We start from the raw sequence: 144179 nt of genomic DNA, 5'->3' as shown, positions 1-144179 counted from the left end.
ACCTCCAAAATCATTTACTCCATTCCGTGTCGTAGATGTGGGATTCATTAAGGCCCTCCTACGATGGGTCGCTTCTTGTCGACATCAGCTCATTATCCAAGAAGTCGACTTAGGAACAACCCTTTCAGTACTTTGAAGCTTGCATGCCTCAATGGCAAGTTTCTCACTTCCGGCGACAAGTTTACATCAATGGCCTTTGACCGAAAGATTTTGCATGGTGTTCGATGCCAAGTCCCTTATTCACACCACGTGAATTGTACTGTAGTACCTTGGGGCTCATCATCATTATCGGTGATTCCTCTCATGCCTGTTAACAACTTACAACATTGGCTAGTGATCGGGCGATGTCTTTCCATGTTCGACTCCAGAACATCTTTCACATGGATCGACTTGTACTCCGAGTGAATATTGAATGAGTTTGAAGACCCCGGATCTAGTTTCATCCACCCGAGCTGCGATATATTCAGGAAAACAAAGACATAAAATTTACATTGTTGCTGCATAGATGATCATCCGAATCAAAGGATGATGACTCTATCAGAATCATCAGTCTCCCGCACAGACGGTTGTCTATCTTATGTACATAAAAATGAATTTATAAAGCTGAGCATGGGAATGCCCGCCTCAGCTAGATCATGAAAAATATTATGAAGATAATGTATTGTATTGTATCTTATTACAGGTCGCCTCCCAGCTCGGAAAAACTTCGGATCCTCATGATAAAGCATTTCACCCGACATCAAAAGATTAACGACCTCATGCTTTAGGGGGCAACTGTTATAGACATTTTTGGGCTCTGCAACTCCAATCATACATGTCCATAAAACAAGGGATCCTAAGTCCCTAAAAGTGTTGTTTCATACCCTAAAGGAACAAGGTCAGCTGATTACATCATCTCCCAGAAGTTCTCCACAGGAAACTGCTCAGAACTGGTCAAAACTAGACCATACAGGTTGCTTAGTGCTAAGGGTGCGATGCATCCCACCTGCCCAATGAAAAGGGCACGATGCATACTAAAAATCCCTTCTGTAGGGTGCGATGGGCGAGAGTGGACAAATGGCAGAGACAGTTTGTGAGGTAGATGATCATGGAATCTTCCAGAAACTTCTCCTGTGACACTTGCCTCTCTAAATTCGCCCAGGGATGAGTAAGAGATCATCAATCTCCAAGTGGAATCAAGGACTATCAGAGAGAGGACACTAATCAAAATCCCAGAAGATGACTCACCCCCCTGTAATCATCTATATATGGATCCCTCATCCCAAAGATCCAGGGGCTGGAATTTTTTATTTTGTAAGGAAGTGCTGTTGGTTTCTTGGTGGAACATCATAGTGTTGGGTGATCTAAGATTTTCATGAGGTGAAAGAAGGGCTTTCATGCTGGAGGATGACGCTGGGCCAGAACAATTGGTTGTAATCCTCTTTGCTTATTCTTGATATTAATAAAGCTATTCAAGTTTTCCTCCACATTCTTGTATGTTTGATGATATATGCATTTGTGTGGTCAATATATATTTGGTCCTATATTGTTTATGATTGTAGATCTCTGTTCTTCGATAGTATTATGCTGCTTTGGTTCCACAGGTGCTCTTTGAAGCTGGGTAGGCAGAGGAGAAGCGACAAAGATCTATCAGAAAGGAGAGGAACTGAGCAGGGAACCAAGCGCAAGACTGAGGTTGGTGTCCTTCATTCCCCTCTTATCTACTTCTCATAAAGGAAAATGAAAGTAGTTTTAGTTTGTTTGTTTCTAAGATAGCTACTAGTCTTAGTGGGACTAGCAGCTCCGAGTGGACACTAGATTTCCCGATAACAAAATGGCGACTTTGATGGGGAGAAAATAGATTGTTTGTTTTGTATGTGTTTGTTTGCTTTATAAACTTACATACGGAGCCTGAAGTCAAGCCAGCTAGCCTTCGAACTGCATTTGCTATGCAAGTGCAAAGTAGATCAATGCTGCTTCAATCTATCTCCGGGTTTTGTTTATAAACTAAACAATCGATTTGCAAACTTTCTAATTGCCTTATTGGTGGCTCTAGTAACCTCATTAGATCAGCCCCTGTGATTTCTATTTACTGTACATCACTTGCTCGGCCTAAATCCCTGAACTAAGCTGCAAACTGTAACCTGGAACCCAGTTGAAGTCTCGTCCCTGGACCATCGCACCTTCTACTCTTGGGAATTTGTATGCATCGCTCTTCCTGTGTGCAGTAGGTGTGCTGCATCGCACTTTCCCTGTGTTGTAGGTGCGCTGATCAGACAAGACCTCTTTTGCCCTCAGATTTTGGTTTCTGTGTTCACTCTCTTCAGCTCCATTCAGGAGTTTTGCTGTCTGTGGTCAATACACCACTATGGAAACCCCCTTCCTTTCCGTCATTCTACCTCCACTATGCAAAGAACTGTGAATGTTTTTATGTATTGTGCGCCATTTTCAGTTCTCTTTTACAAAGAAGTAGCATAATCAAACTGTCATCTTTTGATTTGAAAGTTTCGCGAGTGTCATTTTCAGTCAAAGAAAATAATTCTATTGTTCTTGATGGTCGATTATATAGTTACTCTTGTATTTGATTTGAATTAGTAGTTTTTCAAGTGTTGAAAGTAGTTTTCGATTCAAAATAGCAAAGTGTCGTCATTATCTTCCTTTCGTTTTTGAAGAGAAATTTGTTAGTACTGTCGCTTTGGAAAGATAATTCAGATTTGTACTTGGCATTCTTCTTGTCATTCACACATTAAGAAAGCTGAAAACAAATACAAGCATGTGCATTTTCATTTAGACTGCTTGTTGGTTTGATTTAGGATAGTGCATCTAGTGTGTGCTCTCTACTCTATGTTGAAAGAATATCATCTCTCTTTCTTTAGTAGCTAGGATTTTCATTGCACAAAGAAGATTAAACGATTGTTTATCATCTTAGATTGAATTTTAGGAATTGTATATCTACATCACGTGGTGAACCTGAAAGGAAAATTTCTTAAGAAAGATCAACTGTAAAATAAATTTAATGAACCTAAAAATTCTTTGGAACCTAACGCACAACATATAGAAGTCTAGGCTAGAGACATATTCCGGCGTCGTAAAGCCTGGCAACTGTCGCTTTCATTGTTGGTTGAGTGATTCCTCCTCTTTGAGACCAAAAGTGCCAGTACGGACTTGTGCTCCCATGTACCGTCGAGTATATATTGGGAGACCACAATAGGCTATATCCTTTATCCATAGGAAGCCGTGTCTACCACCCTATCAATCACAATGCACTGAACATAGGATTCGGGAAGATTGACTGCCGTACGGTAAAAAGTATTCTGCAGTTTTGTGATTGGATTGGTAATCCCTCTGTCTAGATTTCCAGAGCAGTCTCTTTCGTTCCTTTTTAGACTCCTTAAAGGAAAAGGTCCATCTGAGCACTTGTCACTTCAGGCTCATTAAAAATCAAAGGCGACTGGAGTCATCTTTTGTTTTTTCTCGACTCTTAAAAATTGAAAAAACAAGTTGTGTCAAAGCGTCTAAAATTTATTTTAATCGGAATAATATCACCATTCCCGCGTTGGTCTTAGGTTGAGAAAAATGGAGTCCACCAACCAAGGATTTCCCCTTGGAGGAAATCCTAGTCCTTTCTCCTCTTGGGGAGATGTTGGTGCACCTCATATGGCCACATTGTGTTATAGACATTTTTGGGCAATACAACCCCAAGCATGAAATGTCCATAAACCAAGGGCTCCTAAGTCCCTAAAAGTGTTGTTCTAACCCCTAAAGGAACAAGGTCAACTGATTACAGCCTCTCCTAGAAGTTCTCCAAGAAAAACTGCTCAAAATTGGTCAAAACAGGATCATTTCAGTTGCTCCATAGGCAAAGTGCGTTGCATCTCACCTAAACACACTGTGTGGGTGCGTTGCATTTCAAAAAGCCCTTCTATGGGGTGCGATGGGTGAGAAGTGACAAATGGCAGTGTCATTCCGCGAGGTGGAGAGGCAATGGAAGCTTCCAGAAACTTCTCCTGTGACACTTGCCTCTCTGAATTCGACCAAGGATGAGTAAGATATCATCAATCTCCAAGTGGGAGCAAGAACTATCAGAGGGAAGACACTAATCAAATCACAAGCTGACTCATCTCCCTTACGGATATCTATATATGGGTCCCTCATCCCAGAGATCCAGAGGCTGCAATTTTGCATATTGTAAGGAATTGCTGTTGGTTTCTTGAGACAAAACATCAGATTGTTGGGTGATCTAAGCTTTGTATGAGGTGAAGAGGGGCTTCCTTGCTGAGAGGATGATGCTGGGTCAGATCAATTGGTTGTAACTCCCCTTGGCTCTTTCTTGTTTATCAATAAAAGCTATTCAAGTTTTCCTCCATACTCTTGTGGAATTTATGTTTGCTGCATTTGTATGGTCAATTTACATCTGATCCTAGATTGTTTATGATTATAGATCCATGTTCTTGTATAGTTCTATGCTACTGTGATCTTACAGGTACTTTGTGAAGCTGGGCGTGCAAGGGAACAAGTAGCGAAAGACTATCAAGAAAGAGAGGAATCGAACCAGGAGATTAGCGCAAGACAGAGGTTGGTCTTCTTTGTTCTTCTCTATCTATACTTCATAAAGGAAAAACGAAAGTAGCTTTACTTTGTTTGTTTCTAAGGAAGCTATCACACCTTAGTGGGATAAGCAGTTCTGAGTAGACACTTTTCCCTGTAACAAAATGGCGACTCCGCTGGGGATGTGTTACACTAAAATTTGTCACCATGACTATTTGCAGTCAGTATGGCTCCATCAATAACGATACTGTCCTCTTTGGCAAGTCTTATACCTCTGCTCCTCATGTCAAACTCCAAAAAAGAGAGAAAGCCTTTAAAAAATCAATATAACTCTGGTTCCGCACTTTCTCTTACTCTTACTTGCGGGCACGCACCTCAAGTACATAATACCTGCGTACTTGTACGCTCTGTCTGTAAAGGGGTGGGTGCGTACCCCTGTAAAAGTCAAAAGGCGCAAGTTTTACTTCAAAAAACTTACTTGCGGTCAATTCTAGAGCATTCTAGAAGATGGTTTGACGTGGATTGAGCGCCTCCAGATGGTTCATGCATCCCAATGAAAGAGGAACTTATCCCATGAAGAGGGGAGCTATCCCTTTGAAAGAGGGGCTTATCCCATTGATGGTGGACCTGTTTAACTTCCTCCAAAGCATTATAAATATAGGCATTGGGCCAGAGGTAAGGGAGGTTGAAAGCTGAACATTCCTAAGGGTAGATGCTGCTGAAATTAGGACTCCCTTATAGAGCTTGAGAGGAGAGATTCCAATCCTTTCTTAGCTTCATTTGGAAGTGGGTGAGCTGATCAAAGTAGAGGAGAACTCTTGCTGGACCCTGGGAGGGACCTGCACAACACCAAGGCACTAGTTGTAAGGTTTCTTTTGTTTCCAATTAATACAATTAAGTTCATTTTCTTGTATCAACCTCGTTAAAAAATGAAATAAGGAGTCGCGAGGATAGTTTGTTCCCGTCTCAACCTCATTAAAAAATGAAACTGGACGTTGCGAGGATAGTTCCTTTTCCTGTGCCAACCTCGTTAAAAAATGAAATAGGTATCCATGAGGACAATTCCTTTTACTGAGTCAACCTCATTAAAAAATGAATCAGGTAGTTTTTAGATTATATAGGTAGATATGAGCATAGTTCTTTGTCTTGTGTCAAGCTCATTTTCAAACATGAAACAAGGATTTTGAGGATAGTTCTTTTCTTGTGTCAACCTCCTTAAAAAATGAAACAACTCCCTTTTCGAGTCAAATCTTTTCAAGAACTTGAAAGTAAACCTTCATTCCATCCACCTGGTTGAATGCAATGAAGCTTGGGGGGCATGTACCTTGCTTTTCATCATTATGCTAAGGGCATGCGAAATTTTTGAGCATAGTTCCTTGTCTTGTGTCAAGCTCGTTAAAAAATGAATCAAGGATTTTCGAGCATAGTTCCTTATCTTGTGTCAAGCTCGTTAAAAAATGAAACAAGGAGTCATGAGCATAGTTCCTTGTCTTGTGTCAAGCTCACTAAAAAATGAAACAAGGATAGGTTATATAGGTAGATTGTAGAGAGTAGGATTTGGAGGAAAGTTCCTTTTACTGTGTCGACCTCGTTAAAAAATGAATCAGTGAGTATGAGCACAGTTCCTTATCTTGTGTCAAGCTCGTTAAAAAATGAATCAAGGTTTTTAGAGTATAGTTCCTTGTTAGGTAGATTGTAGAGAGTAGTTATGAGCATAGTTCCTTATCTTGTGTCAAGCTCATTTAAAAAATGAAACAAGGGTTTTGAGGATAGTTCTTTTCCTGTGTCAACCTCATCTAAAAATGAAACAACTCCCACGAGTCTTTCCAAGATTTCGAAAGTAAACTTTCATTTCATCCACCTGGTTGAATGCAATGAAGCTTGGGGGTCATGTACCTCGATTTGCGTCATTATGCTGGGGGCATGCGAACTTATAACAAGCATAGTTTTTCGTTTCAAGCTTGCGTAAACATGAAACCGAATCCGAGCATAGTTCTTTTTCTGTGTCAAGCTCGTTAAAAAATGAAACAAATACTCCTCTAATTGAGTCGAGAGTTTGACAAGATCTCATAAATGTTAAGTTGTATATTTAGGTTAGTTATTTTAGTTTTTGCATAACTTTATTACAGTTTTAGGTCGAGTCTTTCAAACAATCTCGTACATGAACCTTCATTCCATCCAGCTTGTACTTAGTTGAATGAAATGAAGCTGGGGGGCATGCGCTCTAACAGTTACGCTTAGGGGGCATCAAGCACAGTTTTTTCTTTGTTTCAAGCTTGTGTAAAAATGAAACTACTTTGAAGCATAGTTTTTCTTTGTTTCAAGCTTTTGTAAAAATGAAACCTATCTCGAGTCAATTTCAGTTATTTTCAAGACTCGTTAAACTCATGAAAATCTCGAGATTATTTTGCTATTTTTCATTCTCGTAAAACAAATGAAAATGCCGAGTTTTTTCCGTCTTTTCCTACTCGTAAATTAAATTGAAAGTCGGACATATGAGTACATTTTTATCATTTTTTCGAACTCATTAAAACTTACGAAAAAGTGAAAACCATGAGTACATTTTTATCATTTTTTCGAATTCGTTAAAACTTACGAAAAAGTGAAACCTTAGAGTCACCTTTAAGCTCTTTTCTGACTCCTAAAACATGAAAAGATCGCTGAGTTTTTCTTTTTAAAATCGTTAAAATGGAACTAAAAAGACGGTCCACTTACAGCCCTTTTCCGACCGTAAAAACACGAAAAGATTGCCAGATTTTCGTCATTTCAAATTCGATATTGGTTATAAAACGACGTGTCGTTGATCGCTTTTTTAATTTTTCGGGTCAAGGGCACTAATTATGAAAAGTACTCCTTGGTCGTAAAAGATCAAGCGGTTCTCTCAAGTATTATTTTATACTTTTTCGGGCTTGGGAAACACAAATTTACGAAAAAGGTCAACCCTGGAGTCTTCTTAAGTTTTTTCGGACTCTCTAAAATTGAAAAAACGCCGAGTTTCTCCTATACTAGACTCGTTAAAATTTCACAGTAAAGGACCTGTTCGATTACAAACAGGAACGGACCACTCCTTCTTAGGGTTCGAATCTAAAATAAGTTGGACTCATCCGAAGGATGAGCTTATAATCAAGCAAATGTTATCCTCCTCAAGCTTGTAAAAAATAAAGAGGTACTTGCCAGAAATGGTGGGGGAAAAGAGAGGAAAATGAGCCTATTTGTCATACTTTGTAACCACTCTTGAACATGACACTTTTATTCACCTGGGTTGGGAAATCCTTTGCCTAATAGTTGATCAAACCACATTGAAAGTCTTCAGCCGGTTTCTGGGTATTAACTTTGGGTCAATTGTCACTAAGCCATCTGTTGTGTCGTTATGTGTTCAAGAGGTCACTGCCAATAAACCATTCATCTGCAGAATATCTGTCATCCATCTTGACCATCCTTGAGTCAGTCCTTACAGCTACATTTCTTCAACTTGATCTATGATTTCGTGTTGTGGGCTTGCCTACGACGGGTCGCTTTCTATCGACATCAGCACATTATCTAGAAAGATGATCTAGAAATCATCAGTACCTTGGGATCTGCATGCCTCAATGGAAGGTTTCTCGCCTTTGACGACAGGTTACATCAATGACCTTCGATCAAGGGATTCTTTGACATGTTCGACATCAACACATTCATTCACATCTCATGGATTGTACTGGGTACTTTGAGAACCATTGACATCACTGGTGGTCTCTCTCACACTTGTTAATAGTTTACATCATTGACTGGTAATCAAGTGGTTTCTACCATGTTCGACATCAACTCATTTATTCGCATGGATAGAATCGTACTATTTCGGGAAGCAGAAATGAAGACCCTGGATCTAGTTTCCGCCATCCAGGCTGCAAGGAGTTTTGTATTCATTATACAGTAGACTAATCATAAACAGATGGCTGCGTCCATACTGTGTCTACATGTGTCTATGATTATGATGTATTGTGAAATCATTCCAATATCAGAGCAGTAGTTAGTTTGTTAGTTAAGTTTTTGATCTGAGTATGGGAATGCCTACCTCAGCGATGATATGATCTCATATATGTATTTTGTGTTGAATATTTGCAGGTTCCGACTGGGCTCTCCACAAGATAATCCTCGAAATGATAAAGCGCTTCACCCTTCCTAGATGATATAAAACCCTGATCTACTACAGACCTCGCACTTTAGGGGGCAATCTGTTACACTAAAATTTGTCACCATGACTATTTGCAGTCAGTATGGATCCATCAATAACCATACTGTCCTCCTTGGCAAGTCTTATACCTCTGCTCCTGATCTCAAACTCCAAAAAAGAGAGAAAGCCTTTAAAAAATCAATATAACTCTGGTTCCGCTTTCTCTTACTCTTACCTGCGGGCACGCACCTCAAGTACATAATACCTGCGTACTTGTATGCTCTGTCTGTAAAGGGGTGGGTGCGTACCCCTGTAAAAGTCAAAAGGCGCAAGTTTTACTTCAAAAAACTTACTTGCGGTCGATTCTAGAGCATTCTAGAAGATGATTTGACGTGGATTGAGCGCCTCCAGATGGTTCATGCATCCCAATGCAAGAGGAACTTATCCCATGAAGAGGGGAGCTATCCCTTTGAAATAGGGGCTTATCCCATTGATGGTGGACCTGTTTAACTTCCTCCAAAGCATTATAAATACAGGCATTGGGCCAGAGGCAAGGGAGGTTGAAAGCTGAACATTCCTAAGGGTAGATGCTGCTGAAATTAGGACTCCCTTATAGAGCTTGAGAGGAGAGATTCCAATCCTTTCTTAGCTTCATTTGGAAGTGGGTGAGCTGATCAAAGTAGAGGAGAACTCTTACTGGACCCTGGGAGGGACCTGCACAACACCAAGGCACTGGTTGTAAGGTTTCTTTTGTTTCCAATTAATACAATTAAGTTCATCTTCTTGTATCAACCTCGTTAAAAAATGAAACAAGGAGTCGCGAGGATAGTTTGTTCCCGTCTCAACCTCGTTAAAAAATGAAACTGGATGTTGCGAGGATAGTTCCTTTTCCTGTGCCAACCTCGTTAAAAAATGAAATAGGTATCCATGAGGACAGTTCCTTTTACTGATTCAACCTCATTAAAAAATGAATCAGGTAGTTTTTAGATTATATAGGTAGATATGAGCATAGTTCTTTGTCTTGTGTCAAGCTCATTTTCAAACATGAAACAAGGATTTTGAGGATAGTTCTTTTCTTGTGTCAACCTCCTTAAAAAATGAAACAACTCCCTTTTCGAGTCAAATCTTTTCAAGAACTTGAAAGTAAACCTTCATTCCATCCACCTGGTTGAATGAAATGAAGCTTGGGGGGCATGTACCTTGCTTTGCATCATTATGCTAAGGGCATGCGAAATTTTTGAGCATAGTTCCTTGTCTTGTGTCAAGCTCATTAAAAAATGAATCAAGGATTTTCGAGCATAGTTCCTTATCTTGTGTCAAGCTCGTTAAAAAATGAAACAAGGAGTCATGAGCATAGTTCCTTGTCTTGTGTCAAGCTCGCTAAAAAATGAAACAAGGATAGGTTATATAGGTAGATTGTAGAGAGTAGGATTTGGAGGAAATTTCCTTTTACTGTGTCGACCTCGTTAAAAAATGAATCAGTGAGTATGAGCACAGTTCCTTGTCTTGTGTCAAGCTCGTTAAAAAATGAATCAAGGTTTTTAGAGTATAGTTCCTTGTTAGGTAGATTGTAGAGAGTAGTTATGAGCATAGTTCCTTATCTTGTGTCAAGCTCGTTTAAAAAATGAAACAAGGGTTTTGAGGATAGTTCTTTTCCTGTGTCAACCTCATCTAAAAATGAAACAACTCCCATGAGTCTTTCCAAGATTTCGAAAGTAAACCTTCATTTCATCCACCTGGTTGAATGCAATGAAGCTTGGGGGGCATGTACCTCGATTTGCATCATTATGCTGGGGGCATGCGAACTTAGAACAAGCATAGTTTTTCGTTTCAAGCTTGCGTAAACATGAAACCGAATCCGAGCATAGTTCTTTTTCTGTGTCAAGCTCGTTAAAAAATGAAACAAATCCTCCTCTAATTGAGTCGAGAGTTTGACAAGATCTCATAAATGTTAAATTGTATATTTAGGTTAGTTATTTTAGTTTTTGCATAAATTTCTTACAGTTTTAGGTTGAGTCTTTCAAACAATCTCGTACATGAACCTTCATTCCATCCAGATTGTACTTAGTTGAATGAAATGAAGCTGGGGGGCATGCGCTCTAACAGTTACGCTTAGGGGTCATCAAGCACAGTTTTTTCTTTGTTTCAAGCTTGTGTAAAAATGAAACTACTTTGAAGCACAATTTTTCTTTGTTTCAAGCTTTTGTAAAAATGAAACCTATCTCGAGTCAATTTCAGTTATTTTCAAGACTCGTTAAACTCATGAAAATCTCGAGATTATTTTGCTATTTTTCATTCTCGTAAAACAAATGAAAATGCCGAGTTCTTTCCGTCTTTTCGTGCTCGTAAATTAAATTGAAATTCAGACATATGAGTACATTTTTATCATTTTTTCGAACTCATTAAAACTTACGAAAAAGTGAAAACCATGAGTACATTTTTATCATTTTTTTGAACTCGTTAGAACTTACGAAAAAGTGAAACCTTAAAGTCACCTTTAAGCTCTTTTCTGACTCCTAAAACATGAAAAGATCGCTGAGTTTTTCTTTTTAAACTCGTTAAAATGGAACTAAAAAGACGGTCCACTTACAACCCTTTTCCGACCGTAAAAACACAAAAAGATTGCCGGATTTTTGTCGTTTCAAATTCGATATTGGTTATAAAACGACGTGTCGTTGATCGCTTTTTTACTTTTTCGGGTCAAGGGCACTAATTATGAAAAGTACTCCTTGGTCGTAAAAGATCAAGCAGTTCTCTCAAGTATTATTTTATACTTTTTCGGGCTTGGGAGACACAAATTTACGAAAAAGGTCAACCCTGGAGTCTTCTTAAGTTTTTTCAGACTCTCTAAAATTGAAAAAACGCCGAGTTTCTCCTATACTAGACTCGTTAAAATTTCACAGTAAAGGACCTGTTCGATTACAAACAGGAACGGACCACTCCTTCTTAGGGTTCGAATCTAAAATAAGTTGGACTCATCCGAAGGATGAGCTTATAATCAAGCAAATGTTATCCTCCTCAAGCTTGTAAAAAATAAAGAGGTACTTGCCAGAAATGGTGGGGGAAAAGAGAGGAAAATGAGCCTATTTGTCATACTTTGTAACCACTCTTGAACACGACACTTTTATTCACCTGGGTTGGGAAATCCTTTGCCTAATAGTTGATCAAACCACATTGAAAGTCTTCAGCCGGTTTCTGGGTATTAACTTTGGGTCAATTGTCACTAAGCCATCTGTTGTGTCGTTATGTGTTCAAGAGGTCACTGCCAATAAACCATTCATCTGCAGAATATCTGTCATCCATCTTGACCATCCTTGAGTCAATCCTTACAGCTACATTTCTTCAACTTGATCTATGATTTCGTGTTGTGGGCTTGCCTAAGACGGGTCGCTTTCTATCGACATCAGCACATTATCTAGAAAGATGATCTAGAAATCATCAGTACCTTGGGATCTGCATGCCTCAATGGCAGGTTTCTCGCCTTTGACGACATGTTTCATCAATGACCTTCGATCAAGGGATTCTGTGACATGTTGGACATCAACACATTCATTCACATCTCATGGATTGTACTGGGTAATTTGAGAACCATTGACATCACTGGTGGTCTCTCTCACACTTGTTAACAGTTTACATCATTGACTGGTAATCAAGTGGTTTCTACCATGTTCGACATCAACTCATTTATTCGCATGGATAGAATCGTACTATTTCGGGAAGCAGAAATGAAGACCCTGGATCTAGTTTCCACCATCCAGGCTGCAAGGAGTTTTGTATTCATTATACAGTAGACTAATCATAAACAGATGGCTGCGTCCATACTGTGTCTACATGTGTCTATGATTATGATGTATTGCGAAATCATTCCTATATCAGAGCAGTAGTTAGTTTGTTAGTTAAGTTTTTGATCTGAGTATGGGAATGCCTACCTCAGCGATGATATGATCTCATATATGTATTTTGTGTTGAATATTTTCAGGTTCCGACTGGGCTCTCCACAAGATAATCCTCGAAATGATAAAGCGCTTCACCCTTCCTAGATGATATAAAACCCTGATCTACTATAGACCTCGCACTTTAGGGGGCAATCTGTTACACTAAAATTTGTCACCATGACTATTTGCAGTGAGTATGGCTCCATCAATAACCATACTGTCCCCCTTGGCAAGTCTTATACCTCTGCTCCTGATGTCAAACTCCAAAAAAGAGAGAAAGCCTTTAAAAAATCAATATAACTCTGGTTCCGCACTTTCTCTTACTCTTACCTGCGGGCACGCACCTCAAGTACATAATACCTGCGTACTTGTACGCTCTGTCTGTAAAGGGGTGGGTGCGTACCCCTGTAAAATTCAAAAGGCGCAAGTTTTACTTCAAAAAACTTACTTGCGGTCGATTCTAGAGCATTCTAGAAGATGGTTTGACGTGGATTGAGCGCCTCCAGATGGTTCATGCATCCCAATGCAAGAGGAACTTATCCCATGAAGAGGGGAGCTATCCATTTGAAATAGGGGCTTATCCCATTGATGGTGGACCTGTTTAACTTCCTCCAAAGCATTATAAATACAGGCATTGGGCCAGAGGCAAGGGAGGTTGAAAGCTGAACATTCCTAAGGGTAGATGCTGCTGAAATTAGGACTCCCTTATAGAGCTTGAGAGGAGAGATTCCAATCCTTTCTTAGCTTCATTTGGAAGTGGGTGAGCTGATCAAAGTAGAGGAGAACTCTTGCTGGACCCTGGGAGGGACCTGCACAACACCAAGGCACTGGTTGTAAGGTTTCTTTTGTTTCCAATTAATACAATTAAGTTCATTTTTCTCAACAAGTTGTTATATATAATTTGTTTCATAAACTCCTTGGTCTTTATGATGAATATGTTTTATTATATGAGTTATTCAGGTGCTATGTAATCGTTTTCTTGTTAGTGAATGTAGGCTTCAAGGAGAAGGAGCTCATCTGGATCGAAAAGGCTTGGCTGCTACAAACAACGTTGGACTAAAGGTATGCCTTAAACACCTGGTTGCTTTTATTTTAAATGCATATTTAGGGAAAGATAGTGCTTGATTGTTTTGTTTGTCACTAGAAAGCCTTAGCTTCTAGGGAGGCCATTTTTGTCCGCAAAATTGAGTCTTTCTGCATGACAGGATGAATTAGTGTGTTTGTTTATCTTCCTTGTTGTCTATTTCATAAACTTACAGACGGAGTCTGAAGTCGTGCCAGGTAGCTTTCGAACTGCATTTGCTATGCAAATGAAAAGTAGATAAATGCCGCTTCAATCAATCTCCAGGATCTGTTTATGATTTAAACAACTGATTCACAAACTCTTTGATTGCCCCTTGTGGTAGCTCTTAGATCCTCCTTAGATCTACCCCTGATTGTTGCATTACTGATTACCATTTGCTCGGCCAAAACCCATGAACTGAACTGCAAACTGTGACCCGGAACCCAAGCAAAGTCTCGTCTCTGGCCCAGCGCAGGTGTTGTTCTGAGAATCTGAAATTCAGCGCACTTCCCGAGTGTAGTAGGTGCGCTGCATTTCAAATTCCCTGTGTTACAGGTGCGTTGATTAGACTAGGCATTATGCAGTTTTGGTTTCTGTGATTCATTCTTTCCAGTTCTATTAATGAATTTTGCTACCTGTGATCAGTATATCTCTGTTTGAAACCCCTTTTCCTTGCTGTTATTCCGCCTCCTTTGTACAAAAGAACTGTAAATGTTTTTGTGTGTTTGTTGAGTCATTTTCAGTTCTCCTTTGCAAAAAAGTAACATAATCGCACAGTCGTCCTTTGATTTGAAAGTGTCGCAAGTGTCATTTTCAATCATAGGAAAGAGTTTGATTGCTGTAGATAGTCGATTATCATGTTACTATTGTTTTTGGTCTGAATTTGTAATTTTTCTAGTGTCGAAAGCAATTATTCATTTCCAAATCGTAAGGTGTTGTGATTGTCTCCATTTTTGATTTCGAAAAGAAACTTGTTGATAACTGTCGCTTGAAAAGTAATTCAGATTTGTGCATCAACTTTCTTTTTATCATTTACATACTAAGAAAGTCGAAAACAAATACATGCATGTGCATTTGTATTTAGACAGTCTGATTGGTTTGATTTAGGAACGTGCATTTAGAGTGTGCTCTTTGCTCTTTGTGAAAGGATTCATTCTTTCTTTCCTTAGTAGCTAGGATTTTCATTGCACAAAGAAGATAAAAAGATTGTTTATCATCTTAGATTGCATTTTAGGGATTATACTACATCTCGCGGTGAACCTGAAAGGCAAACTTCATAAACAAGATCAACTATAAAATAAATTCAATGAATCTAACAACGCTTTGGAACCTAACGCACAACATTTAGAAGTCTAGGCTAGAGATGTATTCTGGCGTCGTAAAGCCTGGTAACTGTTGTTCTCAATGATGGTTGGGTGATTCCTCCACTTTGAGACGATAACTGCCAGTACGGACTTGTGCTCCCACGTACCATCGAGTATATTTTGGGAGACCCCAATAGGCTTAATCCTTTATCCATAGGAAGCCGTGTCTGCCGCCCTATCGATCGCAATGCACTGAACACAGCATTTGGGAAGATTGACTGCCGTACCGTAAAAATTATTCTGTAGTTTTGCGATTGGTTTGGTAATCCCTCTACCTAGATTTCTAGAGCAGTCCCTTTCGTTCCTTTTCAGACTCTTTAACGGAAAAAGGTCCATCTGAGCACTTGCCACTTCAGGTTCATTAAAAATCAAAGGCGACTAGAGTCATCTTTTGTTTTTTCTCGACTCTTAAAAATTGAAAAAACAAGTTGTGTCAAAGCGTCTAAAATTCATCTAATTCGGAAACATACTTCCCCTTTATTTTTAGTTGATCGAGTAATCCGCAATCGTGGAAGAAATTCAATTGAAACCTCATCGTTCGCGGAGGCTTACGAGTCAACCATCTTTGTCTTCGGAATCGAAGCTAGTACAGACAAAGCGAACTTGTTTAACCGGTTCCAAATCTCTCGTTAAAGTTAGAACAAGTGTTCCAACAACATCAAAGACTCCGGTTACTCCAAACATTTATGGTATCCCTGCCTCTACAGAAGAAGTTCAGCAGCCACAGAAGGACAGTGGTACTGATCCTAGTCTGAGGGTAAACACTTGTGTTACTGAACCAGTTCCATCTACAACCGGTTCGGAGAGTCTTGCTCCTCAAACATCTATCGCTGCCGATTCCATACCTTCTTCGGCACCAGAAATATTCTACGGACCTGACGGTCTACCCCTTCCACCTGGTCTGATTGCTATAGAAGAGATTATGGAAGATCCTCCATCTAGTACTCCATCGCAATTTGGAGTCGAGATCACTCTGTATCCTTCTTCATCAGAGGTTAGTCTACCGTCAGCGGAAGCTCCTGTAGAATCACTAGGTAATCTTTTGGATAGACTAGAAATGTCTGAACAACCGTCAACATCTAGGACTGTGTCATCTGACACAACAACGACAGAACTCCCTGCTATCACTACAACAATGTTTGCCGGTATACCTTCTGTCCCAACTAGCTCTCAATCGCTAGAAGGAGCCCACTCAGGGGCCATTTCGACCGTATGGTCTGTTCCTGTTTGTTCATCCGGAATAATATCCGGAAACGCTTATGTTGAGTCTCAACAAATTGATCCATTTGGAGGTCAATTTGGGCAGTCTGGCCCTCAAGGGCAAACCATTCCCTTAAGTACCGGATTGCCACCGTATGGGGGGCAGTATGCCCTTTCATTATCCCCTCCGGGAGGATAGCCATACAGGAGTTCACAACAAAATTCGGGTTATGCTAGAATTACTTCAAACGGTTGGGTACCGATACTACCTCAACAACCAAGAGTTGTATATTCGATGCAACAATGCTTACCTATGTCAAATATACCAACTACGCCAGCTATTGTGACGGTGTTGCAAGTTCAAGCGCTGCCTGTTGTATGCCAACCTCAGGTTTCTCAGGTTGTAATGCAACAGCCCCTTGACCCTGCAACTCAACCACAATCGCCGGCTAGTGGAATGACACAGGTTCAAATGGGTACAATTACGCCTCATCTTGGTCAAACAGTTAGTATCGGGCAACAACACATGGCTTCACAACCATGGCTAGTGCAATACCAACAACCGCAGTTCCAACAAGTATACCAAGGTTCTGAGCAACAAATCTTTACAAATAGTGGGCAGCCATATATTCAAAACAGTCAAAATCAACCATTTTACAATGCTCATGCCCACCAACCTTACCAAAGTTACCAACATCAAATGCATTATGCCGGTATGCAAAGACCAACTGCTCAGGCAATCCCATATTATCCTGGGTATGCTTCACCTAACCTGAATCAATAGTTACCCTTCATGGCAACTTTAGAGTTACCTGATTTAAATCGGTTAACAAACGATCCAATCGCTTACGCCCCTTGGTGGCCAACGATTCCGCATAAACTTCCATCAGATATTCCTACATTTAATGGAAATTCGGGTGAAGATCCGTCGAATCATGTGATGACCTTTCATCTATGGTGTTCATCAAACACATTAAACGATGATTCGATTAGGCTTCGCCTTTTTCAGAGGACGTTAACTGGTTCGGCAGCAAAATGGTATATCGAATTGCCTAGAGCTTCATTCGACAACTTCAGTACCCTAGCCACAACCTTTTTAACCCATTTTCAGTTACCGATAAGGTACGAAACGGGAACAGAACTTCTTACCAACTTCAAACAAACGACGGCCACTCACATATCTGATCATATACATGAGTGGTGACGTCGTCGTAGAATGGTGAAAACGTATATTCCCGATCAGCTTTTAGCTGAATGGTTTATTAAGTCATTACTGCCTTCCATCACAGAAGATGTGGCAAAATGGGGAGTCGTCACAGAAGAGCAAGTTATCACTCGTGCGTAATATTTGGACTTGATTTACACTCAGTCTGGCACGCTTTACGATAAAATACCTGACGCCCCTAGACCAGAATTCTTAGTTCCTCCTCCTCCTAAATCAAACAATGACTCTCATGCCAGCGATGGTGTGATTGGCGCAACAGACACAAAATCGACAAAGGCTACATCTAAAAAGGCCCGTAAGATTTTCGGTCAAAATGCAAAAGAGGAACTTCTTGCCTCAGAAGTAAATGCTGTATCGATAGATAAAGGCAAAGAAACCAAGCAACCAAGGGGCAAGAAGAAACGCAAAGGGAAGAAGAAGAAACATGAAGAATCATCACCTGAAAAATCTTCTGCAAACCCTCCTGGAAATAGGAAACTAAAATATCCATGCATGATATGTGATGAGGATCATTGGACAACAGATTGTCTACACAAAGCTGAGCTTAAAAAATTCTTCAAGAATTCAAAAACCTCAACAATGTTAACCGATCCATTTCCAAACCCAGGAACAAATCTGGTTGACAGTGGAAATGCTTCCCCGTCTCAAGTGCTAATGTTGTCGGTTTCAAAACAGCAAAATGAGACTTTGATATCGATAAGGAACAAAGATTATGGGAATCCACAGCTATCGAACAACAAGGATAAAGATCAACCTAGTAGTTCGACAACAACTTCGACAGAAATTGCGCCGCCCATCATTCCTGAACTAACAATAAAACCGCCAAAGGGAGTAGTACACAAATTGACATTTGATCCTCGTGGTCGAGCAGCACAACATTATAATATAGTGGAAGATTTGGCCCAATCGCCATCCGCTATGTCGACTCTTGAGGTACTACAAAATTGCCCATCCCAAAAGCAGGCTTTATTATCAGCCATTGGTGGGATAGACCCAAAGGATTCCAATCTTGTATCCTTCGATCATAAAGGATACGATCCTCAATTACCAGCTCAACTAGCTTTCCTCGTTCAAGTGAAAGCCCTCAACAAAACTGTTCATCGAAAAATTATTGATGAGGGGGCATCTACATGTATTATGTCGATGAGTTGTTGGAAAACTTTAGGATCTCCAACCTTTTTGCGATCTTCAACGACATTAAAAGCATTTGACGGATGAACATATACCCCATATGGTATTCTAAGTAACTTGAAGGTTGAACTAGGAGAAAAAACATTAGAAATAGATGTTGAGGTAATCGACGGAAATCTCGATTACAACATCCTACTGGGAAGACCATGGATATATGCCATGGCTGCTGTTGTGTCAACCTATTTTAGGAAGATTGCATTTCCCTTTCAAGGAGGGATTACAATCGTCGATCAACAAAACTTTCTCCCCAATGGTTCTCAAGTTACGGGAAGCATTCCTATGATCCATGGAAGCCCCCATTCGCTTCAAAATATCGGAGTAGGCCTACTAAAAGATCCTATATTAATGGGAACTTTCGCTCTTCCACCTCCAATCAATTTGGCCGAAGTAGCGTCAGTAGGAACCTGCAACATGATATCTTCTGAAAAAATCTCAGAAAACGATATCAACATGGATCATGCGCGGGTTTTTTCTCCAAGCCCAACAGAAATATTGTAGCAATCAATGTTCTTGGCATGGGAGGCAAACCCAAATCAACACTCATCAAGCGTCTGGATAGATAGGTCTAAGGAATATGGTACCCCTTCAGATGCTTGGTCGCGAGTGCATGTCACCGACGAAGGAATTGTTCAATCAATGGTAATTGAAGGAGCACCATGGGATGATTACCACCATCGTTCCTTCTTCCGAATTATGAAGAAAATACTCCTGACGACCTTTATCATCCTTCAGTTTTTGATTTTCTATCAAATACTGTAAACACGGTGGATTCCGAGTGAAACTTGTCCAACATTGAAGAGACTATCACCATAAATATCTCAACCAAAACAGATGTTGTAGAGAATATTTATGTTGGCAAATTTTGTTCTCCTTCAGAACTGGAAATATATAACGCTCATTTTCGCGAATTCAGAGATGTCTTTGCTTGGTCATATAGTGAAATGCCAGGCATTGACTCGAGTATCGTTGAACACGAAATCAAGATGTATCCAGATGTCAAACCAGTACGACAACGGCTACGGCAGGTGCACCCCAAGAAATCCACTGCCATTAAGGCAGAAGTTGAAAAACTTCTCCATGCTGGTTTCATTTACCCGGTTCCTCTAACCGATTGGGTATCGAATATTGTCCCTGTTATGAAAAAACAAGGAACAATTAGAGTGTGTGTTGATTATAGGGATGTAAATCAAGCTTGTCCAAAAGACAACTACCCTACACCCTTCATCAACCAGATAATTGATGAATGTGCCAGATGTGAAATCTTTTCATTTATGGATGGATTCTCCGGGTATAATCAAATAAATATCCGCCCACAGGACTAGTCAAAGACTGCATTTATTTGTCCATGGGGCACATTCACATATCGAAAATTACCCTTTGGTTTAAAGAACGCAGGGGCAACATTTCAGAGGGCAATGAATTATGCCTTCCATGACATCAAAAACATCGTTCAACCATACCTCAACGACCTTCCGGCTCATTCGAGAAAGCGGACTGGTGATCCGAAGCATTTAAGAGCGATATTTCTATGTTGCCGACACTACAAGATACGACTCAATCCACACAAATGTGTATTTTGCGTCAGTTCTAGTCGTTTACTTGGCTTTGTAGTCTCGAAGGACATGATTCGTCTCGACCCATGTAAGGTTCAAGCAATCATAAATTTGCCTCCACCTTCAAATTTGCTTCAGATTCAGAAACTCCAAGGGAAAGAAAACTTTATGAGGAGGTTCATTCCAAATTACGCCGAACTTGCTAAAGGTTATACACGTCTTTTGAAAAAGGAAGTACCCTTTGTCTGGGATTAGGTTGCGCAGGATTCCTTTGATGCTTTAAAAGAATCCCTAATGAAAGCATCATTAATATACGCTCCTGATTATCAAAAAGACTTTAACCTGTATCTTTCTGCAGCGGATACGACCATCGCAATGGTTTTAGTTCAAGAAGACACGAAATCAAACATCCTATATATTATTTAAGTAAGAACTTAAATGATACGGAAAGTAAATATTCTTATGTTGAAAAGCTAGTGCTTGCAGCTGTTCAAGCGATACAGAGATTTCGACACTATTTCCTCTTTCGAAAAACTACCATTCTGTCAGATTGCAACCCGATGACTTATATATTGTCGCGACAGTTGTTGGGGGGAAAATATTCAAAATGGATAGCAATCCTACAAGAGTTTGATTTGGAATTTGTAAAATCCAAGTCAAAGAAAGCTCTGGTTTTCGCAGAATTATTATGCGATCTCCCATCGTCGTCCAACGATGAAACATCCGAAGGAACGATCGTGGACGAAAATTTGTTTCTGATATCTTCAAGCAATCAGTGGTATGGGGATATAATCATTTATCTCCAAACCCAAAAATATAGGCCAAATACCTCTCGCTCTGAACAAAAACGTATTCGATACCAAGCAAAAGACTACATGATCGTCGGTGATACACTTTACCGTTGCGGTATCGATACAGTTCTGAGAAGGTGCCTCACACATGAGGAGGCCAAAAAAGTCCTGAATGATTGCCATTCAGGCGCGTGTGGGGGGCATCAATCCGGTTATGCTACAACGCAAAAAATCTTACAAGCATGATACTTCTGGCCAACAATGTTTAAAGATTGCATAAATGCAGTCAAAAGTTGCCATGCTTGTCAAATTTTCGATAGCAAAATTAGAAGACCACTCGCACCTCTGCAGCCAATAGTTGCTGTCGGGCCATTCGCCAAATGGGGCATCGATTTCATGACATGTAACCCCACCTCGACCGGGGGGCATGGGTATATCATAGTCGCAGTTGACTATTTTACCAAATGGGCCGAGGCGATGCCTACATTAGATAATACTGGTGAAACAACTGCCCTCTTCTTTTTCAATCATGTAGTCACCAGATTCGGCGTCCCACAAGCTATAGTCACAGATCATGGATCACATTTTCACAATCACATGATGGTCGAATTAGCTGCCAAACTAGGGTTGTCTCACGACAGCTCTACTCCATATTACCCGCAAGCCAACGGACAAGTTGAAGCAATCAACAAGGTCCTGAAGCGCATGCTGCAAAGGATGATTGGAGTTCACAAGAGAAGGTGGCACCTAATCCTGTACTCAACCTTATGGGCTTACCGAACATCGGTAAGGAATGCAACCGGGTTTACACCTTTCCAACTGGTATATGGCCTGGAAGCAGTCTTACCAATCCAGTGTGAAATCTCGTCCCTCAAACTCGCAATTGATCTCCTCCCCGGAAATTCAGAAGAAGAAGCTCGTTTCTTGGAACTAATCAAAGTGGATGAAACCCGTCGTGATGCTGCTTTGGCTAACGAAGCCCATAAGAAATGAGTCAAAGCGTAGTTTGACAAAAATGTCAAACCCCGTGTCTTCTCAGAAGGTGACTTGGTCTTGCTTTATGACCAAGAATCCGATAAATTGGGAGCGGGTAAATTCAAGTCTTTATGGATGGGCCCCTATATTGTTAAGCGAGCGTTAGCAAAAGGAACCTACGAGTTAATGGATTATGATGGAATTCCACTGGCAAAACCTTGTAATGGGTTGTACCTCAAGCGTTACTATGCGTGATTCAGTATAGTAACCTGTATGCTTTTGTTATGTTTTTGTTTTTGCTAAACTGTTTATTTTGGTCAAGTAATCCACTTTTTACATTTATTGTAGATTTCAAACCTATTGGAGTCATGTGTTGGATATGCCAACGGAGCGAGTCGTAGTTCGTGGAACCTATCTTCCGCGGCCTGGGCCATTTTTTATCCAAGCATCGAGTTAGTAAGTTTCAGAGGGGTATGTATTGGTCGATCAACGAATAACATCGCTGAATATAGCGCGTTGATAGAACTTCTCTCTGATGCCATCACACATGGTATACGCCGACTGATTGTCAGGCTAGACTCACAACTCGTCATACTACAACTCACTGGTATCTACTCTGTCTGAAATCCAGCTACTTATCGCATGTTCCTAAGGGTTAAGATTTTGGAAAGACAATTTGATTTTGTTCAATATCAGCATATTTCCAGAAACTTAAACACATTAACTGACTCATTGGTAAATTATGTGTTAGATAGACATTTGCAACGTTTATAAAAAGAAGCATACCATCAATATTTGCATTTGGATCATGTAACTTAACCAAAATAAAACTTCGAAAATAAAAAATATATATATATAACTGTTTATGGTTTACACATAATGTTCTGTAACCAAGACAAAATTGGTCAAATGACCAAAAAATCAAAACGCTAGGGGGCACCCTAGTCTAATGATGCTCGTGATAGCAAGTCACAGCCTGTGCGATCATGCGTAAGAGCCGAGTCCATCGTCTTGGCACACCAGTAGTATGCCGCTGCAACCTCAAGGGAAGCTCGTCAGTCCTCACATCTAGAATACCAAGAGTGAGGCCCTCAACCTATTCCTGTAATGCTGTGAGAGTCTCGGCCACATCGAGGTCGCAAAGGATAGCCATTCCAACAGCCTCTCCTGCTGGGGTGGCAGCTGGCACTCTCAGGCGCACTACTAGCCGAACGGGACCAACATCTGCATGAACACATGAGTTTGATTAAGTCTTGATAGAATAAAGCACAAGGACATTATAAGAGAAAAACGATAAACAGGGATATGGTCAAAGAATTTACCAATGGCACCCCACTGTTCGCCAGCCAGCAGTACTAAATCTGGGTCACCCCGGAAGTCCATACCAGCGTATGGGTACTCGGAATAAACCATCTCCTGACGATCAAACCACCCGAAGAAGGTATCAGAAAATGAAATCTGAGACTGACCAGCATGCCTAGACATATGGTCGACCCATCTCTGCATACGTGGTTCAGTCGGTGAAGGTAAATCGAGTGCAATATACTGCGGCTGCATCAGTGGTATCTTTTCCAAGGCAAAGGTGGTCAAAATAGAACCATACCCAAAGTTCTTCAACCTCCCACTCTTTACCTTGGTCAACTGTTCTTTCATCACAAGAAGTACTGCATCGCACCAGTTGAACACCTTTGGTTGGAGACATTCCAAGGCATACTGCATATAAGATCGGTTGGCTACATTAAGAGCCGCTCCACTAGCCATCCTACCAAAAGTAAACAGAATAGTCCTGAGGGACTTGTCAGTGACATCACGGATGATGATCTTGCCATCTTTACTCGGCTGAGATCCCTCTCTGCAATACCGGCAAACATAATCTCTCACAGATTCACCTCCTCGGGCCGAGCCTGATAAAGAGATGGGGGCACCTCGCCTCGACAAGCCAGTCAAGAAATAGATGTCCACTACAGTCAAGGGGATGGATTTGCCCCTGATCTAGAACACCTGGTTGGTAGGATTCCAAGCATCGAGCAAATACTGCAGTAAGTTGATCTGTTGTCTCATGCTAGAAATGCGGAAAAACTTCAGCAAGCCACAGTTCCGCAGTGCGTTTACTGTAACCAGATCATGTAGAGCAAGCATGTCCTCTTCTTCATGCTCACGTTCTCGCCATGTAATAGTCATCTTACTCCAAAGATCTCTGAAAAACAAACAAGAGAAGAGTTAGATCCTGATTTTGGTAAGAAACAGGCAAAATTTCCATCAAAAACTGTGCATGAAATTCCTTCTTTGCGCCCATCGCACCTAGAGTAGTGCTCTGGGTGCGTTGCATGTCAGATGGCCAGTAGACAGGCCAACATCCAACGCACCTTTCAATACACAGAGGGTGCGCTGAAGGCAGAGCGAGTTTTTCAAACCCCAGAGGCTGAGAAAAACCAAGAATCAAGCTTAGAATGCAAAATGGAAAGCATGAAATGAAAGAGCTCAAGTTTAGCTCCTACCTGGTCCAGACGGCACCGAGAATCGTCCACAGAATCTCCCGAAATCAGCTGATGAAAATCAAAGGGGGAAAGCACCTCCAAAGCTCCAACAAACCAAAGTTCAAATGAAATGGTAAAATGAGAGGTAAAAGCACTTTTACGTTACTTTTTACGTAGTTCAAAGTAAAATATTAGTGTTCTAACTCATTTTTCAGGCGTATATTGTTCATTTCTGACTAGTTTGATGAAGTAATTGAAAATACAGTACAATCTTCGAAAGAACAAAGCTATTTATGGTAAAGTCAAGAAGAGACCATTGGAATCGATCAGTTTTAGGACATAGTTCAAGCTTGTTAAAAAATAAACAAAAGTCATGAGCAAATGTTTCCCCCCAGTGTTTAAGCTCAATAAAAAAAATGAACCGATTTCCCAGTAAATAACCATCGTGAATGTAGTATTTCAGCCTTTAAAAGCCTTGGTCGTGTTCTCATCATCACCTCCACTCTGTATTGGCTGATCATTCACCTCCATTTGATTGTTTACCCCTTTTTGAGGAACAGCTGCGAAGAGTGATCTCACTAGCCATCCTTGTAACACTGCCGTGATTGGAAAATTCCAAACCTTACCTGGAATCAGCTGCTACCCATTTTATCACTTGTTCCTCAAAAGACGAGTCTCCTTTAAGCTCTTTTCAATTGACTCGTAAATTATGAAAATATTGCCAAGCCATTGGCCTCTCCAGCTCGTTAAAGGGACCGGAAGTGCTATCCCGCCTCTAAATTTTAATCTTTTTGGACCTGAGGAATTATTACACAAAAAGATCGAGCGCTTGTTTTGTTCGGCTCGTTAAAAGTATCGAAAATTCATCCCTTCTATATTGTTTTATACTTTTTCAGACTTAAGGGGTTAGATGACGAAAAAGGAATTTTGGAGTTTCCTTTACGTTCCTTTTCAAACTCTCTAAAATTGAAAAGGACCGAGTTATCTTTGTCGTTAAACTCGTTAAAATTTTAATAGCGACAAACTTGTCTATAGACGAGAACGAGTTTCACTATCGCTAGGCTCGTTAAAAAATAGCGATGGGTTTGCCCGAAGGCAAAATTATAGAACAAGCATATGTTATCCTCCTCAAGCTTGACAAAAATAAAGAGGTACTGGTCAGCAATGACTGGGGAAAAATTGGGAAGAAAACTTGAAGAAACTTTGTTGGTAGCAAGTCGCTCTTAAACATGACACTTTCACTCCGCATCCAAGTCGGGTTGGGTTGTTTCATTCACCGGTCACATCGTCATGGTCCCATCACACCATCCACATTTGGGGTTAATGCTACCGATCCATCATGTCAGTGTCGCCGATATGTTCAAGAGAAGTCATTCAGAGAATTCACCTGTGTCTCACCCGCTACAATACATTTACACTCCATTCTTTCATGACCGCTACCCTGAACCTTATATCACCAGATCATTTTCACCTTCATTAAAATCATTTGCTCTGTTCCATGTCATTAATGTGGGATTCATTAAGGCCCTCCTATGACGGATCGCTTCTTGTCAACATCAGCTCATTATCCAAGAAGTTGATCTAGGAACACCCCATTCAGTACTTTGAAGCTTGCATGCCTCAATGGCAAGTTTCTCACTTCCGGCGACAGGTTTACATCAATGACCTTCGATCGAAAGATTTTGCGTGGTGTTTGACGCCAAGTCCTTTATTCACACCACGTGAATTGTACTGCAGTACCTTGAGGGTCATTATCATTATCGGTGATTCCTCTCGCGCCTGTTAACAGCTTACGTCATTGGCTGGTAATCAGGCGATGTCTTTCCATGTTCGACTCCAGAACATCTCTCACATGGATCAACTTGTACTTCGAGTGAAGATTGAACGAGAATGAAGACCCCGGATCTAGTTTCATCCATCCGGGCTGCGATATATATTCAGGGAAATAAAGACATCAAATGTACATTATTGCTGTACAGATAATCATCCAATCAAAGGGATGATGGCTCTACCATAATCATCAGTCTACACTCAGACGATTGTCTGTCCTATGTACATGAAAATGAATTTATAAAGCTGAGCATGGGAATGCCTGCCTCAGCTGGATCATGAAAATATTATGAAGATAATGTATTTTATTGTATCTTATTACAGGTCTCCTCCCAGCTTGAAAGAACTTCGGATCCTCATAATAAAGCATTTCACTCGACATCAAAAGATTAACGACCTCATGCTTTAGGGGGCAACTGTTATAGAAATTTTTGGGCACTACAACCCCAAGCATGAAATGTCCATAAACCAAGGGCTTCTAAGTCCCTAAAAGTGTTGTTCTAACCCCTAAAGGAACAAGGTCAACTGATTACAGCCTCTCCCAGAAGTTCTCCATGAAAAACTGCTCAGAATTGGTCAAAACATGATCATTTCAGCTTCTCCATAGGCAAAGTGCATTGCATCTCACCTAAACACAATGTGTGGGTGCGTTTCATTTCAGAAAGCCCTTATATGGGGTGCGATGGGCGAGAAGTGACAAATGGCAGTGTCATTCTGAGAGGTGGAGAGGCAATGGAAGCTTCCAGAAACTTCTCCTGTGACACTTGCCTCTCTGAATTCGACCAAGGATGAGTAAGAGATCATCAATCTCCGAGTGGGAGCAAGAACTATCAGAGGGAAGACACTAATCAAATCACAAGCTGACTCATCTCCCTTACAGATATCTATATATGGATCCCTCATCCCAGAGATCTAGAGGCTGGAATTTTGCATATTGTAAGGAATTGTTGTTGGTTTCTTGAGACAAAACATCAGATTGTTGGGTGATCTAAGCTTTGTATGAGGTGAAGAGGGGCTTCCTTGCTGAGAGGATGATGCTGGGTCAGAACAACTGGTTGTAACTCCCCTTGGCTCTTTCTTGTTTATCAATAAAAGATATTCAAGTTTTCCTCCATACTCTTGTGTAATTTATGTTTGCTGCATTTGTATGGTCAATTTACATCTGATCCTAGATTGTTTATGATTATAGATCCATGTTCTTGTATAGTGCTATGCTACTGTGATCTTACAGGTACTTTGTGAAGCTGGGCGTGCAAGGGAACAAGTAGCGAAAGACTATCAAGAAAGAGAGGAATCGAACCAGGAGGTTAGCGCAAGACAGAGGTTGGTCTTCTTTGTTATTCTCTATCTATACTTCATAAAGGAAAAACGAAAGTAGCTTTACTTTGTTTGTTTCTAAGGCAGCTATCACACCTTAGTGGGATAAGCAGTTCTGAGTAGACAGTTTTCCCTGTAACATATTGTCACTTCCAGGGTTGATGATTGGCTTGCCAATATGGCTCTTCTCGACCTCCGTCGTTCAGAACACCGTGATTCCTGAACAATCGAGTAAAAAATTGGATGATACTAAAGTTACCCCCCAATCTTCTACTTCATCTGATTCTCCCTCTCCTCCTTCCTCTTCACTTGATAAAGCTGGTAAGGAAAAAAATCATGTAACTAAGAAGGAGAAGAAGGGGAAGGAGAAGAAAGAGAAGAAGAAGAAGGAGCCAAAGGCAAAAAGGGATAACCGGACATCGTCTAGTGAAAATCCGCACACTGCACCGTCCAAGCCTAAATCTCCATGTGTCATTTGCAATGGAGACCACTATCATCGAGATTGTCCTTGCATGCCGCGGATCTTAAGGGACTGGTCTCCTCGATTGCACAATCCGGTGTCATCAACCTCTGAAGATCATGTTGAAATTACACCATCAACTAGTGAAAGCGAAGCATTTGGACAGAAAAGGAAATGCAAATTTCCTTGTAAAATGTGTGAAGGTGATCACACTGTCCATCGTTGTCCCTTCCTAGACAAAGCTAAAAGAGTTTTGGATGACCGTCTTGCTTCAACGCTACGGCTCCCTCCTGGATACAAGAAACTCTTGCTGAGTCCATCACTAGTTGAAAATCCAACCGACACGCCGTTATGGTCGGTCAAAGCATCTATCATTGAAGATAAACCAGCTAAATCCATACGAGACGAAAGTAAACAGGTTGAGGCGGCAGTCGACCCGGTCTTGTCTTCAAAAGGTCCATCTTCAGATGATACAATCTTCGAAGAGAATGAGAATGACACCGTTCGGATTCTTTTCGTACACACAGACTCTGATGAACATGGGGGTAGTCTACCTATTCCTTTACCGCAGGAAGGAAGTTCGTCAGAGTCATATCTAGCCGTCTATTCGGTCCCACCTCCAAGCAACCTAGTCATTTCCTTCGATTGGAATCTACTAGGCAGATCCCGTGTACCGGCTAATGTACCATTCCGAATCATTGTACAAGCTTACAAAATGATCATGGTCGGTACCATCATAGATGAAGGGGCTTCTGTGAGTATCCTTTCCTCAACTACTTGGGAAGCGCTTGGTTCGCCATCGCTTCTGCCTGAGATGAGAAATCTAACAGGCTTCGAAAAAGGAACCAGTCGACCGTTAGGGATCCTTCCCAATGTGCCCATAACATTGAGAAGGAAAACTGTTTACGTGAATGTAATGGTAGTCCGAGGACCTCTAGATTATAATCTACTCCTTGGACGCGACTATATTTATAGCATGGGAGCCATTGTCTCCTCACTCTTTAGAGTAATGTGTTTTCCGCATGAAGGCCAAGTGGTCAAGCTCGTAGACCAGCTTTCGTTCCCCAGCTCACACATAGCTAATGGTCAAATGCCATCCCTAAATGGTCTTTTCATGTAAGGAATGTATCATCAATCTCTAGTCTGTCCACCTGAAGAGTGCGAGTGATTCAGGAGGACATGACTGAAACCCAGGGGGCATGCACCCTGGCTTGTTTCGGCAGGAAAACCTTGGGTATAGGGTAGGTTTCCGTGGAGGATATATGACTAGTTTGACACACCCGTCCATTTAGGAAAATGGGATTAGACTGGAATAAGATTCCCTCATCAAAGTTATATGAGTGGAGGCGACCACGCCACTCACCTTTGTCTATTTCGGTAGACATGCCAAGGAAGCATTCTGTCTGCAATGCGGATGGAGAGCTTTCATATGGTACCTGGAAATTAATTCGCTATACCTGGGTGCATGCAAACCTTTTTGTATGCAAGTGAAGAGCGCCCATTCATTTTCTTAGTTTGTAGTTTCTCAACCCTTTAGACTCGTAGGATTGGTCGTTCCTAGCTTTCATAAAGAAAGGATACGGAACAATATTTCGAATGGTGAAAGCTCCCTAAAAATTGAACCTATCGATGAGACATCCTTATTATACGACTGGCATGAGCAATTTTTATGTGGAGTTCAAGCTCGTTAAAAATTAAACATAAGTAATGAGCAAACGTTCCCCCAGAGTTTAAGCACATTAAAAAAAAAAAGAACCAATTTCCAGTAAATAACCATTGTGAATGCATTATCATCAGCTTTTGAGCCCTGGTCGTGTTCTTACCATCACCTCCACTCTATTTTAGCTGATCATTCACCTCCATTTGATTTTTTACCGCTTTTGAGGAATAGCTGCGAAGAGTGATCCTGTTAGCCATCCTTGTGACACTGCCGTGACTAGAAAATTCCAAACCTTACCTGGAATTAGCTGCTACCCAAAATTATCACTCGTTCCTAGAAAACGAGTCTCCTTGAAGCTCTTTTCACCTGACTCGTAAAACATGAAAAGATTTCCGAGCGATTGGCCTCTCCAGCTCGTTAAAGCGACTGGAAGTGCTATCCCTCCTCTATATTTTAATCTTTTTGGACCTGAGGGATTATTACACAAAAAGACCGAGCGCTTGTTTTGTTCGACTTGTTAAAATTACCGAAAATTCATCCCTTTCATATTATTTTATACTTTTTCGGACTTAAGGGATTATATGACGAAAAAGGATTATTGGAGTTTCCTTTACATCCTTTCAGAATCTCTAAAATTGAAAAGGACCGAGTTATCTTTGTCTTTAAACTTGTTAAAACCGAATAGCGACAAACTTGTCCATATAGACAAGAATGAGTTTCACTGTCGCTAGGCTCGTTAAAATATAGCAACGGGTTTGCCCGAAGGTAAAATTATAGAACAAGCATATGTTATCCTCCTCAAGCTTGACAAAAATAAAGAGGTACTGGTCAGCAATGACTGGGGAAAAATTGGGAAGAAAACTTGAAGAAACTTTATTGGTAGAAAGTCGCTCTTGAACATGACACTTTCACTCTGCATCCGAGTCGGGTTGGGTTGTTCCATTCATTGGTCATATCACCATTGGTCCACCGCACCATCCATATTTGGGGTTAATGCTACCAATCCATGTCAGTGTCGCCGGTATGTTCAAGAGAAGTTGCTCAGAGAATTCACTTGTGTCTCATCCGCTGCAATACATTCACGCTCCATTCTTTCATGACCACCACCCTGAACCCTGTATCATTAGATCATTTTCACCTCCAAAATTATTTACTCCATTCCGTGTCATAGATGTGGGATTCATTAAGGCCCTCCTACGATGCGTTTCTTCTTGTTGACATCAGCTCATTATCCAAGAAGTTGACTTAGGAACAACCCTTTCAGTACTTTGAAGCTTGCATGCCTCAATGGCAAGTTTCTCACTTCTGGCGACAAGTTTACGTCAATGGATTTTGACTGAAAGATTTTGCGTGGTGTTCGACGCCAAGTCCCTTATTCACACCACGTGAATTGTACTATAGTACCTTGGGGGTCATCATCATTATCGGTGATTCCTCTCGCGCCTGTTAACAGCTTACATCATTGGCTAGTAATCAGGCGATGTCTTTCCATGTTCGACTCCAGAACATCTTTCACATGGATCGACTTGTACTCCGAGTGAAGATTGAATGAGTTTGAAGACCCAGGATCTAGTTTCATCCATCCAGGCTGTGATATATTCAGGAAAATAAAGACATCAAATGTACATTGTTGCTGTACAGATGATCATCCGAATCAAAGGATGATGACTCTATCAGAATCATCAGTCTCCCACGCAGATGGTTGTCTGTCTTATGTACATAAAAATGAATTTATAAAGCTGAGCATGGGAATGCCCGCCTTAGCTAGATCATGAAAAATATTATGAAGATAATTTATTGTATTGTATCTTATTACAGGTCGCCTCCCAGCTTGAAAAAACTTCGGATCCTCATGATAAAGCATTTCACCTGACATCAAAAGATTAACGACCTCATGGTTTAGGGGGCAACTGTTATAGACATTTTTGGGCTCTGCAACCCCAATCATACATGTCCATAAACCAAGGGATCCTAAGTCCCTAAAAGTGTTGTTTCATACCGTAAAGGAACAAAGTCAGCTGATTACATAATCTCCCAGAAGTTCTCCACAAGAAATTGCTCAAAACTGGTCAAAACTGGACCATACAGGTTGCTCAGTGCTAAGGGTGCGATGCATCCCACCTGCCTAGTGAAAAGGGTGTGATGCATACTGAAAATCCCTTCTGTAGGGTGCAATGGGCGAGAGTGGACAAATGGTAGAGACAATTTGCGAGGTGGATGATCATGGAATCTTCTAGAAACTTCTCCTATGACACTTGCCTCTCTATATTCGCCCAGGGATGAGTAAGAGATCATCAATCTCAAGTGGAATCAAGGACTATCAGAGAGAGGACACTAATCAAAATCCCAGAAGCTGACTCACCCCCTGTAATCATCTATATATGGATCCCTCATCCCAAATATCCAGGGGCTGGAATTTTGTATTTGTAGGGAAGTGTTGTTGGTTTCTTGGTGGAACATCATAGTGTTGGGTGATCTAAGCTTTTCATGAGGTGAAAGAAGGGATTTCATGCTGGAGGATGACGCTGGGTCAGAACAAATGGTTGTAATCCTCTTTGCTTATTCTTGATATTAATAAATCTATTCAAGTTTTCCTCCACATTCTTGTATGTTTGATGATATATGCATTTGTGTGGTCAATATATATCTGGTCCTATATTGTTTATGATTGTAGATCTCTGTTCTTCGATAGTATTATGCTGCTTTGGTTCCACATGTGCTCTTTTAAGCTGGGTAGATAAAGGAGAAGCGGCAAAGATCTATCAGAAAGGAGAGGAACCAAGCAAGGAACCAAGCGCAAGACTGAGGTTGGTGTCCTTCATTCCCCTCTTATCTACTTCTCATAAAGGAAAACGAAAGTAGTTTTAGTTTGTTTGTTTCTAAGATAGCTACTAGTCTTAGTGGCACTAGCAGCTCCGAGTGGACACTAGATTTCCCAATAACAATGATGGACAAGAAACCTTCATACAGGGTGCAGACAAAAACGTGACCTTCAGACCAAAGTGCTGGGGGAGCGTGAGGTGGGTATTAGGGGTGTGACCAAGGCCGAGGTGGAGGAGGGCCTGGTAGAGGCCAAGGGTAGCTTATTTGTTACAATTGTGGAGGACTAGGACACTACACGAGAGATTGCCTAAATCTGATGCGACTGTCATGCCACTACTGTACTCAGTTTGAGCATGTGACTAAGGATTTCCCTATATTATTGGCTAAGATTCGCGATAAGGGGGCATAGCCTTTGAAGCTGGCTCAGAACCTATAGATGATGAGGGATGAGCCTCGTGAGGAAGACCCTAAGGTAAACATTATGCTACGGAGTGGAATGATGACTAGTGAGGATAAAGGGAAGCAACCTGCAGAAGGTGAGTGGGTCTGCAAAGCACCAGAAAAGGAGACTAGGTTTGATTTGGAGTGCGCAAAAGAAACATTTATGGAAGCAAAGAAAAGCTTCGCTAAGGCCTCTACCTTAGGAATTCAAGAGAAACTAGTTGAAGAAATGGACCCATCCATGATTACCATGTTCTTGGAGACCTACATGAAACTACTCCGCGATAGTAGGGCTGTGAAGGGACTGCAGGAACTAATCAACCGGTGTGCTGGGAAAGACAATGCTACTCGTGAACCGTGTGTATTTAGAAATCTTGGTAAACATAAGGCGAGGACTGTACGTGAGATGAGACTCACAAAATAGATAGGGGATTACGAAATGGAACAAGTCATCTTGGATCTAGGGTCCGATGCGAATGTTTTTCCAAAACAAACATGGGAAAGAATGGGGAGACCTGTGCTCCAGTGGTCTTTGATCTAGTTAAGGATGGAAAATAAAAAAAAAATCATCCCAATGGGGAGGCTACAAGGGTAACTATTGACATCGAAGGTGCGAGCACACTCGCGGATTTTGAAGTAATAGAGATTGTGGATGATAGATATCCCTACCTTGCGCTCCTTGGGATCGATTGGGCCACTGACATGAATGGGTAATCAACCTGAAGAAGAGAAAGATGATATTTGAAAAGTAATCACTCTGCATAGTGGTACCACTAGATCATGCAGAAGGACCGCGCTATACAGAACCGGTCCACGATTATGAAAGTGATGACAATTTGGACCAGATTTATAAGATAGCAACGTGAGACCATGATTGGGTGAATATGACAACAAACGAACGTATTGCATGGGACTGCAAGAGCTCCTTCACATCAGATTCGAATGAGGACCTAGAGCACTGGAAGAACTGACTGCATGAAGTATCTACGCTGCGCTGTAATATGATGACCAAATCGTTATGCTGCGTATCATCAAAGGTAAGGAATCTGCCTCATTATGATGTTCTAACTGACGTTGATTTCTTTTTAGATGCATTCGAAAGGGAAGTGCCCAAGAAGCATCGCTTCTAGGCATTAGATTGGGTGTTGCGTGCTACACTTGCAAGATGGCAGGGTATGCATAAGGGTAGTTTCGATGATTGGTGCGAATATAGGAGGATGATGAGGATATGCTTTGGCCACCCGAAGGTACGACTAACATAAAAGTATGTCAGCAGGAATGGTCCGCGTGATCATTTAGCCAAATGGACTGAAGCATAAAAAGTGAAGCCTTAGCCAGAGTGGGTCCATCTATTTTGTCATACTTTGGAGGTTATACCAATGAATTGGTACTTGGAGATAGAACTCCATCATGGCACTGAAGAATGGGATGTTTTATGCCAAGGATTTTTGATGACGTTCAATTTTGAGGATGGATTTGAGTCCATCGATGAAGCATTGTAGGAGGTTAAGACAACCATATTTAGGATACCGCAGGATCCTCTAGACCTGATTCAACCTAATTGGACTACCTAGCTAAGCCACGCGCTGGAATGTTATAATGTAACAGTGGAAGAAGAAGACAAAGACCCGAAAAAGATTAGTATCCCGGAGACTAGGGTTATCACAGAGTTGAAGGACCACAGCTAGAGAACCTAAACATAACTGAGGTACTCAAGACCAGGCAGGTGAACATTGGCATGGAGGCAGAACCAAAGTTTTCCAAGATTAGGGACTATTGGGATGATGCGATAGTAGATAAGGTTTCCAAACTGCTCCACAAAAATCAGGACTTATTCCCCATGAAGTTTTCCGATCTGAAAGGGATAGTAGGAGACCTGGGTGTCATGAAGACCACCATAAAGCCGAAGACGAAACCTTTGAAACAAAGACCGTACCACCTTAACCCAAAGTATAAGGAGAACGTCCATGTTGAGTTAGATAAGATGCTTGTGGCATGCATTATTGAAATGGTGGAAGAGTCTGATTGGGTAAGCCCAATAGTGATTTAGGAAAAGAAACAAAAGGAGGAAATAAGGATATGTGTAGATATCAGGAAATTGAACGATGCTTGTGTGCATGATCCTTTCTCGACCCCATTCACCGACAAGGTCTTGGATAATGTAGGCGACCAAGAAGCATACTCTTTGACTGATGGGTTCTCTGGGTACCATTAGATCAAAATCACACCTGAGGATAGAAGTAAGACGATCTTCACGACTGAATGGGGATGTTTTCAATGCACCTTAATGCCTTTTGGGCTAAATAATGCACCAACGATATTTTCATGCGTTGTCATTGCGGCATTCAAAGACTTCATTCATAAATTTTGGAGGTATACTTTGGTGATTGGACAATGTTTGGATTGGTTAAGTGCCATGTGGCAAGTCCGAACTTGATGCTAGATACATGTAGGAGATACTAGATCACGCTCAATCTGAACAAGTGTTTGTTTTGTGTCCCTTTTTGGATCTTTCTGGGTCATGTTGTATGTAGACAAGGATTGATGGTAGACCCCACGAATATCGCGGTGATAATTAACTTGGAGGCACCAAGGAGTGTGAAATAGCTGCGCAGAACACTGGGGCATACCAGATACTATAGGAAGTTCATTAAGAGCTATGCCTAGTTCACTGCGCCTATGGAGAAATTTTTGAGAAGGATGTTACGTTTTGTTGAAATGATGAATGTCAGAAGAGCTTGGATGTGCAAAAAGAGAAAATAGTCACTGCGCCGATCCTAGTCTTCTTGGATTGGAATAAGGAATTTCATGTGCACGTGCACGCATCATGTATTGTGCTGGGAGCCTACTAACACAAGATGGTGAGGGAGAACCAGATCACCCTATAGCGTTCACCAGTAGGAAGCTGTCTAATGTGGAAAAAAATTATTCCATGACAGAGTGCGAAGGATTAGCTATGATGTAAGTGCTCCAGAAGTTCAAGCACTATTTGTTGGGTGGACACTTTAAGATGTATACGGATAATTCCTTGTTGAAGTACCTGGTCAACAACCCTGTGTTGGGGGGAAAATATGTAGGTGGCTGCTTTTGTTCGAGGAGTATGACTTTGAAGTTATTGTGAAGCTAGGACGATTGAATGCGGGACTTGATCATCTATTGCGCATTGAAACTGGAGAGGAATCTACTAATTTAGAGGAAGGACTGCCTGATGCACAACACTTTGTAGTGCGCATCATAGATAGTCACTTTGAAGATATTATCCACTTCTTGACGATAGGAATGACTTCGGAAGGTTATACAAGTCAACAAAAGAAGGAACTAGTAGTGTGTGCGACAGACTTTTCTATCATTACAGGGCACTTGTACAAAATGGGATCAGACGAAAGATTGAGACGTTATGTGCTTGACTTTGAATGAAGAAAAATCCTCGCTAAGGCTTATGGAGGAGCCGCGAGAGGACATTATGCAGGGAAAGAAATAATGCAAAAGATTCTACGTGCTGGGTTGTGGTGGCCGACCCTGCATAAGGATTTGAAAGCATATTGTAGGGCATGTGATGCATGTCAAAGGATTGGTAGGCCATCGCGGAGGGTTGAGATGCCTCTAATACCGCAAGTGACATTACAACCATTTAAAAAATGTGCAATTGCCTTTGTGGGACCAATTCAACCTCTAGGAAAGAAGACGAGTGTGCGATACATCATCACTGTGACTGAGTATTTGACCAAATGGGCAGAGGCACATCCTGCGAAGGACTGCATAGGTGTGACAACAACAAAATTTATTTTTGAGTATGTCCTGACGAGATTTGGGTGTCTAAAGATTTTGATGAGTGATCGCGGTACACACTTTCTTAATGAAACAATCAATTCATTGACAGAGGAATTCCAGGTGTATCATCAGAAAAGTACGCCTTATCATCCACATGATAATGGGATGGTGAAAGAATTCAATAAGATACTGGAGAGTGCGCTGATGAAGGTTTTCAATGCTCAGAGAAATTACTGGGATGTGTGCATACCTGCGGTGCTATGGGCCTACATAATGACTTGCAAGAAGTTAACTGGGAAAATTCCTTTTAGAATCGTGTATGGCATAGAAGTTGTGATGCCAATGCAATACATTGTACCTAGTCTGCGCATAGTGGAATTCACAGGAATGGTGGATTGCGGGGCCCTGTAAGAGAGGCTCGTGTAGCTAGCGGAGCTTAGAAGGACCATTTTCTAGCGTGATTTCATCAACAAGTTCAAAAGTAGAGCTAAAAGGCATGGCACAATCGACACATCAAATTGTGCACCTTCAAGGTAAATGATCTGGTCTAGTTATATGATAGCAAATTTGATAAATTTCCAGGGAAATTTAGGATGCACTGTTTTGGGTTGTATGTCATCAAGGAGATTACTGATGGTGGAGCAGCTCAGCTGGTCAAATTGAATAGAGAACCCTTCCTAGGGAAGGTGAATGGCAGCCGATTGAAGCTATACACCGGTGATCTAGCTAGGTGACTATATGAGGGAAGCACAGCCTTAGCACTCTAGGCAGCTGAAAGGAAGTGTGGGACTATAGACTACATTTCCTGGGTCAGAGAGCTGTGCGATTGGGGAACTGCGTGAAACGAAGAAATGTCACAGAGCCTGCAGAAGCATGAAGGGAGCTGCGCTGCCAAAGGAAAGACCACGTAGGACAGCCAAAAAGTGACTGTTAAAGACACTGTTCATGATTTGATGATGAAAAAATGGCCAAATGGAGCGAGGGTCGGGGCATTTAAATCAGAATTTATGGACCAGATCTTTTAAAAATCTGTCGCCAATCTAGTATTAATGAACCGATTGTGGGGGGAACGGTTAGATTTGAATTTGAAAATGCCTATAAATTACAAAGGGTTGCCCAATGGAAAACACTTGGCATTTTGAGAATTGAGGTGTTGAGCTCTCAGGCACGCATGAACCATGAAAACTTTGAAGCTTTGATAGCGAGTTCAACGTTTGAGAAGTTGCCAAAGGAGACACAAGAGTTGTTGAATAGCATCATGTCGATGCTGTCTTAGTCTGTAAATTTTGGGGAAACAATGACGGCTAAAGGGGCTATTCAGGGGTATCCATGGCAGTCGAGGGAGCTGCCTCAGAGGTTGTAACTGTGGAAGTACCAAATAAAGTACCTAAGTCACCACGGTCACCCAGGCCGAGGCCTACCCCGACCAAGGAGGGTCTGAAGAACAAGAAAGGAAAGTAGGCCGTGACACCGCAGCCGGTGCACGCATCACCTAGAAAGCACCCACAGAAGGATAAGCCCACCGTGCAGGAAAAGGGCAAGGTGGTTGACCTAGAGCCAGAAGAAGAGGTCAAAGAAATCCCCATGGATGATGAGGATATTGCGGTGGAAACGGAGGATGTTGAGGTTGAGGGGTCTGACCCCATTTCTAAGCTACCTAAGTACATTCCTTCGCACAAGGGAAAAACAAAGATGCCGAAGGATATTGATGAGAGTAAGGTCACCCTACACACAACCCTACTGCCAGAGCAAATTGTCTTTGAGGGACCGCACTTAGGGTGTGTCCCCCTTCTAAAATTGGAAAATTGAGATTTAGCTGACATGGAGCGTTTCCATCACTTAGTGACATACCAACTTATGCACCGTTATTTTTATGAAAACACTGGAGTGATCGCTTTGGAGCTGAGGAAGTTGCTGAAAGGTGTGGACAAGGCAGGCCCGCTAAACTTGCTGTGGGTGTTGCATTACAGCCACACACCCATCACGATGATTGTGACCAAGCAACTACTATGCTTGGTGCGCGATGGGTGTCTGTGGCTGGAGGAGCCGATACCCATCACTGACATAATCCATAGGATCACATGACTGCCACACTCAGGAGAAAATTCAGCATGACAATTGGCGGAAAGGTCGGCAAGCATGCCCTTGGTGAGGCGATGAAGGAAAAATTCAAGCTAGTAAAGAAGCCGCGCAACTATGCCATCACGAGTATCTGTGACCCCGCAGTCAAAGTGGCGATGCAAATCTTGGTAGGAAAGGTCATGAGGAAGAGTCACGTAGATGAAGTTCTGGCACCAGTGATAGCCTTGGAGGCATAGTGCACGGATGGTGTACAATTTAACTAGGCATGCCACCTCTGTAGTGAGTTCTTTGCGAACTGCCGCGAGGCGTAGGATCATAGTAAGACATTCCACTATGCATGGCTATTGCTGTTCATAGTGCTGGTTGCATGGGAGCTACCTGAGGATAGCCAGTTTCCTCCAGTCATGCCAGACCTATCGGAAGAAGCAAAGTTTGATTCGCTGTGAGCTACGAAGAATCCTCTGTGGATTAAGAAAAATAAGATCTTCTAGATCTTGATGGAGATGAGCATACTGTTGGCTTATTAGGGCTTGACCCAAGTTCAGAGTTAAGTTAGCCAAATAAATCCTGGTACTATTGGCCCTTTCGGCAATAGTCCGTGGAGCACGGACTGAGGTCTCACTCAAAGTAGTATGGGAGGTTGTTGGAACCAAGTTTCCACACCCTGGAGATGTTTGATGAGTTCAAGTGGTCTGCGATTTGACCTTGTGCGTAGGTTGCTTCGCGAAATTTCCCGTACCTCGTAGCTTGATATACTGCCTTTGCGCATCCCTATCCAGGGGCTGAATGCCGCGCTCTGCGTTATTCCCTGAGACTTTACTAGTATTCCAATGCTAGTTAATTATCTTAGCCTACTTGTGTGCTTTAAGTTATAATTAACAACATAAACCATTCACATAGGTGCACGCAGTAAATAAACAATATATTTGCAAATTATATCAAACATACATTAACCCAAGAACAGATACAAAAAATTATGACAAAACTTCTCTTTATTAATTCCTTCCTTAGTTATAGAATCAACTCGCCCTACACACTTAGCTGTAGGGGTGTGCGCACTCAGCTGCGGAATATTAGGCCTTTGCACCCTTAGCTGCAGAGTCTTCTCCTACTCTATGACCCAAAGACACACTTCAACTTATGACTCAGTCACTTAGACTCTTTTTCCTCTACCTCTTCTTTTACACTTAGAGCCTTGCTCTATTTATACAATCCCATGGTCCGCGGACCATGGGTAGGTCTATCCATCTGACATTACATTACAAAACTAGGGTGGACAACCCTGTGACTCTATCATACTTTCGCACCCCGCGCTTGCAATTCGTGGAGCTTTACATCAAGATTTGGTCAAAACTTGGGCTTTGAGCCCCAAAACATGCCTTGGGGGGATTCCATTCCCAACAGCCCCCCAACACAAACATCGTGATTCACCCTCGAGTCACTCTATCGGTGCAACGATCTTTGCGCGGAGTCCCTCCAACTGTTCTCAAACTGTGCAGAGGTCAGTAGCACACTGAGCTGTTGCTTGCTAGTTCTACTGCATATGTTTATAGTCCCACGCCTTTGTCTGGATCCTTGGAGCGCAAAGAATGTGTGTCCGCCGGTTAGTCAGATAGTTGGGCCACTCGTGTAGGGCTTCAAGCAGCTGCCATTCACTTTGCCTAGGAAAGGCTCTCCATTTAGTTTGACTAGCTATACCGCGCCTCCATCTTTGACCTCCTTAACTACATATGGTCCTAGCCAAAGCATTCTGAACTTTCTCGGGAATTTTTCAAACTTACTGTCATACAACAACACTAAGTCATTTACCTTGAAGGTGTGCAACTTAATATGGCGATTGTGTTAGGCCTTTTCACACTGCTTTTGTACCTGCTGATGAAAACTAGCCAGGAACCGTTCCTCCTCAAGTTCTTCCAATTGCGTGAGCCTTTCTTCCAGAGCTTCATAGTATTTCATACCTGTGAGCACTGCTATGCACAGACTAGGTACAATATACTCCATTGGCATGACAGTTTCCATGCCATAAACTAACCAGAATGGTGTTTGTCCCGTTAGTTTCTTGCACGTTGTCCTATAAGAACATAGTACTACAGGTATGCGCAGGTCCCAATCGCTTCGTTGCACGTTGTACACTTTGGTTAGCACAGTCTCCAGTATTTTTTTGAATGCTTCTACTGTCCCATTGGCTTGTGGGTGATACGGTGTGCTTTTCCGATGATACACCTGGAACTCTTTTGTGAGCGGACTGATGGTTTCATTCAAGAAATGTGTACCACAATCACTCATTAAGATTTTTAGACAGCCAAATCAAGTCAACACGTGTTCAAACAAAAACTTTGCAGCCGTGGTGGCCATGCAGTATTTGACTGGCTGCGCTTCTGCCCAATGAGTCAGGTACTCCATCCCGGTGATAATGTATCGCGCGCCCATTTTTTCCCGAGGTTTGATAGGTCCTACAAAGTTGATTGCCCACTTTTTGAAGGGCTGCAACGTCATTTGTGGATTCAACGACATCTCGTCCCTCCGCGATGGTTTACTAGTCCTTTGACATATATCGCAGGCCTTATAGTGTGATTTTGAATCCTGATGAAGGGTTGGCCACCACAACTCTACGGAGTGAATCTTTTGTGTGGTCGCTCATTCTGCATAGTTTCCTCCTGTAGTGCCCCATGTGCTTCCACGAGGATATGACTTTGTTCAAATTCAGGTACGTACCTTCACAATATCTCATCATTTCCCATTTTGTATAGGTGCCCCGCGATGACAGAAAAATCCACCACGCGCACCACCAATTCCTTATTCTGTTAGACGGCGTATTCCTTCGACGTAGTCCCTGTTGTTAGAAAGTGGATTATATCTTCGAAGTGTCCATATGCGATGTGCACAACAAAGGGATGTGTGTCAGATAATCCTTCCTCCAAACTAGTAGGTTCCTCGCCCATCTCAATACGTGACAAGTGATCCAGTCCTGCGTTCATGCATCCAGGTTTTACCACAACCTCAAAGTCATATTCTTGGAACAATAAGATCCACCTACATATGCGCCCCCCCAACACAGGCTTATCGACCAAGTACTTTAGCGTGGAATGGTCTGTATACATCTTGAAATGTCCTCCTAGCAAATAATGCTGGTATTTTTGGAGTGCGTACACCATAGCCAGTCCCTCGCATTCAGTTGTGGAACAGTTCTTTTCAGCTTTGGACAATCTATGACTTGAAAATACGATAGGGTGATCTAAGCCCTCTCCGCCCTCTTGTGTGAGCACCGCTCCCAGCATGATACATGACGCGTCAACATGGACATGAAACTCCACATCCCATTTTGGGAAGACCAGGATTGGAGCGGAGGCCAATTTCCCCTTTAGGACATCCAGGCTCTTCATGCAATCATCATTCCAATAAAATGTGACATCCTTTTTCAATAGTTTCTCCATCGACGCAGTGATCTGGGCATAGCTTTTGATGAACTTCTTGTAGTACCATGTGTGTCCCAAGGTAGCGCACAACTTTTTAACACTTCGCGGTGCTTCCAAATTCAGAATTACTACAATCTTTGTGGTGTCTACCATTAATCCCTATTTGCAGACCAAATGTCCCAGTAGGTTCCCAAAGGGAATGATGAACGTACACTTCTTAATGTTTAGCGCAACCTGGTGTCATCAGCAAGTATCCAGCATCAAGCGTAAGCCTTCTACGTGGTGCTTAACCAATCCAAAGACAGTCCAATCATCTAGATAGACCTCTAGGAATTTGTGGATATATTCTTTGAAGGCGGAAACAACTATGTGCGAAAAGATGGCTAGTGCATTTTTTAACCTAAATGGCATGACAATGTATTGAAAGCATTCCCATCCATTGGGGAAGGTGGTCTTGCTCCTATCTTCCAACGCGATTTTGATCTGGTGGTACCCTGAGAACCCATTGGTGAAAGAATATGCTTCTTGTCCATCGACATTTTCGAATACTTCATCTATGAATGGGGTTGGGAATGGGTCATGTACACAGGCGTCATTCAACTTCCTGAGGTCCATGCATGTTCTTATCTTGCCCTTCTGCTTTTTCTCTGCACCACCATAGGGCTTACCCAGTCAGGTTCTTCCATCGGCTCAATAATTCTAGCTGTGAGCATTTTGTCTAGTTCTATGCAGACCCTTTCCTTCTACTTTAGATTCAAGTGGTAAGGCCTCTTCTTAACTAGCTTCACGTCAGGTTTTAGGGTGATCTTCATCATCCCTAAATCACCAATGATCCCCTTTAAGTTTGTAATCTTGGTCGGGAATAAGTCTTGGTACTCGCGGAGTAACTCAGCGACCGTATCCAGCATGGCATCATCCCAATAGTCACCAAGCATTGCATACTTTGGTTCGGCCTCCATCCCAACGTTTACCTGCTTTGTTTTTACCAACACGGTGATGTCAAGATCTTCAATCAATGGTCCTTGAACCTTGCGATAACCTTCAGTTTCTGGAATGTTAATTTTTCGTGGATCTTCATCATCCTCCTCAAAGTTTACATTGTAACATTTTAGCACGCAACTTAACTGGGTCACCCATTCCGGCTGAAGCACTTCCATTGGATCCTGGGGTATTATGAAGATAACTGCTTTTACTGCTTATAGCGCATCATCAACAGTATCCCACCAATGATCCTCAAATGTGAAGGTTAATAGGAATTCTTCGCACAAGATATCCCATTCGCTCATTCCATGGCGAAGCTCCGTCTCAGTATACCAATTCATGGATATGATATCCAGGGTATGACAGAACATGTGCACTCACTCAGGTTGTGGCTCTTCCCTGGAGACGTTGGTCCATTTTGCGAGGTGTGCACGTGGATCATCCTGTCCGTCATACTTGTCTGTTAGCCGCATCTGAGGCATCCCAAACCTTATGCACATCATCCTTCTTCATTCGTGCCAGTCCTTAAAACTTCTTTGATGTGTACCCCACCATCTCGCAGGCATAGTGCACTGTACCCATTTCAGAGCGTCGAAACACTATTTTTCTGGTACTTCTCTTTCAAATTTGTTCAGGAAATCATCCACCTCGCTCAACCTGTCATAGATAGGTAGATCTCTTACCTCTGTTGCCACGCAACGCAGCGACCTTGCCATCATGTTACAATTGAGTTTGGTTACCTTGTGTAACTGGTTCTGCCATCGTTCCATTTTCTCGTCCGAATCTGAGGTGCAAGAGCTTTCACGCTCCCATGAGAGTCTGCCATCTGCTGTTGGATTTACCTAGTCTTGCTCCTGCACAGTTATCTTGTAGATGCAGTCCAAATCATCGTCGCTATTGCAGTTGTGCACTTGCTCTGTGTAACGCAATCCTTCCGCAGGGTCTAAAGGTACCACTATGCGTAGTGACTTTTTCTTGAAAATTATATTGCGCTTCTTTAGATTTATCACTCCATTCATGTCAGTGGCCCATTCTATTCCTAGTAGCATGGGATAGGGATTGTTGTCATCAACAATCTCTATTACTTCGAAATCTACTAGTGCACTCGCACCTTCAATATTTACTGTTATTCCTTGCAATCTTCCCATGGGTAGGATCTTTTGTTGGTTCGCCATTCGCAATTGAATAGGAGACCATTACAGTGCAGGCCTGCCCAGGTACTCCCACGTCTGCTTTGGCAAGACGTTCGTGTTCGATCCTAGATCCAAAATCACTTGATCCATTTCATATTCTCCTATCTGTGCGGTCAATCTCATCTCTCTTCCTGTTCGCGTTGTGTGCTTCCCAAGCTTCTAGACTACACATGGTTCTCCTAGCGTGGTTCCAACACATCTAGTGATGGTTCTTGCAGTCCCTTCACTGCTTTGCTATCACGCAGTAGCTTCATGCATGTCTAAAAAAATGTAGTGAGCATTGATGGGTCCATTTCCAGTTCCGGTTTGTCTTTACTTCCTGAAGTAGAGGCATCCACAAAGCTCTTCTTAGCTTCCATGAATGTCTCCATAGCACGGTCTAAATCAAATTCTAGTTCCTTTGTTGGAGCCTTGCGAACCCATGCACTCTCTTCGGGCTGCTTTCCTTTGTCATCTCCTAACGTGATACCACTTCGGAGCATGATATTTACATTCGGGTCTTCCTCGCGCGGCTTTGATCTCGTCATTTGCAGGTTCTGAGTTGGGGGAGGTTGGAGTGCTCCTTTATTGTGCAACATCGCTATTAGCATGGGATAGTCCTCTATCTCATGATCAAACTAGGTACAATATAAGCATGATGGTCTCGTCGGTTTTATACAATTGTGGACATAATGCCCCGGTCCTCCACAATTGTAACATATCAGTTGTTCGCGACCTCTTACTGGTCCCATTCCACCTTGACCTCGTTCATGCCCCTGAAATCCAATGCGCGCCATCCGTGCATTTTGATCGAGGGCCCATGTTTCAGTCTGAACTTTGTAGGTAGGAGTCCGATCCATCATCAATTCATAACTTCTATAGGTGCACTCATCGTGGCCTAATGACCTGTAGAAATTACAGAAAAACTGCTGGGAGTTCTGCGTATACTTTTGTAATAGATGGAAGTTATCTGTAGCATGCTTCTCTCCTATCTGAAAAATCATGCACCATAATGCAGGCGCCGCGCTCGGTCTTGCTTGTGCCTCCAGTCTCAATGGCATTGGTCCTCCTCCCACCAGGTAGTTCATGAAGACTAGGCAATGGTCCTTGTCATGTCCCTGGCTTTTGCACTTTACACACCATACCTCCTCGCGCGCTTCTGGGTGAGCCGTCCTGTCTTGTTTCAAACTCTGCATCTCAAGGTACAAGTTTTTCAACTACGCGTGGATCTGTTGAATTCCCATGTTAGGATCTTGTATCGGGGTTTCGTGCAGTCTCATCGCGATCTCCAAGGCCTCGGCCCGAGTGGTTAGCTTCTACTATGACAATGCGTTCCTTAGATGCGATGTTAGCGGTTCTACAAACCATGCGCGGTGTTTCCCATCTGTCAAGGTCATATTGGCTTCACGAATTATACACTTCAGTCTCTGATCTAGCTCCTAGGGGGTATCGCCTGGAAGCATCGTGATTTCCTTAAATCCAATGATCAACTGTGTCTCTCATTTTTGCCTGCTAAATTCCTTATTTAGTGCATCTTGGATATCCGTGATCCCTGCGTTCAGATTGTCATTGGAATTCTTAATGTACCAAGTCAGTGCACGATCCTGCAGAGAAATGACTAGTGTTTCTTTCTTTATATTGTCATCCATGACTCCCTGCACTTCCCATACAACCCTTACCATGAACCAAAACTGGTCCGGATCTTCATCCCATACTCCTTTGAACACCGACAACTTTATCGTGCTTGCCATATTGAAATGTGGTGGTGGTGGAGGTGGTGTGGGCGAAGACGGGGGTGAAGATGGTGAAACTGGCGATGGTGTAGGTGGAAGTGGTATGCGTGGAATTTGATGCTTTATCAAACTAATCGCACTTCTTGGTGAAACCTTTGCGAGCTCTTCCTCGCTTTCTCGCGGAGGTGAAATCAAGGGGCTAATTTCTAGTTCTGCACTACCTTTGTTTCTGTAGATCCTCCCACTCCATGTAGCCCCAAACATCAATTTATTCGCATAACCCTCTTTTCACATAATATCATCTTAATCCAAGTGTTCAAAGATTTAACGTACTTACCCCAAGGAACTTTGAGGAAGCATTGTTCTGCCTTGCTATAGTTGACTAACGTATCTATTGCGAACTCGGTGGTAAATCCTTTTATAATTCGATCGAGCCAGTGATCCACAGCGTGCACGATCTTATCTTCCGATGCTTCCAATTTTTGCACCAATTCTGGAGTCCACACAATAGGTTTGTTGAGCCTACACCTTCCTTGACTGTCTGCTAGCTCTGCGATCCACTCGTACAACTCAGAAGAGAAGGTTGCAAAGAAAATTTCATGGATTTTTGTATATAAGCAGCAACCTAACCACTCTTCCTTTTATAATCGCGGATTCTTGTTTTCTTGTGCCATGAACTCGTGAATATTTCTACCCAAAAACTCTTCAATTCCTTTCTTTGTTGGATTCCAGTGATATGACATCAGACATCTCTATGTAGATCCTAGTCCTAGCAACGGAACCATTTTTTGGCTTATTGGGGCCTGACCCAGGTTTAGAGTTAAGTTAGCTAAACAAATCCCAGTACTACTAACCCTTTCGGCAATAGTCCACGGAGTGCGGACTGAGGTCTCACCTGAAGTAGTATGGGAGGGTGGTAGAACTAGGTTTTTGCACCCTGGAGATGTCTGATGAGTTCAAGTGGTCCGCGGTTTGATCCTGTGTGCAGGTTTCGTTGCGCACTTTCCCGTACCTCACAACCTGATATACTGCCTTCGTGCATCCCTATCCAGGGGCTGAACGCTGTGCTCTGCATTATTCCCCAAGACTTTACTGGTATTCCAATGTTAGTTGATTATCTTAGCCTACTTGTGTGCTTTAAGTTATACTTAACAACATAAACCATTCACATAGGTGTGCGCAGTAAATAAACAATATATTTGCAAATTATATCAAACATGCATTAACCTAAGAATAGATACACAAAATTATGTCAACACTTCTCTTTATTAATTCCTTCCTTGGTTAGAGAATCGACTTGACCTACACACTCAACTGTAGGTGTTCGGGTACTCAGCTGCAAACTATTAGGCCTCCGCGCACTCAGCTGTGTTAGTGCCTAGATTTACCTTAGGCTGAGGAAGGTAGGATCCAGGGCCAACATCAAACCATGCTTAACCTGGTAGCTAGCCCTACCAGGTCGGGAGAGGGCTCTCTCCGGGTCAATCTCAGCAAAATATGATCAATGAGGGCTTGAGATGATTGATAGAAATACTGATCTTATGCTAGGTATGTGTGTGAAAGAGTTTGATTGAATAAAATGATGTTTTTGTTGGCTCAGATAGAAAGGAAGATTTTGGGTGCGGGGATTGAGGCTCAGTCTTGCAGAGATCTCAATGGGGCAAGATAGGAAACTGATTTTGGCACTTCAAATCGAATGAGATGGAGGGATTAGATAGGTGAGGAGTTGAAGAGGGCAAGAAAACTCATGGATACTCTCCAAATAGCTGAAAACATCAAGAAACTAAAGCAAACCTCAAGTAGAGCACTGCAAAAACTCATGGATCCTCTCCAAATAGCTGAAAACATCAAGAAACTAAAGCAAACCTCAAGTAGAGCACTGTAATTTCAATGGATTCTACTTACACTCTTGTTTGTTTTAGTTGAGAAGAAATAAGAGAGATAATTGCATAAAATCACATAAAGAAATTCACAATTACAAAGGAAAGCACTGTACCAAGACAAATTGCCACACGGATCCCAAAGAATGCTGCAAATCCTGGTCTCAATTCCTTAGCCACAATGCTGATATGAATGTACAATGAAGCTCAAGGCTTTCTCAAAAGTCCATCCTTATACCAAAATCCAACCCCTACACTATGAAATTCATAAAATATATACATTTTCTCATCCTTGTACTAAGGGATTGAGCTCAACCATTTTCTTCAAAATAGAATCAGTTACATTAAACCTGGGTCGAATTTCTGAAAATAGGTGTTGAAGATGAACTCGTATCTCCTAAACCATAGCACATGTTTTTTTATATAAGGTCATTTTGGAGAAACAAATCTCTCAAATTTGGTAAATTCGTTTCCAGTTGCTCGAATTCTGTTCCACAAAATCATCTCTAAAACAGAAAATCATTAAAAATTTAAATCTGTGAAAATGAGTTGTAAAGATCTAGTCACATATCCCAATCCATGACACCTGTGAATAAAATGAAAGAGGTTTTTGTTATATGGCTCGTTCTTAACAAAAAACTCCTTGGGTTTTGCAAAATTACTTTCCATCTGTTGTAAAATGGCCTTGCACTAAAATGACTAAAACCGTAAAAAATATGAAAATTTTTCTTTGTTTTAATGTAAGCTCCACATAGCACTATATATCTCCCACATAGTAGCACCTGTGCATAAACTGAAGGAAATTTTTGTTATTTGGTATGTGATGAACAAAATCCTCTTTCACTTCTGAAAAATTCCTTACCATTATTTCACAAATTGATTTTGTACTAAACTTGTCATTGTGTGCAACAACTGACCTCAAAACATGCATAACCAAGAATCACTCATCCATTTTGGTCATATCTTCTAATGCAGGAGCCGGTTACGGGAGTGTGATATACTGTTGGAAATATTTTTCCAAGCTTCTTTTGATGAACACACTTGTGACATGTTTTGTGCTAAACATCATGTGCAAAACATCTAACAAAACCAGACATAGTAAGAGCTCATGTTGATCCCTGGTGACAAGCTGTGAAGACTGGAACTAACATCGGCTCCATTGGGGATGGCAACTCCTTGGAGGTGTCAAGAACACTGTAGACCAAGTGCCCCATCCATTGGGCATGGACTCAAACAACTGCAAATCCATAACAACTCATACCAATCCAAAAACATATACATACTGCAACCTATAGATAAACAAATACCGAAAACTAAAATGTTTCCTTTGGCAGCTTATTTATTTACAAATCTACCCTACTTTGCTGCAAAATTGATAGATCAAGTAATTTTGTAATGTCATATCAACCAATCAAGTAACTGTGACAAGGATGCTGCTTGGAAGTGCTTCAACCAGGACACAAATGTAATTGCTGACAACCATACATGCACATAACGAGTCTGGTTTTGTAAAAGACAATATGATCTATCATTCAAACTGAAATTTTTTTTCCATGTACACTGCAATAGGATCGAAGAAACCAAACTCTATTTGCTGCCCCAACTCCTCAATACATGCATCCAACTGCAAACTATCAATGAAAATATCCACGAGCAGCCTTACCTTCTGTTCTTTCTGCTGAAAAAGGTCCCCAAAGAATGGGACTCCACAATCTAGATCCTAGGACTGTATTTCAGTCTCCAATTCAGCTAGATCTCCTTCAATTTTAATGGAAAATTCTTGCAAAAAATTGAGCTTAACTTAATGGCTGCATCGACAGGATTTCAGATAAGAAGAAAGAGATGAAGCAAAGTTCTCATCTACCTCATCATCTGTGCACACATCTTCCCATTCTCTAAAGCCTTGAATAGAGGGTACCTCTATTTTGAATTCTTCCTCTTTCTCCATCCATGTTTCAAGAAAGATATGCCAAAAACCTGTAAAGGAATTAATAGATCTGATAGGAAAACCTTCAATCCATTTTCTACATTTGCCTTGAAACGAATCAAAGAACAATCTGATGAAGACATCTTCCTTTTTAACTCTAAGAATGTCCACAAATGTTTTAAAATTTTCTATATGTTCTAGAGTCAAAGTCAGATCTTCCCCATTGAATTTAGGGCCATTACTCAAAATGTATGCATCCTTTGGTAATTTATTAGGAAAACGAGGAAGATTAGAAAAATCGATACATGAATACCTTGAACAAATAGAAGCAACATCTGAGTCCTTCATTTAGCCAATGGAGCCACCATCAATACTTTGAAACTCGGGACTTTGAATAGTGGAGTCACCAGGTAGATGATTTCAACCTTCATATGTGTGTGATTGCTGTCCACCATCAGCAATTAGATCTGAACTTGATTACAAAATTGTACTGGGGAAATTTGCAAGTTAGATGTTCCGTTTATAAGACTAGAATGGAGATTGACTGAAGTAGCTTTTATCTACTTGCGCTAATGCAAAGAAAAAGTGTTTCGAAGGCTATTTGGCTAATCTTTAGACTCCATCTGTAGTTTATAAAATGAAGAACACTAACAAACAAACAATTTATTCCCCAGTATGGTCGCCACTATGTTAGTGCCTAGATTTACCTTAGGCTGAGGAAGGTAGGATCCAAGGCCAACATCAAACCACGCTTAACCTGGTAGCTAGCCCTACCAGGTCGGGAGAGGGCTCTCTCCAGGTCAATCTTAGCAAAATATGATCGATGAGGGCTTGATATGACTGATAGAAATACTGATCTTAGGCTAGGTATGTGTATGAAAGAGTTTGATTGAATAAAATGATGTTTTTGTTGGCCTAGATAGAAAGGTAGATTTTGGGTACGGGATTGAGGCTCAGTCTTGCAGAGATATCAATGGGGCAAGATAGGAAACTAATTTTGGCACTTCAAATCAAATGAGATGGATGGATTAGATAGGTGAGGAGTTGAAGAGGGCAAGAAAACTCATGGATTCTCTCCAAATAGCTGAAAACATCAAGAAACTAAAGAAAACCTCAAGTAGAGCACTGCAATTTCAATGGATTCTACTTACACTCTTGTTTGTTTTAGTTGAGAAGAAATAAGAGAGATAATGGCATAAAATCACATAAATAAATTCACAATTACAAAGGAAAGCACTTTTCCAAGACAAATTGCCACACAGATCCCAAAGAGTGCTGCAAATCCTGGTCTCAATTCCCTAGCCAAAATGCTGATATGAATGTACAATGAAGCTCAATGCTTTCTCAAAAGTCTAGCCTTATACCAAAATCCAACCCCTACACTATGAAATTCATAAAATATATACATTTTCTCATCCTTGTACTAAGGGATTGAGCTCAACCATTTTATTCAAAATAGAATCAGTTACATTAAACTTGGGCCGAATTTATGAAAATAGGTGTTGAAGATGAACTCGTATCTCCTAAAACATAGCACCTGTTACAAAAATGAAAGAGGTTTTTGTAGATAAGGTCCTTTTGGAGAAAAAACTCTCTCAAATTTGGTAAATTAGTTTCCAGTTTCTCGAATTCTGTTCCACAAAATCATCTCTAAAACATAAAATCATTAAAAATTTAAATATGTGAAAATGAGCTGTAAAGATCTAGTCACATATCCCAATCCATGACACCTGTGAATAAAATGAAAGAGGTTTTTGTTATATGGCTCGTTCTTAACAAAAATCTCCTTGAGTTTTTCAAAATTACTTTCCCATCTGTTGTAAAATGGCCCCGCACTAAAATGACTAAAACAGTAAAAAATATGAAAATTTTGCTTTGTTTTAATGTAAGCTCCAAATAGAACTATATATCTCCCACATAGTAGCAGCTGTGCATAAATTGAAGGATTTTTTTGTTATTTGGTATGTGATGAACAAAATCCTTTTTCACTTTTGAAAAATTCCTTACCATTATTTCACAAACTGATTTTGTACTAAGCTTGTCATTGTGTGCAACAACTGACCTCAAAACATGCATAACCAAGAATCACTCATCCATTTTGGTCATATCTTCTAATGCGGGAGCCGGTTACGGGAGTGTGATATACTGTTGGAAATATTTTTCCTAGCTACTTCTGATGAACACACTTGTGACATGTTTTGTGCTGAAAATCATGTGCAAAACATCTAACAAAACCAGACATAGTAAGAGCTCATGTTGATCCCCGGTGAGAGGCTGCGAAGACTAGAACTAACAAGCTACATAGCCTTCTCCTACTCTATGACCCAAGGAAACACTTCAACTTACGAATCGATCACTCATACTCTTTTTCCTCTACCTCTTCATTTACACTTAGAGCCTCACTCTATTTATACAATCCCATGGTCCACGGACCATGGGTAGGTCTATCTAGCCGACATTACATTACAAAACTAGGGTGGAAAACTCTGTGATTCTATCATAATTTGGTGCCCCGTGCCCGTAATTCGTGGAGATTTACAACAAGATTTGGTCAAAACTTGGTATTTGAGCCCAAAAAAATGCCTTGGGGGGATTCCATGCCCAACACATCCATATGGCCATCAATCGCAAGCCATTGTTGTCACCAACTAATTTTGGTAAGCTGCAGGAGTACGTGGAATCTAAGGACGCCTTCGACCATGTCTCAATACGTGTGGGAAAGGATCTTGAATAGAAGTGGCATGAACTACCATACTTGGCCAGAGATGAAGTGATTACAGCAGTCCTCGACTGCTGGCCGTCCGATTTGTGCACTGCCACAGACTTGACAACGGGATCTAGCAAGTCTACCACACAGCAAAAGAAGGAAGAAGCCAAGCTGAAGATGGAACAATTGGCTGTGAAGAAAAGAAGGGAGGCTGAGGATAAGGCCAAGGCAGAGCGTGCTTGTTGGGTCCCTATAATACTAGTGATTACCCCATTAATATTGTAGTTGTACCCCTTATTAATATTGTTGTGCCCCTATTGTCCCCATATTGTTATTACTGTGCCCCATAGAATCCCTCTATTGTTATTTTTGTGGCTTTATATTATTATTATTAGGTCGTTTGGGCTATATTGTGACTCCTTAGACTGATATATATAGAAAGGAGGTTTTGTCATTTGAATCATCCAAGAATTTTTCATTTATGTAATGTAAAGGAGGTTTCCCCCTCGAAGAGGCTGAATTCTAAGGCGTTGATCTACCTTTTCTATCTTTTTCTTGAGCTGGTTTCATAACATTTGGTTTCAGAGCTTTGGATTCTAGGGTTTCACTGCTCCAAACTATAATTTTTTTTTTTTTTTGCGATGTTTCAAAAGCTAAAAAAAAAACCCATTTGAGAAGACATCACGCTGAATCTTGGGTCTGAATTTTAGAGCTTTTTGCGCTATATTTGAGGAGATATGATCTGAGGAAGTTGGTCTTTTTGCAGACTCTTGAATTACATTCCAAACAGGTGACCTGGGGAAAATCGTCATAACTTTCTCTCTGAGCATCGGATTAAAATTTCGCAAGAAGGTACAGAAAGAGGACGGACTTAGTTTCTTGTATGTATTTTTCAGTGTCAAAGGTCAAAACGGTGACTCGTGGCACGTCGTACAAGTTCGCTCTACTGAACTAGTCTATAATCAGGTCACTGTGGGAGATTTTGCATAACTATTCCTTGGAGAATCCAATTTGGATCAAACTGGTGGCATTGGAAAGAGGACACAGAGGGCTACTGCAGGTCACAATTCCAGAACTGGATGATTCAAAAGTAGAGAGATACATCAGAGGCAATATCGATCTCCTACCAAGTGAGAAAAGGTGTGTAGATTTTTTTAAATTTTTGCTTAAGCTTGGTTTGAAAATTTATTTTGAAGGAATTCAAAGGGCTTAGTAGAGCATTGTTATCGGTAACTGATGCCCTGAGGAAAGAAAATGCAAACACCTAGTAAGAAACCTGAAAGCTCTAGCATGACTCATGAAGAAGAGGAAGAAATGCTACATGATACATCAAAATTACAAGTCCAGGTGCAACAAATGTCACTCTCACAAAAGCTAATAGAAGCTAAGATAAAGGGCGTGGAAGCTAAGACGGATGATTTGAAGAAAAAGAGAAAAGGGCTTTGTTATAGTTGTGATAGAAAAAACACTAAAGGTCATAAGTGTGCTGAGAAGAAATTTTTCTACATCGATTGTGAAGAGGAAGAAGAAAAGGAGCAAGAAAGGTTAAAAGAAGAGGATGTGGAAGCATTGTTGTGCACCATTTCTATTATCCAACTAGATTGGATAAATGAAGCAAGGGAGGTATGGAAGAATGATGAAGAAGTGTGGGCACTTATTTGAAAGTTACAACAAGATTTCAGTACATCTGATACATTTAGCTGCCAAATGATTCGTTATGGTACACAGATCACTTATACCTCTGTAAGAATTCCCAACTAAAACGAAATATTCTTATGGAATTGCACACTTCTCCCTTAGGAGGGCACTCAGGATTTTTAAAAACTTACCACAGGGTTAAGAAGGAATTTTTTTGGGATGGCCTTAAATCGGATAGTCAAAAGTTTGTGGCAGAATGTTTGGTTTGCCAACAAAATAAAGTTGAAACAATTAAGACACCGGGTCTATTACAACCTTTATCCATTCCAAGCCAACATTGGGAGGAGGTTTCAATGGATTTTATCACAGGTTTACCCAAGTCTGAGGGAAAGAGTGTCATCATGGTGGTAGTTGACATACTTACCAAGTATGCACACTTTTGTGCATTATCACATCCATTTAAATCCAGTACAGTTTCTACTGCATTTATGGAAACAATTCAAAATTGACATGGAAGCCCAAAGATTATTGTAAGTGACAGAGATCCCATTTTCACTGGAAATCTTTGGACATAATTACTTTCTTGTCTTGGTACTCAGTTAGCTCATAGCTCATCTTATCATCCTCAATCTGATGGGAAAACTGAGATAGTAAACAAATGTTTGGAAGGATATCTTCATTGCTTTGTATCTGATAAATAGACACAATGGGTCAAATGGTTGCCTCTGGCTGAATGGTGGTATAACACTTCCTTCCATATAGCAACAAAAATGACCCCATTTATGGCACTTTATGGATATCAGCCACCATCCATCACATCATATTTAAGAGAAAATTCTAAGGTTCAAGCAGTGGAACATCACATCGAACATCAAAAACAAGTCCTCCAACTCTTAAAGGATAACCTCGTGTTGGCACAGAATAGAATGAAATAACAGGCAGATCAACATTGCAGCGAAAGAAGTTTTGATGTAGGTGATTGGGTATTCCTACGGCTACAATCATATAAGCAAATGTCCCTCAAGCAAGCTAAGAAGGATAATAAATTATCACCAAAGTATTATGGTCCGTACAAGGTGTTGCAAAAGATTGGTACTATGGATTACAAATTGGAGCTTCCTGCAACTTCTCGATTGCACCCAGTTTTCCATGTTTCATGTTTAAAGAAGGTTATAGGCAACAAGCTCCCAGTTCAAACAATATTGCCAGAACTTGACGAGGAAGGAAAAATTATATTGGAACCGGAAGCAGTCATAGAAACAAGAACTCGATAGCTACGAAATCGATCAATTTCGGAGTATCTTATCAAGTGGAAGAACTTATCCGCTGAAGATTCCACATAGGAGGATGAAAATTTTATACAGAAGCATCCAGAATTACTCAAGCATTGAGGACAACACTTTTTTGAAGGAGAGGGGCATGTTAGGTCCCTATAATACTAGTGATTACCCCATTACTATTGTTGTTGTTGTGGCTTTATATTATTATTGTTAGGTCGGCTGGGTTATATTGTGACTCCTTAGATTCCTATATATAGAAAGGAGGTTTTGTCATTTGAATCATCCAAGAATTGTCCATTTATGTAATGTGAATGAGGTTTCCCCCTCTAAGAGGTTGAATTTTAAGACGTTGATCTATCTTTTCTATCTTTTCTACAAAGTAGATGGGTGGGCGAGCAGAGGAATAGGAGCGCAGATCTGACTGGAGTCAGAAGTTTCCTTCCCCAGAGATAGAAGAAGAGGATGAACAAATGGAGCAGGGAGGAGCGGACCCGAAGACGACTCTGTTCTGCACCAAGCATAACCGAGATCCAGAAAAAGTAGGGCCGTGAAAGAAGTCCAAGGCTAGCAAGACGTCTCTCGACCCAATCACCCTAATGGAGGGGGACTTGAGTGACATAGGTGATATGGTGAGGGATGCCACTGCGGAACTACTGCAGTAGTTCGAGCAACAACAACAGGCTTTGGGAACTATCTAGATGGGTCTGCGCGAGTTGTAGATCCACACATCACAGGTACAAACCGGCATGGCGTCAACTAGTTTTGCACTTGGCACCTTCGAAGCCCCGGGGATGCTGCGGACATGGGTTACCTGAGCAATAGTGCTACTAGATGGAGCACTGTCTACACAGATAGAAGATGACATGCCTGTTTTCAGCACCGTTAAGGGAGTTTGACTTAATTTGGTTGCGCTTCCTAGTGAGGCACTTCACCTTTTGTAGGATGGCATGATCACAGAACTGCGGGCCCATGAACATCGCGTGTTACAGGTAATCAGTGAGTAGAAGATCAACAACAGCTAGATGGCTGTACAACAAGACTCTTCCATTAACCTCATGAAAGGCCTTACAGACAAGAGTCAGTGCATGGCTAACGTTGTGGCTGAGGCATGCAGATCTTTCCTGGAGTTGGACATTCCCGAGGCTAAGCCAGTAGATGTGCGGGTTTAGAAGTTTGCTAATAGAGTACGAGATGCATGCAAAGAATTGGAAAAGGTCTAGTTGAAACTGAACCTAAAAATCATAGAGTTGCAGTAGAAGGCCCAGCCTTCAACTTCGCTAGAAATCAAAGAACAACACAAGTTAGCTATGAAAGATGCCATAGCAATAGTGGACAACACAGTAAAGGACTGCACGACACTCTTTGAGTAGTCGCTCGAGGTGGTCACCAGCGTGCAAGAAGACCCCATCGTACAGAGCTACGATGAAGTTAAAGTGACGATGCGAACTGTTGCCATCATGCGGAGGCTGACAAAGCTGCAGGAGGCCAAGGCTTTGAAAGAGCAGGTAGATGCAGCTCAGCACAAGGAAGCAGTGTTGAAGGCTCGCTTACAACCTTGGTTGGATGAGGCCTATTTGATCATAGCCACTATTGAAGGCAAGTTGGCTAGTTTCCAGGAGACTGAGCAGAAAATTCAGTCAGACGGTGTAGGGCCAGCAATGGAGTAGCTGGTTGAGGAGATGAAGCAGGTGGCAGCATAGTGTACCACCAAAGTTGCAGTAGTCCAAGTTGAGCTAGGAGGTCTTCGCGACAAGATCTCCATGCCAGCTGAGCGACTCGAGGGTGAGTCGCCATGTTTGTGTTGGGGTCCTGTTGGGAACGGGTCCCTTGGGGTCATTTTTGGGACTAAAATCCTAAGTTTGGGGCAGAAAGCCTGAATTTTGTATAAAGGAATGTAAATACTCCGCATTTTGTGGCTGCAGAGCACGAAGATATCAAGAGTCAAAAAAGATTTCCGCCCTTATTTTAGATAGCTTGTGTCGGCTTTAGAGATCTGACCTTGGTTCGTGGACCATGGGATTGTATAAAAAGGGAGTCTTAGAAGAGTCTAAGGGGGAAGTAGAGTTCTAACTAAGATCGAGTATGTGAAGAGCTAAGAGCGAGAGTCTTAGCATAGGAAGAGGCTCTACAACTGAGTGTGCAGAGGCCTAAGGTAGAAGTCTGTAGCAGAGTACGCGAACCCCTGCAGCTGTGTGCACAGGGCAGATAGAGTTTGTATTGGGAATCTGAATCATCAATAAAGAGAAGTATTATGAAATTATTATGTATTTTGCCTCTGTGGATTGCATGCGATTATGTTATGTTAAGTTCTAGGTTTATGTTATAATGCTAATTTGATGCGCGAATGTATATGTTTCTATCTGTTATATGAACACAAATAAGTATATATGTTTATGCGAAGATAATATTAATTGCATGGTAAAATTGGCGAACACTTAAGATAATTTGGAAAATTATACAATAACGTAGTAACAAAGGCATGTAAGTACCTGAGCCACTGGTTAGGGTTGCGCAAAGGATGATCGTATACCTTCGCGGAGGTTCTAAGAGACGAAAGAGAAAGTACATCGATAATCCCTAAAGGCTTATTGATCTGCGTGAAGGAAGGGTTTAAGGTATAAAATTGACATCACAACCATCTTAGGGTGTGGAAACTTGGTTCCTGCATCCCCCCATACTGCTTCAGGTGAGACTTCAGTCCGCACTCCACAGACTGATGCTGAAAGGGGCAGTAGTGTAGGGATTTTCTTGGCTAACTAACACTGAACTTGGGCCAGGGGCCATCAAGCCAGCAACAATTGAACTATTTTGGTTGTTTTAGTACATATGATGTTGGAAATGTGTTGTATCAGTTGTTAACGCTGTCTCATCCATGTGGTCTATTACGATGGACACTCAACATAATCATTCTCATAAAATTGTTATAATGATCATCACACTCGTGTGGACCATTCCGCTGAGTGTTGTACGTGCTATCTATTCACCCTGTGTTTGTGACTGCTGCATCCATGTGGACTACTCCACCGAAAGTTGCGCATGTCCTGCTATGTTGTGTGTCTCTAGCAGAGTTGGGACTATTCCCTTTTGAGTTGAGACTCACTCTCACCCTCTCCCTCTGCAGTGAAAGAACCTTAACACAAGTACTACTAAGCACTCACTAGGCATGTGAACCTCACTGTTCAAAGACAAAGTAGACCACTCTCATGTGTTGACAAGCAAGAGTTAAGGAAAATCTTTAAGATAATGGAAACCGGGCCATCATATCGGATGGGGCTCCTACACCAAATAGTGTGAGGTATAGTTGAGAATTCATACTAGGGAGATCCCTTGAATGTTGGTGGGTCTAAAACCGTCACCAAATTCATACCATAACCCATCCAGATCCGAATCCCCCCAATATCCTAGATAATCCTTAGAAATTGATAAGGAAGAAAATCTTGAACGAAAATGAAGGGAGTAACAATCCTCTACCTAGAGCCAATTATTTTCCAGAGAGTTTTTTTACCATAGAAAGTATTCAATTTGATTTTCCCTTTGAACTCGGATGGTTTAGAACCAAGTTTGAAATATTTGCAGCAAAAAATATCATTGATGAGTTGGCGTTAAGACCATACATATCTGAACCTCAGTCTATAGACCAAGATTTTGACAAATAAGCTCTCCAGTAGTTTGAAAAATTAGAATACCTAGTGACAGACCTAGATCAAGCTATCCACAAATCTTACATTCAATAAGTAGTTGAAATTTCATCCCTATCATTCTTTGTTTCTTCTCCCATCACACAATCTTTAAATCCTGTTTCCACTAATTCCATCTCCTCAACAATTTCCACTACCTCCCCATAAACATCACATACTGTAATTCAAACTGTCTTAATCCGTTCCATATCTACACCTCTTACATGTTCATCTTTTGTTCACCCTCATATACCAGTCATGGCAGCTCGATATGCTCCCCTAGTTTTACCTACCCAATTACATACCATTCGTCAAGACTATCAAAGTAGGATTCCTTAGTTTGATAGCATTGGGGCCATCTATGCACAACATCATGTAGATAAAATGAATGACTACTTTGACCTTTAGGAGGTTGATGAAGTTGATGTGAAGATGAGAATTTTTTCCCAAAGCCTTAATGGAGAGGTAAGAAAATGGTTCAAATATTTACCAGCAGCTACCATTAATGACCTTGCTGCCTTTCATTAGTGTTTCCTCAATAGATGGGAAAATAAAAAGAATCCCCTCCAGGTTTTAATTGAATATAAAAATCTAAAAAGAGGGCTGTTGGGTCGTTAATATGCCATTATTATTGTCACTTGTGAACGTTTATTCCACCCATTTCTACCATTCTTCATCATGTCATTTATTATAATATTATATAAATCCATTTTATGATGATTTATGCTCTTACATTATTTATTCTCCTTTATTTCTAATAAATTGATGATTATGCATTATTTTACCAATGATAGTTCTAATAAGTTGGTTGTAACATTATTCACCATTTTTAGCCTCCAAGGTAACTTCCAGATTGAAGATTTGATTTTTAAATCTGCCAACTCAGAAATTCGCTGGTTTAAGGAGTGACAGTTTTGCGGTTGAGATTCTGAGCAAATGAAGACGAATTTGGAAAATCCGGAACATGGGTTTTGTCCAGAACGGGCCCAATTAACTTTACTAAGGAAAGGTTTGCCCAAATTCGGCTTGTACAGGGAGAAACGCAGGGTTCTTTGAGCACGATTTTCTCAGATTTGCAGTTGCAGCCGTCCTCTAAACTTTAGCTGCAAACCCAAATTCGTCTTGTTTTTGTTGAGAGATGAAAGGAAAGATATTTTCTTGTTGATCATCTGGTTAGAATCAACCCAAATTTGTAAAACAAATCATGTTGTAATTATCTATGTTCTGATCTTTCTCTATTTAAATGAAACCAAAGATCAGAGGAGGGGAAGACGTGATGATGGATTTGGGGAATGAGAAATGATGGACAACGATGGTGGATTATTCATGCTGTAATTCTTAAGCTTTTGCTGTTGTAATGATTCCACAATTGGCTGATTAATAAATGATTTGGGAGTGCTGTTCATTTTTCTCATTCTGAAGTGACCCCGCAGCATCCGCTGGCGGCTAAGGGCCCAGCCTCTGGTGGAGTACGCTGCTGCTATTGTGTATCATATATTTACACTTGCTGTTGTATATTATCTTCTTTGGTTTATGCGTGGTTTGCTCATCAGCGTGATTCGGTAATCTGATTTGTTTTATTATTTTACAACGCAGCTCTGTTACGTTTGATCTGCTAAGTGATATCGTTTTCTGAGACAGAAATATCATATTGACTTTGCAGCGCATTACTGTTTCTTTAATTGCTGGCATAAAATGGTTTTTACCGGATATCATTGTGATTTAATTATGGGATGTCTGTGTTGTAACATTTGACCATTGGTATTATTGAATTCGTCTTAGAATTATATTTCCTTGCGATTGTTGAATCTATGAACGTTGCTGCTCCGTGCTAAAGGACAGTCGTATTATTTATAACTAAGACTGATAATTGAATTACCAAGATCAGATTACTATTGAGGTGCGCCGTGTGTTAAGTTATTGTTTTTCTTTCCAGCATTGTTTCATATCCTATCATTAATCAATGCTGTTATATTTCTGTGTGCTGTCTAATTTATTCTTAGAGTAAAGATTGTTATTAATTTGGCTTTGCTGTTGTTCATTTCCTTTAATTCTAGTTTGCTGTTCCATTTACGGCCGTTCCATTTTAGACTTGCTGTTCCATTTACTTTCTGCTGTTCCTTTTACTTGCATTTATTGCTTTGGTGTGAGAGAAGGTCCAAGGCTGTCGTGAGCCTCAGCAAATGCTACCACGCTCCCTGATCCATGGTCCATGCTCTAATTCCTTTTGCATCAATTTCTAGAGGATTGAGTTATTGCTACTATATCCTCGATTGATGGGTGTTTGAATGAATGATTTAGTTTAGAACATCTCAGTTTCTTGCTGTTCCAATTAGATTCTTTTTCAAGCATTCATTTACTTTTGGGTTTTAAGCACTATACTGCAAAACATTACTCTTAAGTAAATAGCCGCCTCAGACAGAGTACACTCTTGAAATAAAAAGTCGTCCCTGGGTTGATAATTAATGTGAAGGTAATTAGGAGTTCGAAAGGCACCTTTTTATCGCTCCACATTTTGGCGCCGTTGCCGGGGAGAGTGTATCCATTTCTAAAGAGTAGTGTGAATCTGATGAGTGCCTGCTAGGGAAGAGTTGGATCTTAAAAACGGAAGGTAAGAACCTGCGTACGGAGCATGTAAAAGCCCTTCTCCCCCGTCCGCTTTCCAGCAGGACTGTTAAAGAACCTAGAGTAGAAATAGATGTTTGAATTTTTGTGTGAATTATTAGGAAAAATAGAAATTTAAAAAAAAATGAATCACATGATTTCACTTAAGTGGTGATGTAAGCACCACCCATTTCACTAACTAATTGACAGGAACAATTGAAGAAGGAGCCTCGAAGAAACACATGAAGAACATCTTCTATTATGGTAAGAAATGGCTCACGTTTCTACTTTTGAATTTCCTATCAAAAATCTAGGAGTGACACAAATGCACATAATTCCCCCATCTTTACCAAATTTTCATGGTTTAGCAAATGAAGATCCACATACATTTATGTTTGAGTTTGAAATACTTTGTAGAGGATATGATTATTGTACTAATGATCAAAGATCGAAAGTGTTTCCTCTTACTCTAAAAGGAGCAGCTCTCCGATGGTTCATGAGCCTAGGTGGGAATTGCATCCAATCATGGGAGGACATGAAGAACATATTCTTGAAGAAGTACCAAGACTATTGCAAATCCAATGAAGATATTTTCAGTATGATACAAGGGGAAGATGAAAGCTTGGAGGATTATGTAGATCGATTTCAATACAACCTTCAAAAATCAAAATATAAGCATTTGGAAAAAGAGATCTTAAAAACACTCATTCTTAAAGGAATCAAAGATGAATTTTTAGAACTTTTAAATCTGATAGGAAAAGGTGATGTTTTTCAGTTATCATATGATGATGTTTGTGAGTTGTGCATAAGGTATTCAAGAGGAATCTCCAAGGCTGGTAAGAATCCTAGAGATGTTTTTTCTTTGTTTTCCAAATCTGCTACAAGAACAGGAGACATAAGAGCTGAAATCAATGTGTTATTTGAACATTTTAAAGTTGATTTTATTAGCTCTCTAAATGAAAAATTGGATGTTTTGCAGGTTCATAAAAATGAAGAATTTGATGAAATGTTTTGTTCTCATGACCGAAAGGAGCATCTCATAGATACTCACTCTTCCTTATCTAGGATGGAAGTAGCATATCAAAGAGGTAAGGAAGCTGCAACAAGGTCAAAACCACGGAAATCATGGCCTACAGGTATGGTTCAAAACACTCCCTCTCCACTTTCTTACTTGCATAATCCATTATGGAATGCTAATGTGTTAGGGCAGCCATGTCAATTTCAATATAACCACCTATCTTGTTTACAAGTTGGGCATGGTTCATCTTATGATGGCATGACTACTCTCCCTCATCTTGTAGCACAAACACATTCTCCATATTCTCCACCAGCTCTTTCACAACACCTTGCTTGCCCATCAAAACCATTCACACAACCCAATCAACCACATCATCAAAATGCTCCATTCCATATATATTTTCCTGCTCAACTAATTCCACACCCTCACCATAATAAACCAGTACAACATGCTTACAATGTTGAGCTGGCAAATTTACCCACCCTTCCCACCCATTCTATCTCACATGTGTTATTAGAGAAAACCTACAATGAGATTCAGAATGTTTCAAATGCAAAAATTGTAGAAGCTATGGAAGAAAATGAGGTTTCTTTTACTATGCATCAACAAGCTATTTTAAAAGCTCAAGAACTTCATGATATGATGGCTATGCGAAATCAAGAAAATAAAGGATATATTGAAGATTGGTTTCACTCCATCATTTGTTTGCAACATCACTCCATGCTTCAACAATTTTTGATACCATTTTTTGAAGGGAAGTTGGCTTCTCATACCCTAATTTTTATCAACATGCATTTTTCGAATTTGGGTATGTGCATACATGAGGCCTTATTTCTAACATGGCTCCACTGGAAATACTCTTATACATAAACATAATCAATTCTCAAAGAAGAGTAGGATAGTGGAGAAAATAAAATAAATAAAGAAATAAAACAAACACATTTTTTATTTTTTTATTTTTGTAAAACTAGTTGTTTCTTTTGTTGCAACATGCTATCGAAATCAACATCGGTGATAAATATTTCAATCTATTTGTGTATGTAGATGAATCATAATAGAAATAATAAGTTCTACAAACACTCATTTTCATTTTTATCACCAATTTGAAAAATGCTTGAATTTCATTTTTTTTTGGCTTGCGGGCTTGATGAACTTTCTGGAAAAACAGTCGGGACAGTCATGTTTTGAGGGACCAAAAGTGAATATTTTTAAAACCTGTTTCTACCCTAGGTAGCCCTTGATTTCTACTTTCTAACCCAATTTGAATCACTCAATTTGGATTTGAAACGAAAAAGTTAGAACCAAAACATTGACAGGGTGTCTAGCGGGCAGCTCAGGAACAGAGTTGGGACAGTCACGTTTTGAGGGACCAAAAGTGAATATTTTTAAAACATGTTTCTACCCTAAGTAGCCCTTGATGTCTACTTTCTAACCCAATTTGAATCACTCAATTTGGATTTGAAACGAAAAAGTTAGAGCCAAAACATTGACCGGATGTCTAGCGGACAACTCAGGAACAGAGTTGGGACAGTCATCTTTTGGAGCCCTAAATGAATGAATTTTTAAAACTTGTTTCTATGGTAGATTCCCCTATGAATCTAGTTTACAATGAAATTAGAATCACTCATTTTCGATATCGTATGGGGAAGTTATGATCAAAATACTGACTGTTTATTGTAAATCAGCACCCTTAAAACTATGTTTTTCCCGCTGTTCCTTACAATATTTGACCTATCAATTCTTCTTGTCTTCAAAACCTGTTTCTATTGGAGATCAATAAACGAATCTATTTTCATTTCCAATTTGAATCATTCGAATCCGACATCAAACGAAAAAGTTATGCTTGAAATATCAACTGTTGGTCTAAGCCGGGTAATCGAAAATGACTCTATTATGCAGGTTGTTCTAAACAAATTTGACATATCATATCATTGAGTTTTTAAAACCTGTTTCTATTGGAGATACACCTTTGAATTAGCTCTCATTTGGCTTTGGAATCACTCAATTTGGACGAAAAACAAAGAAGTTGTGATTAAAACACTGCTGGTTAGTATGGTCGACCACTGCTCTCCCGCAGGTAACAAATAAACTTTACTTTGTTATTTTCTCCAATGATTTGTTCTACAGAGTAACTACTTGTTAGTTTTTTACATAATTCTTGGATTAGGGGAGCCCGCGCACCTCTCTTTCTCCATGATTTAATGTTTTATTGCAGGTAGATACTCGTTTTTTGCAGGTCTTGGGAAAATAAGGAAGGTCAATTTATGGACGAGTGATTTTTCAAAGAAGTTTTTATAAAACAAAGGAATTTTATCCAAATCATTACCCAACGGATTCATAATAGAACAAATGAAGAATTGATTTCAATTTCAAGATTCATGTCTTGTTACTGCTGCCAAAACATTTTTCAAAAAGATCATTTTTTTTTACATAATATCATAGCTGTTGTAACTTAATTTACATATTGTTTTTTAAATAAAATGTTGTTTCTTTTCTAATTTCTTTTATATTTTGTGTTTCAGGTGTTGCTTCATTCAAAAGCATCAATGCAGTGAACAGCTAATTCATTCTTTGCGTGTTTGCATTTTATGGTTGTGTATTTTGCTATTCCTTTTCGAAATGGAACAGCTGCTGTTCCTTTTCGAAATGGAACAACACTTTTGCACTTTCACGTTGGGTGTGTTTTTGTTGTTCCTTTTTCAAAAGGAACATCATTTGGTGTGTTTTTGCTGTTCCTTTTTCAAAAGGAACAGCAGTGCGTGTTTTTGCTGTTCCTTTTTCAAAATGAACAACAGTTTGTGTTTTTGCTGTTCCTTTTTCAAAAGGAACAGCAGTTTGAGTTTTTGCTGTTCCTTTTTTTCAAAAGGAACAACAGTGCGTGTTTTTGCTGTTCCTTTTTCAAAAGGAACAGCAGTTTGAGTTTTTGCTGTTCCTTTTTCAAAAGGAACAACAGTTCGTGTTTTTGCTGTTCCTTTTTCAAAAGGAACAACAGTTTGAGTTTTTGCTGTTCCTTTTGAAAAAAAGGAACAGCAGTTCATGTTTTAGCTGTTCCTTTTTCAAAAGGAATAGCAGTTTGAGTTTTTGCTGTTCCTTTTTTTCAAAAGGAACAGCAGTGCGTGTTTTTACTGTTCCTTTTTCAAAAGGAACAACAGTTTGAGTTTTTGCTGTTCATTTTTTCAAAAGGAACATCAATGCGTGTTTTTGCTGTTCCTTTTTCAAAAGGAACAACAGTTTGGGTTTTTGCTGTTCCTTTTTTTCAAAAGGAACAGCAGTGCGTGTTTTTGCTGTTCCTTTTTCAAAAGGAACAACAGTTTGAATTTTTTGCTGTTCCTTTTTTTCAAAAGGAACAACAGTGCGTGTTTTTGCTGTTCCTTTTTCAAAAGGAACAACAGTTTGAGTTTTTGCTGTTCCTTTTTCAAAAGGAACAGCAGTTCATGTTTTTGCTGTTCCTTTTTCAAAAGGAACAGCAGTTTGAGTTTTTGCTGTTCCTTTTTTTTCAAAAGGAACAACAATGCGTGTTTTTGCTGTTCCTTTTTCAAAAGGAACAACAATTTGAGTTTTTGCTGTTCCTTTTTTTCAAAAGGAACAGCAATGCGTGTTTTTGCTGTTCCTTTTTCAAAAGGAACAACAGTTTGAGTTTTTGCTGTTCCTTTTTTCAAAAGGAACAACAGTGTGTGTTTTTGTTGTTCCTTTTTAAAAAAGGAACAACAGTTTCGCGTTTTTGTGTGTATTTTTGCTTTTTTTGGTATGCATTTTCTTTGTTGTTCCCTACACAGAACACCACTTTCTTTTTGAGTGTTTTTGTTGTTCCTTCCAAAAGAAGCAACACTTTGAGAGTATTTTTGAGAGCAACCCTTCCTTTCTCTTGTGGGATTATTCATAGTTCATCTCAACAACATTTTTCTGATTCTATTTCATGGCATGAAGTACACTACTTTTATGAGGATAAGAATTATGGATTCTATTGAAGCAAGTTAATATCATTCACGTTATGATCTTTAACAGGACAGCTCCTTGATGATAGATTCTTTTCAGAAGGGACACAATTATTTATATATCACTTTACTGCATTGTTTTCTGTTGAACATGATATTGATTGATCATCTTAATACCATGCTGGTTCCATCATCCCTGGTTATAATCTTCTTTGTCTGTAATAAATGAGATTATGGGTATATTTTTTTCTATTGACATCTTCAACTTCTTCCGCCATCCCTGCTCTTAAGGAGTACTGAGCCTCCCTCTTTTTATCATAAAAATGTGTAATAACAACAAAATTTTGTTCGCAGATGGAGGATAGGGGGTCTCATTACGAGCCAGCCTACCATGTTCATAAGGCTGTAACAAAGTGACATTCCCATTATGGCCACCACACCAGGGTTATGATCCATTGGATAGCCAAATTATCCTTGGAACAGGAGGTCTCATCACGAGCCGACCTGATCACTTTTGCTACCTCCTAGTGAATGGCAGTGTGGTTATCTGGTTACCACGCCAGCACACTGATCTCTTCTGTAGAACAACACTAAAACTCTCCATTTATAAATTGAGGATCCTGGCTCATATGGGTTAAAAAGCAACCCTGCCGAGGCTATGGACGCCTGCTGACAGCAGCGGCTCTGCTTATGGTATTGAAGTTATATCTTTTCGTCAATTATTATTATAATACCCCTTTTCTTATTTTTCTTTTTATCAGAGAAGTTATTTCCTTAACTTTTTCCCTGTTTGAACCTTTATGCATGAGAAATTGTTTTATGATCAATCACATCATTTTCAGCTAGAATACCGTCAGCAAAGCATCTTTTTAGCATATTGTTGTCCTTTTTCGTTTTTCATAAACTATCATCACTCTAAAGCGTCCTATCTCTTATTTATAACTATCTTTACACACTTTGCTCTCAATATAACCATAATTTTCACCGTCCTATCATTGATAAGTGTACTCTGCTTCATTTACTATTGTATTGTTCACTCCCTTGCCTTGCCATCAACACCACCCCTTTCATATGCTTTATGGTTATGGAACCCATTTTCCAATTGGAGGGGGGAATGTATGCATTATGGGATTGCATGTGATATGATTACTACACTTTGCCATACCTTGTTGATTTGACAACATATTAGTATTGCATGTATACATAAGTTTTTCTAATTGAAATTTTGCATGCATTTTATCTGTTGCTATTCAAAGCTAACACTATGGATTCAAGAACATTGTATGCAAAATAGTGCTTTGTTTACAGGAGAACAACAAGTATGGGCAGAATTCTATTCGTAGCATGACCACACTATTGCCCTTCACAGTAGAGGCTCGCGAACGTGACCAATTCTTCAGACATGATGTGCTTCCCTGGATTCCACCTTTTGCATCACTTTCAGCACCAACTCTGCCTACATCAGCTGCCAGTATTTATATGTCATTCCACATTTTTGGAGGTAAAACTTGAGGTAAAATTGCATAGTTTTCTAATTTATTATAAATTTAGGGGAATCTAATGAAAATCCATTCTGAGCATTATTTGTCATCCTTCATTCCACATCTTTACCACTTCCCCTTTTTCAGCAGCATGCCATTTTCAAGTGTGGGGGAGTGTTCCTTTCATTCATTTCTTTCTTATGACCACGCCATTCATATTCTTTATCATCCATTGCTATTCTTATTCATTCTCAACACCTCCCTTATGCCATGTTGTTTTACACCAAGCATAGAATTCAACAGATAATAGCTACCACCTCTATTTGTTTTCTAGCATCGCATGAGGACATGCTAATTTTTCAGAGAGGGGGAGGAATTGCTATGCATGATGGATGTTTTCTACTTTCTTCCTTATTTAAGGCATACAATTTCATTTTTACACAGTGCAGAAATTGATTTCCACATATTTTTTAAAAACTATGAACTCAATCCTTGTAATTTTTGGAAAACACATACGTATCATTAATACAAATCCACACAATTTCAAGAAATATTGGTTCATAAAATTTCGGAAAACATGCACTCTCACCTACAGCCATTCTGTTTATATCTCATGATCCATGCATCAAAGCGATCTGATTTTTGGATCATAGAAGCCTTCATATATTACAAATCTACTTGCAACATTTCAACAAAATCTGGTTTGTAGTTTTTGGGAAAATAGCTAATGAAGTTTGTTGTTATCTATGTCATATTTCGCTGCAACCTCATACATATAGTTGAATGTCAAATTGTTATGCCTTCATCGAGATTGCTAAAATTGAATATTCATTAATTAAGGAAGCATTCATTTATTCTCAAATTTTTATTGCTTGGTTAACACATGGTTTTTGTCTTTGGGTTGCATGAGGACATGCAATATATTCAGTTTTCGTTGCATGAGACATGCAACATATTGAGTGTGGGGGTATGTTGGGTCGTTAATATGCCATTATTATTGTCACTTGTGAACGTTTATTCCACCCATTTCTACCATTTTTCATCATGTCATTTATTATAATTTATTATATAAATCCATTTTATGATGATTTATGCTCTTACATTATTTATTCTCCTTTATTTCTAATAAATTGATGATTATGCATTATTTTACCAATGATAGTTCTAATAAGTTGGTTGTAACATTATTCACCATTTTTAGCCTCCAAGGTAACTTCCAGATTGAAGATTTGATTTTTAAATCTGCCAACTCAGAAATTCGCTGGTTTAAGGAGTGACAATTTTGCGGTTGTGATTCTGAGCAAATGAAGACGAATTTGGAAAATCCGGAACATGGGTTTTGTCCAGAACGGGCCCAATTAACTTTTGTAAAGAACGGTTTGCCCAAATTCGGCTTGTACAGGGAGAAACGCAGGGTTCTTTGAGCACGATTTTCTCAGATTTGCAGTTGCGGCCGTCCTCTAAACTTTAGCTGCAAACCCAAATTCGTCTTGTTTTTGTTGAGAGATGAAAGGAAAGATATTTTCTTGTTGATCATCTGGTTAGAATCAACCCAAATTTGTAAAACAAATCATGTTGTAATTATCTATGTTCTGATCTTTCTCTATTTAAATGAAACCAAAGATCAGAGGAGGGGAAGACGTGATGATGGATTTGGGGAATGAGAAATGATGGATAACGATGGTGGATTATTCATGCTGTAATTCTTAAGCTTTTGCTGTTGTAATGATTCCACAATTGGCTGATTAATAAATGATTTGGGAGTGCTGTTCATTTTTCTTATTCTGAAGTGACCCCGCAGCATCCGCTGGCGGCTAAGGGCCCAGCCTCTGGTGGAGTACGCTGCTGCTATTGTGTATCATATATTTACACTTGCTGTTGTATATTATCTTCTTTGGCTTATGCGTGGCTTGCTCATCAGCGTGATTCGGTAATCTGATTTGTTTTATTATTTTACAACGCAGCTCTGTTAAGTTTGATCTGCTAAGTGATATCGTTTTCTGAGACAGAAATATCATATTGGCTTTGCAACGCATTACTATTTCTTTAATTGCTGGCATAAAATGGTTTTTACCGGATATCATTGTGATTTAATTATGGGATGTCTGTGTTGTAACATTTGACCATTGGTATTATTGAATTCATCTTAGAATTATATTTCCTTGCGATTGTTGAATCTATGAACGTTGCTGCTCCGTGCTAAAGGACAGTCGTATTATTTATAACTAAGACTGATAATTGAATTACCAAGATCAGATTACTATTGAGGTGTGCCGTGTGTTAAGTTATTGTTTTTCTTTCCAGCATTGTTTCATATCCTATCATTAATCAATGCTGTTATATTTCTGTGTGCTGTCCAATTTATTCTTAGAGTAAAGATTGTTATTAATTTGGCTTTGCTGTTGTTCATTTCCTTTAATTCTAGTTTGTTGTTCCATTTACGGCCGTTCCATTTTAGACTTGCTGTTCCATTTACTTTCTGTTGTTCCTTTTACTTGCATTTATTGCTTTGGTGTGAGAGAAGGTCCAAGGCTGTCGTGAGCCTTAGCAAATGCTACCACGCTCCCTGATCCATGGTCCATGCTCTAATTCCTTTTGCATCAATTTCTAGAGGACTGAGTTATTGCTACTATATCCTCGATTGATGGTTGTTTGAATGAATGATTTAGTTTAGAACATTTCAGTTTCTTGCTGTTCCAATTAGATTCTTTTTCAAGCATTCATTTACTTTTGGGTTTTAAGCACTATACTGCAAAACATTACTCTTAAGTAAATAGCCGCCTCAGACAGAGTACACTCTTGAAATAAAAAGTCGTCCCTGGGTTGATAATTAATGTGAAGGTAATTAGGAGTTCGAAAGGCACCTTTTTATCGCTCCACAAGGGCCTAATGAAACTGTTGAAGAATATTGTGATAGGTTTAATCGAGTCTATAATTCCATTCTAGCTTCTATAAATCCCACACTAGGGTTAGCCCTCATTCATTTCCCTCAAGGATTTCATGTTGACATGGCCTAGTAATTAAGAGAAAGAGACCCTACCACACTTGAAGAAATTCAAAGTAACATTGTCAAATTAAAGGCTAATTTATTAGCCAAAAAAGCTAAGCTTAAAATTGAAAGAAGGGTTACCATCAAGGTGCAACCTTCCTCCTCTTCACCAGACTTAAAAATAGAAAACCTAGTCAAAGCCATGGAAATAATGATGGAGAGGATGACAATGGTTGATAGAACACCTCCTAGGGATAACCAAGGAAATTCTCAAGACAGAAATTAAAATCTTAGGAGAAACCCACCTCTGATAAAACAAAGGGAACAAAGGGGCCCTAATGATCAACAACTTAGGCCTCCTTTTCTGGAAAACTATGCCAAAGAAGAAGTGGAACTAGAAGAATATTTAGGGGAAAACCAAATTAATTTGTTTGGGGAGAGATAAATTGATGATATCTTTTTGACTATAGAAGATAAAGATCAATTTCTTCTTTCACAACCAAAAAAAATTCCATTAGAGTCTGAAGAATACAAACAAGGTTATCAGAATGCCATAATGGAAGTGCATAGGAAATATAACCTCAGGAGTAGAAAAATTGTTGATACTCCTCTAAAGAAAATATCTGATACACCTTCCAAAAAGACTGCTAATAATCAACCAAAGAAAACTCAGACTGATATCTGTTGGGATAGGGTCCCTTGGGGTCAAATTTTGGCATTAACTTTTTGTATAATTGTAAACTCTATGCGTTTTGAGGAATCAGAGCGCGAATGTCATAAGAGTCAAAGGGGATTTAGGCCCTTAGGTGGTTAGAATATATGGAGTTTTGAGACCCACCCATGGTCCTTGGACCATGGTATTGTAGAAGAAAAGGCCATATATAGAAGAGTCATAACGAGTATAGGAAGTAAATCATAACTAGAAGATCATTGTATGGGAAAGTGAGCGAAGGCAGGAAAGTCGGTTTCCTGTACTTAGGTGAAGGGGAAGGCTCCTGCAGCTGAGTGCACGAAGACCTTAGTAAGTTCGTAGGCTGAGTGCGAAGGTCCCTGCAACTAAGTGCGTAGGGAAGAAGAGTCTGTAACTGAAATAATACATCTAATAAAGACAATTTTGAGCCATGATTTGTGTATCTATGCATTTGTAATTACTTCTACAGTTTTTGTATTTTCACTCTGTATATGAATTTATATGTATGAATGATTAATGGATGCGTGAAAGTAGTAGATCAGCTTAATTTATTGATGTTATGAATGTTTGAGGTGTTCATGAAGGTATAGATATTGTTTATACAAATTACTGCAATTATATGTTTTGGAGGGATTACGGTTCACGAAGATCGAACTAAGCCCTAGAGGCTATAGGAACCCATCACACTGACCTTTGGATGCAAAAACCCGGTTCTGTCATGCCCTAATACTACTTCGAGTGAGACTGTAGCTTGCGCTATGAGGGTTGTTGCCGAAAGGGCAAACAATTTAGGGTTTTGTTGGTTGGCACAACTAACTTTGAACCTGGATCAGGACCCATCAAGCCAACAAGTGGGTCCGTTGCCGGGACCGAGATCTATCTGAGGAATGCGTGATAAGTGGTTCCCCACTAAGAAAGAGATTGAAAAGTGGATAAATAAGAAACTACACGTGTTTTTAGCTCAAGAAAACATGAATCCACGTCTGTCAAAGGAAGAGTGGCTGAATAGATACCTATTCATAGATGAATACGAGATATTATTATGTTATTTTCCATGCAAATTGCACCAGTGGTTGTCCAAATTGGCAGACAGTCAGGGTATGTGGAAGCTTGATGATCCTATTATGTGGACCCCATAACTAGTGAAGCGCTTGGAGGCTTCAGAAAATAAAATCATGTGGGCTGTCAACCACTGGATCGATAATATTTTGGGAGGATTCATTACTGTGTTCGCAATCGATACGTCCACTAGCTATAGTGAAGTAGAGAATAGGTTTTTCAAGGGAACAAGAGGTAAGTACCTGAAATCCATGAAGACTTGGATTAAGATGTTATTGTGCAAAAAGTGGGTTATGCCTTTAAATTGATGTTTGGGACTATGTGAAGTGGTAAAAAATTCAGAAGAGACCTAGATTCAGGTGATGAATACAATCCTTTGTTAGGATCATCTAAGAGTGATGAAGAAAGTAGCGCTATGAGGACACCGCTAGGTGCGCTATAGGCAGTAAGATAGGGTATCGTAGGGATACCAAATCCATCCACTCTACCTCCACCATCACCTCTTCCTCATACACCTACACCTCCACCTCCATCATTCAAAATGGTGAATGCGATGAAGATGCCTATGTTTAAGGGTCTGGGGATTGAAGACCTTGAACAATTCTGGTTTGTCACAGATGCTGTGTGGAAGGAAAAATAGATCAAAGATGATGACATGAAGAAATAACATTTGGTTACAACACTATAGGATAGAGCACTGAGCTGGTGTATCAAGTTTGGTTCAGGTAAACCCAATGCGACTATGCTTGAAATAAAACAAGCGCTGAACAATGAGTTTAAGAAGCCTAAATTGCAAGCCTAGTTAGTGATATAGTTTAAAGAGATCCAACAGAGGGTAAATGAGTCCACGTGGGACTTTTATCAAAGGCTGAAGTTTTTGATTCAATAGGTTAATAAGAAGATCATGGATGATCAACACAGAGACTGGTACATTGCTTTGCTATTACCTCATCTGAGATTGCCACTGTCTCAACAGAAAATAGGAATGCAAGCTAAAGCCTTGGAGATTTCCATGAGGTTGGAGGCTTCACCTGTGCAGGATACAAATCTAGGGGTGCAACAGATTCAATCATAGTTGGCTAGCTTACACATGGAGTTGCAGAGTCTCAAGAAAGGAAAGGAAGTCCAACTAAAGGTGCACGTAGAAGTCTAGTGCTTGAAATGCAAGGGCCATGGTCATGATAAGGACCATTGCGCAGTCTATCAGAATTATCTTATAGGTGGAGGCCATATCCCCATAAAGCCAGAAAAATAGTTGGACTGAGTGTGAGAGTAGCATTATGGTGTGTTATTTTTCAAATTTCTGGGAAACAACCGACACATAACTATCATATTCTGCAAAAATTTGTGCAGACCCTGCAACAATTTTTTTGCACTTTCTGCCAATTGGTAGGACATGATGATCGTAACTACCAGAGATAAGAATTGATGATGGAAAGGACCCATACGTATAGGATGCAGGCATAAAATTGGCCTCAAGATTAAAGCACAGCTATGGCGTGCAGAGGATTTAAAGGCCGGGGAAGAAGGCAAGGAGGAGGAGCTAGAGGGATCGTGGTCAGAATGTCTATTACAACTATGGAAAAGAAGGGCATTTTGCGCGTGACTGTCAGAATCCAACAAACCCTTCCTGTCAGTATTGTAGGCAGTTTGACCATGTCATAGAAGATTGCCCGATACTTATGGCAAAGATGCAAGAAAAGAAGAATCAAACCCAACAACCTACGTAGAACATCCAAATGATGAGGTCTGAGCCTCACAAAGATGAGCGTAGTGTTAAAATCATTACGCGAAGTGGTATCAACACTGGAGAAGACAAGGGGAATAAGGAAGAAGTTGATGGATGGGTATGCAAGGCTGTTGAGAAGGAAGTTGGCTTCAACTTGAGCCACACAAAAGAAACTTTTATGGAATCTAAAAAGAACCTCGCAAAAGCTTCTACCTCAGGAAGTCAGGAGAAGCCTGGAGTAAACAATAGTGCATAAGGTGTAGACACTTCATTGTTAGCAACATTTTTGAAGACTTGTATAAAGCTTCTATGGGATATAAATGCGGTAGAAAGGCTACAAGATCTAATTGATAATTGTACAGGTACGATTAAAACTCCTTCAAAATAGTGCGTAATACGCAAAGTGTGAAAAATAAAGGAGTAGACAGGTCGTGAGATGAGACTAACAGCGAAAATTGGGGAATATGAGATGGACCAGGTAATTATCGATCTAGGATCTGATGAAAATGTTCTGCGAAAGCAAACTTGGGAAAGAATGGGGAGGCCTGCACTGTAATGGTCTCCTATCTAGCTACATATGGAAAATGAGCAAAAGATCATTCCTATGGGGTGCCTGTATGGGGTCACGGTAGATATTGAAGGAGCGAGCACCCTAACTAATTTTGAAGTGATCGAAATAGTTGATGATAGTAACCCTTACCATACGCTATTAGGAATTAATTGGGCCTTTTATATGGACACAATTATTAATCTCAAAAATCACAAAATTATGTTCGAAGGAAAGGAGTTCGAGGTCATTGTTCCAATCCAATTGAATGTGTGCGATATACTGAACCAATCCACGATTATGAGGAGGAGGATGGTCTTGATCAGATGGATATTTCCTGCGCTTCAGATTCTGATGAAGAGCTTGAGCATTGGCAGAACTGATTACATGAAGTCTCCTCGCTGTGTTGTAATATGTTGACAAAATCGCTTCGATGCATATCCACTAAGGTACAAAATTTACCTTATTATGATGGGTGAGAAGATGTTAATTTGTTTTTGGATAAGTTTGAAAGGGATGTGCCAGAAGAGCATCAGTTTCAAGAGCTAAATCGGGCACTACGAGCTATGCTTGCCCGTTGGTGGGGTACGCATAAGGACAACTTCGCCGATTGGAAAGAATACCAGAGAATGATGAGGCTAAGGTTTGGGTATGCCAACACCCGTATGACAGAGAAATACACAGGGAAGGATGATCCACGTGAAAATTTCGCATGATGGACTAAAGCATGGGGAGAGAAACCATAACTGGAATGGGTTCACATCTTTTGTCACACTTTAGATACCATCCCAATGAACTGGTACTTGGAAAATGAGCTACGTCATGGGATGGCTGAATGGGATATCTTGAAGGAAATATTTCTATTAACTTTCAGCTTTGAAGATGGCTTTGAATGTATTGCTGAGGCAATCCAAGAAATCAAAGCAACGATCTTCAAAATACCAGAGGAACCAGTAGAATGGGTTCAGCCAGATCGCAATACGCATCTGTGCCATGTGCTAGAATGTTATAATGTGACTACAAAAGAAAGTGATGATGACCCCAGGAACATTAATATTCCTGAGTCCGAAGGATAGTGTGAGGTTGAGGGACCTAAGGAAGCAATCCCCGACATATTAGAGCCTTTAAAGAATAATCAGGTAACTATTGGATCAGATGTGCAACCGAAGTTTGCTAAGATAGGTGACTATTGGGACAGTGATATAGTTGATAAGGTCATAGAGTTGCTGCGTGAGTATCAAGACTTGTTTCCCGCCAATTTATCTGATCTAAAAGGGATAGTAGGGGATTTGGGCATCATGAAGATTACTTTGAAGCCAGATGCGAAGCCTGTAAAGTAGCGCCCCTACCGATTAAATCCCAAATATAAGGAAAAGGTGCGCAAGGAGTTGGATAAGATTCTGGAAGCTGGGATCATTGAACTTGTGGAGGAATCAAATTGGGTAAGTCCCATGGTAGTCCAAGAAAAGAAGCAGTAGGATGAAATTTAGATATGCATAGACATGAGGAAGTTGAATGATGCGTGCGTACATGACCCATTCCCTACACCATTCACAGATGACGTGCTGGAGAATGTTGGAGGGTAGGAAGCCGACTTGTTTACTAATGGGTTCTCAGGGTACCATTAGATCAAGATTGCACTTAAGGATTGAAGTAAAACCACCTTCGCGATGGAATGGGGTTGTTTCCAATATACGGTAATGCCTTTTGAGCTGAAGAATGAGCCTACAATATTTGAAGAGTGATAATTGTAGCTTTTAAGGAATTTAACCACAAATGTTTAGAGGTATACTTTGATGATTGGATCATGTTTGGGTTGGTCAAGTACCATGTTTCTAGTTCGCGCCTCATGCTGGATACCTGTTGAAGACATGAGATCACCTTAACCTGAAAAAGTGCATCTTCTGCCTACCATATGGAATATTGTTGGGTCATGTGGTTTGTAAGAAAGGATTGATGGTAGATCCTACCAAGATAGATTTCATTGTTAATTTGGAGGCTCCGAAGACCGTAAAATAGCTGCGCACAACATCGGGCCATAATGGATATTATAGAAAGCTAATCAAGACGTATGCACAAATAATTGTTCCAATGGAAATATTGTTGAAGAAGGATGCAAAATTCTATTGGGATGAAGATTGCCGGAGCAGTTTAGACATTTTGAAGAAGAAAATGATCACTGCACCCATTCTAGTGTTCCCAAATTGGAAAAAGGAGTTTCATGTTCCGGTGGACACATCCTGTATTGTGCTAGGTGCCGTGTTGACCCAACCAGGTGAAGGATACATTGATCATCCTATAGCATTTGCAAGTAGGAAATTATCAAAGGCAGAGAAGAAATACTTGACTACAGAGCGCGAAGGACTCGCAATGGTGTATGCGCTACATAAATTCCGACACTATCTGTTAGGCGCACACTTCAAAATGTATATAGACCATTCTACTCTAAAATACTTGGTCAATAAGCTTGTGTTGGGGGGGAATATTTGCAAGTGGTTGTTGCTATTCTAGGAATATGATTTTGAGGTGATTATGAAGCCCAGATGCCTGAATGCTGGTCCTGATCACCTATCCAGGATTGAGACTGGTGATGAGCCTACAAGTTTGGAAGAAGGGTTACCTAATGCACAACTCTTTGTTGTTCATGTCATAGATGATCACTTCACAGATATAATTCAGTTTTTGTCTACTGGAACAGTCCCAGAAGGATATTTGATGCAATAAAAGAAAGAATTGGTGGTCTAAGCGACTAATATCTCTGTGATCACAGGACACTTGTACAAAATGGGCTCTGATGAGATATTATGCAAATATGTCTTGGAGTATGAATGAATAAGAATTATTGTAGAAGCACATGGAGGAGTAGCGGGAGGGCATTATGTAGGAAGAGCGATTGCGTAGAAGATCCTACGCGCAGGGCTTTGGTGGCCAACCGTGCATAAGAAATCCAAGATATTTTGTAGGGTGTGTGATTCTTGTCAGAGGACGGGGAGACCATCGTGAAGGGATGATTTTCCATTAAATCTACAAATAACCTTGCAGGTGTTCGATAAATGGGCGATAGACTTTGTGGGTCCAATTTAGCCACCAGGGAAAAAGAGCAGGGCGTGAAGGACTATACCACAATTACTGCTATGAAGTTCATCTTTGAGTTTATTGTGTCCCAGTTTGGCTTCCTTAATATTCTAAAGAGTGATAGGGGCATGCACTTCTTAAACAAAACAATTGTTGTGATGCTTGAGGAATTGCAGGTATATCATCAGAAGACTACACTGTATCACCCTGAAGCTAATGGTATGGTATAAGCCCTCAAAAAAATCTTGGAGAGCACCTTGAAAAAGGTTTGCAACGCAAAGCAGAAGGACTAGGATGTGGACATACCAGCAACCCTTTGGGTGTATAGGACCACTTGTAAAAAGTTGACAGGCCAATCCCCTTTCCAACTAGTATATGGGAAGGAGGCTATAATGCCCATGGAATATATTGTGCCAATTCTACGAATTTTAGTGTTGACATATATCACTGATCATGATAATATTGAGGAGTGTATCGTACAACTAGTAGAACTGGAAGAAGATCGTTTCCTAGCAGGGTTTCATCAACAGGTGAAAAAGGATAGTGAAAAGGCATGGCATGATTTCCATATAAAATAACACACCTTCCAAATTAATGATTTGGTATTGTTATATGACAATATATTTAAAACATTCTCTGGGAAGTTTCAAATGCATTTGATGGGACCCTATTGTTGTGAAGGAAATTACCGATGGTGGTGTAGTTCATCTTGTGCAGCTGAACGGAAGTTATTTCCAGGAAAATTCAATGGAAGTCAATTGAAGCTGTACAGGTTTGATCTTGCCCTTGCGCAATGAATATATGATGGCGAAGTAGTCTTAATACTCGAGGAGCTACAAGGAATTATGGGACTATAAAATACATTGCCCAAAAATGGGAAGGCCGAAGTAAGGGGGCTGCGCAATGGAGGGAAGTAAGGCGCAAGGGGGAGCTTCGCCGAACGACCTGTGCCACAAGGCCTGGTGCCACGTGGCCTGGTCAAAAAGTGACATTTGGAAGCACTGTAGATGATTTTATAGCAGAAATTCTGTTGGAAGGTGTGGGGAAGGTGCATTTATGGAGCATATCTTTGGAAATCTGCCGCCAAAGATGCATTAATGATAAGAAATTGGAGGGAATGGTTGGCTTTGAATTCAAATTCAACTATAAATATGACATGCTGCCCCGCATTCGAACACTTTTCTTCCTAAGAGTTTGCATTGAGATTCTTTTACCTTGCTTTGTGCCAAGTGCTGCACTGTATGTCTTGGCTAGTTTGGGAGGAAATTATTTCATAGCCGGAGTTTGCCAACTTTCCTAATTGGCACTATAAGATAATGTTTGATTGGATGACTACAACTCCTCCTGAGATGGAAGCAACGCTATCTGTCCTTGCGGGATTTCTGACTGTAGTGCCTAGGTCTCCCAGATCTAAGCTTTATACTTCCAAGGCGGTAGATAAGAAGTAGAAGAAACAACAGGAGGACCCGGTGAGGCAGTCACTGCAAAAAATCCCACGGAAATCTACCAGAAGGGGAAGATGGATTGTTCTCAGAAGCCAACTGAGGCAATGGATTTGGATGAGGAAGAAATGCACAAAGGCATAGAGGAGATTGATGCCAAGGAGGGTGAATCAATGAATCGACTGCCAAAGTATATCGCACCATGCAAGGCGGCAACTAAAGTTCCTAAAAATCCAGACAATGCAGACTACAGGCAATCCAAAGGTTCAATAGGATCTGCATGAGTTACAGATCCAGACAGGCAGGTTACAGGAGAGTGTGGGACAGGCGAGCGAGGTGTAAGTGAGCCTAAATCAAGCGAGCATGTCAATTCTTGATACAGGCAGAACTTTGGATCTCTGTGTAGTTCAGTTACCAGATGGAGCCTTGCATGTTGATACAGACGAAGCAATGACCCAACTAGTATAGATGAATAATTTGGGCTTAAACATTGTGACACTTCCTCTCTAGACCCTACATGAGCTATACCAAGGGGTATTTGATGAATTACAAATAAGGGAGAAGCATGCATTGCTGGTAATCAGTGAAGTAAAAATGAACAATCATAAGATTTTTGAAGAGAAGGTGTAGGCACTGAAGGAAAAAGAGGGAATCATTGCCTCACCAGGTCCTATTCGGTTTGAGCTGTAGTTACAGATATCAGAATTACAATTGAAGCTATAGCCCACGACTCCTCCATAGGTTCATGATAAGCATAGAGAGCTATCAAAGAGGGAATGGTGACTTTATAAGAATCAGTCAAGGACTGAACTGAGTTATTTGAGAAAGCCATGGAGTTATGGACCTCCCTATAGGAGGATATGAGTCTGCAAAAGATTGGAATAAACATTAGGGAAAAGTAGAGGCAATTCAATGAAATCTAATCGAATGCACGAATAATGGAGCCAATACAATGGTTCATGCGATTTCAAGAAGGAAAGATGATAGAAAATGAAATTGATGAGTTGTGCCACAAGGAAGAAATTCTCACTGCATGAAAACAACCATGGACAGATGAGGCTAGCCAGTTGACTCTGTCAGTACAAAGTAAGCTTAATGGGATGTAGTAGACTTAGAGGACCATGGGCCTTACAGTTGAAGGCCCAACTACTGAAAAGCTGGTCGAGGAAGTGCAACAGGTTGCTATGCAGGGCACTGTCCATCTATAGGTTTTGAAGTCAGAGATTCGCGAATTAGAAGCAAAGATAGAAGCACCTGTAGAGTGACTCGAGGATGAGTCATGAAATTGTGTTAGGGGCCTGTTAGGATAGGGTCCCCTGGGGTCAAATTTTGGCATTAACTTTTTGTATAATTGTAAAGTCTCTGTGTTTTGAGGAAGCAGAGAGCAAAGGTCATAAGAGTCAAAGGGGCTTTAGTCCCTTAGGTGGTTAGAAGATAGGGAGCTTTGAGACCCGCTCATGGTCCGTGTACCATGGTATTGTAAAAGAAAATGCTATATATAGAAGAGTCATAACGAGTCTAGGAAGTAACTCATAACCAGAAGATAATTGTATGGGCAAGTGAGAAAAGGTAGGAAAGTCTGTTTCCTATACTTAGGCAAAGGGGGAGGCTCTTGCAGCTGAGTGCGCAAAGACCTTGGTAAGTTTCTAGGCTAAGTGCATGGGCCCCTGCAGCTGAGTGTGAAAAGAAGAAGAGTCTGTAACTAAAAGAATACATCTAATAAAGACAATTTTGAGCCATGATTTGTGTATCTATGCATCTATAATTAATTATGCAGTTTCTGTATTTTTGCTATGTATATGAATTTATATGAATGAATGCTTAATGAATGCGTGAAAATAGTAGATCAACTTGATTTATTGATGTTATATATGTTTGAAGGCCTTCACAAAGGTATATATTCTATTTATACGAATTACTGCAATTATCTATTTTGGAAGGATTAGGGTTCGCAAAGACCGAACTAAGCCCTAGAAGCTACAGGAACCCATCACACTAACCTCTGGTGTGATGAAGGAAAGTGTTCCCTTTGCGAAAAGAGGCAACCACTCTAGCCCTAGAGTGGGTCTAGTCACAAACAGGGACAGATCAACAATAGTTTTCCTTAAAAAGTCATAGTTGGAGGCCTACCTCAACCAGTGGTCGATGGAGTTCTGTTGCACTGCTCTAGCTTCCACGTCCTTTTCCTCAACGAGTGATCAACCTGAAATAATGCAAAGGAAATACAACAAAGGACGTAACCGGAAAACAACAATGATCTATTTACTCATAAAGTCAAGAAGTCATGAGCTATTAAGTAAATTACATACAAGACATAAGAAAACATCATTGATTGTATTAATAATGAAATAAGAGTAAGCTTACAACCAAAGTCTTGACGTCACAAGCCTTTTCAGAGGGATCCAGCCAGCATGTTCTTCAAGCATTCACTCTTTAAAGATGGATCTCCCAACATACAAGTCTCTCTCACTCATAAGTTTTACACAATGTTAAGGGCACTTCACAACCTTCCACAAACTATCAACAATCCCACACTTGTCACACTCACACCAGCTACACTAATAGCACTACTTAATCCAAGAATTTACCAACTAGCCCATTATCAAAAAACTATCCAAAAACTAGCTGTGCATAGCAATGGTGAGAGTTTAAATAGGAGAAGGAGTCTCCATGAAAGGTGGAAGAGTGAGCTTATCCCAAAGGAAGGTAGCACAATTGATGGAACTACCATGCCAGAGGAAGGAGGGCGATACAAACTATGCCAACAACCAGGTCTGGAGTGATCCAGAAGGTCGACTGTTGGAACAAATTCGCCCAATTTGGATCATCGCGGGGGCATACCTAATCTTTAGCGCTGACATCGCTAGTGAGAAATGTAGCTAGTCAGATCATCACTAAAGATAACAAGTAACCTTGCGCTGGAGCATGAAATCGGACCATCACGGGAATCATATGTACTTTTGCGATGGCAGCGCGGCTGGACTGTTCATGAATTCCCTTCAGCACGTATATTAAGTCCACAGTCGCGATGAGGCAGATAACTTAGGAAAAGTGGGTCAATTGGCAGCACAAGAGAGCATTTGTTCAATATGAGCATGTTTTACTTGGGCACATGACACAGTAGAATGACTGGAGTGAAGGCAGCGACAAATTATTGTGTAACAGATGCCCCCTAAAGTATGAAGCCCGAGAGAGTGGGAGGGGTGAAATGCTTTATGAAACTGATTGAGCTGGAACACCATCTAAAAGAACCTGCACGCAAGTACAACTGATATCTCTGATAATGAAGTACATGTAGTCTACGCATGGGTGCACCCATCCAAAAGACATACGAACTAGGTCTGTGGTATGGACGTAGGCATCCAGCTAATAAGACCATGATAATGATAAAGGTATGGTCGCAGCCATCCATGAAGACTCAGGTATGGTTGCAACCATCCATCAATGAATCATGTAATCACGAACCAATCCACGTAGCCCGAACATGTGTAATCTGAGTTTGGGGTCTTGAACCCAACCGACCATAGTACAAAATCTAACATGCGAATAGATGTGCTGAGGTCAAGCATCATAGAAAATCACTTGATTATCGGTCAATGATGAAAACGTTAACAAGCGTGAGAGAAACCACCAATAATGCCAATGGTTCTCAAGGTACTATCTAGCACAATCCACGAAGTGTGAAAAAAGAGCTGAAGCTGAACACTCGTGGAATCACCCAATCGATGACTAATGATGAAAGTCGACCGTCAGGTGCGAAGAAATTGCCATTGAGGCATGCAAGCTCTAAGGTACCAAAGGGGATCTCTAGATCAACCTCCTGGATAATGAGCTGATGTCGACAGGAGACGACCCATCGCAGGAGGGCCATAATGGTTCCCTCATCAATGACACGAGATAAGGAACAAGTGGTAGATGGCAAAATAGAGTATCAGATGAGGAGGCAAGGGTGTAAACTGCAGAAGGATTGTACTCTTGAACATGTCGGTGACACGACTCCGGAGGGTGGCAGCACTCAGGTACCAAGGGATCAGAGGCATGATGGAGACGGTGTGGATCGGATGGAATGAGGCTAAATGGCAACCCAAACCCGCAAAAGGCCAAAAGACAATGTATGGATGTCCCAACCCAACAAGAAGCAAAAGTGTCGATGTTCAAGAGTGACTAGCTGCCAATGATGATTTCCAAATTTTCCCCCACCATTGCTGGCAAGTGCCCCAATTATTTTTGAAAACAAGCTTGAAGGGGATAACATATGCTTGTAATATAAGTTCGATCGTCGGTCGAATCCAACCTAGTAATAGTTTAATGAGCCCCAAGGAGGAGAAGCTTGAGTCTCGTCATGGTGACGAGTCCAATGTCATCAGATTTAACGAGTCCGACATAGGTAAAACTCGGAGTCTTTTTTATGTTTAGAGAGTTTGAAAAAGACACAGAAAAGAAAACTCCAGGGGGGTCCTTTTTCGTAGATTTGTGTCTCTCAAGCCTGAAAAAGTATAAAACGATACTCAAAAGAACCGCTTGACCATTATGATCAAGGAGTAATTTTCGTGATTAGTGACTTCGACCCGAAAAAATAGAAAAGTGATCGAAATCACGTCGCTTCGTGACCAGTAACAAACCCAAAATGACAAAGGCCCGACAATCTTTTCGTGTTTACATGGTCGGAAAAGAGCTTAAAGGCGACCGCCTCTTGTTTCTTTTAACGAGTCAAGATGAATGACTCGGCTATCTTTTCCTCTTTTAATTTGGAAAAGAGCGTTAAAGAAGACTTTACGGATCAAGTGTACACGAAGCATGACATAACTCCACTACCTGTAGCTCTGCATAAAACATGTCAAACGTAAACCCATTTGACATAAAATGAACAATATATGTAGAAACATAGTTAAAAAACAATTTTTTTAACTAACCATGTTATAAAAAATGAGAAAAAACCCACATTTTTAAAATATAATTGTTTTAATTTTCAAAAATTACTATAAAAGGGGAGTAATTCATTCATTTTTACCATTGACACTGTTCATCTCACCTTGGAGTGTTTTGGAGCACCAAAGTTGGCGAGCAGATTTCGGCTCGATTCGTCCACCGTTCATCCTGAAACTACTACCAGGTAAATAGATTTCTTCCCGCGCTTCAATTCAGTGTATTTTTTATGCACTTTGGCATTAGACATATGAGTTTAGGCAGATTTTTTGAGTCGGAGTCTGCCGCTCGGTCATCGCGGGTATACCGCTCGGGTCTGTGATGACTGAAAATATTTACACGTAACGCTTTCCGATCGTCGCGAGAATGTGATGTACTTCCGTGATGATTGCGAGAAAATTGAACTGGCAACCTCGCGTCATTGCGACTATTTTAAAAACAGTCACGATGGTGACGCAAAACTATTTTTTTGTGCAAATTATGGATTGAAATTTGCAAAAGGAGTTCTAATTCATTTTTTCTCGTCATGCAAGACATCATGGCATTTGTCTGGCAGGAATGAACGCACAATGATAATGATGTGGAAGCTTTTGCTGATGTTGGGTGCCGAAATGCTTTACATGCATGCGGATTGCTAAAATTCTTCCTTACTCCTCACCTTCGGTCCCAATCCGATTTACTGGAGCTACTGATCCGTGCCTGGAATCCAACAAATTGGAAATTCATAATCCGAGGCTGAGACATCGAGTTCGATGCGACGGACATATATTTCCTGATCGGGCTGTCCCGTCACAGTGAGAGGACCATCCTAGAGGGGCAGTGACCTGGGGGTGATTCTCTAGAGATGCTGGTGATTCTCTAGAGATGCTGATGGCACGAATGTGCCCACGGGCACGCATATCGAGAAGCAGGAAGGTGGCAATCCCGACAGTGGAAGACATGGTTCTTCGTGCAATGATATTTATGGTGACGAGGGCAGTAGGCTCCTAAGACCAACATGGGGCATTGAAGACCCATCTTCAGTTGGCTCTCAAGTGTCTCAATCCGACCGTGTTCAACTGGGCGGAAGTAGTGACGGCCAAAATGAAAAGACAACTTACCAATTGTAGTCGAGGAGAAACAAAACAGTTTGGCTACGAGTCCATCTTAGTCCCGCTCATGCTGGAGTAGGTGCCGACATTGTAGTTACAGGCAATGGATTTGGATTTTCCCAGACCACGTGAGACTAGGATCACACGGTGGGCACATGTTATGCTGCGAGGAGGGGGCGGATGACCAGTGTCACGGGGACACTGTTCCGTGAGTGGCTGGAGTGCCAGACGATCTTCGTTGAGGACTAGCCATATGTTGGCATGGACTTTTGTGGAGATGCTCACATGCAGCTGCCCGCTGGTGAGCAGTGGGATGATGGTGGTAAGACACTTGATCACATTATTTTTGCATATTATTTTTTATGATGTTTTTTATATTTTTTCATGTATATGTCCTGATGGCGAACTCTATGGTATTCACAGATGTGGGACCAGTGAGACCTGTAGGTGGCGGGCCCCAGTATTGCAGCAATAATGCTACAACTCCTGGGACTCCCTTCTTTAATTTTATCAACTCGATAGTTCGTAACAAACTTGGAAGCGACAGTGCTGTATGCACAAGTACTAGCTCTTGCCGCGACTTTCACTTGATCGGTTGGCACAAGTCCGCTAGGAGCTTAAGCCAAATTCTATGTGCTCTTAGAAGAAGATTTTTAACTGATGGATGAAAGATAACTCAAAGAAGGCTAATCTACTTGCAGAAAGAAACTAGAAAGCTGAAAGGAAACGTAAACCCTAGCAAACCCTAATTTTACCAGCTAGCCCTAGTGATGCAAGAAAGAGGATGCAAGCTACTGAAAGAGATTCCATTGACTTCTAGGAATGTAAGATGCATGTGTCTAAGCTACTTCTACAGTAACATCTAGAAAAATACATCTTTTTGTATTTTTGAATAAGTTGTCAGAATTATCATGCATGTGCTTTTAATTGGTTTTTGACTGTGCAAAGGTGGATTGGCGAGAGGAAATGATTATAGGAGGTCAGGAAGGTTCACAGAGGGCCTAAGGGGTCCCTAACACCCTTCCAGAGAGTTTCACAGAGTTTGGCTATCAAGAAACATCATTCGTGAGCTTCTACAGGAATTCTGCAGGGGTTCTACAGGATGTTCTGGAATTTCTATAGGATGTCTGTAATTTTTCTACAGGATGTTCAGAAATGGGATTTTGGATTATGGATGGAGGAAGGAAGATGAAGGAGTGGGTATGGAGGTGAGATAAGGGGGTGAGGAGGTTCAGGACTTGGGGAATGGAGCTGAGAAGTGGCGAGGATGGTTGGATTTGTTCAAGGAGAGGTAGAGCAATGTTGCACAACAATATGGGAAGTTAGGGCAGTGTGAGAAAATGGAAAACATAAGGCACAGATTCTAAGTAGAGGATGAAGCAGGTTGGATTGATGGAGAATGGGTAGATAAAGAAGGATAATAGGTGCTCTGCAAGTTGTTTTTTAAACAAAATAAACAAGGATTTGGAAAATCAAAGACCTAGTTACGTTAGCCTATTCTGACCTAGATAACAGTAAAGAGAATGAACAGAAGTTTATTTTCAATGAAACCATGTGAAATAACTTATGCAACGAAGCAATCAAGAATCTAAACATGTAACCAACTTCTGCAAATAAGAATCGAACACTAATGATTGCATGGCGAAGCAAAGAAAGTGTTTTTGTTGGCAGCAAAGTCACCTTGATCCCAGCTCCTGATCCCACTGAGGGAGAGGTGAAATCAGAGGTGCTTGATGGCCTTTTTCTGAAGATTTTCCCTGTTAATAACCTATAAACTCAATCTGAACATCAAAAGTATTTCTAATCATCAAAAGAAATCTAAATAACAAAGCAAGATTTAAATCTAAATAACAGATTTTATTCTAAGAATGCAACAAAAACACATAAAAGTAAACAAAGGAGGTACTGGGCACTTGAGATTGGCCAAACCCCAAGAGCTACAGCCTCCTAAGAGAGATTTAGAGTTGGTGCAAAGCTGGATTCATCTTTATTGAGCAAGAAAAGAAGAGTTACATAAAAACTGTCCACAAGGAAAAGCTTACAAATGTGCTGAAATGTAGAGCTAAACTAGTGCCTAAAAAATGACTAAAATCAAACTACAAACTAGATAACTTCTGCCTACAAAGTGACTAACTGAAATGAGGCCCTAAGCCCTCTTATTTATACAAATTTAGGACCCCAACAACCCTCCTAAACTTTAGGAACTCGGCTGCCAAAACTTGTAGTTAACAACACTTTTACTAGCACTTGCTCGGCTGCCCTTGTGATAATTGAGTTGGTGGCCCTTGAACTCTGAGCTGATGGTGGAGAATTCAAGGTAAGGGCCCATAAATGAAGGGGAAACCTTCCTACAAATCCTCTCCCTTGTTCTTCCACGAATTTGGCTGCCAAGTGCTCATTAAAACCTTTGATTTTGTCTCAAAATTGACTAAAAATCTACACAAAGCACCCATTAGACTTGTTGGCATAATGACTAACCCAATTCACTCTATTACCATAAATATAATTAAAAATATGCAATAAACTAATGAGAATGGTGGATTAATTCAAATTAGGAGGTTGAATGAGCCCATATAATTATCCATTTTCGGGGCTCATCATCACCTCCCTTACTGAAAGTTTTGCTCATCCTCTGAGCAACTAATCTATATCCTCATCTTTGATGGCCCTGGTGGCCTCCCTGTCATGCCAAGCTTCTGAAGTGATGTCCTCTTCTCGGTCATGAAACCATGCTTTTCTCTCTGCTTCTTCCCATTGCATGTGCTCTTTTTCCTAGAGAATTCTCAGCTTCTTGTAGAACTGTCTCAGCATCCTGTAGAGAGGCCTTTGTGTCCAAAGTTTTCATTCTTTCTCTGCAGGTGGATGTCTTTGGGCTTCCCCATTCATAGGTGATGGATGCCTTTGAGGCAGACCTCTCCTTTTGTGTAGCTGGGTGTCTAAAATCGTGATTGGTTCTTTTGACGGTGGCTGGGGTCTGCCAGTCTTTATCCTCATGCTCCTTCTTGCCTTAATCTACAGGGAAGGCTCCCTCTTTCACTTCCCCTTCTGCTTGGGAGATGTGCTTAGGGTGGCCAGCACAGCTGCTGCCTACCTGGCTAAAATCTCAGGCGATTTTCCCTTTTTGTTCCTCTGTTTCTAGACTTCCTGTAGAAAGTCCTGTGCTGACTGTTTTCTGGCTTCCTGTAGAAGTGGTTTTAACTGTTTTGGTCTGCTTGGCTGGATGTGGCTCTTCCTCCTTTTTTCCTCTTCCTTTGTCTTCTCTGCCTCTGTTAGCTTGCTTCCTCACGCTCTGTTTTGGCTTTCTTCTCATCTTGTTTAGCTTTTGCCTTCTCTGCTGTAGTCTTTTTCTTTTCTGTTCTTCCTTTGTTTTGACCGCTGCTTGAATGATTTGTTCTCCCTCATCATTGGTTTTGTTTCACATTCTTCAGGCCTGATTCTTTCCTAGAATTGCATCGCTTCCTTTGCATAAACATGCAACAAATAAAACTGTTTGTTTTCTTCTTCTCTTGAAGCCAGAATTTTTGCAAAAACCCGTGTTTTCTTCTAAAAAGATAGCTCATTGCCCCTCTTGTAAACTTGTTATTGCTCCTGAAATTTTCATGTTTTTCACAACAATAACTTCCAATTTTTCCTCTCTTCAAACTTTTCCAACATGAATTTGCTTCTTAGTTTTTGAAAAGAAATCAATTTTTTTTGATAGATCAGAGAACAAATAACATAGTTTTTTTTCTAGAAAGTGGACAGTCTTGCAAATTCATTCTTTCACACAGGCTTAGTTCCTATGGTTGCATCTCTCTTTTCAAAAGAAGGTGAGAAAGAAGAAGCCAGAATTCAAATGCAGAGGGAAAAAAGAACTGTGTAGAACTCAGAAAATATGCAAGCAGACTTTTCACCTTTTTTCAATGTGCAATTAGAATTTTCCTCTCATTTTTTAATTTAATTCCATGTTCAATTCACCATTTTGCACCAACAAATCATGCACAATGAAGTTTCCCCGATCCTACCTCGTTTGGAGCTTGAAATTCACCGAAAATCCCAGGTTTTCTTTCTGCATGGTTGCTTTTTGCGTTTCCTGTAGAAGACTTGCTGTAGAATGAAACTACGCTTCTTGTAGAGCCCGATAGGCAGAATTGTTTTTTAAAAAAGGCAAAAATCTCGAGAAATCAGGCAGGAATCTTGTAGAGGACCACTGGTTAACAGATCTGGATGTGGTGGACGCGTGCTCCAGTTGTGAACACAGTTGAATGGAGGGTGGTGAGAGTTAACCGAGCATTTTTGTAATTGCTGCGTGATTTGTGGTGAGGTAGTGAAGTGGCCAGGTGTACGTGGCCACATGCAGATGGTAGTGTTTTCCATGAACTGTATGTTTTCCCCCTGTAATCACTCCATCAATTGCACTGAGGTTTAAACGGCCAACACTCCCGGTTGTTTTAATTTTCACGTGAGTCTACTGTCCACGTGTACTGCATGACTTCCGACTGAGCGCTAGAGAAGGCAATGTCGGGTTAACCTTGCTAGATTCGAGGCTTAATCCCACCATTCCATTCGTTAATGCAGTTCTTCAATTAGATTCATGCAATAGAGGAACAAGTTTTAGTCACATACCTGGAAATCGAATGGTTGCTGTGAGGTGCTTTTTGCTGCTGCATGCATTTGTTTTGATGGTTGCATGATGGCTTGGCTGCTGATTCATGGCTGTTTTCTTGTGCAGGTATCCTTTGGTCGGATCCACACTGTAGGAGCTAGCTTCCACGTTCAGATCTGCACCCTCAAGCTGCTGATGTTGATTTTCCACAGGACAGAAACTTGTTTTCGCCATTGCTCCCGAACGATAGATTGGATCAATTTGAAACTTGCTGAGCATGTCCTATCATCATTATGCACCTCCCATAGCAAAATTGTGATCAATGGATGCACAAATTTCGAGAAAAATGGAAAATGGCTGAAGATTATAGAGATAAATTTCTCGGAAACCGTGCATCGGAATCGGCTGAAACTGTTTGGGTAGGCTACTATCACCCATGTGCATCTCCCCATGAAATAGGTTTTGAAATAGATGCACGGATATGGAGAAAATGCAAAAATGGCTGAAGGTGATGGAGGCTGGTTTCTTGGAAACCATGCACCAGAATGGGCTGAAATTGCTCGGGCATGTTGCCATTGTTCCTATACAACTCCCCCTGTAACAGTTTTGCAAATGGATGCACGGTTTTCAAGCTAGGGAAAAAACAAATTCTGTTCTATGTATTTTTTTCTTCAAAACATTCTGCAAGTTTTCGCATAGAAAGAAAAACTGAGCTTGGGCTTTGATGCAGGCATGGAGATGATGGAGGAGGAGTTTGAAGATTGTAGGAGGACTTCTGGACCCTTGAGGAAGCTATCATGTTTGCCAAACTACCTTTTTGAAATCCATTTCTAGCTTCCTTTAATTTCTACAGGAACTTCCTGTAGAAGCACAATGAGGTAGAAAAAATGATGGAGAAAGGTGAGGGATGGAAACAGGGGTGCTTGCAAGCCTAACCAACAGATTCCAACCATCAGATTCCCTTTTGAAATTGAATTTGGTTCGTCCGAAGGTTCTACAGGATGTTTCAGAACTTCTTGTAGAAACGCCTGGAACTTCCTGTAGAAAAGCCTGGAACTTCCTGTAGAAAGCCAAATCCTGACCTGAATGTGACCAAATCTTAGGAGAGGTGAGTGGCCATGGAGGGAGTGTCTGAAGGGATGTCCTGGAGCCTGGTACGGACTCCTGTCCTCATTTTGCGCACTCCTCTTTTCCTACAAAGTATTCACTGCAACTTGCAATTTTTCATAGAGATTTGTCCTGCTTTCTTTTTTCTTTTTTCTTTTTTTTTTGAAAACAACTAGGGAACCTCATGGAGGTTTTCACCCTAATTGCCTGCCTTGGGCGCCTCAAAGGGAGGTTTTCACCTAGGGATCTTATTCTCTTTTTCTTTTCTTTTTTTTCAACCCATTGACCGCCTCATGGAGGTTTTCAATCAATGAGCCAATCTAAGGCGCCTCCGAGGAGGTTTTCACCTTAGATTTTTCCTCTTATTTCCATTTTTTCCTTTTTCCTTTTTTCTCTTTTTTCTACCCTACCCTACTTGAAAAACAAAATTATTTTCAAGTGTAAGAATACTTCCAATGAAGCCATGTGCACATCGAGATTAGAGACAAAATGATGTGGAGGCTTGAAATGCATGCTTTGACAGCTATCTGGATTTCAGAGACCAAATGATCTGAATTTGAAGGGATCAAACATAGCTGAGGAAGAGAGTACCGCTGCAACTTAGTGACCGTCTGAAACCATATCTCAATATAGCTCTGATATCCTTGGTCCTTTTGCTGATATGGATCATGTTTCATGTCACCTTCTACCATGACTTTCTCATCTTCCTCCTTTTGCTGATCTTTCTCTTGAATACATGGAAGATTTGATGTTAACCATGTGGGAACCCTCTCGATCTCTGATTTTGATGCCTTCTCTTCATCAAGTTTAGCCCATGGTTCTTTGATCTTTTCTTTTGAATCTTCTTTTGCCTTTGGTCCTTCAATGTTGTCAATATAATCTCTGTTTTGCAATACTCTTCCTGAGCTATGGTGAAGATCATCGAGCTCAAGAGGAGTCATTTGGAGATGTTGTGCCTCAGCTTTGTAATTGGGTTGAGCTATTCCAATGTGCGGGTTTGGAGATGGTGGTACGGGTAGTTGAGTGGGGGTGTATTTTTGAGATGTATGTGGATGGGTTTGTGGTTGGGCAGGTGGTGGAGTAGGAGGCGATGGTTGTGGTTGAGTAGGTGGTGGAGGCAAAGGAGCGGGATGAGAGTTGTAGGTGAATTCCACTGAGGCTGTGGCTGAGCATAAGAGTGAAATGAATGAGCAACTGGTTGGGCATAATATGGATCTGTGAAGGAACAAGGAGGAGGTGTGAACCAGGAAGGATGAGTAGGGGGACCCCAAAAAGGCATGAAAGTGGCTTGATAGGGGTCATAATAGGTCTGGGATGTCCCTTGCATTCCCTGCTGGTAAGGTATGGGTCCATGTGACCTCCTTTGGTTCATGAAATAGAGTGGTTCAGTGACTCCTTTGGCCCTCTGATATGCAGCTTTAAGTCCAGGCAAGGAAGGGCACTGATTCGTAGGATGGTATTCTTCACAGATGAAACACACTTCTAGGGAGTGCATTGGACATTCGTTCCTAGGATGCTTTCTAGTGCATCTGGGACAAAAGATGTCCAAATCCCTCTTGGCTTCCTCTTGCTTCCTTTGGATCTACAAGGTATCGAGTTGCATGGCAAGAAACTGCCTCATCTCGCTCTTGAAATCTTCCATCTGATTTGCAAATTCGTTTTTGGATAAGGTACTGCTTCCAACATTTATATTTGTAGCCATTTGCTCTAGAGGAATGTTTTCTTCTTCTTCTTCCCTTGAGGTTCTTCAAATATGTCTGGCTGTCCACCTAAGGGTTCTTTAATCACAACCATCGAAGAAGAGAGAAGGTTGGCTGTGTGAAGCAGTGGGGGCGTTGTGCAATCATTTTTCTAACTTATCTCTACTCCTACAAGGCAGGAAAGGAAATCTTTTTGGTTGATTTTTCTATTTTTCTTCTTGTACCTGCAAAAAATAAAATAGATTGAACTGCAACTAACTATCTTTCTGAAATGAAAATGTGGAATTGAAATGAAAGCAGGAAAGGACTAATCTATTTTGCTCAAATGAAATTATAGGGATGAAATGCTAATCTACACTTGCAGAATTGAAATTGCGGAATTGAAATGCTAATCTACGCTTGCAGAATTGAAATGCTAATCTACGCTTACAGAATTGAAATTGCGGAATTGAAATGAAATAAAATACTTAGTAGAAAATAGAAGAAAAGCAGCAATGACCAATACTATGACGCTTCCCCGGCAACGGCGCCAAAAAGAGTGGCGGGCCCTAGTATTGTAGCAATAATGATGCAACTCCTGGGACTCCCTTCTTTAATTTTATCAACCTGGTAGTTCGTAACAAACTTGGAAGTGACGGTGCTGTATGCACAAGTACTAGCTCTTGCTGCGGTCGTCACTTGATCAGCTGGCACAAGTCCGCTAGGAGCTTAAGGCAACTTCTATGTGCTCTTAGAAGAAGATTTTTAAATGATGGATGAAAGCTAACTCAAAGAAGGCTAATCTACTTGCATAAAGAAACTAGAAAGCTGAAAGGAAACGTAAATCCTAGCAAACCCTAATTTTACCAGCTAGCCTTACTGATGCAAGAAAGAGGATGCAAGCTACTGAAAGAGATGCCATTGACTTCTAGGAAGGTAATATGCATGTGTCTAAGCTACTTCTACAGTAACATCTAGAAAAAAACATCTTTTTGTATTTTTGAATAAGTTGTCAGAATTATCATGCATGTGCTTTTAACTGGTTTTTGACTATGTAGAGGTGGATTGGTGAGAGGAAATGATTACATGAGGTTGGGAAGGTTCAGAGAGGGCCTAAGGGGTCCCTAACACCCTTCCAGAGAGTTTCACAGAGTTTGGCTATCAAGAAACCTCATTTTTGAGCTTCTACAGAAAGTCTACAGGGGTTGTACAGGATGTTCTGGAATTTCTACAAGACGTTTGTAATTTTTCTACATGATGTTCAGAAAAGGGATTTTGGAGTATGGATGGAGGAAGGAAGATGAAGGAGTGGGTATGGAGGTGAGATAAGGGGGTGAGGAGGTCCAGGACTTGGGGAATGGAGCTGAGAAGTGGCGAGGATGGTTAGATTTGTTCAAGGAGAGGTAGAGCAATGTTGCACAAAAATATGGGAAGTTAGGGCAGAGTGAGCAAATGGAAAACATAAGGCACAGATTCTAAGTAGAGGATGAAGCAGGTTGGATTGATGGAGAATGGGCAGATAAAGAAGGATAACAGGTGCTCTGCAAGTTTTTTTTTAAATGAAATTAACAAGGATTTGGAAAATCAAAGACCTAGTTACGTTAGCCTATTATGACCTAGATAACAGTAAAGAGAATGAACAAAAGTTTATTTGCAATGAAACCATGTGAAATAACTTATGCAACGAAGCAATCAAGAATCTGAACATGTAACCAACTTCTGCAAATAAGAATCGAACACTAATGATTGCATGGCGAAGCAAAGAAAGTGTTTTTGTTGGCAGCAAAGTCACCTTGATCCCAGCTCCTGATCCCACTGAGGGAGAGGTGAAATCAGAGGTGCTTGATGGCCTTTTTCTGAAGCTTGTCCCTGTTAATAACCTATCAACTCAATCTGAACATCAAAATTATTTCTAATCATCAAAAGAAATCTAAATAACAAAGCAAGATTTAAATCTAAATAACAGATTTTATTCTAAGAATGCAGCAAAAACACATAAGAGTAAACAAAGGAGGTATTGGGCACTTGAGATGGGCCCAACCCCAAGAGCTACAGCCTCCTAAGAGAGATTTAGAGCTGGTGCAAAGCTGGATTCATATTTATTGAGCAAGAAAAGAAGAGTTACATCAAAAACTATCCACAAGGAAAAGCTTACAAATGTGCTGAAATGCAGAGCTAAACTAGTGCCTAAAAATGACTAAAATCAAACTACAAACTAGCTAACTTCTGCCTACAAAGTGACTAACTAAAATGAGGCCCTAAGCCCTTTTATTTATACAAATTTAGGACCCCAACAACCCTCCTAAACTTTAGGAAATCGGCTGCAAAAACTTGTAGTTAACAACACTTTTACTAGCACTTGCTCGGTTGCCCTTGTGATAATTGATTTGGTGGCCCTTGAACTCCGAGCTGATTGTGGAGAATTCGAGGTAAGGGCCCATAAATGAAGGGGACACCTTCCTACAAATCCTCTCCCTTGTTCTTCCATGAATTTGGCTGCCAAGTGCTCATTAAAACCTTTGATTTTGTCTCAAAATTGACTAAAAATCTGCACAAAGCACCCATTAGACTTGTTGGCATAATGACTAACCCAATTCAATCTATTACCATAAATATAATAAAAAAAATGCAATAAACTAATGAGAATGGTGGATTAAGTCAAATTAGGAGGTTGAATGAGCCCATATAATTATCCATTTTTGGGGCTCATCAGTAGGGCTGGCACCAGAGGCACGGAGGGATGCATAGGGCATTGCAGTGCTGGCCTTGGCTCCCCCAGCTGATGATCCGGTGGAGACAGTGGCCTGAAATCTTGAGGGCCTGACGACGGGGATCTCTGATTACATGGGGGTTGAGGAGGTCCCCATAGCGTTCCAGATTCACACAGTAGGAGTGGTACCCAGGGTGTACCACCTGTTGAGGTGGGTGGCACGAGTGGCAGTGTGCTATAGGGAGCATAACCCACCGCAGTAGACGCCTAGGTTTTATTTCCTGCTGATTTTTTGAGAGACATGTGTCTCAGATGTATGGAGAAAACAAACTCTATTTAGACGTATACACTTATTTTTTGAGTGCCTCGGTGCGCCACACGATATATATATATATATATATATATATATACATATTCCTATGGTTTATTGTGTTTTGCATGCTTCTTATATGCTATTTTGATTACATGTTACGCAAATGTCTGTCTAATACATGGTTTTCCAATGCATCAGTTAACGTGTTTAATCTTCATGGAATGTGATGATATGTGTTAAAATAAAAATTCCTTTCTAACAATTTAACACGTAAATACAACCTTAAAATCTGATGGTCTCTGACGGAATAACGCCTATTAAGCTGGTGGACTACAAGTTGAGAATCTAGATTCACATCCAATGTACGAATACCGAGGTTGATAGCCTCGGTCAGTAGCTCAATAACAACACTATATTCAGCGACATTGTTTGTGGTACAACCTAGACAAACACCTTGAAGGTCTAATAACTCACCGTGAGGATCGTAGATCACCCATGCCGCAGAAGACAGGTTGCGGGTACTGCGGTAGGCACCATCAGTGAAACCAACGTAAGTTGCACTAGACATCTGGACAAGAAGAAAAAGGCACAATAAATGGAAATTATGCCTACACACCAAGCCAAACATGAAAACACACACAAAAAACACCTGCTAAAAACACACGTATGTACAAATCAAAGTGAATGAAGTTCACGCATAATATTTTTTCAAGTAAAGCCCATTTCGGGGCTTATCTCGTTGCGCCATTGTGCGACCGTCCCCAGATAGTGTAGGCATAACCTCGGCCCATTTTTTGAAGTAATCAATGGCAATGATGATATACCCATGCCCCCTGGCCGAGCGAGGGTTACAAGTCATATAATCAATGCCCCAAAAAGGGCCGACGGTAACAACAAGGTGAAATGGGAAACTAGAAGCAAATCGCTCAAGACAAGGAAGCATTTCCCAATGGGTAGGGAGAAATGAGGAACGATGGTGATGATCGGACCAAGGGGGTTCCCCGAGAGACATGGTCTCGATAATGGCTTCATCAGAAGGAAAAATTTCCTTTAAAGGGTCTGAAGAAGCATCATCTCCAATCTAAGGGGAATGAGTGTATGAGTCGAGAGCTCTGCTCGAAGGAGCAGATTTAGAGGGTGGAGCCGATGCAGAAACAATTTCGATGTAGTTGAGCTCGGCAGGACTCAATGGAATCTCATCGCCCCATGATTCTATCTGGTCGGGGGGGGGGAAGAACCCACGAATCAGAGCAAACATAAATCATATTAATAGGAGCGACGTTGGGAGACGGGAGCAAAAAAACACCCATAGGGGTAGGATATTTAAAGAGTCCAGCTCCCACACTCTCACATGGAATGGAGGTATGCTCCACTAAAGGCTCGTTGCCATCGAAAGAGGAGGAGGCGAAGAAAGACAACTGGTCTACTGTGACGATCTTCCCCTGATGAGGGAAACGAATGACATGAAATAGAGATGAAGCCACGGCTCGCATGGCATATGTCCAGTTTCGTCCCAAAAGGAGGTTGTAAGTTAGATTAGCATCAACGACTTTAACCTCCACTTCAACTGTCTTCCCTTCCAAAGTAATAGGCAAGCGTTGGAGTATACCATAAGGGCGAGGCTCTCTCCCATCAAAGGCTTCCAAGGTTGTAGGATACTGGCTCAGAGTTGGAGAACCAATAGCCTTCCAACAAGCAACAGACATGATGCAAGTAGAAGCGCCTTCATCAATGACGGTACGATGAATCGTTTTAGAATTGATGATGACCTGGATAAGGAAGGGAATTTGGTGAGGCAGTCTTGGTATATGACTGTCTAGGTTGATCAGATCCGAGTCCTGGAGAACTTCTAAAGTGGACATAGCTGACGAAGCAAGTCCTCAACAATGCTATAGTGTTGAGCAGCACGAGCATTAGGGTTGTAGGAAGATCCGGAGTTTTAGGATCCTCAGTGTTAGGTCTCTCAATATGTTAGAGGGACCTCAGGCTCTTTCTCTGTAGGCGATGGATAAAGTACTAATGTGGACAGGAATCTTCCCAGCCATAAAAACTTGAGAACCATAGGGAGAAGAGGATTGGGATGGATCAGCCACCATTTGCGTTTGTTGGGAGGGAAAGGGCTCTTGAGCATGGAAGGAGTCCTCGGGACACCTTTCAACAAACAACTAACCTCAGACTGCCTCGGGCAGTCTTTGGTATAGTGATCCTCGTAACAGATAAGGCAAGGATACTTAGGCTTGCGTTTGGCACCTTCCTCAGGTGGAGGTTTAAGGAAATCCTGCTTGGGTTGATCAACTTTATTCTTTCCTTTTCCCTTCTTCTTTCCTTTCGAGGCTTTATCCGCCGTGGTGGACTGGACGACGTTAACCTCGGAAGTATTACCAGAATTGGATACAGCTTGAGAAGCATTTTCATTTGGAGTGTTCAACTTTTGCTTCCCAGGGTTCGCATAAGATTTCTTAGAGGGCGGATTGACAAAACCAATGACGCCATCAACAGATGGTGTTGGTGGGGCTTTGGAAGTTTCGGGCCTTGGGGCATCCGGAAAATAATCATATAGTGTACCGGACTGGGAGTAAACCAAGTTAAGGTACTGAGCACGCACAATAGCCTGCTCTTCAGTTACACATGCCCCCATAGCAATGTCCCGTGCTATCGGGCCGACAAAAGAGGTCGTGAACCAATCTGTCAGAAGCTGATCGGGAATCCAAAACTTAATCAAGCAGCGATACCATCTCCATTCATGGATATGATCGAAGATATGCATAGGCATTGTTTGTTTTAAGGATGTCAGGAGATGTGTGCCCATTTCATATCAAATCGGCAACTGAAAATGAGTTAAAAATGCCATAGCCAATGAGTTAAAGCCCTAAAAAGATCCGCGAGCTAACTAATATACCATTTAGCAGTAGAGCCAGTGAGGGTCCGTTGAAAAAGGCGGAGCTGGATTGAATCATCAAGCCACGAATTTGGTGAACACCATAGATGATAAGTCATAACGTGGGCTTGGGGATCTTCTCCAGCTTTACTGTTAAACTTGGGACAACCACCAGGAATCTTAGTTGGAACCGGTGGCCAATATAGATTATGAAGAATAGGATCATTTGTCATTTTGGACACATCCGGTAACTCCAATGTTGCTAAAAAGGGTAATTGAGGGTTAAAGGACATTTGAGGCCGTGGGTAGGAGGTAGCACCAGAGTTCCAGCCAGCTGCTTGTTGCCCCCATTGATTCTGTCTGGACAGATTTGGCCCAGAAGGGTTCTGTCCGTAAGGATTTTGTCCATAGGGGTTGTAGCTATAACTAGATGGTTGACCCTAGATCTGGCCCTCAACATTCCATTGATTACCAACTTGGCCTGCAGGAGCAACATACGGTTGCTGGTAATTCTGGTAAGGACTCACCTGTAGTTGTTGATAATTTTGGTATAGGGCAAATTGGGTTTGCCCTTGGGATTGCCAGAAACCATAAGGCGGCTGGGCTCCAAACTAAGCCTGGAAGCCAGGGTGCGTTTGATAAGCAGGTTGAGATTGGGATCCAAACTACATTTGAAGACCGAATTGGGTCTAGAGCCCAGACTGGGGCTGAAAACATGGTGGAGCTTGAGAAGCAATAGTCATTTGAGTGCCTGGTTGAGCAGGCCCAGATGGATGGCCTTGAGAGAACTGAGGCTGAGCTGTCTGGCTGGAAGGTTGACCTAGTTGAGATTGAGATTGACCCATTTTCCCAAAAGGTTGAGCTTTCTGGGAATTGGGTTGTCCTTGCACAACTGAGGGTTGTCCTGATTGACCGGATGGCTGAGCAGACTGGAAAATTGGTTGGCCTGATTGGATTTGAGGCTAACCAATTTGTCCAGATGGTTGACTAGACTAGACGGTGGGTTGGCCTTGCTAAACGTTAGGCTGATGACTTGCCCAGAAGGGTAGCCTTGCTGGAAACTAGGTTGGCCTTGTTGCATGTAAATTTGTCTCGAATTACCAGAAGGTTGCCCGAAATAAGTAAAAGATGAACCACCAGAGGCCGAAGGTTGTCCCTGGAAGGGTTTTCCTTGTGGGCCTCCAGGTTGCCCTGGATAAGGTTGTCCGTAATACTGCTACCCATTGGAGGGCCACGTGTAAGACGACTGACCTTGATAGGGTGGTCCTTGAAAATTGGTGTGATGCAGGAAAGTGTTCCCTCTGCGAACGGAGGCAACCCCTTTAGCCCTAGAGTGGGTCTAGTCACAAACAAGGACATATCAAGAATAGTTTTCCTTAAATAGTCATAGTTGGAGGCCTACCTCAACCGGTGGTTGATGGAGTTCCGTTGCGCTGCTCTAGCTTCCACTTCCTTCTCCTAATGAGTAATCAACCTGAAACAATGCAAAGGAAATACAACAAAGCACGTAACCGGAAACAACAATGATCTATTCACTCACAAAGTCAAGAAGTCATGAGCTATCAAGTACATTACATACAAGACATAGGAAAACATCATTGATTGTCTTAATAATGAAATAAGAGTAAGCTTACAATCAAAGTCTTGATGTCACAAGCCTTCTCAAAAGGGTCCAGCCAGCATGTTACTCAAGCATTCACTGTTTGAAGGTGGATCTCCCAAAACACAAGTCTCTCTCACTCATAAGTTTCACACAAGATTAAGGGCACTTCACAACCTTCCAAAAACTATTAAAAATACCATGCTTGTCACACTCACACCAGCTATCTAGCAAACTCACAAACACTAACAACACTGCTCAACTAGCCAACTATTAGAAACTATCCAAAAAAAACTAGTCGTGCATAGCAATGGTGAGAGTTTAAATAGGAGAAGGAGCCTCCATGAAAGGTGGAAGATTGAGCTTATCTCCAAGGAAGGTAACACAAATGACGGAACAACCTCGCCAGAGAAAGGAGGGCGATACAAACTATGCCAACAACCAGGTCTGGAGTCATCTGGAAGGCCGACTGTTGGAACAAATTCGCCCAATTTGGATCATCGTGAGTACATAACTGAGATATAGCACTAATATCACTATTGAGTAACGTAGCTAGTCAGGTCATCGCTAAAGAGTACAAGCAACCTCGCGCTGGGACATAAAATCAGACCATCGTGGGAATCAGGTGTACTTCCGTGATGGCAGTGCTTCTGGACTGTTTAGGAGTGCCCTTCAGCGCGTTTATTTAGCCAACAGACGCGATGTGTTAGATAACTTGGGAAAAGTGGGTAATGTTGTAACATTAGAGAGCATTTTTCTAATATGAGCATGTATGACTTGGACACATGATGCAATAGGAAGACTAGAGTGAAGACAGTGATAAATTACTGTGTAACAGATGCCCCCTAAAGTATGAAGCCCGAGAGAGTGGGAGGGGTGAAATGCTTTACGAAACTAACTGAGCTCGAACACCATCTGGAAGAACCTGCATGCGAGTACAACTGATATCTCTGATAATGAAGTACAGGTAGTCTAGGAATGGGCGTAGCCATCCAAAAGACATACGAAATAGGCCTGTGGTATGGACACAACCATCTAGCTAATGAGACCATGATAATGATAAATGTATGGTTGCAGCCATCCATGAAGACTCAGGTATGGTCGCAGCCATCCATCAACGAGTCATGTAATCATGAACCAATCCACGCAGCCCGAACATGTGTAATCTGAGTTCGGGGTCTTGAAACCATCCGATCATAGTACAAATTCTAACATGCGAATAGATGTGCTGAGGTCGAGCATGATAGAAAGTCGCTTGATTACCGGTCAATGATGAAAACCGTTAACAAGCGTGAGAGAAACCACCAATAATGCCAATGGTTCTCAAGGTACTAGTTAGCACAATCCACGAAGTGTGAAGAAGGAGCTGAACTCAAACACTCGTGGAATCACCCAATCTACGACCAATGATGAAAGTCGACCGTCAGGTGCGAAGGAATTGCCATTGAGGCATGCAAGCTCTAAGGTACCAAAGGGGATCTCTAGATCAATCTCCTGGATAATGAGCTGATGTCGACGGGAGATGATCCGTCGTAGGAGGGCCATAATGTTTCCCCCATCAACGACATGAGATAAGGAACAAGTGGTAGATGGCGAAACAGAGTATCAGAGGAGAAGGCGAGGGTGTAAACTGCAGAAGGATTATACTCTTGAACATGTCGACAACACGACTCCGGAGGGCGGCAACATTCAGGTACCAAAGGATCAGAGGCACGATGGAGACAATGTGAATTGGATGGAATGAGGCTAAATGGCAACCCAAACCCACGGAAGGCCAAATGACGATGTATGGATGTCCCAACCTGACAAGAAGCAAAAGTGTCGATGTTCAAGAGTGACTAGCTGCCATAGACAATCAATGATAAACCTACTATTGAATCCAACCTAGTAATAGTTTAACGAGCCCTAGGAAAGAGAAGCTCGAGCCTCGTCATGGTGATGAGTCCAATGTCGTCAGGGTTTAACGAGTCCGACATAGGTGAAACTCAGAGTCTTTTTCACATTTAGAGAGTTTGAAAAAGACACAAAAAAGAAAACTCCAGGGGGGTCCTTTTTCGTAAATTTGTGTCTCTCAAGCCCGAAAAATTATAAACCGATACTCGAAAGAACCGCTTGACCATTACGATCAAGGAGTACTTTTCATGATTAGTGACCTTGACCCAAAAAAGTAGAAAAGCAATCGAAGACATGTCGTTTCGTAACCAATATCGAACCTGAAACGACAAAAGCTCGATAATATTTTCACGTTTATATGATCAGAAAATAGCTTAAAGCAGACTGCCTCTTATTCCATTTAACGAGTTAAAAGGGAACTCTCATCAATATTTTCGTCTTTAAACAGTTGGAAAAGAGCTGAAAGTAGACCTCCATTTTTATTCTCTTTAACGAGTCAAAAAGGGAAAAATACTCGGCAATCTTTTCAAATTTTACGAGTCAGAAAAGAGCTTAAAGTAGACTCATCCTAGAGGAACGAGTGGTATAAAGGGAAGCAACTGGTTCCGGCAATGGTGGAACTACTCAAAACATGTAATGGTCAAGAGGCTGGCTAATAAAACCACTCATCGCTGCGGTTCCTCAGGAAAGGAAAAACAACCAAGTGAAAGAATATGATCGGCCAAAGAGATGGTGGCGATGGAACGGAAAAACCAAGGCTCATCTAGCAGAATTTAGTAGATAACAACGGCAATCACAAGGTGTAAATCAGGTATGGGCTCATTTTTACACAAGCTTGAACCATGGAGAACTCTGCTTGGATTTGGTTTCATGTTTACACAAGCTTGAAACGGAAAACTATGCTTGTTATAAGTTCGCATGCCCCCAGCATAATAACACAAATCGAGGTACATGCCCCCCAAGCTTCATTGCATTCAATGAGGTGGATGAAATGAAGGTTCACTTTAGAGATCTTGGAAAGGCTCGACTTTGGATTTTATGAGATCTTAATCAAAGACTCGATTTGGAAAGGGAGTTGTTTCATTTTTTAATGAGGTTGACACAGTAAAAGAACTATCCTCATAACCCTTGTTTCATTTTTTAATGAGGTTGACATAAGATCAAGAAACTATCCTCGGGCACCTTGTTTCATTTTTTAACGAGGTCGACACAAGAAAAGAACTATCCTCGGCACTCCTTGTTTCATGGGCCACACGAGAACATGGCTCCCAAGAGGTCTTCGCGGGATGGAAGAAACACACTCTGGGAGGAATACATGTCATGATGCACCAATGACAGATCGGGTTCCAATGCCCCCATTACATGATGTACGAGACCATCTGCATGATCATCAGCAGAGGTGGAGACGGAACGGGTAGCCACATAATTGACCTGTGGCAAGGAAGGCACTGCGTGCAAGCAAGAACCAATAGGGGACGACGGCTACACAGGAGGCACCAGGGGACTAAAGAATGATAATTGATCTACGGTCACCATTTTTCCATCGTGTGGAAAACAAACCACACTAAAAAGTGAATAGACAAGGGCCCCCATGGCATAAACATAGTCATGGCCAAGGAGAAGACTAAAATCTAAAGCACCTTGGACAACCATTACATCTATATAGACGGTTTTACCCCCCAAAGTAACCGGAAGCTTCGGGAGGATCCCTAAAGGTTGACTGGTTCCTCCATCAAATGCCAACAGATTCTACATGACTGGCACAAGCTGTGGGGAGCCCAAGGCTTGCCAAGTGGTGGAAGGCATAAGAATCACAGACGCACCCTCATCCAAAACAGTGCCAGGTACTGCCTTATCATAGGCATGTACTCTAAGATGGAAAGGCACATAGGATGGAAGGCAAAATGTAGTCAAATGACTCTAGTCAAAGGAAACGACCGAACTACTTGGTGGGGGAATCGTATGATTGCCCCCCTGCTCTATAGGAATCGAAGAAGGACTCTTTGAATCAGCTGGGAGAGGAGTGTCATACTCGGACTCAGGAGAATCTGACGAGACGAGGAGAACATGAGCATGATGCTCTTCCGAAACAGAGTGATCAACAGGTGGTGAAACCAAGTCGACACTCTCCTCGACCAGTGGTTGGCCAGGAACAGGCGTAGCACAGCGAGGCTCGGAAAGAGGAGGATGGACAAGAGAAGAATCTAATTCAATCTCTTGGTCAATGGGGAGAGGCTTTGAAGAGAGCCTCTGATAACCAACAGGAAGTTGGGGTGAAGAAGCTGTGAAACTTTCCAAAAGGGCGGAAGCTTTTTCCATGAGCAGACAAAGGTGAAGGGGATGGTTGCCTTCACATAGCCTACAGGGGAATCAAATATTCCCTTTCTTCTTACTGTTGCCAGTTGATAGGGTAGCATTGCCATGAGCTTCAAAGGACGATGAGGGATGAGCCGGATAGTGAGACCATACTTCTAAGATCCTAGGAATACCAGGACAATCACGAAGAAGATGGTGACCCTTGCACAATTTACAAGGAAACTTAACCTTCCGTGGAGGAGCAGAAGGTGGTTCGACCTGAGATGTACTCAGAGCAGTAACTGCACAGGTGACCTTCCATTTATCAGACTTCTTCTTCTTCGTCGTCGTCTTCTTCTTCTTCGTCGTCTTCTTCTTCTTCTTAGTCTCTTGGTTACTAGATGTGAAACTTTCACTAGGTGAAGGAGGAGAGGAGGAAGAAACAGGGGAAGAAGGCGTAGCCTCAACCTCAGAATCATCGTGTCATGGTTTGGACGAAGTAGACGGTGGAACAGGAGTTATGATACTCAGGACCAACGAGGTTGAAAATAACCATACGGGAAAACTGATGGTTAACCCAGGCAAAGACAATGTTGCCATATACGGAGCATCGACATTTCCAAAAGAAGGAAATGGACTAGGATTCTCATATGGGGAAAGACCTTAGTCGGTAGACTCGGGGAATGTTGCCACCAAGAACGAGCCTGAAAACACTTGAACTGTAATGAAGAACTATAACTATTACCAGGAATATTTCGTGGGCAAATAAATTTTATGACATAGGAACAAAACTTGACCTTTTCATGTTTCAAGATTCGAGAAAAGGACGAAAAGGTGATTATATCTCTTTCAAGGTTTAATGAGCCTGAAAGGACAAGTGCTCATATGGACCCTTTCTTTTAAGGAATCTGAAAAGGAACGAAAGTGACTACTCTGGAGAAACTAGGCAAAAGGTTTACCAAACAATCCGCAAAACTGCATATACACCTTGGTAATCATATGAAAACCAAGGACTTTCTGTATGACAGTCAATCTTCCCGAAATGCTGTGTTCAGTGCATTACAGTTTGCAAGGTGGCAAACATGGCTTCCTAAGGATGAAGGATGATAACCTAGTGGGGTATCCCAACATATACTTGATGGTACATGGGAGCACAATTCCGTGCTAGACCACTATTGAGTCACAAAAGGAGGAATCACCCAACCTTGAGTGAAAACAATAGTGACTAGGTTTAACGACACCGGAGCACATCTCTAGCCTAGACCTCTAAATAATGAGCGTTATGTTCCAATGCGTTTTTAGATTCATTCAGTTCGTTTTAAGGTTGATCTTGAATTATGTTTCAGTTTTTAGGCCTTACCATATGTATACAACAAATCCTAAGATGCAGCTAGAATGAGTAAAGCATCTTTTTACTTCAATGAAAACCTACCTACGGGAGGGTAGAGAGATCATTCACAAACCAAGAAAACCAAGACAACAAAGGCAGTCACTCAATGCAAGCAGACATCAATTCCTAAAGTTCACGGATACTACTAATGAGAGATTTAAACATTCGCTTTCCAATATGTAAACTTGAAATGCAAATTCACTTTCACTTTCATATACTAGATGAATGCAACTCTTTTGATTTTGATGTCTCTAAATCTAGAAGAAACAAATAAGCAACAAACAAGTGTGGAAAAAAATGGTTGATCCAAACAATTGTAATCTATGTTCGATAGTGAAGAGAAATCGAATCAATACCAAAAATTGGTTCAACACTAGTCACTAAGCAATCAACCAAAAACAAGCAGAGGGGAAGGCTTAGTCAAACCGACAAGAAGCTGCAAACGAACCTTGAGCAAACAAGCAACCAAGCCAAACTGATCCAAAAGACTTGAAACAATGAACTAGGTCACATAAGCAAAAAGCAAGATTCATTCAACAAAGCTCAGAAAAGAGTGCCTCAAACTTAAACAGTGAAAAACAAGTTATCAAACAAGTGAGAACAGTAAGGGACCAGCAGGAATGATGGACTCAGGAGGCAGAATTGAGAAAATCAATTCTATAGCAATCAGCACGGGTAAGACACAAGCAACAAGCGTTGATAAAGAACACGCCGCAGCAACAGAACGATGTTAGCGCGGAAGTACACGACTTTTCTACGATGGTTCGATTTTCAGAACTGTCGTGACTGTGAGGCGTAATTATGCGATGAACAGGATATTACAAAAGGGTGAGCGCGATGATGACGCAACTATTAAAATTAAAGCCACGATGATGTTCAAAACAATAACAGGCGAACAAAAAACTCCCAAATCAAAAACAGCCAATCCTTCAACCAAATGGAGGTATTCCCAGATCAACCTAGGAAACTCAGAAGACCGATAACTAATCCCAAAACTTCAAAAGAGACCAAACCAAAAATCAAGACAAGAGTAAACAAGAAAAGAACAAAGGCCAAATCTCCCCAGCGGAGTCGCCAATTTGTGATGCAGGAAAGTGTTCCCTCTATTGTTATAGACATTTTTGGGCACTGCAATCCCAAGCATAAAATTTCCATAAACTAAGGGCTCCTAAGTCCCTAAAAGTGTTGTTCTAACCCCTAAAGGAACAAGGTCAACTGACTACATCATCTCCCAAAGTTCTCCATGAAAAACTACTCAGAACTAGTCAAAACTAGATCATTTCACTTGCTCCATGGCCAGGGTGCGATGCATCTCACCTTGTACACACGAGAAGTGCATTGCATTTCAAAAAGCCCTTCTATGGGGTGCGATGGACGAGAAAAGACAAGTGGCGGAGACAGTTTGCGAGGTGGATGATCATGGAATCTTCCAGAAACTTCTCCTATGACACTTGCCTCTCAGAATCGCCCAAGGATGAGTAAGAGATCAATGAGATATCCAAGTGGAAGCAAGAACTATTAGAGAGAAGACACTAATAAAAAACCCAGAGATGACTCACACCTCTGCAAATATCTATATATAGATCTCTCATCCCAGAGATCCGGGGGTTAGAGGCTGGAATTTTGCATCTTGTAAGGAATTGCTATTGGTTTCTTGAGACAACATCATAGTGTTGGGTGATCTAAGATTTGTATGAGGTGAAGAAGGGCTTACTTGCTGAGAGGATGATGCTGGGTCAGAACAACTGGTTGTAACTCCCTTGGCTCTTTCTTGATTATCAATAAAAGCTATTCAAGTTTTCCTCCATACTCTTGTGTCATTTATGTTTTATGCATTTGTATGGTCAATTTACATCTGATCCTAGATTGTTTATGATTATAGATCCATGTTCTTGTATAGTGTTATGCTACTTTGATCTTGTAGGTACTCTGTGAAGTTGGGCCTACTAGGAAGCAAGTAGCGAAGGACTATCAGGAGAGAGAGGAATCAAACTAGGAGATAAGCGCAAGACAGAGGTTGGTCTCCTTTGTTCTTCTCTCATCTATTTTTCATAAAGGAAAAATGAAAGTAGCTTTACTTTGTTTGTTTCTAAGGTAGCTACCACACCTTAGTGGGATAAGCAGTTCTGTGTAAACACTTTTCCCCGTAACAAAATGGCGACTCGGCTGGGGACCGACTAGGTTGTTTGTTTATCTTCCTTGTTGTTTATTTTATAAACTTACAGACGGAGCCTGAAGTTGAGCCAGGTAGCTTTTGAACTGCATTTGCTATGCAAATGAAAAGTAGATAAATGCCGCTTTAGTCAATCTCCGAGATTTGTTTATGAATTAAACAACTGACTTACAAACTCTCTAATTGCCCCTGTGGTAGCTCCAGTAACCTCCTTAGATCTACCCCTGATTGTTGGTTTACTAATTACAATTTGCTAGGCCAAAACCCCTAAACTGAACTGCAAACTGTGACCCGGAACCCAAGCAAAGTCTCGTCTCTATCCCAGTGCAGGCTCTGTTCTGTGAATCTGAAATTCAGCGCACTTCCCGAGTGTAGTAGGTGTGTTGCATTTCAAGTTCACTGTGTTACAGGTGCGCTGATTAGACTAGGCATTGTTCCTCAGTTTTGGTTTCTGTGTTCATTCTTTTCAGTTCTATTCATGAATTTTGCTGTTTGTAATCAGTGTATCTCTATTTGAAACCCCTTTCCTTGTTGATATTCCGCCTCCATTGTGCAAAAGAACTATAAATGTTTTTATGTATTTGTTGAGTCATTTTCAGTTCTCCTTTGCAAAAAAGTAACGTAATTGTACTGTCGTTTCTTGATTTGAAAGTGTCGCAAGTGTCGTTTTCAGTCATAGGAGACAGTTTGGTTGCTCTTGATAGTCTATTACCCTATTACTATTGTATTTGGTCTGAATTTGTAGTTTTTCTAGCGTCGAAAGCAAGTATTCATTTCCGAATCGTAAAGTTTTGTGATTGTCTTCATTTTTGATTTTGAAAAGAAACTTGTTATTAATTGTCACTTGAAAAGTAATTCAGATTTACGCATTAGCTTTCTTTTTATCATTCACATACTAAGAAAGCCGAAAACAAATACATGCATGTGAATTTGCATTTAGACTGTTTGATTGGTTTGATTTAGGACAGTGCATATAGTGTGTGCTATTTTCTCTTTGTGAAAGAATACTGTCTCTCTTTCCTTAGTAGCTAGGATTTTCATTACACAAAGAAGATAAAAGACTATTTATCATCTTAGATTGCATTTTAGGAATTGTACATCTACATCTCACGGTGAACCTAAAAGGAAAATTTCTTAAGAAAGATCAACTATAAAATAAATTTAATGAATCTAACAACGCTTTGGAACCTAATGCACAACATCTAGAAGTCTAGGCTAGAGACGTATTCCGGCATCGTAAAGCCTGGTAACTGTTGTTCTCACTGATGGTTGGGTGATTCCTCCACTTTGAGACGATAAGTGCCAGTACGGACTTGTGCTCCCACGTACCGTCGAGTATATTTTGGGAGACCACAATAGGCTTAATCCTTTATCCATAGGAAGCCATGTCTGCCGCCCTATCGATCGCAATGCACTGAACACAGCATTCAGGAAGATTGACTGCTGTACCGTAAAAAGTTTTCTGCAGTTTTGTGATTGGTTTGGTAATCCCTCTGCCAAGATTTCCAGAGCAGTCTGTTTCGTTCCTTTTCAGACTCCTTAACGGAAAGGTCCATCTGAGCACTTGTCACTTCAGGCTCATTAAAAATCGAAGGCGACTAGAGTCATCTTTTGTTTTTTCTCGACTCTTTAAAATTGAAAAAACAAGTTGTGTCAAAGCGTCTAAAATTTATTTTAAACGGAATAATCATCACCCTTTCCTACGTTGATCTTAGGTTGAGAAAATGGAATCCACCAACCAAGGAATTCCCCTTGGAGAAAATCCTAGTCACTTCTCCTCTTGGGGAGATGTTGGTGCACCCCATATGGCCACATTGTTGCTTCCAGGATTGACAATTGGCTTGCCCGTATGGCTCTTCTCAACCTTTGTCGTTCAGAACACCGCAATTCTTGAACAATCGAGTCAGCAACTAGACGAATCCAGAGTTACCCACCAACCTTCTACTTCCTCCAATTCTTCCTCTCCTCCTTCCTCTTCGCTTGATGGGGCTGGTAAAGCCAAAAATCAAGTACCTGAGAAGAAGAAGGAAAATAAGAAGAAAGAGAAGAAGAAGAAGGAGCCAAAAGTGAAAGGGGGCAACCAAGCGTCGTCTAGCAAAAATACACACACTGCACCGACCAGGCCTAAGTCGCCATGTGTCATTTGCAAAGGAGACCACTATCATCGAGATTGTCCCTGCATCCCTCGGATATTAAGGGACTGGTCTCCTCGTTTGCACAACCCGATGTCGTCAACCTCTGATGATCATGTTGAAAACACACCGTCGACTAGTGAAAGTGAAGCCCCAGGACAAAAAGGAAAATATAGATTTCCTTGTAAACTGTGCGAAGGCGATCATGTCGTCCACTGTTGTCCCTTCTTAGATGAGGCTAAAAGAGTTTTGGACGATCGTCCAGTTTCACCATTACGACTTCCTCCTGGATATAAAAAACTCTTGCCGAGTCCGTCACTAGTTGAAAATCCGGCTGACTACTCAGGTGGTCAGCCGAAGCGTCTATCGTTGAAGACAAACCATCTGAACCCATACCAGACGAAAGTCAAAAGGTCGAGGCAGAAGTTGACCCGGTCTTGCCTTCAGAGGTTCCATCTTCAGATGATACAGTCACAGAAGAGAATAAGGATGACACCGTCCAAATTATTTTCGTAAGCACAGACTTCGATGAACATGGGGGCAATTTACCCATTCCTTTATCACAGGAAGGAAGTTCGTTAGATTTGTACCCGGCCATCTATTCGGTCCTACCTCCAAGCAACCTAGTTGTTTCCTTCGACTGGAATCAACTAGGCAGACCCCATTTACCGGCTAGTGTACCATTCCAAATTATTGCTCAAATATATAGAATGGTTATGGTTGGTACCATCATAGATGAAGGGGCTTCTGTGAGTATCCTTTCCTTGACTGCTTGGAAAGTGCTTGGTTCGCCATCGCTTTTGCCTGAGATGAGAAATCTAATAGGCTTTGACAAATGAACCAGTCGACCGTTAGGGATCCTTCCCAATGTGCCCATAACATTGAGAGGGAAAACTGTTCACATGAACGTAATGGTAGTTCAAGGACCCCTGGATTATAATCTACTCCTTGGACGAGACTATATTTATTGCATGGGAGCCATTGTCTCATCACTCTTTAGAGTAATGTGTTTTCCGCACGAAGGAAGAGTGGTCAAGCTCGTAGACCAGCTTTCATTTTCCGGATCACACAGAGAAAATAGTCATATGCCATCCCTGAATGGTCTTTTCAACAAGGAATGTCTCATCAATCTCCAGTTCGTCCACCTGATGAGTGCGATTGATTCGGAGGACATGACTAAAACCCAGGGGGCATGCACCCTGGTCTGCTTCAGCAGGAAAACTTCGGGTATAGGGTAGGTTTCCGTGAGAGATATATGACTAGTCTGTACCCCCGTCTGTGATTGGAAAAGGGGGTTAGACTGGAATAAGATTCCCTCGTCAAAGTTATGTGAGTGGATTGTCTCACCTTTGTCTATTTCGGTAGGCATCGCCGAAGAAGTGTTTTGTTTGCGCTGTGAATAGAACAATCTTTGGTAACCTGAAAGAGGTAGAACTTTCCTGATAAAACAAATGTTTTGTTGGAGATTTGAAAGGTGACCTTGAAACTCTGTTTTATACTTGGGGGCATGCAAACCTTTTGGCGTGCAAGCAAAGAGCGACTATTTATTTTTTAAATTTGTAGGTCCTCTAACCCTTTAAACTCGTAGGATTGGTCGTTTCCTAACTTGCATAAAGAAAGGATGTGGGCAAAACTCTAAAAATTGCCGTTTTCATATATGAGACATTCTTATTATACGACTGGATTAATCGAGCAGTTTTAGCACATAGTTCAAGCTCATTAAAAAATAAACATAAGTCATGAGCAAATGTTTCTCCCCGCATTTAAGCTCATTAAAAAATGAACTATTTCCCGGTAAATAACCATCGCGAATGTAGTACTTCAGCCTTTAAAGCCTTGGTCATGTTCTCATCATCACCTCCACTCTGTATTGGCCGGTCATTCACCTCCATTTGATTGTTTACCCCTTTTGAGGAACAACTGCGAAGAGTGATCCCGCTAGCCATCCTTGTAACACTGTCGTGATTGGAAAATTCCAAACCTTACCTGGAATCAGCTGCTACCCAATTTTATCACTCGTTCCTCAAAGATGAGTCTCCTTTAAGCTCTTTTCAACTGACTCGTAAAATATGAAAAGATTTCTGAGCCATTGGCCTCTCTAGCTCGTTAAAGGGACCAAAAGTGCTATCCCTCCTTTAGATTTTAATCTTTTTGGACTTGAGGGATTATTGCACAAAAAGATCGAGCGCTTGTTTTGTTCGGCTCGTTAAAAGTATCGAAAATTCATCCCTTCTGTATTGTTTTATACTTTTTCGGACTTAAGGGATTAGATGACGAAAAAGGAATTTTGGAGTTTCCTTTACGTCCCTTTTCAGACTCTCTAAAATTGAAAAGGACCGAGTTATCTTTGTTGTTAAACTCGTTAAAACCTAATAACAACAAACTTGTCCATAGCAGACAAGAACGAGTTTCACTATCGCTAGGCTCGTTAAAACATAGCGATGGGTTTGCCCGAAGGGAAAATTATAGAACAAGCATATGTTATCCTCCATAAGCTTGAAAAAAATAAAGAGGTATTGGTCAGCAATGACTGGGGAAAAATTGGGAAGAAAACTTGAAGAAACTTTGTTGGTAGCAAGTCGCTCTTGAACATGACACTTTGACTCCACATCCAAGTCGGGTTGGGTTGTTTCATTCACCAGTCACATCACCATGGTCCCATCACACCATCCACATTTGGGGTTAATGCTACCAATCCATCATGTTAGTGTCGCTGATATGTTCAAGAGAAGTCATTCAGAGAATTCACCTATGTCTCACCCGCTACAATACATTTACGCTCCATTCTTTTATGACCGCCACCCTGAACCTTATATCACCAGATCGTTTTCACCTCCATTAAAATCATTTGCTCTGTTCCGTGTCATTGATGTGGGGTTCCTTAAGGCCCTCCTATGACAGATCACTTCTTGTTGACATCAGCTCATTATCCAAGAAGTCGATCTAGGAACACCCCGTTCAGTACTTTGAAGCTTGCATGCCTCAATGGCAAGTTTCTCACTTTCGACGACAACTTTACATCAATGGCCTTCGACCGAAAGATTTTGTGTGGTGTTCGACGCCAAGTCCTTTATTCACACCACGTGAATTGTACTGCAGTACCTTGAGGGTCATTATCATTATCAGTGATTCCTCTCGCGCCTGTTAACAACTTACATCATTGGTTGGTAATCAGGCAATGTCTTTCCATGTTCGACTCCAGAACATCTCTCACATGGATAGACTTGTACTTCGAGTGAATATCGAACGAGATTGAAGACCCCGGATCTAGTTTCATCCATCCGGGCTGCGATATATATTCAGGGTAATAAAGACATCAAATGTACATCGTTGCTGCACAGATAATCATTTAATCAAAGGGATGATGGCTCTACCAGAATAATCAGTCTACACTCAGACGATTGTCTGTCCTATGTACATGAGAATGAATTTATAAAGCTGAGCATGGGGATGCCCGCCTCAGCTAGATCATGAAAAAATTATTTAAGATAATGTATTGTATTGTATCTTATTACGGGTCTCCTCCCAGCTTGAAAGAACTTCAGACCCTCATGATAAAGCATTTCACCTGACATCAAAAAAGATTAACGACCTCATGCTTTAGGGGGCAACTGTTATAGACATTTTTGGGCACTGCAATCCCAAGCATAAAATGTCCATAAACCAAGGGCTCCTAAGTCCCTAAAAGTGTTGTTCCAACCCCTAAAGGAATAAGGTCAACTGACTACATCATCTCCCAGAAGTTCTCCATGAAAAACTACTCAGAACTGATCAAAACTGGATCATTTCACTTGCTCCATGGCCAGGGTGTGATGCATCTCACCTTGTACACACGGGAAGTGTGTTTCATTTCAAAAAGCCCTTCTATGGGGTGCTATGGACGAGAAAAGACAAGTGGCAGAGACAATTTGCGAGGTGGATGATCATGGAATCTTCCAGAAACTTCTCCTGTGACACTTGCCTCTCAGAATCGCCCAAGGATGAGTAAGAGATCAATGAGATCTCCAAGTGGAAACAAGAACTATAAGAGAGAAGACACTAATAAAAAACCCAGAGCTGACTCACACCTTTGCAAATATCTATATATAGATCTCTCATCCTAGAGATCCGGGGGTTAGAGGCTGGAATTTTGCATCTTGTAAGGAATTGCTGTTGGTTTCCTGAGACAACATCATAGTGTTGGGTGATCTAAGCTTTGTATGAGGTGAAGAAGGGCTTACTTGCTGAGAGGATGATGCTGGGTCAGAACAACTGGTTGTAACTCCCTTGGCTCTTTCTTGATTATCAATAAAATCTATTCAAGTTTTCCTCCATACTCTTGTGTCATTTATGTTTTATGCATTTGTATGGTCAATTTACATCTGATCCTAGATTGCTTATGATTATAGATCCATGTTCTTGTATAGTGTTATGCTACTTTGATCCTACAGGTACTCTATGAAGCTGGGCATACCAGGAAGCAAGCAGCGAAGGACTATCAGGAGAGAGAGGAATCAAACTAGGAGATAAGCACAAGACAAAGGTTGGTCTCCTTTGTTCTTCTCTCATCTATATTTCATAAAGGAAAAACGAAAGTAGCTTTACTTTGTTTGTTTCTAAGGTAGCTACCACACCTTAGTGGGATAAGCAGTTCTGTGTAGACACTTTTCCCTGTAACATCTATGGACAGAGGCAACCCCTCTAGCCTTAGAGTGGGTCTAGTCACAAACAAGGACAGATCAACAATAGTTTTCGTTAAATAGTCATAGTTGGAGGCCTACCTCAACCGGTGGTTGATGGAGTTCCGTTGCACTGCTCCAGCTTCCGCTTCCTTCTCCTAATGAGTAATCAACCTAAAACAATGCAAAGGAAATACAACAAAGCACATAACTGGAAACAACAATGATCTATTCACTCACAAAGTCAAGAAGTCACGAGCTATCAAGTACATTACATACAAGACATAGGAAAACCTCATTGATTGTATTAATAATGAAATAAGAGTAAGCTTACAACCAAAGTCTTGATTTCACAAGCCTTCTCAGAAGGGTCTAGCCAGCATGTTCCTCAAGAATTCACTCTTTGAAGGTGGATCTCCCAACACACAAGTCTCTCTCACTCATAAGTTTCACACAAGATTAAGGGCACTTCATAACCTTCCACAAACTATTGACAATCCCACACTTGTCACACTCACACCAACTATCTAGCAAACTCACAAACACTAACAACATTGCTCAACTAGCCAACTATCAGAAACTATCCAAAAAAACTAGCCTTGCATAGCAATGGTGAGAGTTTAAATAGGAGAAGGAGCCTCCATGAAAGGTGGAAGACTGAACTTATCTCCAAGGAAGGTAGCACAAATGACAGAACAACCTCGCCAGAGAAAGGAGGACGATACAAACTATGCCAACAACCAGGTCTGGAGTCATCTGGAAGGCCGAATGTTGGAACAAATTCGCCCAATCTGGATTATCGCGGGTACATAACTGAGATATAGCGCTATTGAGTAACTTAGCTAGTTAGGTCATCGCTAAAGAGTACAAGCAACCTCGCGTAGGGACATAAAATCGGAGCATCATGGGAATTAGGTGTAATTTCGCAGTGGCAGCGCTTATGGACTATTTAGGAGTGCCCTTCAGCACGTTTATCTAGCCAACAGATACGATGAGGTAGATAATTTAGGAAAAGTGGGTCATTTGGCAACATCAGAGAGTGTTTGTCTAATATGAGCATGTATGACTTGGACACATGACACAGTAGAAAGACTAGAGTGAAGGCAGTGACAAATTACTATGTAACAATTGGCAGGGGGTACTTGGCCACCATGATAACCGGTGGTACCCCAAGTAACATATAACAGGACCGTGACTTTGATCGCAGGTTGAGATGGAAAAGGTCTGGGGTAATAAATATGAGCTCCTCGAGAATCGTAATAATGAAACGGATCTTGGCGGTCCAGATTCTAAAGAGCTTGTAAATATTGATCATATGCCCCCCTTGCTAGAATGGAACCAGAAGAAGGTGGGGCATTTAGTGTAGGATCAACAACTCCAGATGCACTGATGGCACCAACGACAGGGGCTAAAGAAGCTACACAGACGGTTGGAATACTCGGGACTGAGGTGACAGACACATTGTGAATTTGAGGAATAAAAGACTCCGAAGTCAGAGTGACGGTATGAGACCACATGGAACTTGTAAGGGAAGTCCTAGAACCCATAACATCCCTCAAAGCCTTATAGCATAAAGGCACCGTGACACCGAGAGGGTTTGGCACGGAAGGGTGTAGTTTCCGTTGGGATAGGAATTTCACCGCTCGTCACAATGCATTCTTCACTCGTGATGGGGGATGTGTCATCAATGTCAGAAGAAGACATTGGGACCGAAACACTAGGAGGAGTACCAGGAATATCTTCTTCGGAAGGCTCCCAAATGGGGTTCCAGTGAATATCATAAGACTCGTCTTCTGGAGTGTGAGAGTTAATCGGTTGGATACTCAGAATAATAGGGAGAGTATCACTAACAACGGTATCTCAGGAGCAACAGAAGAGGGAGACCCTTGGTCAAATGGAATAGGAGACGGGATAGGTGATTCCGCCAGGATGATTCAATTCAAAAATCCTAGGAAAACTAATGAGAAAGAACCCTACTCAAGCTAACACAAACAAGATCTAACAGGGTAAATGTGAACGTGGCCGAATAAATTTTAAGACACAGGAACAGAACTTGACCTTTTCATATTTAAAGAGTCGAGAAAAGGATGAAAAGATGACTCTAGTCGCCTTCAAATATTTAATGAGCTTGAAGTGACAAGTGCTCAGATGGACCTTTTCTTTTAGGGAGTCCGAAAAGGAATGAAAGTGACTACTCTAGAGAACTAGGCAAAAGGTTTACCAAACAACCCATAAAACTGCATATACACCTTGGCAGTCATATGAAAACTAAGGACTTTCCGTATGGCAGTCAATCTTCCTGAATGTTGTGTTCGGTGCATTACGGTTTGCAAGGTGGCAGACATGGCTTCCCAGGGATAAAGGATGATAACCTAGTGGGGTCTCCCAACATATACTCGACGGTACATGGGAGCACAATTCCGTACTAGACCACTACTGAGCCACAGAAGGAGGAATCACCCAACATTGAGTGAAAGCAATAACGACTAGGTTTAACGACGCCGAAGTACGTCTCTAGCCTAGACCTATAAATAGTGTGCATTATGTTCCAATGCATTGTTAGGTTTATTCAGCTCATTTTAGAGTTGATCTTGAATTATGCTTCAGTTTTCAGGCCTTACTATATGTATACAACAAATCCTAGGATGCAGCTAGAATGAGAAAAATATCCTTTTTCTTCGATGAAAACCTACCTACGGGAGGGTAGAGAGATCATTTCCAAACCAAGAAAACCAAGACAAGAAAGGCAGTCACTCAATGCATACAGACATGAATTCCTAAAGTGCACAGATACTACTAATGAGAGATTTTATCATTCGCTTTCCAATATGCAAACTTGAAATGCAAACTCACTTTCACTTTCATACTCTAAATGAATGAAATCCTTTTGATTTTGATGTCTTTAAATTTAGAAGAAAAAAATAAGCAACAAGCAAGTGTGGAAAAAACCGGTTGATCCAAACAATTGTGATCTATGTTCGGTAGTGAAAAGAAATCGAATCAATACCAAAGATTGGTTCAATAACAGTCACTAAACAATCAACCAGAAACAAGCAATAGGGAAGACTCAATCAAACCAACAAAAAGCTGCAAACGAACCTTGAGAAAACCAACAACCAAGCCAACTGATTCAAAAAAATTGAAATAATGAACTAGGGCACACCGGAAAAAAAACAAGACTCATTCAAAACACAGCCAGCGAGAGAGTGCCTTAACCATAAACAATGAAAAACAAGCTACTAAGCAAGCGAGAAAAGAAAGGGACCAGCAGGACAGATGGACTCAGGAGGCAGAATTGAGAAAATCAATTCTACAGCAATCAACGCGGGTAATACACAAGCAACTAGCACTGATAAAGAACTAATTGCAGCAACAGAGCGATGTTAGCGCGGAAGTACACGACTTTTCAGCGATGGTCGAATTTTCAGAACCGTCGTGACTGTGAGATGTAATTACGTGATGCACAGGATATTACAAAATGGTGAGCGCGATGATAGTGCGATTGTTAAATTTAAATCTGAGATGATGTTCAAAACAATGACAGGCAAACAAAAACTCCCAAATCAAATACCGTCAATCCTTCAACGAAATAGGGGTATTTCCCAGATCAACCTAGGAAACTCAAAAGACTGATAACTAATCCACAAACGTCAAAAGCGACCAAATCAGAATAAAAAAAAAGAAAACAAGAGAAGAACAAAGGCCAAACTCCCCAGCGGAGTCGCTAATTTGTGATGCAGGAAAGTGTTCCCTCTATGGACAGAGGCAACCCCTCTAGCCCTAGAGTGCGTCTAGTCACAAACAAGGACATATCAACAACAGTTTTCCTTAAACAGTCATAGTTGGAGGCCTACCTCAACTGGTGGTCGATGGAGTTCCATTGCACTTCTCCAACTTCTGCTTCCTTCTCCTCAACGAGTGATCAACCTGAAACAATGCAAAGGAAATACAACAAAGCACGTAACCAGAAAACAACAATGATATATTTACTCATAAAGTCAAAAAGTCATGAGATATCAAGTAAATTACATACAAGACATACGAAAACATCATTGATTGTATTAATAATGAAATAAGAGTAAGCTTACAACCAAAGTCTTGATGTTGCAAGCCTTCTCAGAGGGATCCAGCCAACATGTTCTTCAAGCATTCACTCTTTGAAGATGGATCTCCCAACATACAAGTCTCTCTCACTCATAAGTTTTACACAATGTTAAGGGCACTTCACAACCTTCCACAAACTATCAACAATCCCACACTTGTCACACTCACACCAGCTACGCTAAAAACACTACTCAATCCAAGAATTTACCAACTAGCCCACTATCAAAAAACTATCCAAAAACTAGCCATGCATAGCAATGGTGAGAGTTTAAATAGGAGAAGGAGTCTCCATGAAAGGTGGAAGAGTGAGCTTATCCCCAAGGAAGGTAGCACAATTGATGGAACTTCCATGCTAGAGAAAGGAGGGTGATACAAACTATGCCAAAAACCAGGTCTGGAGTCATCCAGAAGGCCAACTGTTGGAACAAATACGCCCAATCTAGATCATCGCGGGGGCATAACTGATCTTTAGCACTGACATCGCTAGTGATAAATGTAGCTAGTTAGATCATCGCTAAAGATAAACAGTAACCTTGCGCTGGAGCATGAAATCAGACCATCGCTGGAATCAGATGTCCTTCCGGGATGGTAGCGCGGCAGGACTATGCATGAGCATCCTTCAGCGCGTATATTAAGTCCACAGTTGCGATGAGGAAGATAACTTAGGAAAAGTGGGTCATTTGGCAGCACAAGAGAGCATTTGTTCAATATGAGCATGTTTGACTTGGACACGACACAGTAGAAGGACTGGAGTGAAGGCAGTGACAAATTACTATGTAACATCTAAATATAGAAACCTGGTTTTGTCATCTCCCAATACTACTTCGAGTGAGACTGCAGCCTGTGCTATGCAAGTTGTTTCCGAAAGGGCCAAAAATTTAGGGTTTTGTTGGTTGGCACAACTAACCTTGAACATGGGTCAGGACCCATCAAGCCAACAATATCCCTTCTTCTTGTGAAACTAAAGATGTTCCTTCCTCTAGTAAATCCAAAGAAGATACTAAAAAAAAAACCTTAAAAAATAGGATCAGAACATCAAGGAAATAGACAAGCCACAAACCTCTTTCAGCATAGAAAATGAATTGGATAAAGTTAAAATTTCAATCCCCCTCATTGAATTGATGAATAAGAATGTATACAAGACACAAGTAATGAAAGACTTAAAAGTAGGAGAAGGAACAGATACTGTAAACCTCGCTATTGATAAGCCTGAACTACTATTTGGCCCAGAGGTAGAAGGTAAACTCCAAGATGGAAATGTTCCCCCTTTCTACGTCTGTCTCAATATCCTTGATAAAATTATTCACAACTCCATGCTCAACTCTGGTGGCTCACACAATTTAATGCCCTAAGCCATAATGGAGAAATTGAATCTTGACATCACTAGGCCATATAAAGACTTGTATTCATTTGATTTCAGCAAGGTAAGATGCCTTAGTCTCATTAAATACCTCCATGTCATCCCAACTCAAATCCCTACAAGAAGCATAATTATGGATATCATAGTGGCATACTGTTAGGCCCCTATACTACTAGTGTAACCCCTTATTGTTATTAGTACAACCCACTTATGATATTGATGTACCCATGTAGTGCCCATATTGTTACTATTGTGCCCCATAGAAGCCCACTATTGTTATTATTGTGCCCTTACATTATTATTGTTATGTCGGCTCTGATTATGTTATGACCCCTTAGACTCCTATATATAGAAAGGAGGTATTTTCATTTGTATCATCCAAGAATTGTTCATTTATGTAATGTAAAGGAGGTTACCCCCTCGAAGAGGCTGAATTCTAAGGTGTTGATATGTCTTTTCTATCTTTTCTTGAGCTAGTTTCATAATATTTGGTATTAGAGCTTTGGATTCTAGAGTTTCGCTGCTCCAAACAGGTCATCGTGGCATTTTCGCTATAACGTTTTTCTGCATTGTTTTAGAAGTTGAAAAAAAAACCTATTTGATAAGAAATCGTGTTGAACCTCGGGTCCGAATTTCAGAGTTGTTCATGCTATATTTGCGGAGATATGGTCTGAGGAAGTTGGTCTTTTTGTAGACTCCTGAATTACATTCCAAACAAGTGACCTGGGGAAAATCATCATAACTTTCTCTCTGTGCATCGGATTGAAATTTCGTAAGAAGGTATAGAAAGAGGATGGACTTTAATTTCTTGTAGATCTTTTTTAGAGCCAAAGGTCGAAACAGTGACACGTGGCACTTCATACAAGCTTGCTCTTCTGGAAAGGTCTATAATCAAGTCATCTTGGGAGATTGGGCATAACTCTTTCTTGGAGAATCCAATTTGGATCAGACTGGTGGCATTGGAAAGAGGACATAGAGGGCTACTACAGCTCGCCATTTCAGAACTTAAAGATAAAAAACTACAGAGTTACAGTGGTTTAAAGATCGAGCTCCTAAAATCAAGAAAAAGTAAGATGAGGAAGTTTGATGGCAAGGATCCGATAAATTGGATACTTCAGATGGAGCAATATTTTGATCTACATGGTGTACCATTTTTACAAAAGGTATGTATTGCATTTTCATATTTAGAACCGGATCAATTTTTATGGTATGAAGGGCTTTGTTCTCGTAAACAACTTGTTACGTGGTCAATTTTCACGGAGGAAGTGATAGCACATTATGAGGATACAAAGAGCAACACCTTCTTTAGAGCAACACCACAACAATTGGAAAGAGTAAAAGGGATTTGTGACATAGTGGAAAGCAAAATTATGGAAACCAGGAAGCATACCGCTCACAACTATAAAGATGGAAGTGTTGTTTCTCCTAGCCTTCCACAACCTACAAGGGTTACACCACAACAATTGGAAGAAAAAAGAGAAAAAGGGCTTTGTTACAATTGTGATAGCAAAGGCACTAAAGGTCATAAGTGTGCTGAGAAGAAATTATTTTACATAGAATATGAAGAGGAGGAAGAAAAGGATCAAGAAACATCAAAAGAAGAAGATATATGCCAGGACCCCACCCCAAAGAAAGAAGAAATGAATCAGACCATATCTTGTAAATCATTGGCAAGAATTACCACTCCTCAAACTCTCAAGATAGAAGGACATATCAAGAAGAAAAAGGTGAAAGAAGTGAAAGATCACATCGATAAAGAAGAAATGAATCCAACCATATCTTGTAATTCATTGGTCAAAATTACCACTCCTCAAACTATCAAGATAGAAGGACATATTAAGAAGAAAAATGTTCAAGAAGTGAAAGATCACATCGAGCATCAAGAAATGAATCCAACCATATCTTGTAAAGGATTGGAAGAAATTACCACTCCTCAAACTCTAGAGATAGAAGGCCATATCAAGAAGAAAAAGGTTCAAGCAGTGAAAGATCACATCGAGCATCAACAACAAGTTCTCCAAATTTTAAAGGATAACACCACTTCGGTGAAAAATCAAATGAAACAACAGGTAGATCAACATCGTAGTGAAAAATGTTTGATGTAGGTGATTGGGTATTTTTACTGCTACATATCAAGCAAGCTATTTATGAGAAGGAAATGTTGGCAATACTACATGCACTTAAAAAATGGCGACCTTACCGAATGGGAAGACTCTTCAAGGATGAGGATGTGGAAGCATTGTTTTGTGCTATTTCTATTATCCAACCAGATTGGATAAATGAAGCAAGGGATGAATAGAAGAAGGATGAAGAAGTATGGCCACTTATTAAAAAGTTGCAAAAGATTCCAATTCAAACAATATTTCCAAAAATTGAAGAGGAAGGAAAAATCATATTGGAACCTGGAGTAGTCACAGAAACAACAACCCGACAGCTACGAAATCGATCAATTTCAGAGTATCTCATCAAGTGGAAGAACTTACTCGCTGAAGATTCCACATGGGAGGACAAGAATTTTATACGGAAGCTTCAAGAAGTATTCAAGCGTTGAGGACAACGGCTTTTGAAGGAGAGGGGCATGTTAGGCCCCTATACTACTAGTGTAACCCCTTATTGTAATTAGTACAACCCACTTATTATGTTGATGTACCCATGTAGTGCCCATATTGTTACTATTGTGCCCCATAGAAGCCCACTATTGTTATTATTGTGCCCTTACATTATTATTGTTATGTCGGCTCTGATTATGTTATGACCCCTTAGACTCCTATATATAGAAAGGAGGTCTTTTCATTTGTATCATCCAGGAATTGTTAATTTATGTAATGTAAAGGAGGTTACCCCCTCGAAGAGGCTGAATTCTAAGGCGTTGATCTATCTTTTCTATCTTTTCTTGAGCTGGTTTCATAACACATACATACCCCTAAAGTATGGAATGCTACTCTCAAGATCATGGGGGGAAATTAGCAAGGCACCCTACAAATGGATATGAGTTATGCTACCATACCTGTTTTTGGTTAGCCTAGGAGACTTTGAAGAGAAACTCTAATGAAAAAAATGGTTAGTAGTCAAGATAGACCAAAAAACCATTCCTTGTATTCAATCCATTCAGAACTAAACTCTTTTATCTCGTATAATGATGGAGGTATAGAAGGAAAACTCCCTAACCTAGAAATTGATTTGTGTGAGATGGAAGAAAACAAAACAGACATTGTAAAACTGGATGAAGAAAATGAGCCTTTATGGAACATGGATTTTGATGGGGCTGTAAGCAAAGAAGGATTAGGAGTAGGTGTGTGGGTTTTCAATTCACAAACTAGAAAAACTGAAGGAAATTCATATAAAATTAACTTTAAATGTTGCAATAATATAACTGAGTATGAAGCCTTAATCCTGGGATTGTAGCTTTTGAAAATATTAGGTGCCAAAAGAATTTCAGTTCATGGATATTCTGAACTCATAATTAAACAAATCAAAGAAGAATATTCAGCTAAACATCCAAGGTTAAGGGCTTATAGGAATGTTGTTCTAGATTCCCTTGAACATTTTGTTGAGTATGAGTTGTCTGTAGTTCCAAGAGGTCAAAACATCATAGCTGATGGTCTGGCTACTTTAGCTAGTACTTGCAAAATTCCCTATCGCCCAAGTCACTAGTACACAATTGAAGTTAAAAACAGACCAGTTGTCCCAGATAATATCAAGTACTCGAAAGTTTTTGGTAATGATGAACAAATTGAATTTTTTTGCAGTCAAAGGATGAATTTGAGTGTGCCCATATAGACATAGATTGCGATGTAGATAATAATGTACATAAGACGATGAATAAAGTAGAATTGAAAGAATTAGATAAATATCAAGAAGAGTCATACATTTTGCAGTTGAAGGATAATGTTTTTCCTAGAGGGTTAGTTCCCTTGGAAGAGTTATTTTATTTTAATGATGTGGCTAAAAAACCTAAAATAGAACCTACTGGAGCCAATGCGGATGAATGTAACATTGGAACCAAAGAAAATCCCAAAATGGTTAAATTGTCCAAATCTTCGCCTTCTGCTGAAAAACATAAGTATATAGAGCTTTTCAAAGAATTCATAGATGTATTTGCCTGGAATTATGAGGATTTAAAGTCCTATGACACCACCATTATACAAAATAAAATTCCTATAAAAGAGGACCATAAACCTCTTAAAAAGAAACTCAGAAGGATCAAACCAATGCTTTAGCCCCTAGTTGAGAAAGAAGTTAAAAGTTGCATGATGCCAAAATCATTGTACCCCTGCGGTTTTCAAAATGTGTATCTAACTTAATCCATACTAGGAAAAACACTGGGGAAATTAGACTATGTATTGATCTTAGAAATCTCAATAAATCTTCTCTGAAAGATAACTATCCTTTGCCCAAGATGGACTACATCCCGCAGAAGGTAGTTGGATCAGCAAGAATTTCCTTATTAGATGGATTTTATAGTTACAACCAGGTTCTAGTACATCCATATGACCAAGAGAAAATAAGATTTACAACACCCTGGGGCATTTTCATGTATGTGAAAATGCCTTTCGGTCTAATGAATGCTGGTGCTACATTCTAAAGAGTAATGGATTTTACCTTTATGGATGAATTAGATAGGCTTATAGTCATTTATTTAGATGATATCACTATCTTCTAAAAGATAGATGAGGAGCATTTGCTCCATTTAAGGAGAGTGTTCGAAAAATGTAGGAAATTTGGTATCTCTCTTAACCCTAAGAAAATGCTATTTGGCTTAGAAGAGGGAAAACTGGAAGGTCATATCATCTCAAAGGATGGCATAAAAATTGACCCTAGTAGAGTGGAAGAAATATTTTAAATATACCCCCTAGGAACAAAAAGAAGTCCAATCCTGTATTGGAAAAACAAACTTCCTTAAGAGATTTATACAAAATTTGGTTGAAATCTTAAAAGCAATAACTGACATGTTAAAGAGGGATACTGAAATAAAATGGCATAATGATGCAAAGGATTCTTTCACTAAGGTCAAGAAATCTTTAACAACTGCAGCCATTTTAATAAGTCACGATTTTATAAAAGATTTCATGATATTCTCTTTTTCATATGATCATACAATAACAATTGTGTTGTTGTAGAAGAATGTTGAAGGACATGAACAACCCATTGCATTTTTCAGTAGAGCATTGAGAGATGCATCTCTGAAATACAACATCATGGAAAAATAGGCATTTTCATTGGTAAAGGCACTTACAGATTTCAAGGTTTATATGTTTCATTCTGGGGGGTCACAGGGGGGTTTTAGGGGGGCGGGTAGCCCCCCTCTACGGGTTCTGGGGCAACACCTGGAGGAAATTTTTTTTGGACCCTATATTAGGTGGGGCGAACATACCTATGGTTTTGTGCATGGTTTTCGCACATGGTTTTGGGCGCGATGCTTTTCGGTCCATGGTATTGGATGCTTCAACATGTATATATATATGTATTGTAACATTGAAAGGAACATAATGAAAAATCAAGTAGGTAGTCCTGGGATCCAGGGTAAAATCTCTGTGTATATGTGTTATGCTCTCGCATTGTTTATTTTCTGTTCTTAGAATTCGTATGCAGGTAATTTCTGTACGGGGTTAAAATCTACATTTGGTTTCAGAGTTGTTTTGGCTTCAAGGGGACGCCTTTATTGCTGAGGGGTTTTGCTCGGGCCTGTGGTAGACCCTGTTCAGTGGGAGATCTGTGGGATCGATTCTGGTGGTGAAAGAAGATGGTGAGTAGTAGAAAGATTGAGATCGAGAAATTTAATGGTCAGAGTTTTGAGTTGTGGAAACTCAAGTGGAGGATGTGTTGGTGGATAAAGATCAGTGGATCGTGGTAGATCCGGGTACTAAACCAACGGGAGTGTCCAATGAAGAATGGAAGAAGTTGGATTGGAAGGCAAAGAGCACAATATGATTGTGTGTCTCAGATTCAATATTACTCAATGTATTAGGGGAAGCTACGAAGAAGGCTTTCTGGGACAAGTTAGGGACTTTGTACCAATCTAAGTCTCTAGTGAATAAACTATTCCTGTGGAAAAATCTATATAACCTGACGATGAAACATGGAGAATCAGTGACAGAGAATATGAACACATTTAATACTATGGTAAGTCAGATATTATTTGTTGATATTCAAATTTCAGATGAAGATAAGTGCATCAGTTTGTTTTGTTCTCTACCAGATTCTTGGGATAGTCTGGTTATTGCAATAGGTAGCAATGCAAATGCCTTACAGTTTGATGAAATAGTTTCATCCTTGCTAACAGAGGATATAAGATGAAATTCTTGTCTTATTAACTGAATAGCACTTCATGGAGAAACCTGCGCTTTTTTTCTCTTCGTCACCTCGCGGAGGTGAAACCAATGGACTATATTTAAGACACTTTCTTTCTTCATTCCTATAAGTTTCTCCACTTCGCATAGCTCCAAACATCAAGATAGCTACATAACCCGTTTTTCACACAATAACATTTTAATCCAGGTATTTAAATATTTCAGGTACTTACCTCGCAGACCTTTGAAAAAGCACCACTCTGCCTCACTATAGCTGATTGAGGTGTTGATCGCAAATTTAGTTACAAATCCTCCTATGACGCGATCGAGCCAATGATCGACAGCACGGGCGATCTTATCCTCAGATGCTTCCAATCTCTGCACTAGTTTTTGGTTCCAAACAATAAGACTGTCAAGTTTCGACCTTCCTTGGCTATCTTCTAGCTTTGCGATCCACTCATATAGCTCAACTGGAAAGGAAGATAAAAAGATCTCGTGGATCTCTGTATATAGCTACCTTTCCAGCCACTGTTCCTTTGTCAGTCATAGAATTCTATTTTCCTACGCCGCGAATTCATGGATCTTCCTATCCAACCAGTCTCTGATCTCTTTATTAGTTGGATTCTAGTGATATGACATCACACATCTCTTAAACCATTTGCTGGCTTGTTGGGGCCTAACCCAGGTTCAACGTTAATTAGTCAAACAAATCCATACACTACTGGCCCTTTCGGCATTAGCTCGTGGAGTGCGGATTGAAGTCTCACCCAAAGCAGTATGGGAGGATGTTGGAACCAAGTTTCCGTAGCCTGAGATGGTCATGATGTCATTTTATTCCTACTATTCCTGCCTTCGCGCAGGTCACTTAGTTCTAGGGCTTGCCAGACTAGCCCTCTACTCCGGCCATCAGTACCTCCATGAAAAGGTATGATCGACTCTCGTGCAGCCCTAACCTGTGACTTAGGTACTTTCATGCTACTAGTGCAGCGTACCATGCAGATTCCCAAACTAGTCTAAGTGTCTTACTTATCTTATTAGATAATCATAATTAGCATCGCATAAAAAAATATTCTTATTTGCATTCAGTTATCCAATATAATTATACACATTCATGCATCACATAAGCATTATAAAGGAAATTCATACACAATATGATAAGATGCATTAATCAGAAAAAAGACACAAAATTTGTAGAATACTTCTCTTTATTGATATCTTCAGCTGCAGGGGTCCGCGCACTCAGCTGTGGACTTCCACCCTAGGCCTCTATGCACTTAGCTACAGAGCCTCTACCTACGCTATAACCTGAACCTTAGACTTCTTACTTCAGAGCTATGACTATCTGGCTCCAACCCATTTCTCTAAAACTACTTAGAGCTTAGCTTTTTTTATACAATCCCATGGTCCACGAATCATGGGTAGATATTTTACAGCCGACTTTAATTTACAAAACTAAGGGCGGACAACCCTTTATGACTTATAACACCTTCATGCTTCGTGACCACAAAATGTGGAGTCTTTACAAGTTTATTACAAAATTCGACCCAAAACATGGGCTTTTAGCCCCAAAACTATCCTTGGGGATCCCATTCCCAACAGGGGAAGCTACGACAACGGCTTTGTGGGACAAGTTAGGGACTTTGTACCAATATAAGTCTCTGTTGAATAAACTGTTCTTACAGAAAAAGATGTATAACCTGAGGATGAAAGATGGAGACTTGGTAAGTTAGTTATTATCTGTTGATATTAAAATTTCAGATGAAGATAAGTGCACCAGTTTGTTCTGTTCTCTACCAAGTTAGTGGGATAGTCTGGTTTATGCAATAGGTAGCAATGCAACTGCCTGGAAATTTGATGAAATAGTCTCATCCTTGCTAACAGAGGAGATGAGACGGAAAAATATGGAGAGCCAGAATGGTGATTCCTTGTTTGTACAAGGATGGTCCCAGAACAGAAACAAAAAAAGTCATCGAGTGGGAGATCTAAATCTCCAGGAAAACCTGTAAAGGTGGTGTGCTGGAAATGTTGAAAGGAAGGGCACTATAAAAAGGGACTGTAAATCTAAAGCTCCTGAAAAAGGAAAGGGATCTGCTGATGCTCCTTCTGTAGAGGTGAAAACCACCTCAAATGAAGGTGGGGATGTATACTTGGCTTTTTCAAGTACACATGTAGATCATGAGGCATGGTTGATTGACTCAGGTGCATCCTTTCACTTCAATCCCCATAGAGAGTGGTTTTGCGAGTATGAGAAATACGATGGTGGTGATGTCTTCTTAGGGGATGATAGGAAGGCTATAAATTTTGGTTGTGGAAAAGTAAAGTTGAAGTTACAAGGTGGAAGGGTCAGAACACTTCTGGGTTTTCTACATATTCCTGCATTAGCCAGAAATCTAATTTTTGTTAGCAAGTTGGATGATGCAGGTGTAAAAACAGTGTTCAAGAAAGATACCTGTCAGATGGTTTGGGGAGCACTGGTATTGATGTAGGGAGTTTGGATTAGAACTCTGTACAATTTGCAAGGTAGCACTATTATTGATGGGTGCAACAGTTCTGTGGTTCCTGAAAGTGGAGCAAACAATATAGTGGTCTCTGGAGAAAATACCATGCTATGGCATCAAAGGCTTGGACATATTGGAGAGAAGGGCCTTCGAATACTTCATGGTAAAGGTATGGTAGAAGGTATGATGAATAGATCTCCGGATTTTTAGTTTTGTGAAAATTATATATATGGGAAGTAGAATCAGGTGAGTTTCCCCTCTGGTGGTAAGAGGGTGAAACATATATTAGAGCTTGTGCACAGTGATGTTCTTGGACCTGTGAAGGTTCCATCACTGGGTAAGTCTGTGTATTTTGTATCATTTATAGATGACTTCTCAAGGAATACATGGATATATTTCCTCATGAAGAAATCTGAATTCTTTGATAGGTTTAAAGAATTTAAGGCTCTAGTGGAAAACCAGACAGAGAAGAAGATAAAGGTGCTAAGGATAGATAATGGTGGAGAGTTTTGTAGCAAGGAATTTGAAGAATTTTGTAAGAAGTGTGGTATAGCACGACAAAAGACTACTCCATACACACCTGAGAAAAATGGAGTTGCAGAAAGAATGAACAAGATGTTGATGGAAAGGGCAAGAAGCATGCTCAGTGGTGCTGGGTTAGGATAGGAATTCTGGGCAGAGGAAGTGGAGACAACATGTTACCTGGTCAAGAGATCACCTTCACCAGCGTTGGAGGATAAGACTCCATAAGAGGTATGGACTAGTAAGAAACCCTCTCTTTCACATTTGAAGGTATTTCGATGTGATGCATATGTACATGTTCCAAAGGAGAAAAGAACAAAGTTGGATAGTAAATCTGAAAAGTGCATCTTTATTGGGTATAAGGATGGTTTAAAGGGTTATAAGCATTGGAACCCAGTAACAAGGAAGGTTGTGTACAACCAAGATGTCGTGTTTAGAGAGGTGAAAGATGCTATTAAACATGAAGTCCCATCAAAGGAACCTGAGAAGATAGAGTTTGAGCCAAAGAAGGAAGAATTAGACTCTACAACAGAAGAGGAATCAGAAGATGAAGAGCCACAAACTCCAGTTGTGAGAAGATCAGTTCGAGAGAGAAGGCAGCCAGAAAGGTATAGTCCATCTGCTTTTTGTTCAAATTTTTCTTTATCTATTACTGATGATGATCCCAGAATTGTGAAGAAAGCAGTAGATTTAGAGGATGGAAAACTTTGGAAAGAGGCCATGGTTGATGAAATGGAATCTTTGCACAAAAATAAGGCTTGGGATCTGGTGGAGTTGCCGGCTGGAAGGAAACCCATTGGCAGCAAATGGGTGTTCAAGAAGAAGACAAATGCAAAAGGAAAGGTGGAGAAATACAAAGCTCGATTGGTAGCAAAAGGTTATTCCACGTGTCGGGAATTGATTTTGGTGATAGTTTTTCTCCTGTTGCCAAGGTAGCTTATATTAGATTACTTTTATCTATTGCTGCTACTTTTGATTCTGAGGTAGAACAGATGGATGTGAAGACAACATTTCTTCATGGGGATCTGCAAGAAGAGATCTACATGAAGCAACTTGAAGGCTTTGCGGCGAAGGGTAAGAAAGATCTGGTATGCAAGTTAAAGAAGTCTCTATATGGGTTAAAGCAGTCACCAAGGATGTGGTATCAGAAATTTGATACATTTATATGGGGACTTTGCTTCACAAGAAGCAAAGCAGATCACTGTGTGTATTTCAAATTAATTGGCGACCGTGTTATTTATCTGGTCTTGCATGTGGATGATATGTTGCTGGTTGGAAATGACAAAGAAATTATCCAGGATTTGAAGACCCAATTGTCCCAAAAATTTGACATGAAAGATCTTGGTGCCATAAACTATATTTTGGGCATGGAAATTAAAAGAGATCGGGCAAAGAGGAAGTTCTGGTTAAACCAAAGGAAGTATGTCGAGACAATACTACAGAGGTTTGATATGCAGGGTAGTAAACCAGAGAAGGTTTCTATTCTTTTAGGTGTAAAGTTATCTGTTGAACAGTGTCCCAAGACACAAGAAGAGGAAGAGGACATGTCCCATGTTCCATATGCAAGTGCAGTCAGTAGCCTGATGTATGCGATGGTCTGTACTAGACTAGACATTGCACATGCAATGGGAGTATTGAGCAGATTTATGTCAAAAGTAGGGAAGGAGCATTGGACAACAGTGAAGCAGGGCTTCAGGTATTTGTGTGGCACTAGTGATTATGGTTTGTGCTACCAAGGAAGACCAGGATTGCACAGAGTTTTGGATGTTCGTGGCTTTGTTGATGCAGACTGGGTTGGAGATCTAGATTAGAGAAGATCTACAAGTGGGTATGTGTTTAACCTATTTGGAGGTGCAACTAGTTTGGATGAGTAAGAAACAATTTGTAGTGGAACTATCAACTACAGAGGTAGAATACATGGCAGCCACTCATGCATGCAAGGAAGCAGTTTGGTTGCATAGATTGTGTTCAACTATGGGGTTAGTACAAGGAGCTATAAGGATAGACTGTGACAGCCAAAGTGAAATTTTCTTGGCAAAGAACCCTGCTTATCATTCAAAGACAAAGCACATTGATGTTCAATATCACTTTGTGAGGGATATGATAGAAGACAAAAAAGTGTTACTAGTAAAGGTGGACACTTTAAAGAATATCGCAGATGCATTGAAAAAATCTGTGAGCTCTGATAAGTTCTCTTGGTGTAGAGAAACAATGGGCGTTGCAGGGCTGGATAAATGACTAAGCTGTCCTGTGGCTCCCTATTGAAAGAAAACAACAAGTGGGAGAATGTTGGGTTGTGTTATATTCTTTCCACGACTAGCTACCCTAGTTAACCGGGGGGTTAGAGGGGGGGTAGAGCCCCCCCTTCATTGTTTTTGTCCCAAGTGCAGTTATCGAGGACATACTCACTCAAACAGATCCAGATGGCAGAAGGGGCAAATGGATTGCCACCATTATAGAATATGATATTGAAATCAGACCAAAAAAGCTTATCAAGGGTCAAGGGTTAGCAAAAATCATGGAAGAGTCTAATTGTAATATGTTAGACATCAATTTTATTGTAGAATTTGATGAATAGGAAGAGCAGGCGACTCCACCGATCTCATAAGTTTTCAGCACATCACCATGGTATGTAGACATAATTTTTGTCTTACAAAACTTATATGCTCCTCCTAGTTTAACAAAAACCAAAGCAAGGTTCCTTAAAATGAAATATTTGAAATTCTGCATTCTTGACAAGAATTTATATTGGAAATATGCTGGAGGGATGTTACTAAAGTGTATGTTGAAATATGAATCAGACATGGTATTGGAGGAATTTCATTAGGGAGATTGTGGTGGCCATCTATACTGGAAATATACAGCCAACAAAATCCTTAGAGATGGTTTTTACTGACCTACCCTATTATCTGATGTAGATAAAAAGGTCATATCTTGCCATCACTTCCAAATATTTGAAGGAAAAAAAAGCTGCTACCTTTACCATTAAAACCAATTTAAATAGAATTCCCTTTTCAACAATGGGGTTTAAACTTCATTGGTGAAATCCACCCTAGTTCCTCAGGCCAACACAAATGGATTTTGACAGCAACATACTACTTTACTAAATGGATAGAAGCCATTCCCACTAGACAAGCCACTGATACTGTTATTACCCAATTTCTGGAAGGAAATATACTGTCCAGGTTTTGGATGCCCCTATAAAATTATAATTGACAACGCTGCTGCTTTCAAGTCCAAGAAAATGATAGATTTTTGTAACAAATATCAGGTTAAGTTAGGTCAATCTAATGCTTATTACCCAAAGGGTAATGGGTTAACTAAGTCCTCAAACAAGAGTTTGGTTTACATTATCAAGAAGCTATTGCATGAGAACAAGAAGTCATGGCACAAAAAATTAATCAATGCACTATGGGCTGATCTAGTTACTACCAAGAAGTACATTGGAATTTCACCATTCCAAATAGTGTATGGGATAGATGCAATTTTCCTAACTTCTTTGGGAATTCCAGTGCTCAAAATTCTATAGGAAACACAAGTGGAGACCAATGATATGCAAAGAAGGATAAACTAGACTATTCAGTTACAACAGTCAAGGGAAGAAGTTTATCATAAAACTCAAGTCATACAAGAAAATATTAAAAGGATTTATGATAGAAGGACTAAAGTTGATGATTTTCAACTCAATGATCTTGTTTTGAAATGGGATTCCAGAAATGAGGATAAGGGAAAACATGGTAAATTTGACAACTTATGGAAAGGACCTTTTAATATTGATGCTTTCAGAGGTAACAATGCATTCCTTCTATCAGATTTGCTACTTTGCATTGAAAAATAACTTGATGAGTTTTTTTCATTCCATCAGTTTGTTGATCTTCTACTTGACTAGAAAGGAGAAGAGCTGCTAGGTGGACCAATGAATGACAGACAATTAAAGCATTATTTCCCACCAAATTAGATCAATTCATTCATCACCATTGTAAAATATCATTTCATTTTTATATTGCAAGAGTGCAGGTGACTCTCAATAGAAGTTGAAGCCCGTAGAGAAGGCCCTGAGCTTCTAATGGTGTGTTTCCATAGGTATGAATAATTCACAGGTATAATAGTTCAACTGATTTTTTTTTCAAACTAACCCAATGGATAAGGCTACTGATCTACGATGTTCTTTGGCACCTCACAGGGAGGATGCCATCCCTAGTTGGAGCCACTGTTAGGGTCCTATATTTCATAGGATGAGTTGTTTTGACCTGATGATTTATATGTGAAAAATGTAAATAATGTTTCATGTTTGAAATTTATTTCCAAAAGAATATATATATATATATATATAAAAGAAAAATAAATTGTAGGGGACAAAAAAGATAGAATAAAGAAAGAAATGAAAGAAAAGAAAAGAAAAACAAAAAGAGGAAAAGTATATGAAAATGTCCCCTAGGTTAGCAAGTCAAAATTCCACCAAGAAGAATTAAAATTGCATGAAAGCTTACTGCAATTTTTTTTAAAATAAACTGTGCAACTTGTTTAAATTCCACATTGTGAATAGGAGAATTAGAAATAGTTAGTCTAATCACACTGTTTCAATGTGATTAGTCTAAAAATAAATTTAATTAGGTAAGTGAATAAATCAATCACATAGTTTAATCATGATTGATCTTCATTAGTGTAGTTTATCACACCATTTAAACGTGATTAACTAACATAGACAAAATAATAAAAAAAGCCTTAGAAAAATGAATAAATGGGCTTGCAAAATCAAATGCGCCTGTTGGAGAGGCAAAAACAAGCCAAGAACTCCCAAACCAAGGCCAGAACTCTTTAAACAATTCATACACCTCCCAGATTGACCCAGGAAGTCTAAAAACAGAGAACTAATCCCCAAACTTGAAAAGAGAGAACAATCAAACTTAACACAAGAATGGACACAAGAGACAAAAGGCTGAACTCCCCAGTGGAGTCGCCAAATTGTTGGAGAGGCAAATCCCCTCTACGGATAGAGGCGATCCCTACTAGCCCAGAGTGGGTCTAGCAACAATCAGTCAATGCTACTATGCAAGTTCCTAATTGCAATTAAAAGGTAGGCAAAGAACACCTACTTGGATTCCAGCGCTGTTGTTTGATGAAGAGATGCCACCTTCGCTCCTTCGCTCTGGCTGGTCACGATCCTCCGCGATCTCCGCGAATAGATACCTGCACACATGAAGAGAAGACAAACACGAGCGTGAAATCTAATAAAAGCAATTATACATCAGTCAGAAAGGATGTAATTCACATTTAACCATTGCAGAGACAAATGAGAATGGAACAATAATAGTAGTCATCTATTATTAATCAAACAGAGAAGAGTACAACCAAATGTTCTGACGTCGGTATCCTTCTCAGGAGGGGCCAGTCAGCAAGTCTCTTAAGCATTCACCTTTGGAAATGATTCTCCCAAGACAAGAAACTCTCTCTCTCACACAAGCAACACAACACAACCTTCCCTAAGCAATCAAACACTTCCACACTTATCACACCAACTACTTATAGTAGCAGCAATCTGAGCACTATAAGCTCCACACGATCCAAGCTATTCCAAACTAGCTGCTCATGGTAATGGTAGAGGTTTATATAGGAGAAGGAGTCTCCTTGAATGGTGGAAGGATGAGCTTATCTTCAAGGGAAGTAGTTGCAAAGGGTCGAATAGACATGCCATAGAAGGGAGGCGATACTCACAAGGCCAACAACCAAGTCTGGAGTTATCTGGAAGGCTGGCTGTTGGAACAAATTCGCCCAAACTGGATCAGCGCGGGTGCATAACTGGTCTGGCGCGCTGACGTCGCAAGGCAATAACGGTCAAGCTGTTGTCAGCGCGGGTTAATACAAACAGAGGCTGCGCTGGTCATGAAATTCGTTCAGCGCGGAAAAGCCGTGTGCTTCCGCGCTGGCAGCGCACGCGGTCTGTTATGAAGCGCTAGTCAGCGCGGGTATTTTAGAAACAGACGCGCTGATGATGAAAACTTTAGAAAAGTGGGTTTTTTAGCCAGTTCAGAAGGCATGAACTTGATTATTGTGAATTCCTGACATAGTAGGGTGACTGACAGGGAGACAGTGACAAATTACTGTGTAACAGCGCCCTAGATTGGATTAATTTCATTTAAATTAGTTATTTGATTCGGAATACATTAATCATGAGGTTAAACATGATTACTTTTTTGTAATAGTGTATATTACTTATAAACATTTACCAACGATAGATCAACGGTCGAGGATTTCCCCACCCGGATCAATAGTGGGGAGTGTTTTCACCCCGCCGAGCCCCATTCCACTTTATCCATGTGGAGGGGGTGGGGGGGGGAGGGCGGGGGGGTGGTCCGAAAGCCCAACTATGTGTCACCCCTTATCATTCCGCAACCCCCTCCCCCCCGCATTTTCACTCATCGCGGCCCTACCGCCCCTCGAAAAGTCGTGCAATGTTGACCATTTATTTCTCCACCAGTCCCTATTCACCATGAAACCCTTCTCAACCCAACTCACTGTCTGCCACCTCAGTATAATGGACCCCACTCCCCTAACCTTCCTTTTCGTTTAAGCCCCTTTCAAGAATTCATCTCACTCCCAATCATAGACCACCATCTATCCCTCCCCTTCCCATTTCAACAAACTATTACGCCCATTAACTTCTCTCGCTCCCTTTCCAACAGATCCGCTCCATGTAACAGTAGAAGCCAAATGGTAATTTAAAAAAATTACCTTATTAAGGATGGTTAAAACTAAAAATTCCTTTCGTTCACCTATTTTTCATGACCTGTACAAGGTTTCACCCTTCCACACTATTGCAGTAAATAGACAATTTCCCAACGACAATGATCCAATAGACCCCTCTCCAACATTCTGTAGCCAATTTCCTTTTCCAGGTAATCTCAGTGTCATCGTCCCCATGATTTTACTTTTCAAGATCGATAATGCCTCCTAAGAATAGAGCCCCTAAGGATAACATAAATAAATTAGAGGAAAATCCTATGCTACCACCTCCTATTGATATGGATCATCTATCCTTAGTTGATATGTAGTATAAAATTGCTGAAACTAACTATGAATTCTACTTGTTCGGACTTCACAATTGGTTGAGGCATAAATTATTAGATCAAAGTGATGAATTGAATCTATGGGAGTCTACCCTACCTCAATTCATGTTCCCACAGACCCATCACTTCCCTGAACTAGTCTCATGGTGTCATTTGAGCTATGTACCCTCTCAAAGAGAGATTATGAGCTGAAATGGTGAAATTCTGATCACCATCACAGTCAAAGCCATATCTCAAATGCTCCAAGTGACAGTTTCAAAGTATTCTAAGCCACTTTCAATAGACTCTCTCATAGAGCTCTACAAGAACTTAATCCTCCCTTAGAGAATGAAAATATTCAAAATCTTTCTTCCTGAAGATGCTCAATTACCTAAAAGAAAACCCTCCATACGCATCTTCTATGTTCCCTAAGGTAACCAAACAGATCATCAAAATCATATCATACGTACATGGTTATCACTTTGATAAATGGGTTGATGAGGCCATTTTTGGGTTGCTCTCAATATTTACCACTGGCAAGAAACCTGTTGTTTTTAATTACAATGAATTTATTGCAGAGGCAATGCATGAGAAATTCATGAAATTTCCTAAAGAGGGAGATTTCAAATATGTTGTTGTGTTAGTTTATATGTTTATTTATCATCAAGCATACATCTTTCCCTTGACTTTGCAGAATATGGATGAGCAGGGTAGTGCTCAATCAGTCATACATTGAACCTCTTTGGTTAGCAGAAACTCCACCGAATTCACTTTCAAAGAATATGTGGATCAATTGTTGTATACAATTATTTGTTTTCTACATAGTGATTTGGAGCCTAGAATAGGAGCAAATATTGAGAAGATTTTTCATCTTAGTGACCAGGTGAAGAAAGGTGACTTGTATTTATACCATAATTACATCGAGATCAGAGTCTATGGGTGTGAATTTCCACCCTATAATTTAGCCTAGCCAAAGTTATTTATCTTCTCCAGTAGTATTGGTGCACAAGAAGGATGGATCATGGCATATATGTCTGGATTATAAAGAGATTAAAGATAAGTTTCCCATTCCTGACATTGATGAATTGTTGGATGAACTACATGGAGAAATTTACTTCACGAAGCTAGATATGTGTCGAGGATATCATCAAATTAGAATGAAGACATAATGAATTCCAAAAATAGCATTTAAAACTCATGAATTCCATTATGAATTATTTCTCATGCCTTTTGGCCTCACTAATGCACCTTCCACATTTCAAGGTTTAATGAATTCCACTTATAAACCCTTCCTTAGAAAATTTGCATTAATATTTTTTGATGATATACTAACCTATAATAGGTCTTGGAAAGATCATGTTCAACATGTTGAAAGTTTTCTCAAACTAATGGAAGAGAAGAAATTGTATGAAAAGTCCTCCAAATGTTTCTTTGGGGTAAAGGAAGTGGAATATTTGGGTTATATTGTATCACATGAGGGTGTTAATGCAGGCCCTAACAAAATTAAATCCACGAAGGAATGGAAAATCTCCACAATCCTAAGGCATATTCGAGGATTTCTTGGGTTGAAAGGGTATTATCAGAAGTTTGTCAATAATTGTGTGAAGATAACAACACCTCTAACAACATTATTGAATAAAGATACATTTTCTTGGCCTCGAAAAGCAACTAAGGCATTTGAACATCTTAAAGAGGCAATGTGTCGATATCTGGCATTAGCTACACCATAATTCACAAAAACGTTTACCATGGAATGCGATGCCTCATGAAATGGCATTGGTGTTGTTCTAATGCAATAAGGAAAATCCATTTCTTTTGAAAGTCGTTCAATCAAGGGAAATTATTTACAGAAACCTATTTATGAGAAGGAAATGTTGGCAATACTACATGCACTAAATAAATGGCACCCTTACCTAGTGGGAAGACACTTCAAGGTAAAAACATATCATGATAGTCTTAAATAATTCTTGGAATAAATATTAGCTTCATAAGAGCAACAAAAATGGGTCACAAAGATGTTGGGTTATGACTTTCAAATCATGTACAAAAAAGGGAAGCAAAATGTTGTTGCAGATGTGCTCTCAAGAAGGATGAGGATGTAGAAGCATTGCTTTATGCCATTTCTATTATCCATCCTAATTGGATAACTAAAGAAATGGATGAATGGAAGAATGATGAAGAGGTATGGACACTCATTGAAAAGTTGCAACAAGATCCTAGTGCATCTAATTCATTTATTTGGAAAAATAATTCATTGTTGTACAAAGATCACCTACATCTATGTAAGAACTCCCAACTTAAACAAGTGACTCTTTTGGAGTTGCACACCTCTCCTATAGGAGGGCACTCAAGATTTTTAAACACTTACCACAAGGTCAAGAAGGATTTTTTTGGGATGGACTTAAATTTGATATTTAGAAGTTTGTGGCAAAATGTTTGGTTTTCCAACAAAATGAAGTTGAGATAATTAATACTGCATGTCTTTTACAACCATTAGCCATTCCAAGTTAACATTGGGAAAAAGTCTCAATGGATTTTATCACAGGTTTACCGAAATCTGAGGGAAAGAGTGTCATCATGGTGGTAGTTGATAGACATACCAAGTATGCACACTTTTGTGCACTATCTCATCCTTTCAAAGCCAATATAGTTGCTACTACATTTATGGAAACAATTCAAAAGCTACATGGAAACCCAAAAAATATTGTAAGTGATAGAGATCCCATTTTCACTAGAAAGTTTTGGACAAAATTATTTTCTTGTATTGGTACTCAATTAGCTCAAACTCATCTTATCATCCTTAATCTGACTGGGAAAACTGTGATAGTAAACAAATGTATGGAAGGATATATTTGTTTCTTTGTATCTGATAAACAAATACAATGGATCAAGTGGTTACCCCTGGTAGAATGGTGGTATAACACTTCCTTCCATACCGCAGAAAAATGACCCCATTTATGGCGCTTTAAGGATATCATCCACCATACATCACATCATATTTAAGAGACAATTCTAAGGTTCATGCAATGGAAGATCACATCAAGCATCAACAACAAGTTATCCAACTCTTCAAGGATAGCATGACTATGGCACATAATCAAATGAAACAATAGGCAAATCAACATTGTAGTGAAATAAGTTTTGATGTGGGCGACTGGGTATTTTTACGACTACAACCATACAAACAAATGTCCCTCAAGCAAGCTAAGAAGGAAAATAAACTATCATGCAAGTACTATGTCCCTTACAAGGTCTTGCAAAATATTGGTACCATGGCATACAAATTAGATTTTCCTGCATCTTCATGAGTACACCAAGTTTTCCATATTTCATACTTAAAGAAGGTTATAAGTGACAAGCTTCTAGTTCAAACTATATTTCGAGAACTTGAGGAAGAAGGAAAAATCATATTGGAGACTTAAGCAATCACATAAACAATAATTCAACAAATACATTTCAAATCAATTTCAGAGTATCTCATTAAGAGGAAGAAATTACCTGCTGAAGACTCTACATGGGAGGATGAGTATCTCATTCTGAGGCATACAAAACTACTCAAGTGTTGAGCACAATAATTTTTTGAAGGAGAGGGGCATGTCAGGTCCGTATAGTACTAGTGTAGCCCCCATATTGTTATTTTTGTGTCCCTTAGAAGCCAACTACTGTTATTGTTGTGCCCCATAGAAGCCCACTATTGTTATTGTTGTGCCCTTACATTATTATTGTTATGTAGGTCGTATTTCTATTTAACCCCTTATACTCCTATATATACCAAGGAGGTATTGTCATTTGAATCATCCAGGAATTGTTCATTTTTGTGACGTAAAGGAGGTTGCCCCCTCGAGGCTTATTTTCAAGTCATTGATCTATCTTTTCTTCTATTTTGTGAATTGGTTGCATAACATCAATTGAGTTACTTTATAGGTCTTCATTTCTAAAGACCATTACAAGCTAGAAGGTTTTTGAAGTAGATTATCATATCATTGAATTTCTCATAAATCAAGAGAATTTCAAGAACTCATCCATAAATTATGTGAAATAAAATATCTCGAATTATTGAAATACATTTCTCAATTTCCCTTCCACATAATGAAAAATCTATGTAATTTTTATTTGGGAAGATGATTTTTGTGTGTAAATTTATTCCTAATAAAAGTATAAAGCCCTTGCATAAAATGATAAAAAATAATAAGGAGTTTAAATGGAAAGAAGAAAAGGAATCCTTTGAGAAAATTAAGGCTACCATATCCAACACTCCAATTTTGCACAACCTAGATTTGAATCTTGATTTTATTCTCTACACATTTGCATTTGATCATTATTTACTAGTGTTAATTCATAAGGATAATTAAGGTAATGAAGGATATATTTATTTCACGAGTACAAACTTGCAATGGGAAGAGCTCAACTATCCTATAATTAATAAAAAATCATAAATTGTCTATGGTGTTGTTAAACACTTTAGGTATTATATATTTAATAAAACATACTAAAGTGATAGCCCCTTACCCCTCTATTTGATCAATTTTCATTCAACAAGAATTAGGGGAGAGGAGAGGGAAATAGATGAAAACCATCTTGTAGTACAATATTGAGTTAAAAATGGTTCATATCATGCATGGACAAGGATTTTTTAATTCAACTGTGAGATCACAATATCTTCCAACAAAGAGCAAGAGCGATAGGAGAATGAGATCACAATTCTCACCAAAAAACCCTATACATTTCATCCAATCTGAGTCATGATATTCAAAATAAACATATTTCTTACATCGTCTAGCTATTCTAAGACACATTAACTCAAAATAAAAATGGATTTACACTTAAGATGTACAAAATACAAGCTATTGAATTTCATTCTCTTCCAAGAAAAGTATGATGGAGTTATACTTTATTATTTGGAAAAGGAAGATGCATAAAAAGTCTTGAAATATCTCCATGATGAGCTAGATAGAGGTCATTTTGTTGGCGAGACTACAACCCATTAGGTATTGAGAGATGGTTACTATTGATACACTCTTTTCAAACATGCACACAATTATGATAGAAAATGTAAAAGGATATCAATTAAGTGTAGGAATAAAGAAGAAAGTATCAATACCATTGCAACCTATGTCACTTAGTAGGCATTTTTAACAACATGCAATTTTTATAATAGGAAAAATTAACCTGTCTTCTCCAAAGTAGGACAAGTACATCATGATTGCGATAAATTATTTTATTTTAAGTGGGTTTAGGTTATGCATTTAATAGATGCAAATGAAAAGGTGATCATTTCATTCCTCAAACAACATTTCACTATATTTGAAATCCCTCTAATCAATTTGTTTGCGAATGCTTCATATTTTTCTTTATCGCTATTGTGTGAATTTACTTTATACAAGGGGATACTTCTTCAATATTCACTATTATACATAAGGATATAAAGTATCTAAGTATACTAATAAGAGCCATAGGATTTGTAACAACATGTTGTCCAATGCTTTTTAGGAAGATGGAGTTACACAAAAATGAGCATTGGGGACTTCTCCTTATTATTTAGTCTATAGGTAAGGAGAGATTATTCCTTGAAATTTTTCTTTCTGTTACTCCAAATTTCATAAGCTTCATGAGGTTATACTTCTCATACTATTAAAAATATAATTGATACACTTATCATGTTGGAAGAGGAAACAAAGAAATCCAAACAAAAATCTATTGCTCACTAGTCGATCACCAAAAAGTGGTTTGACAAGTATAATTCCAGTGACAAGTAGTTTGAGATGGGTGATTTTGTCTTAAATGGGAAAAATTCAATGATACCAAAGAAAAATAGACCATGTTTTAGAACTTATGGCATAATCCTTACCAAATTGTGAAAAAAAGATAAGAATATGTATGTATTGTTCAAAAAGCTTGAAAGCTGAGCTTGATTCCCTTCCTATCAGTGCATAGATCCTTAAGTGATACTTCACTTGATTATTTTAAAAATCCAATTGTATATAGTTTGTTTTTGTTTCATTTCACGATTTTGGTTTGATTTGTATCTTAGATTTGATTTCCAGTCAGTTATACTTTATTATTACTTGATTTATTTTGAAATGAGTTTTTATTATCACTTATTGCTTTTTAAAATATGTTGAGTTTTAAAAATTTACTAATAGTAATCAATATTTCTCTTTGTTAAATTCCAAACTTTTTTATTGTATCAAAATTAAAGTGAGAGTTTAAGTTGAACAATGAGGGAGGGAGTAACTCATATCTTGTCCCACATGAGATTCTATAAACACACACTATCTTTGTCAGTGAGAAACTAGTTCACTTCAATAGAGAATGAACAAATATCCATAATATATATGAAGCCACTTAAAGTGAGGAAGGGAGCTTGATGGATGCCAGTTTTTCATGGAAAGGAAAATCCTAATGCATGCGTTCTTTATTAATTTCTTCATTAAACAATATCATTGCCAAAGAGGTAACTATGAATTTGTTTCATTGTTCTCTTTCATTTAAAAAACAAACTATAAAAGAAAAGAAAATAATGAAAAGAGAAGAAATTCCATTGAAAATTAAAAGGAATTCAATTGAATAAAGGTGAAACAAATTTTATGAGGGAATGGATATATCTCCACTAGGGTTCTGAATGTTCATTGGCAATGAAGCACATTATGTGATATTTAGGTGACTTTGTTAGGGCTATGGAAAAATTATTGATTAGATTAGAGATATCTAAATGATATTTGACAGATAGTGAAAATTTGTAGAAATTAATTTTCCTTATTCAAGCTTAAAAATTTTCAATCGAAGACTTATTATTCTTGTTGATTGAAAAACTAGGTACTTTATTAAAAGAAAAAGAATGACAACAAGGTTGATTTGGAGGGAAGAAATTAGTACTTACTTGTTTCTAATGTTTCTCTTGACTTACACTTCACTTGAATTTGATTTTTTTATTTTTTATTTGAGGCCATGCTTGTGCAAAGAATGGATTTACCCAATGAATTGTGATTTGTTGAGGCCTTAACACATCCTAAATTTTTTCATATTTCTGGGTACCACTTTATACTTGTCTTAAAGATTAGTTATTTTCTTATTCTAAAGTTAATTTTTTATTCTAAGCTTTGATAAAGT

This window comes from Pinus tabuliformis, chromosome 9 (assembly GCF_031772625.1).
Source record: "Pinus tabuliformis cultivar Carrire ecotype Pingquan chromosome 9, CPIR1, whole genome shotgun sequence".
Lineage (NCBI taxonomy): Eukaryota > Viridiplantae > Streptophyta > Pinopsida > Pinales > Pinaceae > Pinus > Pinus tabuliformis.
This window is presented reverse-complemented; position numbering follows the sequence as displayed.